Raw genomic sequence first — 139894 nt, 5'->3', positions numbered from 1 at the left:
AGATGCCAGAGGGAGGAGGAGGCCCGGCCGTGGGGTCAGAGTCTTGGAATGTCAGAGCTCCGAGGCCCTCAGGAACCAGCTATCGGATCCAGCCCCCTTACCGTGCCCCACTGTACAGATGGGGAAACTGAGGCTTGGAAAAGGACAGGGATAGGTCTCAGTGTTTTGACCTAGGCAATCCTGGGCTCAGTTGACCAATGGGGCACTGAAGCACACCTGACTGGGCAGCCCCTGCCTCCAGCCCCGGCTCAGATGTGAGGCCGGTGGCTCAGGGCCTAGGGTTCAAACCACAGCTGCTGCTACCTCCCTCCCCACAGGATAACGACCCCCCTTGCCACACACAGACCTTTATATCACCTTCCCTGCATTGTCCCAGCCTGGCGGGGATTGGAAACAGACTCAGAGGAGGTGACTTGCTAAGTTGCTGGCAGAAGGGGGGACACAGACTCCGGTCTCCTGCCTGGTGGTCTAGTCCTCTCTCCTCCACACCACAGACACTTCACAGCTCCTGACACAAACTTTGGGGACAGATCCCTGGCTGAGAGTAAGGGATGTGGGTTCTAGCTCAGCCCTGTCACCCCGGTCCTGCCCCTCTCTGAGCCTCAGTCTCCCCATCTGTACACAGGGTGGGCAGGGCTGTCCTAGGAACACTTCTGGGGCTGACATGGTATGACTCTCAGGACCCTGCTCTGGAAGAAGCTGTGCTGAATTAGAATGCTGGGGTGGGGGTAGGGTGCGGGGGAGGGGCCCTAGCCAGGATGTCATGACTCAGCTCGAAGGAGGCAGCCAGCCCCAGTCCTGGGCGTGCGTAGGGGCAAGAGGCATCTGGAGCTGGAGACTGAGTCTTCCCGCCAGCGGTTGGGAAAGTACAAGAGTGATGGCAGAGAGTGTGGCCCACCCCAAGTGGGCTGAGTTTTAGGTAGGCTTACCCCAAGTGGGCTGAGTTTTAGGTAGACTCTTGCAACACAGGTAGGGGAACCCCATCCTGGGAGCCAGGGAGGAGAGCCGTTTCCGTTGGGTTGGGAAATAGTTACGGGCTGCGGATAGAAAGCTGGGAAGGGGCTGAGGCTATGCGGCTCTCACCTGCCCCTCTCGATCCGATGCCCCTTCTGCCGCTAAAGGTTCAGCACTCCACCCTACACACTGAATCTCCCCACAGACCTCAGGATCACATAGAGGTCAGAGAGGGTGTGCAACCTGCCTCAAATCACACAGGGATGCAGCTTGATCACCCAGGCCCAACTCTCTGCCACGCTGCTTCTAGACCCAGAGGACCTTCCTGCTTTCCAGGTACCTATGAGGTCTCCCAAACAAAGCAGCAGAAGTCAGCTAAGCTGGGGCCTGGCATGGGATCCAGCTGTTCTGGAAGTCCAGGTGAGTGGAAGGACAGTGCTAGTTCCATGGACCGTCAATCTGATGCCCCTACCCCTGCCCCCTCCAGCAGAAACTTGGTGGCCTCTGCCTGCCCCATTGTACCAACCCCTCCCCTATCACCTCCAGTCTGTCCCCTCCTGCCTGTTCTCACACCCTAACCAGAGGAACATTTCTGAAATCCCCATCTGACCATGTCCTTCCCCGACACTTCCATGGCACTCCATCCGCCCTCAGTAAAGGCCAGCTTCTTAGCCCAGCCTTTAAGACCCTTCAAGCCCTGGCCCTGCTGACAGACGGCTCATCATGACAGAGGGGGGAGGATGCTGTCCTCCCAGCTCCCCAGGGGCCCAAGTGAGGCTTCCATGCTCTTGTCACTCACTCTATGCTCCTGTCCCCAAGGAGGCCTCCCCAGGGACACAATGGAAAGAAATGACCTATTTTCTGGAAGTTCAAAATAAGACGAAACATCTGTCTGGATCGGAGTCAGGCTGATAAAGAACGGGCTGATCCCCCCAGTCCGAGCCCCTGCTCCTGCACACCCCCTCACCCGCACTTGGGGGTAGGGGGAGCAGGCCAAGCTCCTTGGAACAGTTCATGGGAAAGCGCTCAGTGTGTGCCTCACGGCCGCTGGGGGCCCAGGGGAGGGGGCCTAGGTCCCCACACGGGCTGGGAAGCGGCCCTGAGAAGGAGGTCAGGGAGGGAGGGAGGCCCACTGCACACGGCTGTCCACCCGCCTGCCGAGCAAGCACTGCTTGCCTCCTCCGGCGCCTCGCGGGCCTCTCTGTTCATCCCCATGGCCACTCCCTGGCCCATAGGGCCTGGCTCTGCCCAGGCCCAGTGATCCCTGGACTAGGGTCCTCTGGAGCCCAGCTAGGCCCCAGTGGCCCCTTCAAAAAGGAACAAGGACTTAGAAGGCCTTGAAAATAACAACGAGAAGAAGAACTACCTATGATTTAGTTCTCATCACCCAAAGCCTGGGCTAAGGCCTGAATGTGAATGATCAGTCCATGACATCAGGGTTGCTTCCGCATTTTACACACGAGGAAAGCAAGGCACAGAGAGGTCAGACCGTTTGCCCAACGATTTCACCAGTCCTGGAGCTGGTGCTCGACCCTGGGCAGACTGACCGCACACAGGCTCAACACTCATATGACAGCCTCTCTCAGGCAGGAGGCAAAGATGTCAAGCTTGTGTCTGGCACACAGTACGAGCTCAATATACACTTCACCAGGTTTATTCTTTCACCCTCTGTTTTCCAACCTCTCCTTCAGTCTCCTTCAGCCAGGTGAACCTGGCAGGATAAGCGGGGAGGAAGTCACACCATCTTTCACAGAGCCCTTTAATCTTAGGGCTGGGAGGGGCTGTAAGTCCTCCCAATTCACATCTCCCCCACCCTTTCTGCAAACAAAGGGGTTGTCCAGCCTCCAACTGCACACCTCCCATGACAGGGATCTCACTACCTCACCTGCAGCCCATTCCATTCTCGGACAGCCCAGGATCCTCAGAGGTCAGACTATTTGAAAATTTTTATTCCATTGAGCACAATCTGTCTCATCGTATCCTCTACCCATTGGTCCTGCTTCCATTCACCAATGCCAATGCCCTCTACCCTGCAACAAGGATGTTTTTCTTCCCATTCATTTTTCTGATGCTCCCCAATCTGAAAACAAACAAAAGCCCTTACTAATTCAGAGCCAGGCACTCTGCGAAATGAGATGACCTGGGGGTTTTGTTTTAGCCTCACAACAATCCTGTGAGGAGGATACAATCAGTATTCCCATTTCACAGAGGGGGAGACTAAGTCTCAGAGAGGTATGGCAACTTGCCCAAGGTCACACAGCCGATAAGTAATAAGCCAATGATAAGCTGGGATGCAAACTCAGGCCCTTCTGACTCCAAACCTGTATTCTTCACTGCTCTGCTAGACTGCCTAGCTTCTGCCCAGAAACAGGTCTGATCACAGAGAAACACTCCCACATGGGTTCACCCTAATGGGGTCCACATGGAATCCAGGCTCTCAGGGATGAGGGATCCTCAGAGGTTACAGTCCTGTCCCTCCCTCACTGAGGGGCAGAGTGAGCAAGGGATCTACCCCAGCTCACCCAGGAATTTGGAAGTCAAGTAAGGGTAGAACTCAGGACCTTTCTGCGACGTCACTGCAGAGTCTGAGGGTCAGCATCCAGGCTGAGGAGAGGAGTCTCTGCTGAGGACAGCCTGGGGCTGGCAGAGGCAGTGCCCAAGCAGGTCTCTGGTCTACCATGAGGCCTGTCCCAGACGCCTCCGATAAAGAGCATCCCGGTAGTCAGGCTAGGTGGGTGGTCAGCTCTGCCACAGGCCTGCTGCGCTCAGGGTCCAGGCCTGCCCCTGCTGAAGCTCCAGCACCCCTTCCACTGTTCACAGAGGGCCTGGGGGCCTCTGCAGCTGCAGAGTTCCAGGCCTCCACCATCCCTCGGCTGCCCTCCCTGAAACCCGCCCCCCCGCAGCCAACCCCCAGTCTCATCTCCAGCCGGTGCCATGGCAACGGGGAGCGTCAGGCCCTGGCAGCCAGAGGAGCCCCTGAGAGGGGTCCCAGGCTGAGGCTGGGGAGGGGGGGGCGCAGCAGGCGCAGACAAGCAAACCTTCTGTTCCCCTGGCTGCTGCCAGCCCGAGATCAGCCCTGGGCCGGGGTGGGGGCCACACATAAAATGGTTCTCAGAGCCAAGTGGGCAGGGGGCAGGCCTCGGCCATTCAGACGGACCCACCAGCACGCGGCCTTCCCCCAGCAGCCCAGAGCCGGCACATCGGGCAGGGCAGCTAGCTAAGGAGAACCTGCGTCTAATTGCTGCCAGTTACGGAGCATTGAGATTCCCCTCAGAGCCCTCCTGGGCAGCAGAGCCAGAGGGGAGAAAACGCCCACGTTTCACTCCCCCTGGCTTTCCCAGCATCTGTTCTTTCACCCCTTCCTCCAGTCGCTCACCCCGAGTCTCCCACTTAACTGTTACTCAGCCTCCCTGTGCCTCGGGTTTCCCATCTGTAAGTCAGGGCTCGTCATCGAGTTGTCAAGGCCTTTGAATGAGTTAATACAAGGAAAATACTCAAAGCAGGGCCTGGCACACAGCCCTCGGCCAAGTCAGTGGCCACGTGACTGTTCTTCATTCACTCACGGGAGAATAAGTCACTCACTCATTCACTCACTCGCTGGCCTTGAGACCCTGCTAGGCTGAGCTTGTCAGCAAAGGATGCATGTGGGAAATGGGGTGATGGGAAAGCCAGGAAGGGTAGCTGCAGTTGTTACTGGTATTGTCAGCAGGCTCAGCTTGGGTAGGGTCGGGTCTCCTCCTGGCACACTCAAGGATTTAAAGGCCAACCCAGGACCAGAACCCAAGTCTAATGACTCCCAGTCCACTGTCTGCCAACCAGTTCTTTCTTCTACCTTTGTTTTGGCCTCTTAGTTTGATTTTTCACAAATGAGGAAACCCATCTAACGATTTGGGGGATGTCTTCAAGTTCCTCGTATGGGATTAGGCATACAGTAGGTGCTCGATAGATGCTTACCCAGCATGAGAGATCAAATGGCTGTGTAGAGTCAGCTCTTCCGGTCCTCAGCTGCCCCCTAAAAACTCAGCACTCCCTGGGCTGGGAAACTGGGATAGGCAGGCGATGGTGACCCTTGCCCTCCAGGAAGGTGATGGGACGGGCTGGTGAGGGGGCAGCACAGACACATGGGACCCTGATGCCAGCAGGCTGTGCCTGACGCCTCCCGCGGCAGTGAAAGCACATGGAGGGGCTCAGCCAGGCCGGGGGCCGCAGTCCCAGCTAGAAGCCACTTAATCCAGGTCAAAGTCCCAGTTCTACTACCTCATAAACATGTCACCTCTCTGAATTTAACTTCCCTGAGTCCCAATTTTCTGGAAAACAGCAAAAGAGATATCCTTTTCCATTGCTGTGAGGGTTAGAGATGATGATGAAAGGCTCCTGAGGTATAACAGGCGCTCAGTAAATGGTAATTATTATGATTATAGGACGAATTCAAGGGGGGAGAGGGTGGCCTTGAGTTGGGTTCTGTGGTGGACGATGCCAGGGAAGGGTATTCCACAGAAGCTCTGCGTGAGCAGTTAGGGAAGGGGGAGATCACGAGGCATCCGGGAGGTGGCAGAGAGAGATCTGTTAGGCTAGAAACTGGGGCTCTTCAGCAAAGAGGCAGGGGATGGGCAGAGAAGAAGGGCAGAGGCCACTCTGGGAAAAGTTTGGGGTGCTGAGTAAGGACTTGGGCTCTGCCCTGGAGGCACTGGGAAGCCACCTTGTCAGGGTATTGACAGTGAGAGTAGGGGGCTAGCTGCTGGTTGGGCAGCGACAATGGTGCAAGTCCAAGCCCTTATGGGGATGGGGGGCCTCCACAAAGGAGAGTGACGGGAGTAGGTTGGCATTTTGTGGGAGGCCGTGGATTAGAATGGGGACAGTGGAGGCAGTGAGACCAGTCTCAGGGATGAAGCCATCTCAAACCCAGCCTGAACTCCCTGGCAGGACCAGCTATATAATTTGCGGGGCCAAGTGCAAAATATAAATGCAGGGACCCTTGTTAAAAAACTATTCAGCATTTCAAGGCAATGCTAGGCCCTTCTACGCGTGGAGCCCGCTGTGACTGCACATGCTGGACGCTCCTGACGTCACCCCTGCTCCCTGGACTAGAGGGGAGGCCAACTGTCTGTCCATCCATCCATCCATCCATGCAGGCATCCACCAACCTGTTTATCCATCTCTCCCCTACGCTTATTTATCACTCTTTCATTATCCATTCAGCAGAAAGGCCCCAGCCTGGGGGCTGATAAGGACACAAATACAGTTAAGACAGGAGTAGCCCACGGTCCACTGAGTCACACCTGAGCCTTTACCTTTAGGGCTTCAGTGACAGGTGTGTAAATCTGAGCCCTGCCCTCTGCGGCTGACTCTGGAACTTCCCCCCCCCCCCCCCGCCCCATCCATGACCACTTAGGCTCAGCCTCAGGAGTGGAGAAGCTAGAAGAGGACGTGTCACAGCTCTTACGGTTGCACTTCCCAGAACAGAAGGTAACCAGGGCAGCAACATGTGAAATACCCGCACAAAGGCTGGCAGGAGCTCTCAGGGGCTAAGAACGGAGCTGGATGGAGCCTCTGGGGTCACTGAGCTGTCCCCTTGCCCCCCACCCCGTCACTTTATGTAAAAGGAAATTATGGCCAGAATGGAAAAGTGATGTAACCAAAGGCTCCGTGGTCCACAAGACTATCCAGAGGGTTTCCCATCCCTCGTCGGGATGGTGCTGCCCCTTTTCAGCCAGAAGTCTGCCCTGGGGCCTCACCCCGGGGAGAGCTGGAGCCTAAGGCCTGAACCACAGAGGTGGATGGTGAAGATTCAGCGCTGGCACAGAGGGAAGTCCAGACCTGCAGGCCGGGTCCCGGGCTCAGTGCTATCACTGACAACCTGTAGGACCCGAGGCACGTCCCTCCTCTTCTCTGGACCTCAGTTTCCCGTGCATATAGTAAGGAAGTTGAACACAGTGATTCCCATAATCCTCTTCACTTCTGACCTTCAGGAACCATCTGACCGGCCTGGCCCTGCTGCCCCTACCTCCCAAGCGACAACCCTTTCCATCACAGGGCAGAGGAGCTGGTACCTCTGGCAGATGAAAGGTTCTGGACACCTGAGACATTAAATAGCTCTGATCTGAAGCGAGGAGAAGAGAGGGTACTAATGCAGTTAAAGCAATACACTTTGATTTTCAACCTCCTGCACTAGGCTGGGCTGGGGCGTCCCAGAAAGCATCTGGGAAAGGCGGATCCTGGGGTCATGGCCTGGGGGGTTCAGGAAGCTCTTTTGCCTGAGGGTTCTGGGCCTGAAGTCTTGGGAGGGGCTTCTACACTGGAAGCAACAGTGTGTGAATTCCACACTCCTCCCATTAGAGGTGGGTCTCTGCATCCATTCCCTTGCCTCTGGAGCCCATCATTCATTCATCTACCATGCGCCAAAGCCTTGCTTCCTTTTGAAATCGGAGCCTATGAAGTCCGAAAATCAGCAAAGGGTCACAGCATCCACACATACCCCCTCACGGGCAGTCCTCCTGACCCTCCTTCCTCAGGATCCCAGGAAAATAGGGCTGTGGGCACTGGGAAAACACGACCTCAGAGCTCCCCAAGAAACTGAGTGCATTAACAGGCCGCTCTGACTGTCAGAAGGTCCCTCCTCCTTGTTACAGGGCACCGTTTTCCATTAGAGGTCATCGATCCTGACCACTTTCTGTAATGTGTAGAAAAAGGGTAAGAAAAAACCCTTTCACTGTGAAGTTAAATATGCATGATCCCTGAGTACACAACAGAGCTTGTGCAACTGCCCATCTGGGCTGGTGTGGCTTGGAATCCTGGAATTGTTTTAGGGCTGGAAGGAGCTCAGAGATCATCTTGTTCAAACTCCTTGTTTTACTGATGGGAAAACTGAGACCCAGAGAGGGACTGACTCACCCACAGTCGCACAGGATGGGTTTCTGGGTCTGATGACCACCTCTGGCGCTCTGAGGGGCGCCACAGCTAAGATCCAGAACCCACCCAGCCTCTCAATCGCGGACTCTGGAGTCAAAAACACCCGGTTTAAATCCTGGCTCTATCGCATCCTGGCTGTGGGACTTTGGGCAACTGACTTAACCTCTTAACCTCTCTGGGCATTTCTTCATGTGTACAATGGAGAGTTTATATCCACTCCTCGAGGTGGTTTGCGCTGATTAAATTAGTTCAGCAAATATTAAGCACTCACTGAATACCAGGCCTGTTCCAAGCGCTAAGGCATACAGCAGTGGACTTGACGGTAATGGATGTAAAGCACAATGAAAGTGCTCAGAGAGGGCTGGTCCCAGTTCTGTCATCCCGCACACGTGGCTTCCCAGTTGAGGCGTTACAAGCTCTGATGCTGGGGAGACATGGTGGAGGGTTGCGGGAGCTGTGGAAAACAGGGCAGGAAGATCTCCCCCTTCCAAGGGTCCACTGCCTGCGGGGTTCTGAACCACGTGCAAGAAATGGGGTGAGGGGGTACCTTTCAGGAATGTCTGGGGCCTCTCTCATTCCTTCCTTCCTCCTCACCACTCAGCAGCCTGTCCTGAGCAAAGCACCCAGAGGAGTCCCCTCCTTCAGCCTAGAAGGCAGCTGGTCTCAGAGCCAGACTGTGCCTGGAGGATAGAGTCGAGCCTTTGGCACACCCGTGGTGCCCAGGTCCCTTCCCTTCTGTGGGCATAGCACTTCGTGAGGTGCAGACCAATTTCACAGCCAGGTCGTCCCGTGCAGGAGGCGGGGAGAGCAGCTGCTCTCTCTTAGCCTTTGGCATTAAGTCCAGCCCCAGGAGATGCAGGAACTGTGCTAAGCACCTTATCTGTATTATTACTATGTGGACCCTGCATCCCACCCTACTGCTCACAGAGGAGGGGCCTGACACCCAGAGAGGCAGAGCGCTAGCCCAGGGTCACACAGTCAGCCAGACCAAGGGGGGCTCATCAGATGACCAAACCTGGTGTTGTTTACCCACCGTGCCCACTGCCTTCCAGATGCGGACGCAGCAAGAAAGAGGACGTGGGGGCCTGAGGTTGGCCACACAGTGGATTTGAGTCGAGCCAGGACCAGTGCTGGGTCTCCTGACTCTGAATCCACGGTGCTTTCCGCTGCCCCACATCTGTGGGCAATTAGAAGTCTCATCTCTTCTTCCCACAGAGGAGGGAGGGCTGCCCGATCACCACTGAAGGGAGGGGACTCACCAGATGGTCTCCTTCCTCACTCAGGACCAAGTCAGGGCCCGGGTGGACCTGGGAGCAGGTCAGGCCTGAAGCTAATCTTTCTGCTGGAGAAAGTGCTGGAGCCAGGAGCAGGCTCTGTGGGAGGATGGAGACTCTCCGCTCTGACCAGGGGGGCTCCCTGGGAGCAAGGGGGTTAAGTCTTTGGTTTCAGGTAGACCTCGGCCTAAATACCAACTCTACCAACTAACTGTGTGACCCTGGGAAAGTCACTTAGCTTCTCTGAGCCTTGTTTTTCTTGTCTTCAAAACAGGGGTAAGACAATAGCCAGGACATGGAAGCAACCTAAGTGTCCATCAACAGATGAATGGATAAAGAAGATGTGGCACATATATACAATGGAATATTACTCAGCCATAAAAAGAAACGAAATTGAGTTATTTGTAGTGAGGTGGATGGACCTAGAGTCTGTCATACAGAGTGAAGTAAGTCAGAAAGAAAAAAACAAATACCATATGCTAACACATGTATATGGACTTGAGGACACGAGAAGGGGAAAGGGTAAGCTTGGACGAAGTGAGAGAGTGGCATGGACATACATACACTACCAAATGTAAAATAGATAGCTAGTGGGAAGCAGCTGCATTGCACAGGGAGATCAGTTCTGTGCTTTGTGACCACCTAGAGGGGTGGGATAGGGAGGGTAGGAGGGAGATGCCAGAGGGAGGAGATATGGGGATATATGTATACGTATAGCTGATTCACTTTGTTATACAGCAGAAACTAACACACCATTGTAAAGCAATTATACTCCAATAAAGATGTTAAAAAACAAAACAAAACAAAACAGGGGTAAGAATAATACCTATTCCAAAAACCTGTTGTGGGGGATTATAAGGCGTACGAGGTTCCAGGCTCTGTGCCCAGCACAGGGTAAGCACTCCGTGATGGTGACCAACATGGTCTGCATGTCCCCAAGGGCTGTGGATTCAGGGCCCTGATGCTTGGAGGCAGGGGAGGACTGCCTGATTTCAGAAGATCTCGTTAGAGGCCTCTGTGCACTTTGGGATCACAGAGGCAGGGGCACTACCCCCCTTGACATATAGGAAAATGTCTGGGGGACGGACACACATAAGGTTCTGGAAAGGCACCTGAAGGAAGACAAGAGGCCTGGGTTCTGGGCTCACCCTTGGGAACACCAGGTCTTCAGTCAGTCCCTCCTCCCCTTCACAACCACATTTTCTCAGCCCCACTGGCCTCCTGGGAACACTGGGGCCAGAACACTAGATGGGGAAGCCTGGGGCCCAAACGATCTCTGATGTATAAACAGAACACGAACAGAAAGTGAGGGTCAAGCAACAAGGCTCCAGGATGATGGGCGTAGTAAGCTCTTGGAAGACTAGAAAAACGTGGGAAGGCTGCCTGGAGCGGGTAGAATAGGGAGGGTCCTTGAAGGAAAAGGGAAAGTGGTAAGGAAGGGCATGCCCACTGGCAGGATCCTGAAGATTCCTTCCGGGAATTCTGGGATCTGACCATCAGGAACACAAAGCCCAAGTCTGGCGTGATGGGGCAGGGAGGCTACTATCTCCCTGAGCTCTGCCACCTACTAGCAGAGCGGTGTGGTACAGTTTTGTGGCTGCTGTGAGCCTCAGTTTCCTCACTCGTAAATTGGGTATAAAATCAGTCCCTGCCCCTGGATTTGCTGGTGAGCGTTACATGAGATCATGCTTATAACACACTCCACATGGTCCTGGCATGCAGTAAGGGTCCATCAGTAGCAGCCGCTATTAAGAGTTTGGGCTTTCTATAGGCACCTTCTACCAGGGAGACTCACAGAAGGAATCAGATTCATATTTAAGAAGGACGGAGACAGTGAGGAGGCCTGAGCAGCTGCCTGGGACCAGAGGAAAGGGCCCAGCAGCCAACCCCCTTCTTCAAAGAGGGGCCCCCAGATCTGACTGCTAGATTGCAAACCCCCGGCCCAGGCTGCACAACTGTGACTGTTAGGAAGGGCCTGCCCTGGCCCCCTCGCCTTCGCACTTTCCCAGCCGCTGGGGGTTTGGAAGGACATCTTAGGAATCTGGAAAATTTGCAAATCCATTTAAATCCTGAGAGGTTGCCTGGCGGCCGACTGGCTTAGAGCCAGACAGATTCTTAGGGACAAGGCTTGGGCCCAGGGACAGAGGCAGTGGATCTGAGGTCCCCGTTCCCTGCTAGGTCCTCTTGCCATGTACCCTGCTGGCCATCTCTCAATTCCCCTCTCACACCCCTCCCAGCTCTCCCCGCCACCCCCCCACAGGCGGTGCTTTGCTTTGGAGGACACCCCCGCCCCCCTGCTTGGCACCCAGAAACCTCTGAGATTTGTTTGATGCGGGCAGGGGGCACCGACCCCAGAAGCAGCCTGAGCAGGAGAGAGCTGGCTCCTCCAGCCCTGATGTCGCCAACAGCCTCCTGGCCTCCTCCCATCTGGTTTGGTTAAAAATATTTTCCATTTTTTGACCTACCCAAGAAGGCGCAGTCTGGGACAGGGGGACAGGACAAGGGGCTGGGGTTCCCTCCTCTTCCCAGCACTTACCTTGCTGCTGATGCCTTCTGAAGTATGGGCAAGGTCCCAGGCTCTGGGCTGTCACCCCCTCCAGGAAGACCTCCTCACTGCCTACCCTCTCCTGTTATCAGAAAGACTTTGCTGGACCTGAAATTGGGCAGCAGCAGGGTAGGAGGGCAGTGAGGACCTTTGCAGGCTCCCAGAGCCTCAGGAGAATGGCGGGAGTGAGGGGCTACGGGGGTGAGGAGTGGCCTCACTCCCAAAGCATCCCTCTGGAGGAGCAGGGCTGCCAGGAGGGGCCGCCCTGGATCTGTCTGTCTGTATCGTTCGGCACAGGCTGCTGCCGGGTGCCGCTGGTCAGAGGGGCCCGGGCGCTCTCCTAGTCCCTCCTTCTCTCCGGCTCCAGACTGGGCGGGCAGGGACTGCGGGCTGCTGGCAGCCCCAGGAGCTCACACCACCGTGGGCTTCCCTGCCCCCCCTACTTTGGGGGAAAGGCTGCAGGGCGGCCTCTGATTGGCTCAGCTGGGAGAAGGGGGCTGGGGGCGGGGAGGGTGGACGCGTGCGTCTGTTTTCAATTTTAGTTCCCCCTCCCTCTTTCTTTTCCCCCAAGTTTCTTGTTTTTCTTCCTCTTTTCCCTCTGCTTGCTCCCTCCCGTAGCCTGCTCACTCAGGATGTGAGGAGATGTTTAGAAATTCCGCAGCCCACGCCAGCCAGCCTCTGAGTCACTTTTATTAAAGAGTGGCCTGGCCCCACTCACCTGATGCCTGTCTCGGGTGGCAGACTCCCCTTGCCGTGGCACCTGGGGCTGGGTCCCTTCTCTGTGCCTTAGCTTTCCCATCTGTAAAAGGAGCTCTGATAACCTATCCGGTTGATTCCATCGACATTCATTCCTTAAACAAGCTTGTTGAGCACCTACTACGTGCCAGACGCTGTGCTGGGTGTTGGGATGCAGTAGTAAGTTACAGTCCCTGACCTCAGGGTACCTAGGCTAGTGGGAGAGACAGTGCCCAGGGAGGGCAGGGGGGCTGAGAGTGCATTCAGAGGGGCACTCGCAGAGGCTTAAGGGAATCAGAAAGGGCTTCTGAGAAAAGGTGACTTGGAAGAGAGAGAAAGCCCTTCTGAGGTTATCAGTCACTTCTCATAAGAAGAAATCAAGGTCCAGGGGTGAATTAGCACAGAGAGAGAAAGAGACATGCCCAAAGTCATCCAGCAAACTTCAGATTTCCAGACATCTTCCTCCATCATCTCAAAATCCCTGGACTACCAAGAAAGAATTATTTCCTCACCGTATAGACAAGGAACCGAAGCCCAGAGGAGTGAGATGAGCTTCGCAAACTCACACAGCTATGGCGGAGCTAAAGCAGAACCAGGCCTCATGAGTCACATGGTGGAACAGATACAGGTGATCGGACCCCAGCGGAAGACCCACACTGCAGTGTCAATCGGCCCTCCTGTCCCACCTTCTTCTTGGGTTATCCCTTCCCCATCTCTCATTCATTTTCGAGTGCCTGTTGCGTTCCGTTTCCATCCTCTGCACTAAGGTCTGCCAAGGTTCCTCTGGGAGCCCCTGGGCTTCTCACCCCCTCACTTCTTCAACCGTCATTTCCTCGGATCAGAACGTGTCTCTAGTCACAGACTCCTGACCAAGGGCATCATTTTAAAAGGACATAGAGTTGGGTTGTGTCACCCTGCCGCCATTACTGTACACATGGGGAATCGGAGTCCCAGAGAGGGGAAGAAAAGTGTTCCAGGCCACACAGGTAGAGCCTGACTCTGCCCAGAGCTCCTTCCATCCTGCCCTCTGTCTACACCCTTCTCCTCCTGGGCCTCACCCCAGGTTCCTGTTCATGGGTGGAAGGAGGTTGGGATTTCATGCCAACCACGGTAAGCTATCTTGCACTCATTTCTTGGTCTTGTCCCAGTGGGGACTGCCCAGCGGAGCATCTGGCTGGACCACACAGAGGGAGAAGGGTTCTCAGACGAGCTCCAGGCAATGTGCTGGGGGCCGTGAGAGCCTCCCAAGAGAGGGGGCCTGGTCCAGCTTGGTGGCAATGGAGTCACAGGGGAATACGGGGGACTCCAAAGACCACAGGGTCAGGCCTTCCTGCCCAAAGATTCCATCAGTCTTTACAACTTCCCTCCAGGCATTTGCCTTGGCCATTCACCTCTAAAGCCTTGGCCCAACTTCTCGGACCAGGTCAGTGGGGGAGAACAAGGAGGCATTTCAACTCCCAGTACCCAAAATAGATAGTCTGGGAGTCAGGAGACCCAGCTGTGCACTTCTCGTGTGGCCTTGGGTAGTTACCATGTCCTATCTGAGCCTCAGTTTCCCCATCTGTTCATAACACGGGTGGACTCTCTGTGCTGGAGGGCCCTTGGGATGCTTTGTCCACAGTGTCTTAGAGTTGGACTCTAGCTAGGGAGAGGAGGCTGGTGGACCCCAGGGCAAGGGGACAGCTGGGGGCCAGAGATGCAGCACAGAGGGGAGGGGGCGGCCGCTGGTGGCTCCCCTGGGAAGCTGGCGGCTGCCGGTTTCCGGCCAGCCCAGGCATCCGGCTGGCCCATCTGGAATCACTTAGCCCCTACCACCATTAACCCTTGGCAGTCACCAGGACTGTTATGCCTCCTCATAGCTGAGATGGGGTTGGGGGATGCAGAACCCCATGGAACACCACAGGGCACTCACTGAGGGCTGGACAGTTGAGGAAGAAGGGTCATGATTGACAGGGCAGGCTCTGGAGCCGGAGACAGAGCTGGTTTCAAATCCCGGCTTCTGCAGTTCCAAGCTACATGATCTTGGGCAAGGCACTTAAACTTCTCAGCCTCGGTTTCCTCCTCTGAAAAATGAAGATAATTCAAGGAATGACTCGAAAGACTGCTGTGATTTGTAATGCACGCCTCAAGGGCTAAGTACAGTGCCTGAAGTGTTCTTGAAATAGTGTGTCTCCCTCATTCCAGCTGCAGCCCACCACTGTGTACCCCTAGGCTGAGCTCTCCACTTGCTGGGCCTCAGTTTCCCCTGTGTACTCTGAAGGAGTGTGCAGTGGGCAGTGCAGTGCCGTCACACCAGGGTGGTCAGCGTGGCCCCCAGCCCCACTGGGGACAGGATGAGCCATGAGCAGTCTCCCACCTGCCCAGATGCTGGGAGCCTGGTCCAGCCTCTGACAATCCTGTCTTGGGAGAGGCTAGGTTGAGAGTGGGTGGGCGGAGCGTGGAGCGTGGGGAGCACTGCCTGAGGTGAAGTGGAATGGGGTACAGAGGGAGAAAGGAGCCGCAGGCCTTGGGGTTCAGCACGTCCCCTCCCCACTGCACAGTGTCATGCTCGGGGATTAAGAACCTGGGCTCTGATATGGGTAGTTCCAATCCAACTCTGCCACTTCCTAGCTGTGTGACCCTAGACGAATTACATGATCTGAGCTCAAAGAGCCTCAGTGTTTTGAGCTGTAAAATGGGGCTGTTGAGAGGCCTGAATAACACCTGCACCGAAGGTGTTTTGTTCCAGGACTAGGGCAGAGTGAGAAAGCTCCACAGGAGGTGCCTGATTCTCAGGTGTCGCTGGGAGCTGCTGCCGCAGAAGTCCACCATCAGGGGTGGAGGGAAGCTGGTCCCACCGCTGCTTGTACCGTCAGGATGCCTGAGGCCCAGTGATGGAAAGTGACTGTGATATGAGACCAGGACGGACACCCAGGTTCCGGTCTAGACTCTCAGGCCCATGTTCTTCTCTGAAGGAGGGAACTGGGCTGAACTGAACCCCCTCCTCAGCCCCCCAACCCACGCTGCTTAGAGCCGGAAGCCAGAGCTCTCCGTGGGGCGGGGGAGGGGGCCCGGAAAGGGCGCCTGAGTGGGAGAATTCCCAGTAGGCCAGCTCAGTGCTCACTCAGGCAGCACCAGCAGCCACCACATCTGGCTCTCCCACGCTCCCGGCGCCGCCCCCCCCCAGGCTCCCCCGGCCTGGGGTGAGGATGCAGCACACATGTTGCAGGCATTGGCACAGTCATCTTGGATGTCAGGGCCTGAGGAGTCCTAAGAGCGACAGGCATGGAAACTGAGGCCCAGAGAGCAGAGAGGACTCGCCTGAGGTTAGCAGAGACAGAAGGGGCCTGGAATGCAGGACTCCTGACCCCCGGCACCGTGTCTTTCCTCCCTGCACACCCTGAGCTGGTAGGTCCCTGTAACTACAGGTGGGGGAGTGAAAAGAGGCCACAGTGGAAACTGCCCCTTCCCCTCCTGGACACTCAGCACAGTGGCTGGCTGGTGGGGCAGAGGGACCGGTGGCGGCTTCAGGCCACATTCCCAACCTAGATTCCTAGAACCGTTTATGCTGGCCCAGGCTGTCACCACCAAGGCCTAACAAGGGCTTCAAGACCCTGCCCGCCTCAGCCTCTCCCCAGCCTCCAGCTGGCCTTGGTCTCAGTGCCCCAGGGAACAAGAGTGTGTCCTTCTGGTGCACAGATGGCTCAAGGATCATCAGAACCCCAGGGCCCTCAGAGGCCACATATCTCCCCCTCACTGGCTAAACTGGGCCTCAGAGAAGGCCAGAACCCTCTTGAGGGCACACAGCGGGTCTGGAATGGGGCCCCTGACTCCCAGGCCCTTCTGTTTCTCCCACCGCTTATCCATGCAATTCAAGTTAACTGAACACCTGCCATGTGCCCTGCCCTCATAGAGCTCATAAGCAAACACCAAGGAAACCACAAACTAATAATATAAAAATTGTGACAAATGTGCTAGAAGAGTCAGAATAACAGGCTGGGGAGGTGGGGCTCTTGTTTAGGTGGATCAAGGCTCCTCTGGGGAAGACATATTTCAACTGAGATCTGAGGTTAAGAGGCCACCTACAATGCAGGGGCAGGAACAGTGTTCTGGACAGAAGGAACAGCATGCGCAAAAGCTTGGAGGCCGGAAAGAGCCTGGTGTGTTTGAACAGGAAGGAAAGAATGGTTGAGGCACAGAGAGGAGACGTGGTGGGGAATAGGCTGGAGAGGCAGTAAGGGGCCTTGTGGGCCCGACAGGAGTCTGGCTTTTGTCCTGAGGGTCAGGAGGGGCCAGTGTGGGATTTTAAACAGGGCACCGATGAGATCATGGTGGTACGCTGTGGAGGACTGGCTAACAGGGGCAAGAGGCGAGGCAAGGCAGGGGGCTAGTAGGGAGGCTACGGTAGTCGACTGTGGGCTGACCGCCCCCACCCTGACTCTCTCCATCCCAGAGGCTGCGGGAATGCGTTCAACTGGGAGTTGGGATTTCTGGGCCATGCTTGACCACTGACTCACAGTGTGACCTTCCTGTCCCGGCCTCTGTATCTCCTCTGGACAATGGGTCAGACACAGTGCTCCTTCAGATGTGCACATTCTGCCCCTGGGTCTCTGGCTCTAACGTCCTTTCCGCTCCCTAAGTGGCTGTGTACTGAGGGACTGCCCCCCGCAGGCCACGCCTCTGTTTCTTCACTGGGAGGGGGAGGGGAATCAGCACATCTTGCGTCAAGATTGAGACTAGGCAGCCAGTGAGCCTTCCAGTAGTACCTCAAAGGGACAGCAGGTGGTGCCCCAGCCTCTGAAGGGGGCAGGAGGAGGAGAGGACCGTAATGGGAGGGGAGAGGGGAGGGGGGAGGGGCTCCCAGCAGCTCCAGCACTCACCCGTGAGCCTCACAGCTGCCCCCTGAAGGTGGGCAGAGATCACCATCCTCACTTCCACCTCAGGAACAGCTCAGAGAGGGAGAGTTCCTTGCCCAAGGTCACAGAGTGAGGTCGAAGCCTGGCTGGGAATGGGGGGGCAGTCTAGGTAAGCCTAATGCTGGCCGTGGTGCCCACCAGCTTCTCTTAAGCAAATCACTTCCAACAGGAAGCTAAGCCCAGAGCCTCTTTCTTTCAGGGCCATAAACCTGATTTAAAAACCAAGTTATCACCAAGATCTTTATGAGGCCATCGTCTCTGAGCCCCACCCCAGAAGGCCCTGGTTGGGTGTGTGAGAGCAGCCCAGAGGGAGGACTTCCAGAGGGAAGAGGGGCCCACCCGGGGAGCCAGAGGGAAGGAGGGCTCCAATAAACGCCGCTCCCAGAGATAAGGGGCTGTCAGAGAGGAAGAGGCTGCAACACGGTCGAGGAAGGGCTTCTCCACCCACACTTGGTCACAGCGCCACAGCTGGACGGCTGTCCAAAGCAACAAGTCCTCAGTGGGCACCTGGGGACACTGAGGCCCAGGGAGGCAAGGACTCAAGGTCACATGGCGAGTCAGAGGCCAAGGTGGGGGAAGACCTGCGATTTCAGACGCCTAGCTTGAAATTTTTAAACAAGGTTACAGTGTCCTCAGAGGTGTCACATGAGGGGTAGTTCAGGTCTCTGACTGAGGGGTCCATCTAAAGGTGAGGGTGAGGGGGGAGCTGAGGCTCTTTTGCCTGAGGAAGCTAAAGGAGGAAGAGGAATCAGGTATTTGTTTAAGAAAAACCCTGGGGTGAGGGGAGAGGCACATCCAGGCTCACTATCCTTCCAGGTGGCTCAGCTGGAGAGGAAAGAAAAACTTCCATACAGGCCACTCACCTGCTGTGTGGCCTCAGGCAGGTAACTTCACTTCTCTGAGCTCTAGCAGCTTCACCTGCAAAACAGGGATAACAATGACCCGACCTCACCTGGCTGAGGATGAAATGAGATTAACACATGCAAACAACTTGGCATGATGCCTGGCACTTAGTAAATGCTCAATAAATAATGGTGCTCTTGTTATTATTTCAGCACAGGTAAAAGGGCAAACCCTGCAATCTCAGAGAGATGCAGTGAAAGGGCGCCGAGCTGGACATCAGAAGACCTGGGTCTGATTCCAGTACAGAACTGACCTGCTGTGGGAACTTGGAAAAAAATCCTTTCTTTCTTGAGGCTTCTGGCCCTCAGTTTCCCTACCTGTAAAATGAGTGGGTTGACTCTCTGAGGGTCTTGTATGATCAGGATGCTACGAAATGTATGATGACCTTGCACTCCTACACTACATGGACCAGGGGTGCCGTTTGGAGGATCAGCAGGGCTGGCTGAGGACCCCTTGGGCGCTCTGGCTGGGCAGCGAGAAAGGCCAGTGGGGTCAGGACACCTAGCTTCTGTGCCCAGCTCTGTGCCTCTGTGACCTTGGCCAGGCACCTAGACCTCTCTGTGCTTCCTGCTTCCTTTCCTCATCCAGCAAATGGGGCCAGTTTGTCCCACCTTTCCCAGTACCCAAGGCTCAGGAAAGAGCAGGCCCAAGGTGGGGTGGGGGTGGGTGGAGGCCGGCCCCAGGAGGTGTCTGTGGAGCGGCAGGCGCCTCCTGCCTCCACCCTGGGAGAGGACAGCACTGAGGGTACCACGGAGCAGCTGGGATGGGCCCCCAGGCCTTAGGCCTCCCTAACTCTGCTCTCTCCCTGGCTAGGGAAAGAGTCCCTGCTTTGCCTGGAAAGTCCCCCATCCCTCAGCCACCACCCAAGCTCTGGACACTGTCTTCATCACTCCTGGACCCCTGCCCAGCTTCCTTGCAGCTTTCAGGCTTCCCACCTCTCCTCTGGCTCATCCTCCACACACCAGCCACAGCCCCCTTCCCACCAAGCAAAACCCTTGATAACAACCTCCCATACCCCTCATCAGGTCTGTCCTGCCAGGCCTTGCTCTGTCTCTCTCCACGCTCCTCTCCTGCCCCCGTCTTGTGCGCCCCCCATCACTAAACTCCAAATTGGTCTTTCAGTTCTGGAGGACCACGTGTCCCCTCCAGCCTCAACCCCTCTGTTCACACTGTCCCTCTGCCCACAGTGTCCCTCCCTGCTCCCCAGGGCCTTGATTCATATGTCACTTCCTCTTGCAAGACGTCCATGTCTCCTCCCTTTGGGAGAACTCTCCGGATTCCCGGCCCTCACCGAGATGTAATTTTGCCCCTATTTGTGATCATTTGATTCGTACCTGCTTCTCCCCCTTCCCCTTCTGTAAGCACCCCAAGTGCAGAGCCTCGCTCAGTACCTGACACAGGGTCAGCACAAAGGAGGAATGTTAATACACGTTTGTCAAACATATGAACACATGAACAAATGAATTCCTATACCTAGTCCCAAACTTTAAGCCTTCCATCTAGGTCTGATGTAGCATATTCTTGGAATCAGGGGGCACCTAGAGGGCCCCAACTTTCTCACTCCCTGGGATAGGCATCCTTTCAGCAGCATCCCTGACTGGGGACCTCCAGCAGTCACCTGCATACCTTCTGTGATGGTGAGCTCACTCTCTCTTTCACGACCGCCCTCTAGAGAGCACTTCACTATGGGTGGGTTGGAATCCATTTCTGTGCCTGCAGCTTTCTCTCTCAGGTCTTAGGTCTGCCCTGTCCCCCGCCCCAAACTCAGACCTTCAAGTCACTCTCCAGGTCCTTTCTTCCTCCATTCTGAGCAGTCCTGGTTACATCAACTCAGAGAGTAGAGCCCAGTTCTCTTGGGTCTCTCCTCCCTTCTCTGTATACTTCCCAGTTTCTCACTGACCCCTTGAAAAATTGGGTCCTGGGCAGAGCCCAGCACTCCAGAGGACTTGCTGAGCAAACTTTCACCAACACATCCACTTCCTGACCTTCCCTGCTAAGGCAGTCATGAGCTCATCCACGTCAGCCACAACCCAGGCAGCCCTCTTTCCCTCCTCCCATGAACAACCTTCATTTTGCTGCATAAACTCGGATATAACCCCTTTCCTTTCGGGGTCTTACTGCTTCCATCTGTGCAATGAAAAGAGTTCCTCCAAGCAGGAAGGGGCACCCTCGGCATAATGTCCCTCACTCTGCTATAGTAGCTGTCAGAGCTGCAGAAGAACAAGATTCTGACCAAGACCAGCTTCATGGGTGAGTCAGCTGTGCAGTCACACAGGGCCCAGTGTTTAGAAGGGCCCCATGCTTGGTTGAATGCTCTACCGTTGCCATCTTGAAATTTATAATAATTTTTGAAGGGATCTCACGTTGTCATTTTGCATTGGGCCCTGTAAATTGTGTCCTGATCCTGACACATCTGTCTAGCCCTGAGATGATGCTGACCTGCCCTAGCCAAGGTGGTGACCCAAGGGACGGACAGCTTAAATAGATAAGACCCTGATTCTGCCCAACTTCTGGGGGCCACATGTCCCTGAACATTTAGGGGGCTCCCAGGAAACGCTGGAGGATCAAATCCCATAGGGGGCTTCTGTGCATCTTCTTGGCCCTGAACCTCCTGTGGGGAGGGAACGCATCTCCCACAGGCCTTCTGATCCAAAGCCCTGTCCTTCATGAATCCTTCCCCAAATCCCTCTACTTTGCTCGCCACTCCCGGTTCACTGATGGTCTCTCAACTATTTAACATCCCCCAACCCCAGTAGCTGTGAAATGTTTGGCAGTCTTTAATTGGGCAAGGTGCGGGGAGATGCATGATACATTTAAAATACAAGAGAGCCCCAACAATAATAGATAGATCAGGGCTTTAAAAAGACATCTTTGAATCAAATGAAACACTTTGAATATGAACTGGGTATTAGATAATACCCAGGACTTTGTGTTAATTTTTTTGGAATTTTATTTTATTTATTTTTTTATAGAACAGTTTCTTATTAGTTATCTGTTTTATACCTATTAGTGTATACATGTCAATCCCAATCTTCCAATTCATCACACCAACACCAACACCACTTTCCCCCCTTGGTGTCCATACATCTGTTCTCTACTTCCGTGTCTCTATTTCTGCCCTGCAAACCGGTTCATCTGTACCATTTTTCTAGGTTCCACATATATGTGTTAATATACGATATTTGCTTTTCTCTTTCTGACTTAACTTCACTCCATATGACAGTCTCTAGATCCAGGAATCTGTGTTAATTTTGTTAGGTGTGATAATGGCATATTATGTAAGAAAATGTCCATGTGTTTTAGAGATGCATGCTGAAGTAAGTAGGGGTAAAATGACATGACGTTTAAAATTTCCTTTTAAATACTTTAGCAAAAAAAAGGGAAGCGAGCCAGTTAAATAAGTGTGGCAAAATCTTGATAACGGTTGAAACTGGTGATGGGTATATAGTGATTCACTCTACAATTCTACTTTTGTGTATGTTTGAAACGTCTCATTAAAATAAAGGTGGGAGTGAGGGCGCGGGTAGGGGGGTTGCCAAGAGAATTGTGAGAAGTTCGCTAGAATGTCTCTAAAAGAATGTCGCTACGCCACCTCTCTAAGAACTTTCTCTAGAGAGCGAACTCAGGTGAACTCCCCAATTGTTTGCAGACTCGTGTATGTGCATATGTGCATTTTCCCCCCCAGGAAAAAACATCCACAGCTTTCATGAGACACTCAGAGGGGTCGTGACCCCTCCTCTCCCCCCTGCCCCCGCAAAAGATTAAGGACCCGCTACCTTAAAGACGGGAACCCGGTTTGAAGTCAGCGTTTCCTCCCCTTCACCTCCAACTGGTCCCTGCGGACTGCGCCACAGGCCCGGTGTGGCTGCGTGACGCTGGCCTGGCGCCCCTGAACCCCACGGATCCCTTCTCTCCACCTGTAAAAGGGGGTTGCGGGGCGGTCGAGGTGTTCGGGCGGTTAGGCTGGGGCCTCGCAGGAGACTCCTACACCTAGCGATGCCTCGATGCTCGCTCAGGATGCGCCCTCCGCGCCCCCCACCCCCCTTGGCCCCGGCGTCCACCTCCCGCTTGGGGCGGCAATTTGTCTCCTTTTGAACCCCCCGCCCCCGACGGGTTTCCCCCTTTGATTCGCGGCCTGGAGGCTCCCCCCGCTTTGAAATGCAAACCCGCCTCGGCTGGGGCCGTGGCGGCCCGGAGCTATAAAAGGCCTGGGTGGGGCGGCGGCGGCAGGGCTGGGAGTTCAGGTGAGCAGTTGCTCGTCGGGGCGGCCGGCTGCGGCGGCTCCAGGGCCCAGCATGCGCGGGGGGCCCCGCGGCCACCATGTACGTGGGCTATGTGCTGGACAAGGAATCCCCCGTGTACCCCGGCCCCGCCAGGCCCGCCAGTCTCGGCCTAGGCCCGCAAGCCTACGGTCCCCCGCCGCCTCCGCAGTACCCCGACTTCACCGGCTACTCTCACGTGGAGCCGGGCCCCGTGCCCCCTGCGGCCTGGAGCACGCCCTTCTCTGCGCCCAAGGACGAATGGGCCGCCGCCTACAGTCCGGGCCCCGCGGCCTCCACCGCCAGCCCGGCCCCGCTGGCATTCGGGCCCCCTCCGGACTTTAGCGCGGTGCCCGCGCCCCCGGGGCCTGGGCCGGGTCTCCTGGCGCAGCCCCTCAGCGGCCCAGGCGCACCGTCCTCGCCCGGAGCGCAAAGGCGGACGCCCTACGAGTGGATGCGGCGCAGCGTGGCGGCCGGAGGCGGCGGTGGCAGCGGTAAGCACCCCTCCCTCACCCTGAGCCTCTGGACGGTTCCCCTGGGCGCCGGCAGGTGCTAGAGCGAGGCCCCGGCCGCCCCCTGTCTGACCTCTGCCCCGGCCCTGCTTGGGTTCCAGAGTGTGCCCGCCACCCCCGACTCTGTCCCTGCGGGCTGTTCTCTCAGCTTCCCCCTTCTGAATCCTGGAGCCTTGGGAAGCACACGCCGTCTTTCCCTGTAGACAGGGAGACTGAGACCCCAGCCATGAAGAACGATGCCTTGTGGTTGCGTGGCAAGGCCGGAACTAGACACAGGTCCCCAGACCTTTATCCCAGGGTAAACTTTTAGCAACACTGGCCCTGGTGGTCATCCGTTTCATGCACCCCTATCCCAGCCCCAAAGAGGGGCTGCAAACCCCCAAAGGACATGCACCGATTATGTGAACACCCATAAGTCACTTTCCTTTCCAGGTCTCAGTCCCCCATCCATACAACGAAGAGATCGGTGGGTCATATCATTTGGACTAAAAAAGAGCCCTCTTTGGTTAGATTGGTTGTGGTGAAGGGTCCCTACCTTACCATCCCAGGGCTCGCCCTGAACTCTTGACCCTGGGGGAGGGGAAAGTAGGAGCAGTTGGGAAGGTGGCTACTGTTTGGCTCCTGAGCCTGTGAACCTTCTGCCCCCAGGCAGGCCTCTTGGATCCACCCTCTTCAAAGGCAGGGGAGGGGGCAGGACAAAGGCTCAGCTTTAATGAGGGGCGGCCTGACCTCCTTCATAGGTCCCCCCTTTGTCATGTAACAGGCTGGGCCTTGGCTCGGTAGTGACTCCTGTCGGCCAGAAAGTGAACATGATACCCATTGTCCCGACTGCGTCCGGCCTGTCCTGACAAAGGCCACCTGGCCTTAGGGGCGGGAAGTTGGCCTGCCCACCCTTTGATGTCCAGCCCCTCCTCCCTTTCCCCCAGCTGGGAGCGAGCCTAGGACATCCCCCACCTCCTCCCTCTCTTCACCTCCATGTCCCCACACACTCCCAGCAGATGCTGGGGAGGGCTGATCAGCAGCTACAGGTTTAGCTGTATTTGTACCACCTCCTTGGGAGTCCCAGGGACACAGAGCCTCCTGTCTGCCTCCGGAGGCCTCAGAGGACTGGGGTTTCTGTCCCAGCTGTGCCACTTGTCTCTGTGGCCTTGGCTAAATAATAACAGCTAATGTTTATGGAACACTTACTAACGGAGCGAGCACTGACCTGATATCTTTTAATTCTTATAACTTTATCATAGGTGCTATTATCACCCCCGTCTTCAAGAGGAAGAAACTATGGCATAGAGAGGTTACAGAGTTGCGCAAGTATAGTTATACCTACATGAGCAGTAAATGGTGGGGCTGGGATATGACCAAGCCGGTGCTCTAATCCTCTGAACAGCGTCTCTTAAACCAGCCATCTTTTCTGAGTGTCAGTTTCACCATCCCATGAGAGGGAAGGGTCTTGTACCTTTGTTTGAGTTACAAAAGGACCCCTTTGTGAAATCTGATGGGAAGTATAAATGTTCTCCCTAGAAAAACAAAGTGTTTCCTAATCGGGCAAACAATTTCAGGGGTTCTAAAGGCCCCCAGAAGCTTTACCCATAAACCTCGGTTGAGAATTTTCATTAGATTATATGAGAGGAAGTGTCTGGGGCCACTGACCCTCAGGGTCCTGCAGTTCTGTGTCTGTTCCCTGAAGAAGGAAGCCCACTTTTCCTCCTCCTTTATTCTGGTTGTTACTTCCTGCTGATCAAGCGACTTTGGAGATGGATGGGGAGGTTCCCCAGGGGCGGGGACTTGGAGAGAGGCCAGCACTATGTGAGGGGGAGAGAGTGGGTCAGTGGGTGGGGGTCAGAGGACTGGCAGGAACCCTGGGGAGCTTCCAGGCTGTGTGATGTCAGGCAAGTCACGTCCCTCTGGGCACTGGAGCTGCCGAACTCAGTTCACCTCTGGTCTCGGAAGTCATTTGGAAACACTTGTCCCTGGGCACATAGGGGGCCTAGGAGTAACTCTGCCCAAAGGCAAAAGTCCTTTCCACCTTCACTCCCAGAAACTAAAATGAAGGGCCAAGGGAAGTTTGGGAGCTCCGGAGGAAAGTGGCCACCCCAGGAGCCAGGTGAGAGCCGTTCTGCCTTTTCGAAGGTAGAAGCTGCTACCTGTCCACTCAGGCAGCATCTGACTCTGACTCTTGAGGTGGGGTCAGAATTGGGGTGGGGTTACAGACCCTCCGTGAGAGAGAGGCCAAGCCCCTCTCCTCTTTGGCCTCAGTTTCTCCTTCTGGGCAATGAAGATACAGGGTCTCTGGGGGTGTTTCCCGGGTAAGGCTGTTGTCTGGGACAGCAGAGGGAAGGTCAGTGCATGCCATCTCCCCAGATGTTGCTGGTCACCTGTTCTTATTGTACCCTTCTTGCCCCTTCTTCCCTCTTCTGTGCCTCTAGCATTCTAGAATATCTGAACTGGACAGTTAGAGAACAGACATACAGATGGGAAACTGAAGCCTGGAGGTTTTAAGGCATGTTCCAGTTTCACACAAGTGGAGGCAGGGCTGGGATATATGTTGGATGAGTCAGTTTAAAATTTTCCAGTGGCTTCCCATTATATTTAGGGCAAAATCTACACTCCTTCCTGAGGTCTACAAAACTGTATGTGCTACTGCAGGCAGGTCTTGTACACATACTGTTCCCTCTCCCTGGAAAACTCTTTCCCCAGACTCTTTGCAGGCTCTTTCTCACCATTCAGGTCTTAGCTTAATGGCCACCTCCTCAGAGAGGTCCTCCATGATGTTCCAAAGTAGGCAACCCCCACCAATACCCATTGATCATCTTTGCCATGTTTCCTTCAGAGCACTAACTTACTTATTTGTGAGTTTGTGTGTTGTCTGTTCCCACACCCACTGACATGGTAAACTCCTATGAAGTCCAGAACCATGTCTGTTTGACCCATGGCTACATTCCAGGCACCCAGCTCAGTGTGTGGCATTTAGTAGGTGCTCAATACGTTTTGTTGAATGAATGAACAGGGCAAGTGTGAGGAACAGTAAGACAGCTCTGGGAGAAGAGGGGAGAGATGAGATCTCAACCTGGAGATGGGACCCATGACTGTCCAGCCGAGCAGCTCATGCCAGTGGTGGAAGCCTGGTTGCCCCCTTCTCCCTACTCCATGGATGGGACAGTACTCCATCCTCACCTGGGGAATTGGCGTTGCTGAGGCTGGGACTAAGATGCCAGCTTTCCCTAAGGAGGGGGCAGGAAAGATGGGGAAGATGTGGGAGAGGCTGTTATGTTGTCCATTAACCAGTTCTGAGTGATGACTTTCACTTGACTGAGGCCAGGATAGGAAATGACTACAAGGGGCTCTATTTTTTTTTTTTTTCTCTCTTCCCCGTTTGCATCTATAAATATCAGCATTTTCCTTAGGAAGGTTCTAAAGTATCCTTCTGCTGAAGGCTCAGCCTCCAATTCCTTGTGAATAGTTTTTCACAGGTTAATGGCCCATTGGGGTGGCTGAGGTCTCATACAAGTCGGGAGATGTCCGCTCAGATGATGAGACTCTTGCAGCAGGGTTTAGATCTTGGTCCATCCCCATCAGCTTTCAGATAGAGAATCTGAGGCCCGTGGAGGGGATGAACCCTCCTCTCCCCACCACATCCTAGACCCTCTCCCTTGGCCCATTGCCACAGTCACCAACCTGGCCTCTCACCTTCAGCCTCTCTCCGATGCCCTAGCCGCCCTCTAAACCATGGCTTCCCACTGCCATGGAATTGCCATTTCATTTTGTGCCGTTTCATTGCTGTAAAATCCAGCTCCATTTCAGAGCCTTCTTGAGAACTCGCCCCAACCCACTCTTGAAGCCACTCTCCCGTTAGTTTGCCGAGATACAGAAACGCTTACCTGGGACAGTTAAGAGTCCGGCTTGGGAGCCTCAGGCCTGGGATTGCATTTCTGTCAGAAGCTGCATTAGCCACAGGCGAGTTAATTTGGATCATTTCTCTGAGTCTCAGCTTCTTCCACTGTAACATTAATAAGATTACACCTTGAAGCAATGGTGCCAGTAGAGCACAGCCCTGACCCTGGCACACAGTAGGCGCTCAGTGCACTGGCGCCTGGGACCATCTCTACCAGTCCTTAGCAGGTGCACGCGAGCACACACCTCACACTCCCTGCCTCTCTATTATGGGTCCCTTGACCTGAACTGCCCTCCCTTCCCTCTCCTACCTGTTTACCAGGTCAAATGCTGCTTCTTCTCCAAGGTCACCTCCTCTAGGAAGCCCTCCTTGGTTCCCTCCCCTACACACACTGTACCAGGCCCTTGTTTTGAACAACATTTATCACTGACTGTCTTGTTGATCCCTGCCATCTACCATCTGTTATCCCCTCAAGGAGCAGTGCTAATCAGTCCTGTCCTTCTCACCATACCTTGCACATTGTAGGAGCTCACGATAAAGCTAATAACTGTGGCATCAGCTGAGTCTTTACCATGTGCCAGGCACTGTGCCAAGAAGTTTGCATGGATGATCTCAGTTACGTCTCATAACAACTCTAAGAGGTGTGAGGAGCTATTATTAGCTTCATTTTACAGATAAAGTTAATGAAGCTCAGAGAGGGTGAGGTGGCTTGCCCAAGCTCACACAGCCGGGATGCTGCTGCACAGGGTTCAAACCTAGACTCTACGGCCTAATGAGCATCTATCAAATAAAGCAACGCACTCAGAATGGGAGCCCAAGACCCCTCCCCATGTGCATTCCCGTCTAGGTGGGGAAAAGGAGGCCAGTCAGAGACGAGCTATAAGAGGCTGGAGGGGGAGGATGGGCACAGCAGGTGCCGGGCTGTTTAAAACTGGTTCTCAAGGCAGAAACTCCATTTGACACCTCATCTCTCAGATGTACCTGGGAAGCGGGGAGTGACCCAGTTAGAAGGTGGCAGAAGGCTTTTTTCGGTTGGGTGTTCCCCCACACGCACACTTAGGCACGTATTGCTGCGGAGAGTTTGGGGAGCTGTTCTGAAGGTCCAAAACAGCTTTGTTAGCAGCAAGCCTGGCTTGTCAATGAGGAATTATCTTAATGAGATGACCCCTCAAGGTTCTGTCCTGGAGCTCTTGGGATTTGGACACATTTACATCTGGAGTCAGGTCCGGCACCCTGTTCACATGCTAAGCCCTCCCCCCCTGCCATACTTGCCCATCAACCTTATAGGGATGTGCCACATAGATCCCTCAGCATCACCAGAGAGAGGGAGCAGGCGTTGGTGAAAGCCGAGACTGACACTCCAGGCTCAACCCCCTCTGATGTCTTCCCATTTCTCTTGAAGTCAAATCCAAACCCCTCACCCCAGGGCTCAAAGCCCTGCTAGCCTCTCCAGGCTCATCACATGCCTCTTTCATTCAGTCACGTAGGCAGGCAGGCGATAATAGTCTCTGAGTCTCTCTTCTGTGCCAAACATTCTGCTAGGTGTTAGAGATTCCTGCCAGAACAAGCAGACAGGGTCCCTCACAGAGCTGGTCCTCTGTTGCTGCTCTCTGCCTCAGGGCATTTGCACATGCTGTTCTGTCTTCCTGGGATATTGTTCCCCATTGGTGACATGGAAACCTCCTGCTCAACCATCATATCTTGGCTTAAATGTCACCTCCTCCAGGAGGTGACATTTACCTGCCCCAAGCTAAATAAAGTAGGTTCCCTCCCCCACCACCTCCCGCCACCTAATCTAGCTCTCAGCTCCATTGCTTTCCTTCACACTAATCACAGTTCGTAATTATTTCATTTGTTTGTTTTTAATCTACCCCCCCCACCCATGAAAAACAGGAATGAACTGTTTAACAAATAAGTACCGAGCAACTCCCACAGTAATAATAAAATGAACTAGCATCTATTGAGTACTCGCTATTTTTTCAAGTGCAGGTATTTTCGACCCCAGAACAGCACATTTCTCCATTAGATTAGTGACGTTGACTAAGGCTGTGGGAGCAGTGGAGCTGGACAGAAGGATGTCCTTTAGAGGTTGAGCCACCAGCTGATGGATTGGATGTGGGAAGCGGGGGAAGGGCCACCTCGGCTTTTGGCCTGAGTGGCCTGAGGATGGGGGCCATTTACTGCGAGAAGACCAGGAAGCGGTAGGTCTGTGTTAGGTTCAACAAGGATTCATCAAGCACTCGCTGTGTGTGTCTGGCACTGTTGTGGAACCAAATGAGCAAGGTGGCATGGTCTCTACCCTCGCAGAGCATTCAGGGAGCCAGGAACCAAGGGGAGGGGATTTGCCAAGGTTCCTCAATGAGCTAGAAAAGGGCTGGAGTCCAGAGCCCCGTCCTGCACCTCCGCCCCAAATGTGACTCTTCACGTCCCACGCCTGTGGATGATTAGTCAGGAACTTCAACTCCAGACCAGAGGAGGATGGCCAGGGTAGGGCAGAGGCCTGGGAACTCCGCCAGGAAACAGCTGGTGGCCTCAAGTTGTTCAGCCCGGAAGAAGATGTGAAGGGATGCAGTTGCTGCTTGCAACTCTTAGAAGGGCTGTTCTAGGCCAAGGGTGCCCCTTATTTCTGGTGCCCCTTGTGGAAAATCCTGGGAAGAATATAGATGGGTGACGGATGCAAGAACAGACTGCTTTGTAGATAGTCCAAGCAGTCTGGTTACGTATGCTATGCGGGTGTGAGCATCTGGCCCTGGCTGGGAGTTTGGTCCAGCTGTGTTGTCCAATAGAACTTTCTATAGCTCTATATCTATGCTGTTCAGTGTGCTAGCCACGAGCTACACGTGTCTATTGAGCCCTTGCTATATGGTTAGTGTGACTAAAGAGCTGAATTTTTTTTTTTTTTTTTTTTTTTTTTTTTTGTGGTACACGGGCCTCTCACTGCTGTGGCCTCTTCCGTTAAGGAGCACAGGCTCCGGATGCTCAGGCCCAGCGGGCATGGCTCACGGGCCCAGCTGCTCCGCGGCACGTGGGATCCTCCTGGTCCAGGGCATGAACCCGTGTCCCCTGCATCGGCAGGCGGACTCTCAACCACTGCGCCACCAGGGAAGCCCCAAAGAGCTGAATTTTTAATTCCATTTAATTAATTTTAATTTAAATAGCCACACGTGGCTAGTAGCTGTCATACAGGACAGTGCAGGAAAATCCCTCTCGAGCGTTTCTAGAATGTAATCCATTCCAGATGGGCTCCTTATTCTCCACTGAGGAATCTCTCTTGCCTCTTTTGTCTCTGCAGTCATCATCTTCTCCTTCTTCTTCCTCCTCCTCTTCCTTTTTCTTCATCATTGTCACAGATAGCTTTTATTACTAACTACCTTGTTAAGGAAATGATCACATCTCATCTCCACAGCTACCATGTCTAAAGGAGGCATTCATGTCCTCATTTGACAGATGAGTAAACTGGGATTCAGAGAGGTTCAGTGACTTGCCTGGGTTCCCACTGCTGGCACCTGGCCTGACTGGGTTAGAACCACTGCGTCTATCTGACTCTGAAGTTTCTGTCCTCTTCACTGCTTCTCGTAGCCAAGTCAGATCGTGGACCTTCTTGAGAAGACAGGAGAGGGGTAGAGGCCTGGGAGGAGGAGGGGGCGGTGCTGACTGAGTGCTGTGACTAGGAAGGAGGGTGACAGTGGGGTGGAGAAACTTGCCTAAGGCTACAGGGCCCCTGAGTGTGGCTGGCCTGCCTATCCTCCTCTCATTGCACCCCTGCCCCCATGCCAGCCTCGCCCCTGCTCCAGGAATGAGCAGGGGTGAATGAGGAGCTGTGCTAGAGCAGCCTGGGACCGGCAAACCAGCCAGAACAAGGACCAGCCATGGGCCCAGTAGAGAGCCTCATTGCCCAGGGAGGATATCCGTCCACCATTGAACTGGGTGGGTCAGGGCTGCTGCAGCAGAAGTCCCACCCACTGGTAGTACAGTTGAGGAAATGGGTCCAAGCTGAACATCACATGTCCGGCTGGTGGCCTGGCCAGACCTCCCCACCCCTAGGCCTATGTTCTTTGCCCTGCGGCTCCCCATCAGGCAGCATTCCTACCTCTCCCAAGGGATTCCTCCCACAGGCACTTGTGCAAATAGCTCAGTTTTCCTTGTCGTATCCATAGCTCTTTGCCCTTTGCAAACTGCTTTCACACCCATTCTGTTCCCTGGGGGAAGGAAAGCCCAGAGAAATTCAATCACTTGTCAAGTCCTTTAGCTAAGGATGCAGACCTGGGCCCAGGTCCTTAAGGGAGGACTCAGAGCTACAGAAGTTCAGAATCTACAGGGCCCTTGGAGCTGACACCAAACCTTCTTCTGATGCACAGGAGAAACTGAGGCCCAGAGAGGAGAAGGGACTTATTTAAGGCCACACAGATGGCACAGAACTGGGAGCTGGTGGTTCAGAATCCCCTCTGGTAGGCTCGTTAAAGATGGCAGGGAGACCAGGATGCAATAGATCTCAGAGCTTGGGAATATGTATTTTTAACAAGCATCCACGCATGCATATGTGCATTCCTTTGTGTGTGTGTGTGTGTGTGTGTGTGTGTGTGTGTGTGTGTGTGTGTGTGTGTGTGTGTGTGTGTGTGTCGGTCGGGGTTGTGGGGATTTTGATTTACAGCCAGTGGGCCCAGGACCACACAGAGAGGGGTCATGGATCTGTGTTCCAAGCCCTAGGGCCAGAGCTGGCAGTGTCATCCCTCAGGGCCACAAACCCAGCAGGAAGAGGTCAAAGGAAATGCTGACCCAGAGGCCACTCAATTTTCCTGGGGCCACCTAACCCGCCCTGGGGGCAGAGGCTGAACTCTGGTCCAGGATAGATGGGGAGGCCCCACTGCAGACCGCCAGGCTCCTGCCCTCTATCCTCCAGCTGGGCAGGCCCAGTTTCTAGACTCTCAGACAGGGAAATCAGTCTTAGACTTCTTTCAGCAATAATAACAAATATAATCAGAGCATCAACAAACATTGGCAGCTTCATGTTTCCAAGTTGGAAGGGACCTTATAAATAAACAGTCTCATCCAACACACAGCCCATTGCTCAGATCCGTTTCCCAGGATCCCTGTCCTGTGGTTATCCCACCATGGAAATAAATAAGATCTACCTTGCCCTGTGTACCTACTGTGTGCCAGGTACTGTTCCAGGCATCATTCATCCATCCATCTCAAGTGATCCCCTGTACACCCGAGGGTTGGAGATCATTATGGGAGACCTTACACTGGGCCATAGGTTCTAATGCTGTTTCTGAGTCTAGACAGACCTGGGCTAAATCCCACCTTCCAGATGTGCAGACCTTGCTGAAAATCAGTTTTCTCATCTGTAAACTAGGGATAACAGTTGCACAGCTTCGTAGGTTTTTGAGAGATGGATGCAAAGTGCCTGACACATGGACATAATATGACCATTATTAGAATAATAATTAGCCCCATTTTATAGATACAGAATTTGAGGCTCAGAGAGGTGAGGTGTCCTAGATCACCCAGCCATTGAGAAGCTGCCTGGCGCAGCCCTGGAGGTCTACTTGCCCAAACAACCACATGTCAGGGTCACCTGGAGAGCTATTCAAGTATCAAATCCCAGAGGCCCACTTCAGTCCCATTGAGTCTGAACTTCTGGGCCAGAATCTGTGCTTTTAAAAAGCTCCCCAGGCAATTCTGAGGCTGCTGGTCGGGTATTTAGAACCATCAGCCTGGAGCTTCCCAGGACCTCTGCTGTGCGTGCTTTAGGGATGGGAAGTTTGCTACCTCCATGGCAGCCTGAGCATATGGACGGGCCATTCCTCACAACCCACAGCCAGAGCGGAGAGAAAGCCTCTCATCTGCACAGTTATCCAAGGCTCTTCTCTCCCCATGCTTCACCCCTAAGAGCTGCTAGGGGGGCTCCCACCCCGCTCCCACCTACTCGCACTGGCATCTGGCCCAGAGGGTTATTCATTAGGTGGCTGGGAGTGGCCTGGCTCCCATCAGACACCTGTTACAGGAGCCCGGACTTCCCTCTTAGGCCCAGTGTCCCAGGGGCCTGTAAATCATTCATCCTGGGCGCTCTCCCTGCCCCACCACTGTCACGCACCTCCCTGCCCCCTCTCTCCTGGGCCCCCAGGGTGGCACAGGTGTTCACAGGAGGGGAAGGGAGGTTTGCTCATGGCAGTGGGGAGTTCTGGCCCAGAGCTGGGACTGGAGCCCAGGGCTCCTGACTGTCATTAAAAATACAAATTCACATCTGCACATGGTAAAAATTTAAACATCCCAAAGACTCCCTCCTACCTATGGCTCCCCAGCCTCTAGTCCCCTCTCCAAGGCACGCCAACCCCCATTACTGGTTTCTTGTGTATTCTTTCAGAAAGAACTTGGGCCACAAACATGTTTGAATGTGTGTGTGTGTGTGTGTGTGTGTGTGTGTATTCCATTTTTATACAAAAATAGCAACATACTATTTACAACATTTTGCCTTTTTTTAAACTTAACAATATATTTTTAGAAATTGCTCCATATTGGCACCTACGGAGCTTTAGAATTTCTTTTTAGTGACTGTGTAGTGCTCCTCTCCATGGATGTACCATCTCTTATCTTATTAACCAGTCCTGACTCATAGACATGTACATTGTCCTTAGTTCTGTGCTATTTGAAACAGCTACCTCTTTGGGCATTTTTCTGTGGGATTGATCCCTAGAAGTGGGATTAATGAGTCAAAGGGCATGTGCATGTTAAATGAGGCTGAGATCACCAAGTTGGGCCCCAAGGAGGATGTTCCCATTATCACCTTCTGGACGGCAGGTGGGACTCCCTGGACCACACAGTGCGATATCAAACATTTTGGTTTTGGGCAGAGCCATTTTCTTAGCAATAAAATTGTGTGCTTTGAGCAACTCCACCAGATGGAAGTGGCCGATGTGTTCCTGAGCCCACCAGCCCTTCTCTTGGGTCCAGGGAGGGGGTGACAGGGCCTGTAGGCTGGGTCTTCACTGGCAGCCTTGCTAGAGTCTGCAACTACGCAGAGAGGAGTAACTATGCAGCTAGAGTCCCATCTCTCATCTAATTCCCTCCGTCCCCCAACCCAGAAGAGCCTGGCTGGAGGTCAGGAAACCTGAGCCCAGGTTTGTACCACCACCAGAAAGGATGGCCCTCCGCAAATGCCCTTTTCTGAGCCTCAGTTTCTCCCAACTATGAAACGGGTGCAGTGGATCCCCATTTGCTCGTCAGGAAGGATGGGACCGAGGGTTGGGTGCCTGAGGGAAGGGGGGGGGGCGTGTCTTTATAATCTCTCAGGCTGAGGTTTGGGTGGGCAGGGAGCCTCCTCCCCCTACCTCAGGCTGTGAATCTTCTAGGCATTTTCAACCTGTGGGCCATCCAGCCCCAGCCCAGGGCTTTCAGGAATCTGCCCTCACCATGGTCTGAACCCACTCTTCCCAGAAATACAAGTAGATGGGTGGTCTGTTGTTTGAGCTTCTGCTGCCAATGCTTAGAGGGCCCTATAGCAGTCTCTGTGGACCCTGAATCTGGTGGGGTGAGGAGCTGTGCACTAGAGCAGGAGGGAGACCTGCAGGCCTGGTGAAATGGCCTTGGGCAAGTCCACGGCACCCTGGGGCTTCAATGACCCTGACTGTACGGGGAGGTTGGACTAGAAGGACTCACAAGGCCTCTCTTATTTGGACCTCTGGACGCTGTATAACCATCCTGAACGTCAGTCTCTTCATCTATAAAGTGGGAGGAGACTAAACTCCCATGACCCCTTCTGGCTTCAGCCCAGCGAACCCAGTGGGGTTGTGGGTTCAGAGCTCTGCTGGGTTTCAGTGGTGGTGCATTAGGCAGAACAGTTTTTGAGCCAGCGTTGAATTTTCTAGGTCAAGGAGGGGCCCCATCTGGAGCCAAGGCCTCGGCAGCCACCCCCTTGTCCCTTTCCTGGGCTAGGCCTGGCCAAGGGCCGAGGCTGTCCTGTGCTGCGTCGGGCAGTGGGCTGAGGTCAGTGGTTGTGGAAGACTCCAGTGTGGTTCTGCTGCTCTGGCAGGAAGCCCAGGGAAAAGAGCCGAGAAACATGTGCTGTCTCCTGTTCTCCACAAGCCCTTTGGCTCTGAGGAGCCCAGCACTAGCCTGCCAAGCTGTGTGGGCCGGACCGGCGCTGGTTGGGGGGGGTGGTTAGTGCAGGGGTGCCGAGGAGCGGGCAGGCCCAGAGCTGGGGCCAGGGAGGTGAAGGCCAGGTTACTGCGGGGGCCCTTGGCTGAAGTGGGATGGGTTTGATGGTCATGCAGACCTGCCATGCCCTGGTGGGACACATGGGTGGGTCTAAAAAGTGCTTGTGCCTGCCTCCTGTTTACAGCCGCAGGCTCAGCTTCTTACAAGGAAACTGGTGTTGAGTCCGGCCCCCACAGCAGCCCAGGCCAAGCATGACTCTTAATATCCTCTCCAGACGGACCTCTGATCCCAGCCCGAAAGAGATCCCTGACATTAACCCAGTCGGTCCTCAAACCCACTTCCGGGCCCCAGGCTGAGCCTCGTGTGGAAGTCAAGCCAGCCCTGCCTGGGTTATGGCAGGTCTCCCCACACGTCCCCCTTCTCACCAATCTGTTCTCCATGCAGCAGCCAGAGTAATCTTAAATCCTCCATCAGACCTCTTGTCTCCTCTGCTCAGAACCCTGCAATGGCTCCTGTCCCAGACGGACTAAAACCCAGAGTCCCTCCCGGGGCTCGTAGGCCCAGCTCGACCTGTCCGCTCCCTTGGCTCACGGCACCCTGGGCGCACCAGCCTCCTCACTGTTCCTTACTCTTCACGCGGCAGGCATGCCCCCCATCAGGGCCTTTGCACCTACTGTTCCCTCCGCCTGGGAACCTCTTCCCCAGACAGCTGCATTGCTCTTTCCCTCACCTCCTTTAGATCTTTGCTTAAGTTCCCCTTCAAGGTAAGGCCTTCATGGACCACTGTATTTAAAATCACAGCCTCACTCCTTCCTCAATTCCCAGTCCTTCTTTGTCTCTGAAATACTTATCATCAATCAACATATCAAATAATTTCCATATTTATTTTATTTTTGCCCATCTCCCTCCACTAGAACCTAAGCTTCACGAGGGCAGGGACTTTTTGTTTTGCTCACTGCTGCACCCAGCACTTGGCCACAGCAGGAACTCAGTAAATATTTGTGGGCTGATCTGAGTACTCCTGCTCTGTGCCTGGGCACAGGCTGGACTGTAGATGGCTCCAGAGAGGTCCCCAGCCTCTGGTGCAGCCCCAGCTCAGGGCTTGGCGCCTAGAACCAGGGCCTTCTGAGGAGCCTGACAGGTCCTGGGGAGCCACCGGCAGCCCCAGTCCTTTCTGTTTGATTGTGCGGCCACCAACCACCAGGCACTTGACAGGAATTGAGGAGCATATACCCCAGGGCGGTTCCTGCAAGCTTCCTGCTTCGGCCTCCGGCTGTGACGGCCCTTCCTGCTCTCCTTGCGCACAGGAGAGAGGAGCAGCTGACGTCTCGTTATCTCAAGCTACCCTTGCTGCCAGGTGTTCCTTCCTCCAAGTCTCTAGTGCTCAGACCTGCGGTCTGAGGATCCCCAAATTGGAACCACCTGGGAGCTTGTGAAAATGGAGACTCCACGCCAAGGCTTTCTACTTCACGTTCTCGGTGACACGCCGGAAGCTGTGTTTTTCACAAGCTCCCCGCATGTCTGTTCTGCAGCCACACCTGGGAACTGTTGCACGAAAGCGGGTGGGCCTGGCAATCAGAGTAGGGCTCTGGGTCAGGAGACTTGGGCTGAAACCCCCAACTCCACCCGCTGCTTGCTGGGTAACCCTGGGCAAGTTGCTTCCCCTCTCTGAGCCTTAGGGCCCCCCAGATGGGCATGAGAACAGTGCTTGCCTCCTAGGTCAAGAGTCTCGAAGCCTGAGCCTGGGAGAATGACTGTTACTCCCTCAAGGTCCTTCTTCAGGGGCCCTGGATTGCTCTTCCCCCTGGGAGCCCTGCCTTGGCCTTTTGCAAGCTCCCCTCCCCACTCACCTCTCCTCCTGGCACCTCTGCTTCTTAGGTAAGACCCGGACCAAGGACAAATACCGCGTGGTCTACACCGACCACCAGCGCCTGGAGCTGGAGAAGGAATTCCACTACAGCCGTTACATCACCATACGGCGGAAGTCAGAGCTGGCCGCCAATCTGGGACTCACTGAACGTCAGGTGTGTGGGGCTCCCACCTCAGCCACAGGAGCAGTCCCGGGAGTCTGGCCTCCAGGCTGCCAGGCAGATTATGGAGCTCAGTCGAGGGAGGAGAACAGAGAGGTTGTCTCCCAGCCATGGTCATACAACACAATAGAAACTGAGCTGCTGCCAATCCCCCGGCCAATTAAACCCAATATCCCTGACCACCAAAAGGAGCATGGGGGCCTGATTAGCTATAGGCTACAGCGGGCTTTGATCGGTGCTGTTTAAATCCAGAGGAGGGAGCGGTCACAGGGAGAACAGGGAAGGCTTCCTGGAGGAGGGGGTGTTACAGCATGGCTTTGGAAGATGGAGAGGAAGAGGGTTACAGAGGAAGTTGTCTTAAGAGTAGGGGAGCAAGTTCCAGAGGGGGAGAACGTGTTCAGGGTCCATGAACAGTTGGGGTAGCCGGAGCAAGTGGGAAGCCCCAAGCGCCACATCGAAAAACAAGAGCTCCACTGCCCTTCCTCTTTTCCTCTTGTTCTGTCATTCGGTCTCCCCACCGCCCACCCCATCTCTCTTCTCTGACCCCACAGGTAAAGATCTGGTTCCAAAACCGGCGGGCAAAGGAGCGCAAAGTGAACAAGAAGAAGCAGCAGCAGCAGCCTTCACAGCCACCCCCGCCCGCCCACGATGTCACCGCCACTCCAGCTGGGCCACCTCTGGGGGGCCTGTGCCCCAGCTCCGCCAGCCTCCTGGGCACCTCCTCCCCAATGCCTGTCAAGGAGGAGTACCTACCGTAGCCCCCCGACCAGCCTTGTGGGCTGGGGGCCTTGAGGACTCAGGGGCTAGGAATGTGGCTCCTGTGGGGGCCCAGGAGGCCTAGTCTGAGTCCCAAGCCCTGCCACTGACCTGCTGAGTAACCTTGGACCAACCACCCACGCAGCCCCTGCATCCCCTGGGCCCATCTGTGCAGCGAGCCTGCTGGATGAGGACCTTTTCCAGCTCTGGTGATCTAGGCCTCAGGCGGACAAGGGAGCCTGGGGTGGGAGGTCTTAATCCCCAGGGGGCTAGGTGAGGGGGCCACCCAGCTCCTCCTCCAGAGGCTCAAAGGTGGGAGGCTGCTGTAGGGACTAGACTCCTGGAGAAAGGAGATGGAACGGAGAGAAGATGGAAGGCTTGCAGACCGTGACCTGAGGGGGGGAGGGGGGAGGGTGTCAGCTCACACCTGCCTGTTCCTGCAGCCTCACCTCTACCTGCCCCCCCACCCCCCGCCCCGGCGTAACATGCACCAAACCCTCTCCAGGCTGGATGCAAAGCGCAAAGCCCACAGGATTGGGCCTGAGCAAGAGGCTCTGGGCTACAGAGCCATATTCCCTCACCCAGATTCTCAGTGGAGATCCCAGGTTGTGGGGAAGGCCTCCGAAGGGGGACAGAGGGGCAGAGTCCATCCTGCCGAGTCTCTACCACCCCACCAGGCTGTCCCTCAGGGCCCAGGCCCCAGGGAGCCCCCAGAGAACTTTCTCTGGACCAAGCAGACTCACAGCTGGGCAAGGGGCTGCCCAGAGAGTGGAATCTCTTGAATGCAGCTTCAAGAATAAAATTTTTTTTCTCTTTTTAAAAATGTATGAAAATCATTATACATAACATGAAAGGAAGATGTTAAAGGAGTGTAAATCATCCTTGCCCTTCTCAGCAACTGCATAGTCTCTCCTAGTCTCTGTAGGCCTACCACAAGGTCACCTTTAAAATACTTCTGAAAGATCAAAACACGACCTCATTAGAGTAAGGCTATGAGACTGTTGAATTTTAAGTCCATTTTGTAAGCAGAATCATCAGATTCAATATTTCAGTCTTTTGAATTTTTCAAATACTTTCAACTCAGCGTTTTCTTTCAACAGATGACATTCGTTGGGCACCCCGTATGCCAGGCATGGCTGGGCCCAGGGAATGTACAGTCCTTGCCACCCAGAAGTTCCCAGTCTGATCTGTGCTCTAGGTATCAGGGTAGCAGAGCATCCAGGGAGTCCAGAGCGAGCTCCCAGCTTATCCTGGAGGGTCTGGAAGGCTTCCTGGAGGAGGTGATTTTAAACTAAGGCCTACCTAAAGGACTAGTAGGTACTGTCAGGCCAAGAAGGAGGAATAGTAAAAAAAAGATTAAGAGGAATGTGAACTTGAAGTACACTTTTTAAAAACTCCTGAGAAAAGCTGCTATTTTGAACTCCCTTCCAGAGGTGGGCAGGAGTCTGCGCCCTGGGGCCTTCACTCCCTAGAGGGCTCTGGTGCCAGCTGCCTGCCCCTCTGTTTACTGTTCTGGGAGGTGGCCTAGCCATAAAAAGTGTATGCAGCCTGCCTGCCTGCCCTTTGCTCCTGGGGCACATGACCACAATGCACGAGGTGGATCCAGTCCCCACGTGAGCCCCTGAAGAGCAGAGGCGCTTCTCTCTCCTCCTCCTGCTGTTGGCCTGGGAGACATCATGGCTTCACTGAGGATGGTGGACATCTAAGGCATGGGAACCAGGTGGTACCAGGGGAGAGGACCAGGGTTCCAGGAGCAGAGGAAGAGGGTTGGTGGCAGGGTGGCTAGCGGTGAGTGAATATAGGTTTCTGATCGTCAAAAGCGTTTGCTGTGTGACCCTGGGGTAATTGCTTCACCCCTCTGAGCCTCATTTCCCCATCTGTAAGACTGGGGAGCTTGTTTACCAAGAAGAAATGACTCTGGTCAAATCAGTTTGAGAAGTCCTGCAGACTCAACCCTTCTGGGAGAGTCACACTGGTGCCTTAACACATCAAAGGCTCTGACAAGTCCCACAGCAAAGAAAACCCTTGAATTTTCTTTTATCCAGCATTCCCCATGCTTCACTACCCAGGAGCCCGCTACCAGCACCTACCAGCACCCCAGTGAACACCGCTCTGGAGTGTGGGAACGCCGTGGGCTGGAGGGCCACACTTCAGCTGTGACTCGGTCAGTGTTTAGTAGCAGATTTTGTTGTCACATGGCCTGGATTCCAGCTTGACTACTTCCAAGCTGTGGGACTTCAGGCAAGTTACTTAGCTTCTCTGAGCCTCAGCCTCCCCATTTGTCAAATGGAAATAAAATACTCTAAGCTATCTAAGCTATCTCAGAATTATGTTTCGCACAGGGCCCGGCACACAGTAAGTTCTGGGTTTTAGCCACCTGCTCCCTGGGCTGCTGCATCCCAGTGTGATGCTGGCAGGCCTGACTGATGTTCTAACTACCCCCACCCCCAGTGCTGAGGACAGATGGTGGCTGGGAAGATCTGAGGCAGGACAAGGCCGCCCCCAGCCACAGGGAGACCTCTGCCTGGTTGGAGGTCAGTCGCCAGGCCGAGCAGGCTGGGTGAGCTGCAGTTGCTGTCTACGTGGGCGGTCAGGGCCTTGGGTGGGCCCCACAGGTTGGACTGGCCATCACCTGTCAACTGGTGTTTGAGCTCCGTGGAAAAGGAAACTTTTATCTAAGACAACTTCCAAGCAGTGTCTTGAGCTGCGGTGTGAAGTAATGCATTCCCTGCCACCCAGAGAGTTCCACCAGAGGCAGGGGTGTTGTAATGGCTCAGGGAAAAGGACCCGTTACGTCCTGTCAGACCCGGCGGCCACCCCAGTGCTAAGAGGTGTTCCAGCTTCCCTATCAGGAATGGCCGATGCTGCTTCTGCTTTGCATATAGTGATTTTATGCTTCCCCCCTGAGCTGATGCTAGAGATGGGGGATGGAAGGTGGGAGGGGGGCATCCAGGCAAAAATATCTGGCCTGGCCTGGCTGTGAAGGCCCAGGGCCTGGTCGTGACCTCTAGCAAATCAGAAACGTGTGCGTCAGCGCTACGTTTCTATAGACCCCTGACACCATATTGAGAATCTGAGTTTTGTGGATAAGACTCCCAACACGGACCGCCAAGAGACTGGTGTGGGCTGAGTGGAGAGGGCCACAGCTCAAGACTAGGGAAGGCGTCAGGGCTGGGAGTAGAGTGGCCTCACAGAGGAGGTCTCTAGCAAGGAAACCAGCCTGGCCCAGGGTGGATGAGATGCCCAGCCAGTGGGACACAGAAGCTGGGAGCAGAGCAGGTGTGGGACAGGGCGGCTTGGGAGGGCACGCCTGTCCCCTCACGGCTGCTCCAGAACCGCTTTCTCACCAGAGGGATTAGCGGTCTGGATCCTCATCTTTCACAGTCGCCACGCCGGTGTAACAAAACACATGCTCTTCAGCGATAAAGTCGGAGCGTTTAAGCAAATTAAAAATGTTTATTTATATGCATTTAAAAATATCTCCCTATATAATAAAAGGAAGTACATTTTCATCTCACATTTTCTTTAAATCAGCACGCATCCCCATTCTTCTGGTTTGTTGTGAGACCAAGAGAAATAGAGGGAGGGGAGAGGGAAAGGGAAATAGATTATTTACTAGGTTTGAATTCCTAACTAGTTATTTTGCCAAGTGGTACCCAAACTTCCTCTGGGATGGGGGAGATAGGGTGGTATTGAGAGCAATTGTCAGATGTGCTCTGCAGCTGAACTCACGGCCAGTTGTATGATCATAAAACTGGGGTTTCAGAGGGTAGACTGACTCATGTGGACAATCTCTTCTAAAAAATGGTGGGGGGTTGTTTATTGCATGAAGTATAGAGTTTTCCAACAAGTGCTGTGGGGATGGGGCAGGGGATGGCAGAAGGTGTGATATGGAGGGCAGGGCCTAGGTGGGGTCAGACTCCTAGACTCCAGGTGTCACCCTGCCTCTACTTCACAGGGTGATTTTCCAAGTCCTGCCTCGTCTGGGCCTCAGTTTCCCCTTCTGAAAGGCATGGACCTAGACCCATTTGTATTCAGAGCCCCAGTGACTGCTGCTGATGTTCAGTGGTCACCCCATGACGTGTCTGAGAAAGGCTAAAGTCCCAGCCCTGCTCCCTTCCCTTTGCCTAGGGTTGGCTCCCTCCAGGGCTGGATCTCGGGGAGCAGGTGCTGCTGGGAAGAGGCCACAAGGAGGCTAGTCTTCCAGGGCTCCTGAGCCAATGCCTCACCTCTACTCCCTGTTCCCATGGTTCTCTCTTCCTTCCTTAGCGTCTAATGAAACCCACAAGCCAACGAGAGGGAGTGGTTCAGCAAAGCTGCCTGTAAGAAGTGTGGTGACACGCCCTCGGGGAGAGGAGAGGTGGGTCCTGCCTGGGCCTCTTAGTTTTTGCCTCTCCTCAGGCACGGCCCTGAGGCCCTCCTCACTTTATCTCCAAAGTTCAGAGATTCAGTGATTTGTGACCTTGGGCACACAACTTCACTCCTTCAAGACAGTTTCCTTAGGTACAAAATGGGGATGCACAAACTTGTCTTTCCAGGCTGCTGGAAAGAGCTAAAACTTAGATACTGGATATGAGCTCATCTAATGCACACAGTAGGGCTCAATGAACGCCCCTTCCGTTTACATTCATGGCCAAGGGGCTCCTTCCTCCTGGGTCTGGAGAGTCCCTGCCTGCCCTGTGAGGCCAGGCTTAAAGGAAGGAGCAGCTAGGTGGGACCTGGGGAGGAGAGGTGGGCCTGGGACCCAGCCAGGCCCTTTATCCAAGCCTGTGCTCTGATTTAGAGCCTTCCTGCCTCCTGCTCCAGGGATGGGAGGGCAAGCAGACACTTAATCACATTCTCCCCAAAGGCCTCCCCATGTTGGCTGCTGGTAGGGCAATGCTATGAGTGTCTGAACTGGGACACTTCTGAGAGTGAAAGGAGCATGATTTGTAATGTATATGCTGGGCCCACTAGCAAATACTCGTTCTGTTCCACAAACCAACGCATATGATCACTCTAGCTAATAATTTCCCATCCTAGCTGCGGGCTCACTGTACCCTTACAACACTCTGAGAGGTTAGCCAGGCCCCAATTGGCGGATGGCCCACTTTACAGACAGGAAACCGTTAACATTCCCAAGGTCATACTGTGGGTGGACAGGATCTAAGTCACGAACCATCACAACCATACAGTGGTACTTGCCCTGTCCCTCCTCCTCACCCCAAATTCCCTGTTTCACTTTCATCCCAAGGAAACAGGCCTGTTCGGCATCACTGCTGGCCCGGAAGGTCCATGAGCCTGACTCTGTCACTAGTGTCACTCGCTAGCTCTGTGACCTTGAGTGAGTGACTCAACCTCTCTGTGCTTTGGTTTCCTCTTCTGTAAAACAGGGATAATAACATCTTCTCCAGGTCACTGTGTTGAGAAAAATAAGACCTAGCCCAGGATCCGGCACACTTTAGGTGCTCAGTAAGTATTGGTAGATTGGGTGATTTAATAAATATCTGACTATCGGCTGTTCATTTGTTGGCAAGAGTGGACAACACACAGTGGGTCCATAAATGTTAACTGAGCTCCTATGATGTGCCAGGCTCTGTGCTAAATGTTTTCTATGCACAACCTTCCTGGATTCCTCACATCCTTATAAGGGAGGTAAGATTCTTGTCCCCACTTTCTAGACAGAGAATGGCAGCACAGGGAGTTTAAGTAACGTGGGCAGGGTCACAGAACAAAGAGGAGGTACAGAGATGCTGGAACCCAAGGCAGGGCTGTTACTGTCCATGTGCATGGCCTGCCTCCCTCATTGCCCAGCTAGGGAAAGGGAGGCCCAGAGAGGGCAGGTTACTTGCCCAAGGTCACGCAGGGGACGGTGGCGGAGGCCTGGAGACCTCTGAGGGTTTCCTTTGCGGACCCCCCTCCCCACGCGCTCGGGCCCCTCCAATCGGCAGCTCTGCGTGCGGGGGCGCACATCCCCCTGCTGTCAGTCAGTCAGCCCGTCTGTCTACGCGGACGCAGCGGTGCACCCCTCCCCAGCCTAGGGCGCTGCGCAGGGAGAGGCAGCGCCCGGCAGCCCACGGACGGCAGCGCCTGCGCCCGCGGCTCCCCAGCCGGTGCGCGGGAGTCGCGGAGGACAGGGCGCGGCAGCCGGCCGGCAGCGAGATCTCTTGCTCCCTCGCTCGCTCTCTGCGCTCGGGAAAAGCCCAGCCGGGAAGCCCCAGAGACCCGCCCTCCAAGATGAAGAAGCTCCAGGGAGCTCACCTCAGCAAGGTAGGGCACGAGGGCAGGGGCGCACCTGAGGGAGGGGTGCGGAGGCCCGCCCCCTCTCGAGCCCCCTGGGAGGGTGGGAGAGGGCACCTGCAACCGGCTCAGGGCTCCGGAGGAGGCCGGCAGAGCTGGATTGCAGGGAGGGGAGGGGTCACAGCCTGCACGGGGTGGAGAGTGGCCTTCCCCTTCTGGGGATCTGGATGCAGTGTGATGGGGCCTGGGGTTCACTGGGCCAGGTCCTGCGAACAGGTGTCTCAAGGCACAGGAGGCACGAGGTAGGGGTGCTGGGGCCAGGCACCCGCCCCTCCCCAGGACCCGGGTCCATTTCCCCCAGGGGCTGATCTGGGGGGGTGGGAGATGTTAGAATAGCTGAGACAGCCTTGAGCAGGACTGGTCGGGGGTGGGGGCTTGGAGCAGGTCCTCACCTGTGCACTCTGCGCTGAAGCAGCCTCCGTGAGCCAGCAGCTGCGCCCTGGTTTCCTACCAGTGCTCCTGCCCTGCAGTGCCCACCTCCTGCTTCCTCCCCACCCCCTTCATTCTCCTGGCAGCTTTGGCTTCCCTGATAAGACCCCAGGCTGCCCCTCAGCAGGGCAAGAGGGAGGCAAAGACAAGTAGGGAGGAAATGGGAGACCCAAGGGCTGTGGAGGTGGGGTGGAAGCTGGCATGAGAGAAAAAGCCAAGTCTATGTGTTCCTGGAGCCCTGGGCCCAGACCTCAGCCCCGCCCCACCTTGTCCTGTGGGATTGGACCTGCCAGCCAAGTCACATGTATGTGGGGAGGGAGAGTCTCGGGGGAAGTTTTCTAGCTTTTGGCTTAAGAGTACCAGTCTTAGCCAAGGAGTCAGAACGCCTGGGTACTGTTTCTACAGGTGCCGCTTACCCTGTGACTTGGGGCAAGTCTGTGTTCTAGCCTGGACCATCACTGGTCCATTCCCAGCGTGCGGCACCAAAGCAGGCCCCACAGTCCAGGGGGGTGGATACTGTGAACTCCCAGCTGCTGGTGTGGTGGACGGTCCCCTCTCCCGCAAGACCCACCGCCACCATACACTCGTTCAAGCTCTCTGCCCTTGGGCAGCTGAGCGTGGAACCACTGTGCTAAGTGGGTCCTTTTTGTTTCCTGACATAAGTGACTTGCTGGGGTCATTTGTGGGTCTTTTGGGTCTTCTTGAGTCCAGCCCCTGTTCTTTTCCATCCTACTCTCTCCTCCTTCCTCTCTCTTCTCACAAGAGCCCCCGCCCCTCACTGGCACAGGGCTACTCATTATGTAAATAGCCATGTTGTATGAAGCCTGATCTCAAGTAATCCTCCAACAATCCTGGGCCCTAAGTCTTATTATCCCCAATTTATAGACAAGGAAACTGAGGGGTGCAGGTTACTGCTTTCCCGAAGGTGGGCTGAACCACCTAGGGCCAGCAGGGTAGGGGTGGGACCCCTGGCCTCAGTGTCCCCTCCCTTGGTCTCCAGGAGAAGGGGGTCGGGGAGTGAGGAGGCGTCAGCTATGGCAGCGTTATTCAGAGATGAGCACGGGACTTAGGGTCAGGGGTCTGAGTCCTGGCTTTGCTCTGCCCTTAACTTGCTGTTTGACCTTGGGCTCGCCCCTTCTCCTCTGAAACTCACTTTCCTGATCTGCACAATAATGAAGTCAGACTCCAGATTCCTACTGTCTCTCTCATCCTGAAGGAGGTATGAAAGCCTTGGCTTGGGAAGTCGTACCTCTCTCAGCCCCGACACTGCTGGTGACCTACCTCTGTTGGCCCCTAAAAGAGGGGGTGTGGTCTGGCAAACTCAGATGTGTGTGCCTGTGTGACTCTGGGTGGAGAGTGGGGGGATCAGGGGTGGGAGCCTCACACCCAGGCAGAAGTGTGAAGCAACTCGTCCAGCTCCCAGCCCTACCCCGCTGATCTTGTTGCCTTTCTTGGTCTCTCAGTTCTGTCCTCTCTGTGCCAGCCTCCTGGGATTTACCGCGTGGTGGGGTTGGAGGCTCCACGTGGGCTTTGGACTGGCTCAGCTTTGGAGGACCCCATCCCCTGTTCCTGGAGCAGGAGCAGGCTTCCCTCTGATTGGGGGAGGAGGGGATGGAAGAGCTGGCAGCATCCTGCTCTTGGAACTCTTGTCACCATGGAAACAGAGAGCCGGGACTGTTCTGTGAACGTAGAAAGGGCAGCAACTTCTCAGGAGGGATCAGAGGAACCTCATTATCAGGGCCTCCTGCCAGCTGGCCTGAGGTGGGGGGGTCACAGGGTGACAGGTCTGCCTCCTCACCCAATACTAGGGGCCAGTGTCAACTGGCTGCTACCCCGTCCCTCTTGGAGTTCACCTGGGAGGGAGTGGTTCCAGAGGGCTGATGCCCACGCAGCTGGAGAGGAAGACTTGGGGAAAGGGGCACCCGAGGGAAGGGGTGGGTTTCATACAGATCTAGGAGCTGCTGCTGTCCTCACCCCAGCATGTCTGAGATCACAGCTAAAGAACCACCAGCAACATAATTGTTTCAACCCCTGGAGCCCAGTTACTTGAAAAGCAGCTTCTTCATGCTCTTCTTCATTGTCAGCATCACCCATAATCATGCCAGGCTGCCCCCATCACCACTGCCCCTCTGGCCAATAGCCAGCCTCAGGCGGGATCACCACCATGGTTGTCACTATCACTGAGAGCCCAATGCTGTTACCACATTTCTGCCACCTGAGCCCGTTGCCCTAACCGTGTCGTTGCAGCCAGGCATCTCCAGTCCTGTGACACTCGGACTCTCCTTTCACCGTCCTCATCCCAGCAAGGTTTCCTCTGTCACCTGATTTGTGTGTAGACACCTACTTGAGCTGGTGCCAGGAAGGGCAATTTTAGGGGATAAAGCAAATTGGGTAGTAGCTATTTGCTGAGTCCCTGTGCTGGGATCTGATCTGGTCCTCGAGCACTGTGGTGAAGTCTCCTTGATGAATCTTGCCTCACAGATCATCAGAGCCAGAAGACTATTAGCTAAAGATTATCTAGACTTGCATTTCTGCCAAGTATATCCTGACATGCTAGCTCCTTGAGACCCTTTTCTTAAGTAGAATTGGAGAATACTGTCTGTTCTAGTCTCTACTTGGAGAGTCACAGTGCATATTGGTCCATTAAAGGATCTGACAAGTCCTGCAGCAAAGCAACCTGTTTTACCTTGTGATAACCCAGCTTTCCCCAAACTTTTAAATTCAAGAATCCTTTGTTCCACCCAACATCTACAAACATTTCAAGTGATGTATTTTTGGAATTAGTGATCTATCCAATCCCCTCAGTGTCCATATGGGGAAACCAAGGCTCAAAAGAGTCTTTCCTAAAGTTGCACAGTGAATTGGCACAGACCTGGGATGAGAATCGTGGTCTCCTGACGCCCAGTCCAGTGGAATCACTGTTTCCCCACGGTTGTTCCTCAGCAGGAAGCAGGAGGGTCCTTTCTCCTCTCTGAAAACCATGAACATTATTTGATAATGGGCCTTCTTTGCAGCTCCGTCCTCCTCTGCCATGGGGCATGGCTTTCAGAGGCAAGCAGAAAAGGTGTAGCTGCCCCTTTCTCCTGCCCATTCCTGGAGTCACTTCTGGGAACTGCTGTCTGAATTTTAGATAGTCATCCTGGTAACGTTGGGCTTCCTTCCTGGCCCTAAGCCTGGACAGCTCATGGACACACTAACTCATCTCTCGGGCCAGGGTTCCAAGCACCTGGAGGAAGGCCTCCATCGCCCAGCCCCAGCCTGAAGTGAGAATGCCCAGTGGGCTTCCCTGCCCTCCTTAAATCACAGGAGGGGACTTTAGGGACAGCTGGTTGCCATTCCCCTCTGTGCATGCATCTTTCCTCCAGAGACAGGAAGATTACAACTTTCTGAGGCAGACTGGGGCTTCAGTAGCTTCTTCCTGCTTGTGAGCTAAAATTCACAGTCCTCAGTAAGCCTTCTTGAGCCACACAGCATAAATCTAAGCCCAGGGGAGCCCACATTCTCTCCATGCCCCGTCCTTTCTATGCTAAGGGTCCCAATTCTTCCTCTTGTCCTCCTGTAACTGCCTTTCCTGAATACACTCCAATCTAGTCAGCTGCACATGCTCCAAACTGCCACTGTCTTTCTTAAAATATGGTGCCCAGAATGGAGTAGCAGAACCCCAGCACTGGGTGGTTGAAGACCTGGGCTCCAGCATCAGGAAGCTCTGGGCCGGAAACCTAGTTCTCCCACTAGCCAGCCTTGCGAAAACTGTGGGTGTGTCATCATACCTCTTTGAGCCTCAGTTTCCCTCAGATGAGTACTTAGCTCATAGAGTTGTTCTGGGAATGAAATCAGGTAATGTGAGTGAAATGTTTAGTGCAGCGAGTGCGTGGTAAGTGCTCACACACAGTAACTGTTATTAAGATCGTCATCGTCGTCGTCATCAAATAGGACCATCCCTTCATTGGACCCCTGTGTTAGCCAAACTAAGATCAAGGTGGCTTTCTTAGTGCCTGAGCCACCCTGCTAGTCTCAAAAGTCTGTAGTCCCCTGAAACCCCAGGGAGCTCCTGCCTATTAACCTGTCAGCCCAGGTGAGACCCGTTGATTATCTGAACCAATAGAGTTCTTGGCACTTAGTCCTGTTTGATTCCATATTCTTATTTTGGGGGTTCCAGTTCAACCTGGCCTCACCTTCTCCCTCACCCCTTTGGTCTCTCTTACTGGCAGCACATCACCCCAGACCTGCTGATGACCCCCAGCGACCAGGGCAATGTAGACCTGGACGTGGACTTTGCCGCAGACCGGGGGAACTGGACAGGCAAGCTGGACTTCCTGCTGTCCTGCATCGGCTACTGTGTAGGCCTGGGGAACGTCTGGCGTTTCCCCTATCGAGCCTACACCAACGGAGGAGGTATGGGCCTGATGCCTGCATGAGGGGCATCTAGTCCAATGGGCCAAGGCTCAGGGTGGAGTGAGGTGTTAAGTGGCCTTGGCCACTGTCTCCTATGTGACCTTGGGCTGAATTAGTTGAAAGCAGTGACCTGGGGCTGGAAGGGGGAGCTCACCCTGCCGTGTCCCTTTTCCTCTCCCAGTCCCCTCCTTCCTGTCTCATCCCCAGCATGGATACACACTCGGTTCTCTTGACAAGCCCTGGCGCTTCCTGGGCCGTGAGTGATGGGCAGAGGGGGCTGCCTCTGCTTGGTGATGAAGGGCTGTGTGTGCCTGTCAGTGATCACTGTGCTCTGTCTTCTCCTCGACACCTCTCTCCCACCTCACCTCCTCCGGAACCTCGCTCCTTCGATCAGTCATTCCTGCTCTTGAATCTTCGATCTAGCCTCCTCTCTTGTTCCTTCCATTCACGCTGCAAACCCAGCATCTCTTTCATCTTAAATTCTCTGTCCCTGCCTCTCCATCAAGTGGCTGTTCTAAGTCTCATTAACAATAGCTGGGGTTAGCACTCACCCTCGGCCAGGCCCCAGGCTCAGTGCTCTCCAGGCCTGTCTCATTTAACCCTGATGACAACCACCTGGGTAGGCACCGTCTTGATGAGGCCGCAGTGCTTGGAGAGGCCAAGTTCCTTGCCCAAGGTCACACGATGGGGATCCACCATTCCACCCCAGGGCTATCGTCTCCAGAGCCAATGTGCTCCCACCAGCACTGTGTCTCCTCCCAACTCTACCAAACTCCTTAAAGAAGCGCATATTGGCAGAGCGACAGAAATCCAAGTAGAACTAGATGAAGCAAGGACGAGATGAATTGGGATGACTGGGAAGTGTGGGACGAGTGCTGACCTCCAAAGCTCCAGGAACTCAGGGATGTCCATAGTTGTCTCTGTCCTCCCTCTCCCTGGTTCTGATGCTTCTTCCCTCTCTGTGTGCTGACCTCCTTTTTCCCTGGACCAGGCTTCCTCCTTACAGGTGGGTCGGGGGTGGCCACAGACAGCTCTGGAATGACTTCCTTCTCAGCACTGCTCTCTCTGAATGAATCTATATAGAATTGCAGGGAAGGTATCTAATTGGCCTGCCTTGGGATATGTGCCCAGGAAGGGGTGGGCAGGGGTTGGCTGGTGTAACTGGCAGCACTTCCAGAGCCATATGGTGGTGGGCAGTCCTGTAAAGGAGCTGGCTGCTGACATGAGAAGAAAAGGGGAAGGGATGCTGGGCACACGGGACCACAGGAGGCAGCCACAAGCCCCTGAGGTGGGGCTGGGGAGAGGGGAGGGGCAGTAGACTGGAGCCATGTTCTGCAGGGCATCGATTTCTGTACTGACGGTTTGTACTTCCTCTGGCAGGGAATGCACTTATTCATTCACTCATTTGTTCATTCATTCACTCAATGTCTGCTCTGAGCCCAGTCCTGGCCTGGGCGCTGGGGCTACAGAGGTGAGTAAATCCCGCCCCCCCCCCCGCCCCCCCCACCCGACCCCTTGGCCCTCAGTGATCTCCTAGCATAAGAGAAGACAGTCTTGTACTGCCCAGCCCTAATCCACGTGAGAAGTGGTGGTGTCTGCCAGCCAGGGGAGGGGTGGGGCGGGGCTCGAGCTGGGCTTTAGGGCGAGCCCAGCCCCAGACCCTCCCCGCCCTCCCTTCTCCTCCTCGCAGGCGCCTTCCTTGTGCCCTACTTCCTCATGCTGGCCATCTGCGGCATCCCCCTCTTCTTCCTCGAGCTCTCTCTGGGCCAGTTCTCCAGCCTGGGACCCCTGGCTGTCTGGAAAATCAGCCCCCTCTTCAAAGGTGAGGCTTCAGTGGGGTGCTCTGAGCCTGAGGGAGGCGGGGAGGTTCCCGCCACAACCTGTAGGCAGAGAGGGAGGTGAAACCCAGAAAGGGGACGGCTTCCTTGGCCTGAAGGCCACCCGCTCCCCCGCCCAGGTGCCGGCGCGGCCATGCTGCTCATCGTGGGCCTGGTGGCCATCTACTACAACATGATCATCGCCTACGTCCTCTTCTACCTCTTCGCCTCCCTCACCAGCAACCTGCCCTGGGAGCACTGTGGCAACTGGTGGAACACGGACCTCTGCCTCGAGCACAGAGGCTCCAAGGACGGCAACGGGGCCCTGCCCCTCAACCTCACCAGCACCGTCAGCCCCAGCGAGGAGTACTGGAGGTCAGGCCCCCGCCGGCCCAGCAACGGTCAGGGAGGGACAGAAGGCATCAGTGTGCCCGTGTCCCCAAGGGGCTCAGCATACGCACCTCAAAGGCCAAGCTCAGGTGCTCGTGTTAGGTGGACCCTGGGTTCTAATCCCAGCTCTTCACCTGGCCAGCTGTGTGACCGTGAACAGTTTCTTTTGCTTTATCTTGGAAGTGGGTGTGCTAATAGTATTGGAAGGTTACTGTGAGGATGCAAGGAAAGAAAGCTTATAAATTGTGCTGCCCAGCCTGGTGGACTGTGAGTGCCCAGTAAGTGCTAGCTGATGGCAATGATGCCGACGGTAACGGTAATCGTCAACTTTTGCAGCCTCAGTTTCCTCCTCTGCTCAAGGGGGTAATAAGAGTCCCTGCTTCATAGGATGGTATCAGTCAGTCACTCACTCATTCGTTCTTTCAGTCTGTATTTATTGAGTACCGACTGTACTAGTGGGTAAGGCACTTAGCAGAGGCCATGATCCTACAGGACCATCTCAGGTTAGTCTAACAGGAGAAAGAAGACTGTAGGAGAGAGTAAGGGGTTGCTATGCGAATGATGCAGGTAATGCAGGTAAAACCCTTAACACAGTGCCCGGCACATTGCAAGCCCCTGTGAATGGCGGGTATCAAAAGGGCATCGCTGCCCATTGGCCTGTCCCAAAGTCCCACTTTATAGCTGAGAAAACAAGGCCCAGAGGCTTGCTCAGTACCTACTGGCAGAGGCAGTACTGGAACCAAGGCCTCCTGATCCCTGATCTTGTTCTGGAACATTCCAGAGTAGCCTTGTTCCTAGGTAGGGACCATTGGTTAACCAGAGGACACAGACCAGATACCCCCAACCCTTTACCTAGTAGCAAAAGGCTACTCTTAGGAATCTTCCCCCAAATGAGCCGCATGTCTTGAAATGTTTTAATCTCCAACCCACACATATTACATGGTCCATCCGTTTATCCATTTAAAGTCCATCCAAAGTGTCTGCACCTGCTGAGGAGTATGTCTGACCAATGGGGAAGGGCTTGGGTCTGCAGCTAAAAGCCAAAGAACATGACATGGTCACTGGCAGCGGCCAGGGGTCTCCATGGCAACGCCATGGCCCACTGCATCAGTTGGGGGGAGCAGGCAGGAAGCCGATTGGCAGTCTCACAGGGCTGAAGGGAGCTGAGTGAGTGGAGGGACTTTACAGAGGGGATCCACATGGAAAGGTGAGGCACCAGCAAGAGGGACAGCCATACCACCCCTGAGGCAAGGAGGCAGTGTTACCGGAACCAGGGAAAATTTGAAGCCTTGGAGGAAGGGCTGCCCAACAAAAGCTGTGCTATAGAAGAAGGCAGTCACAGCCAGACCCTCTGATGGTGTGCGTGCATGTATGCGTGTACGTGTGTACACATGTGTGTGCAAATACCCCAACCCATCATCCAGTCTCCTGCTGTTGCCTCCCATTAGCCAGACCCAGATGGAAATTGAAGAGGAAAGCAGCCTGCGTGATGGGGTCTGTAGAAGCCCACCTCGTGGCTGCTGAGCTGGTCAGAGAAGGATGGAGAGGAATCAAATAGAAAAAAGCCAGGATAGTCTCGCAGGCCGGCCACAGCTTTACTCCATGTCTGTGGAACGTGGCAGGGTCACCAGAGGACATTCAGACCTTGTCTCCCACAGCCGCTACGTCCTCCACATCCAAGGCAGCCGGGGCATCGGAAGTCCTGGGCAGATCCGCTGGAACCTCTGCCTTTGCCTGCTGCTTGCCTGGGTCATCGTGTTCCTCTGTATCCTCAAGGGTGTGAAGTCCTCGGGCAAGGTGAAGCTGGGAGGCCCCGGAGGCTTGAGAGGCTGGGAAGGGTGAGGTCTTCCTGAGGAGGCAGGGTGTGGACTGAGCCTGAGAGGATGGATGGACTTCAACTGGGAAGAGGGGGAGGGAGAGTGCATTGAGACTGGGGGAGGGAGGCACTGCCTGAAGGAAGATGTGGGGGTGAGCCTGGATGGTGGCTAGGCTGGCTCGCTAGACTAGAAACACGCCGAGAGCGGGACCTATCTGTTATTCAAGCTTCTTTCCTAACCTAGTGCTTGGCGCTTTGAAGAACCTCAGCAAGTGTTCATTGAGTGCTTGGAGGGTGGGTATGAGTGACGGCTCTTTGAAATGCAAGCACGAGAACACCCAGTTGTCACACTCAATTGGAAAGTCTAGAGGGTCTGCTTCAGGCATGGCTGGATCTAGAGGTTCAGTTGGAGTTATCAGGAATGTCGTTCTCTTGGTGTCTCAGCAGTACTTTCCTCCAGATTGGCTTCCTTCTCAGGCTACGTTTTTCATGAGGTTGCCCCTAGCAGCTCTAGGCTTACATCTTACCTGCTTAGTATTCTCCCTTGTCCCAAGTTTCAAAAATCCTAGAACTGAGTCTCACTGGATACATAGGTCTGATATCCATCCCTGAACCAGTCACCGTGGGCAGGAGGGTGGAGTGCTCAGCTTGGCTGGGGCTGGGAATGGAGTCAGCGCCAGGTGGGAAAGTCAGGCGACTGTTATCTGAAGAAGGCCAGCTAGATGCTGGGAAGACAAAGCCGCAGACGCCCGTTTTAGGTTATGAAGGGAAGGAAGGACTTGGAACTTCCTTTAGGTTATGAAGGGAAGGAAGGACTTGGAAACCTTCTGAGCGGTTTAATCAATCATTTATAAATTAGAACTTGTCCCTCTGCAAAGGGCTGGGAGACGTTGTCCACGAGGAAGAGAACCACTAAAAGAAAGATTAGAAAGACAGTGTAGAGACCATTAGAAAGCCAGGAGAGGTCATCGTGGTGCAAGCCGAGGCAGCGAGGCTGGAGACTTGATGGTGTTTGCTGAGGGCGAGGCTGGAGGTCTGGGAACAGGCACAGACGGGGCAGAGGGGAGTTTGGGCATGTCCAGCGTCTGATGACCACGCAGGCTGGGTTTGCAGGGGGCCTGGACCAGGGTGCAGTGGAGCTAGAGAGAGTGGACGGTTGGGAACAGCCTTGGAAAGCAGTGATGTGTGGAGGGAGTGAGGGACTGCTCCCAGCTTAGGCTGCATAGGTGAGTTAGTAAGGTGGGGATTTCTTTTTTTTTTTTTTGCGGTACGCGGGCCTCTCACTGCTGTGGCCTCTCCCATTGCGGAGCACAGGCTCCGGACGCGCAGGCTCAGCGGCCATGGTTCACGGGCCCAGCCGCTCCGCGGCACGTGGGATCTTCCCGGACCGGGGCACAAACCCGTGTCCCCTGCATCGGCAGGCGGATTCTCAACCACTGCGCCACCAGGGAAGCCCAGGTGGGGATTTCTGAGAGGAGCAAAGGAGAGAGAAGGTCACCCCCCTTACTGTCTCTCAGGTGGTGTATTTCACGGCCACGTTCCCCTACCTCATCCTGCTCATGCTGCTGGTCCGTGGAGTCACCCTCCCAGGGGCCTGGAAGGGCATCCAGTTCTATCTCACCCCTCAGTTCCACCACCTGTTGTCTTCCAAGGTGAGGCCCTCAAAGCCTGCGTGCAGAGGGAAGAGTCAGGCTGGGGAGAGGAAAGAGGGCTCCCTGGGAAAAGAGGGGGTGGGGGGAAGAACCTTCCACATGGGGAGCCCCGTGTACCAGGCGCTGTGCTTGGCACTTTCCTTGATTATTATTCACAATCCTATGCAGTAGGCATTATTCTCTCATTTTACAGATGAAGAAGCTGAGGCGCAAAAGTGTTGGTGATACGCTTAAGGTCACACGACTAGGGGGTGGGAGAGTTGGGATTTCCACCCTAATCTGTCTGACTCCAAACCCCAAGGAGGGCATTGTAATAATAATAGAAACAGCAATGGTCCTGACACCTAACGTTTCTTATTGTTGGTGGATGACTGTGCCTGGCCCTGCTCTAGCACTTTGCATGTATGTAGTTACAGAATCCTTACCACCACCCTACGAGGGAGGTCCTGTTCCTATCCCCTCAGTACAGACGAGGGTCCTGAGGCCTGGAGAGGTGATGTGGCCTGGCCAGGTTACACAGATAAAAAATGGTAGAGCTGGGATTCCAATTCAGGTCCCTCCAACTCTAGGGAGGAAGTAAAGGGGTTCCAGGGGCTTATTGTCAGTAGGCATCTACTGAAAATTTACACGAGGCACTACTTCCTTCAAAACCGGACCAAGCTTAGAGAGTATCTCCTAGATCCTGGATGGGGAAACTGAGGCCCAGAGAGGGGAAGGGATTTGCCCAGGTCCTGCAGTGTAAGTGTTGGAGCAGGGCTTACTTCCTGCCGGTGTCACTCGTGAGCCAGGCTCTTCACCACAGCATCCCTGGACCTGTCGACTGGCTCTTGCCCCACCTCCTTCCTCCTCTGGACACCATGGTGTGCCAGCCCCTTCTCTCTGGCCTCCATCTGCATCCTTTCCTGCCACAGGTGTGGATCGAAGCTGCTCTTCAGATCTTCTACTCCCTGGGTGTGGGCTTCGGGGGGCTCCTCACCTTTGCATCCTACAACACGTTTCACCAGAACATCTATAGGTCAGGGCTGCCTCCCAGATCCCAGGGGCTGGAGTGGGGAGGAGAGTGGCTGGCTGGGGAGGGCCTCGTGGGTGAAGGCGTGGCCCGCTCACCCTGGCCTGTGCCTGGACTTCTCCCGGCAGAGACACCTTCATCGTCACCCTGGGCAACGCCATCACCAGCATCCTGGCTGGCTTTGCCATCTTCTCCGTGCTGGGCTACATGTCTCAGGAGCTGGGTGTGCCTGTGGACCAAGTAGCCAAAGCAGGTGAGCAGGCTGCCCAGCCCTGGTGGGTGGAGGGTGTGTCGGGGACAGCTGGGCTGGGCAAGTTAACATACATGTGGCCCAGCAAGGTTGTGGATGGGTATGTCACGTGCGTGTGCGTGCACACGAATGAATGTGTCTTAGCTGCTCTCTGGGTGTCCTAGAGCAAAGGGATGAATGTACAAATGAGTATGTGTCAACCTGTGTCTGGAGATAAGTGACTTTCTATAGGAGATTGTCTTGTTTTGCCGCATCTTAGGAACTTGCCTTGCTTGTCCAGATGAGTCACAACCTGTGTGCAGATGGCTGTGCAAGTTAACTGAGGGTTTGAATGATGTGAATCAGTGTCTTGTGCCAATGGGAGTGTCTGAGTATGTGTGTTCATGGAACTGTTTGTGCAAATGATTGTGTACATAAGTGTATTCAAATGAGGTTTTCTATTTGGTCTTGCGTTTTCTCGTGCACTCATTATTAATTAATTTATTTTATCAACCTGTGTTTATGGAGCACCGACAGTGTGCTGGCCTGTATCCTAAAAATTAAGAAAGTGTTGGAAGTGTGCAGTGAGTGTACGTCTCTGGGTCTGGCTGAACCAAGTGTGCCCAAGTGGCTGTGAGCGACCACGTGCGTCTGAGTACGTATGTGGGACCCCCGCGTTCCCCAGACTGCTGACGCCGTGTGCCCTTGGCCCAGGCCCTGGCCTGGCCTTTGTCGTCTATCCACAGGCCATGACCATGCTGCCTCTATCGCCTTTCTGGTCCTTCCTCTTCTTCTTCATGCTGCTGACTCTTGGCTTGGACAGCCAGGTGAGCTGCTCCACGCCAGTGGGTGCACCTTGTGGTGTGTGTCTGTGTCTCTGTGCGTGTGTATGTGTGTGTGATGTGTGTATCTCTATGTGTGTCTGTGCGTGTGTGAGATGCATGACTGTGTATGTCTTCGTGTATTGTGTCTGTGTGTATGGCATGTGTGTGACGTGGATCTGTGTGATGTGTCTATCTATGTGTTTACCTGTGTGTGTATGTGTGGCGTGTGTGTATCTGTGCCTGTGAGATGTGTATCTGTGTGTGTTTGTATGTGTGTGTGGGGGGGGAAGAACTCTGACCCCCCCCATTCTCCCCCCCCCAGTTTGCCTTCCTGGAGACCATTGTGACAGCTGTTACAGATGAGTTCCCGTATTACCTGCGGCCCAAGAAGGCTGTGTTCTCAGGGCTCATCTGTGTGGCCATGTACCTGATGGGGCTGGTCCTCACCACGGATGTGAGTGGCGCTGCGGGGTGGGCGGGCAGCTGGTGGGCAAGGCTGGGGCAGACACCTGCGGCACTGTCTGCGGCCAGGCCAAGCACTCCCTGAACTACCTGCTTCTTCCTCCTTGGGAGGAACCTAGTCCACCCCAGGCCCTCTCTCCCAGGGGCAGCTTGGCCTGTGACCCAGAGTCCTGACTTTGGAGTCTGAAAGACCTGGGTTCAAGCCTCGCTCCTGCATTTGCTAAGGGACCTCAGGACAAGTGGTTTCACCCCCCTGAGGCTGTTTTCCCGCTGATAAAATGGGGTCTACATCTAGGCTTGCTGTGAGACTCAAATCAGATGATGTGTATAAAGGGCTCGGGAGGCAGACAGCAGTCACGCTGTCATCGTCTTGCCCTCCCCGCCGGTCTGGCTGCTTCCTGCTCACTTCCTGCCTGGGGAAGGGGTGGCATCAGGGAGAGAGGCTGGGATAAGGGGACCCCAGAGCTGCGACTTGTGTTCCAGGGGGGCATGTACTGGCTGGTCCTTCTGGACGACTACAGCGCCAGCTTCGGGCTAATGGTGGCGGTGATCACCACGTGCCTCGCTGTCACCCGGGTGTATGGTGAGAGGGGCCATGGGAGGTGGAGTCAGGCTCCCCACCGTGGGAGAGTGGGAGTCTACCCTGGAGCCCCCCTGCACTGGGTTCCCGGTCCCGAGGGCCAGGGTTTCCGGTGGGGGCAGCTGGAGTGGAGGAGGGGTTGCTGGTGCTTGTGGGGCTGCGGGTGGGACCACGCTCCTCCCTCCCCTGTGCAGGCATCCAGAGGTTCTGCCGGGATATCCACATGATGCTGGGCTTCAAGCCGGGCCTCTACTTCAGGGCCTGCTGGCTGTTCCTGTCCCCGGCCACGCTCCTGGTAACCGGGGGTGGGAGGGAGGGCTGCTGGCTGGGGACTCAGGGCTGAGAGCAGGGCCCCTCTGGGCGTTCAGTCTGGTAGGACTGCCCTGGCCCATAGTGGGCCTCTGTCAGGGCTGAGAGGTGGGGCGGGCACCGGGATCCTGGTCTACCCCCCTCCCCCTTGATGCCCCCAGCTTTTGTAGCTGTGCTGAGGCTGGTCCTGCGTTTGGTTGGCAAAATGAGCGGGGCTTTCTCAGGCCTCAGAAGCTTAAGGCTGGGGTCAGAGCAGCTCAGGGGTAGGCCGCCTCAGGAATTAGGGCGCCTCAGAGCTGGGCTGTCTCAGGTCTTGGCGTTGGGTCAGCTTGGGGCAGGGCTGTCTGAGGACTTGCAAAGGCTCCAAAGATGGACCATCTAGGTTCTGGTACAGCTTAGGACTGGGCTGTCTCAGAAACTGGGTGGTTCTGGGCTGAGCTATCTCAGGCTTTAAGGTAGCTCAGACCTGGGCTATCCCAAGCCCTGGGCCATGCCCGAGGCCCACGTTGATGCTGGGAGCCCCCCACCTGCAGGCCCTGCTGGTGTATAGCATCGTCAAGTACCAGCCCTCAGAATATGGTAGCTACCGCTTCCCAGCCTGGGCGGAGCTGCTGGGCATCCTGATGGGCCTGCTGTCCTGCCTCATGATCCCAGCCGGCATGCTGGTGGCTGTGCTTCGAGAGGAAGGCTCGCTCTGGGAGGTGAGTCTGCCCCACCCCTGCCTGCTCCCAGCCCCCTGACCTGTGGCCCTGCCCTGGGCCCAACCTCCAGAAGAGAAAACGTCTGCTCCAGCACCTTTTCCAGAGCCTGCAGGATTCTTTTAACTGGGAAGAGCATTTTTTTCTAACCAGTAGCCTGGGCTATGAATCAGCTCAGATCTGCTTGGTCTGTGGCAGGCTCTGGGGCCAGAGTCCTATCCTGTGGCCCCTCCCACCACCTGGGGCCCCTGGCAAGGGAGGGGCACAGACCACGGATACTGGCCACTGCCCACGTGTCTTGGGGGAACCTGAAAGGACAAGGGTCTTATCCAAGGTCCATGGTGAGTTGGGCAGGGGTCAGGACTTGAACTCAGGTTGCTAGCTTCCCTGTGGAACTCAGGGTCAGAGGCAACATTGAAGGACCCCAGGGGTGGGCTGTCACCCTCCTCCGGTGACGGGGAGCCCTGCCCATGGCCAGGGCTTTGTGGAGAGACCCAGAAAGCATACAGAGTGCAAGCTGTTTGGTATGGGATTCTGCAGGCTCGGAAGAGGGGAATAGGGACCCTTTGTGGGCCAGTGGACATGCTGGGTTGCTGTGCAGCTGCTGGAGATCCCGCCCCTCTCTGAGCCTCAGGTGCCCTCTGCACACTGAGCCCTCCACTTCTTTTTTTAAAATTTTTTAATCTAATTTTATTTATTTTTTATAGAGCAGGTTCTTATTAGTTATCTATTTTATACCTATTAGCGTATATACGTCAATCCCAATCTCCCAATTCATCCCACTACCACCACCCCCGCCCCCCACTTTCCCTCCTTGGTGTCCATACATTTGTTCTCTACATCCGTGTCTGAGCCCTCCACTTCTGAGGCCGTGGGTGTGGAGTCCTCTGGTGGCAAGAGGCTGTCATAGTGAGTGGAGCTGAGTGAGCCTGCCAGGGCCGAGACGGCCTTGGGACACACACACACACCATCAGAGGTGTGCTGGAGCCACTAGTACTGCTTCATGAGAGCTAATTGTTAAATATTCAGAAGTACGCTGACCCAGTTGTTAAACCATTGACAGCTTGAAATTGACAAGTGTGGGGATAATTACAACAGTGAGATTGGCTACAAATCAGGGCTCCTGTGCCCCTCCACCCCTCCCCAGCCTGCTAACCAGCTCACTACTGCCCACCCCCCTACCTCACATACCTCCACTGTTCCTTGGCTGTCCCTTGCCCCATCTTCCAGCTTCTGGAGGGAGGCTCAGAGCCCTTCCCTGGCAGAAGTGGGCTGTGGTCACACTGCGCAGATCCAGGGGAGTCCTGGAGTCCAGCCACTGCTCTGCCTCCAACTGCTGTATGACTTTGAGGCAAACCCCTTTCCTTTTCTGAACCTCAGGAGCCCCACCTGTGCTGCTAAAGGAAAATTGTCTCCTTGTTGAGAGCCAGGGTGTCTGCGAAGGGAAGGAGGAGGGCTCCAGCTCCCAGGAAGCTCATGGTTCCCAAGCCTTGCTTTGCCTCCCTCCTGTCCTGCTGCCACCGCTGCCCACAGCCAGGCGGAGGGGACAGGTTGTTGGGGGATCGCAGAGCCCCACAGAGAAGTCATTGCCCCGCTCAGGGGTGCCACCTTCAGAGACCAAGCTTCCCAGCACTGACCCACTAGGATCGGAATCCTGGGTCTGCCACTTGCCAGCTTTGTGACCCTAAGCAAGTGAACGTACCTCTCTGAACCTTGCTTTCTCAGTCCTTAAAATTAGGACAGTGATCCTTACCTGTCAGGGGAGATACCGTGATCACAAAGGTGGTTCTCCAGTGCACGGCTCATCCATTGCACTCCGGATGTGCTGATCCCTGCGATTTCCCCAAACGTGGGAAACTCGACTGCAGAATTTGTAGCAGTGGGGGACTGCGTTTGTGCTTTCCCCTAAAAAAAAAAAAAAAAAAAATGAGTATAGTGATAACTGCCCATACGGTTGCTGTGAGAAGAAAAAAAGCTCATCAATGAAGTCAGTACTGTGACAGGCAGAAAAGCAGGGTATTTTTAAAGTTCAGGATGGGGTCAAGACTGCCTGGGTTCAAATGCCACACCACCGCTTCCCACCGGTGTGACCTTGGCCAACTTAACTAATGTCTCTGAACCGTACTTTCAGACAGTATCTGTGTGGGGGGGGTGGAGGTAATAATAATACTCCTCTCATAGGGATAGTGTAAGGATTAAATAAGCCCATACTCAGCACAGAGCTGGGACCCGGTGAGTACTCAGTTCTAAGCTGGGGGGTTCTCACCTCAAAACCTGGGGTGATTTTGCCCTCAGGGGACCCTTGGCAATGTCTGGAGACATTTTTGATTGTCCTGAGAGGGTGGGATTGGAGGGGGAATGCTACTGGCATCTAGAGGTCAGGGATCCTGCTACACACGGTTCGATGTGCAGAACACCTCCTAGGCCACAATGTCAGTGGTGCTCTCAGGTGGGGAAACCTTGGTTTAGGCACTAGTGTGCAGCTGGAAACAAATCTAAGTCCTCAAACTCAGGGAGCTTGTATTTTAATGCGGGAGACGGACAATAAACAAACAAACACATGAAGGCAGTGGTAAGTGCAATACTTAAAAACAAAACCAAACCTAACAAAGCCAGAGCACAGGAATAGAGAGTGATGGAGGACGGGGTTCTGGCCAGGGTGACCAGGGGAGACCTCTCTGAGGAGGTGACAGAGACCTGACGAAATCGCCAAGGTGATTGGTTTAGATGTCTAAGGGGAGAGCATTCCAGGCAGAAGGACAGTCAGTGCAAAGGCCCTGAGGCAGGAGGGGCCGGCACGTTTGAAGTCAGCGAGACTGGATCAGAGGAGGTGGAGAGAGAGTGGCGGGAACCAAGATCACGAAGGTAGACAGGGGTCAGGACGTGGCGGCCATGAGAGCACTTTGGATTTCATTCCAAGTGAGATGACAAGCCTTTGGCAGGTTCCTGAGTGGTGGGGTAACATTACTGTCAATGCATTTTAATGGGCATCACTGTGCTTTGAGTATAGAGCTGTGCTAGGCCCCACGCTAAGGGCATGGCACACATTATCTCCCTTGGAATCTACACCCAGGAGGCTCCACTTAATGTTGGTTGTCTCCCTTCATTGAAGGGCCTGGGGCTCTTCTCCCTGGCAGGGCAGGCAGAGGGCTTTGGGAATTTGGTCTGAGGAAGACAGAATCCTAGAATGTCCAGGCTTAGTCATCACCTTAGCTCCCTCCTTCCATGGAAACTGGAGCTTGGAGAGGGAAAGGTCAGACATCTGAGTCAGACTGACCATGGCCACTCTGTCTCCATCTTCCCAGTGCATGGCTCTCTCCCCAAAGCTCCCAGCTCTTCAGGACTCAGCATTTAGGGGAGGGACCCAGAGTGGACTCCTGGACTGCCTGCCATGTAACCATAACAACAGCCACCATTTACTGGGCCTTACTCTGTTCCCAGCACCCTGCTCAGCAGTGCCTTCCTAACCACCCTTTGAAGGCATCACGATTCCCAAGTTACAGATGCTGGAAGCAGAGCTTAAATTCCATGCCCAAAGGACACCCAACTTGTGAGTGGCAGGGCAGAATTCTCCCCAGGCATGTGACTCACTCCCTTGGGGAAGTGACAGTGCCCCCGCCCTTTCCCCGGGTTGTTGCACAGACTAATCCAGGTGACGCGGTAAGTGTTTTGCCGGTGACCCTGGAAGCAGTCCCTGAGCCCTGGTTCTCAGCCCTGTGGTTGCTCTGCTGCAGCGGCTCCAGCAGGCCAGCCGGCCAGCCCTAGATTGGGGCCCGTCACTGGAGGAGAACCGGACAGGCATGTACGTGGCCACGCTGGCCGGGAGCCAGTCCCCCAAGCCACTGATGGTGCACATGCGCAAGTACGGGGGCATCACCAGCTTCGAGAACACAGCCATCGAGGTGGACCGAGAGATTGCAGAGGAGGAGGAATCCATGATGTGAGATGGGAAGCAGGCAGACAGGAGGCCCTGCCGGCTCCCAAGGGTTGCCACACACCCTCTGGGGTTCTGAGAGGCCTGAGGCTGCGGGAGGTTGCCATGGTGATGCCGGTCCCCAGAGCAAGTCCCTTTTTGTGGCCTCTGCCTCTCCTAAAACCTCTGTCTACTCCCAACACACACGCACACGCACACGCAACCGCACACGCACACACTCAAAGCTGAAAATGAGCCAGCTCAGCCCTTACTTCACAGATGGACAGACTGAGGCCCAAGGTCACACGACAGAAGGGACTGGACCCCAGGCCTCCTGACCGGCCAGCTCCCTTTCTCATGTGGCAGCTGGGACCACCCTCTCATCTCTGTTCAGGGCCCAGTCCCTTCTCTTCTCTTGGGGAGCCTGCCCCATACACTTCAACGAATCAGAATCTTGAGCTGGGCAAGGACACTCAGGTTGTCTCGAGGCCCACGAGGCCCCGGGCATCAAGGGTTATCAAGTCAAGTGGGAGAAAGATCCCTGTGGGTTCACGTGTGCAGGCCAGGTTTCCTGAAGGAGGTGGGACCTGAGGGCCCTGGAGGATGGGCAAGTTTGGAGAGAGAGAGAGGAAGAGGACGGCAGGGTGGGGAGGGCCTCTGGCCAAGGCGTTGATCCAGCCAAGGTGTGGGGGTCAGAATATAGCCCCCTTCTCCTCCCCTGGGGCCAGGAGGTAGCCTAGGGAGAGACCAAGGGTGAGTGAGTGAGGAGAGCGGGAGAGTGGTGGGAGAAGTTACCAGCTTACAACAGGATTCAAGTGGGAATGCAGATCGTTGGAGAGGGTGAGCCAGGGACGCGGGTGGGCAGGGGATTTGCAGGATCATGTGCTTTAGATAGAATATCCTTCTGGCTCAGCGTGCAAGGTGGAATAGAGGGGATGGGGTAGAGGCGGGAAGCCTGCGGAGGAGAGACCAGAGGGGCTAGTGCCTGAGCTTGGGTATTAGGAGGGTGGAGGGAGGGAAAGAAGGAGGACCCCAGAGCTTCCCTCTCTGGACCCTATGCCCTCTAGTGTGGGGAGCCCTGGGCATGATTAGAACCGGGGAAGGGAGGGAGGTGCCCGACCTGCACTGTGGAGGTGGGAACGAGGGGTCCCTCTCTTCCCTTCTCCCTTGTCCTGGCGGCCCTCACTGTTTCCTCTAGCTCCAGGCACTGCTGGGGAATGGGCCTTGGCTGTGGACGACCAGGCCACTAAGAGCCTTGGGAGGTGGTCCACACATATGGCTGTCTGGTCCCAGTGCTGCCGACTCTGCCTCAGCACACGGGTCCCTGGGCACGGACACCCGAGTGGAGGCAGAGAGCAGAGGGCGGGCGGCACCCCAGGCCTGTAGCCAGAGACCTTGGCATCTTCAATCCCCAGGCTTGGGAGGGGCTGCCCTGGGGTCCCTCCTTCCCCGAGAGATGAGGGTGGGGTGAGAAAACGCCTGATCAGGTCCCTTGCACATGGCATCCTCCAGTGGGGCAGGGTGGCCTGGTGCATCTGTGCCAACCCCTGTGCCCTCTCTGCTGGTGTTTCCCCAACCCATCTGTGTTCTGTTAATAAACACCAATGAAGTCATCTTCCTTACCCTGTCTCCTTACTGCTGAGAGCCACGAGGGGGACAGCACAGAACTTTCTGGTTCCCATCAGACAGATAAAGGGAACTGAGGCTCAGCTGCCTCCTTTCCTGGCCCACCTGGCTTCTGACCCTAGCTTTGCCATTTCTCCTTGGCAGTGGTCGGTGGGTGGGGCTTAGGAAGGATGATGAAGATGAGGAAGGCCCTTAAAGACCACCTAGTCTCCCGTTATACATACGGACAAACCGAGGCCCACAGAGGGGAAGAGACCTGCTCAAGGTTACCCAGCAGAGACAGGCAGAGCTGGGGACAAACCAGGGCCTGTCAGCCATCTCCTTTCCCTGGCCAGCTGCCCTCCTTCCCTCCCCAGCTCTTTCCCAGCCTTACCTGCAGTTGCAGCTGGAGCTCCAAGAGTAGAATTGGGAGGAGCCATGACTTTCCCAGGCCGGAAGAATTTCCTGGTTCTACCCACCCCCACCTGGCAGGACCTTGCCAATATAAAAGGGCCCCAGTGCCTTTCAAATGCGAGGCCCAGGTGTTTGCAAAGGCTTTGAATGCGGGTGGAGAGGAAGGGCTGCTGCATACTTCGGATATTAATAAATTTCCCCTAACAAAGGGCCAGGGCCCCCTCCTGCCCCCTCTTTGTTTGGGGCTCTGGGTGGGGGAAGAGAGATGGGTTTGCTAATTTGCAGAGGATGCAGGAATGGCCTTCACAGTTCACAATGCTTCTTCCCACACCCTGGGGGCGGGCTCCAGCCTTGCTCACAAAGCCCCTGGCGCCCGGCCCTCTCAGCACCCCCACAGCCACCTCTGGCCCGGAAGGAGGCGCTCTCCGGGCTTGCTCCAGGATGGAGCCTGAGCTCTAGGACTGAGCATGGCTCGTGAGTACTCCTCACGCAGCCCCTTGGCTGTAGCCCTGCATCTTGGAAGTCAGGAGCGGAGGATCCTAGGAGTCTAGGCTTTTCTTTTCCCAGATTCCCGAGTCTGCAGTTGGAGGATTCGAGGCATCTATGAACTCCACCAGCCTCAGCTCCTCCAGCCTCACCTCCCTTGCCCTGCTTTCCTCCTGCCTCCGCTCTTCCTGGCCACCGCCCTGCCGCTGCGGTTCCTGGACTGTCCTCCCTGGCCCAGTCTTCCAGTCTGTCCTGCTTTTCCCATTTCCGCTGCTCCGACAGCCTTTCCAGCTGCCCCAGGCTTCTGCTTCCTCTGCTGCCCATGCCATCTCCCTACTGCTCCCGTCCTGATCTCCATATTGACTTCAGATCTCCCTGCCTCATACCAGATGCCAGCCAGGCCCCGATCGCAGTGGGAGCTGATTAAGGACCAGGGACCCACAGCTGGAGGCATCCCTGACAGCACAGTACGCATCGGACAGGAGACATCAGCCCTGTCTGGAGTAGAAGCCCAGCCTGGAATCCTAGAATGTCCCAGCAGGTGCCAAACCCAAGTGCCTACAGGGCCAGGCAGGGAACCCCGGCGAGCAGAGCTGTGGGTGTAAATGGGAGAGTAAGTGGCATCTGACCCTTAGTGACTATTGGAGAGACAAGAGGGCCTGGTGGGGACTGTGATGAACTGGAGAAGAAGGTATGATGCCTCTCTTAAGGGGGAGCTACCTCAGAAGTGTGGGCCCAGGTCTCCAGATAGCCTGGCTTTTTAAGAGAAGAGGGAAATCTGGATTTTCACGAGACATTTCCCATTTTTAAATGTGGGAAACTGATTCAGAACGTGTAAAAGAGCATGGCTCAGTTAGGGCCTCCTGTCAGCCTCTCAGTGCACGCCGACAGCTCAGCAGAATTAGGGCCTTAGCAGTCGGAGAGGCAGGGCTTGCCTGGGGATCCACGGTGAGAGTGGCCTAGAGCTGAAGCCAGGCCCAGGGCTCCCCACTCCTGCTCAGTGCTCTGCTTCCTGTCTTCGCTAATCTCTGTGTCCATGGACCCCTGACCCTGGGAGGCTGATGGGGGGCCCTGGGAGGCAGTGGATGTGCCTGGCTGGGGTGTGGTGGAGGGGTGACCTGGGGCCCTCCATTCCTGTTCTGGGAGTCATCAGAGACCGAGAGGCACTGAGATGGGGCCGTGGACCATCTGCCGTGACTTCCAGCCTATGATCTGTGAGAGCAAATGGGGGTGGGGGTGGGGCAGAGGAGAGAGAGGCCACACCATTAGGGCAGCCATATTCTCAAGGTTAAGTTAGGGTCAACAGATAACACCGTGGGTCCGCTGGTTATCTTGCTGTTTGGTCCTCAGTAGGCCCTGCCCCCTCCACCACCCCCGCCAAGTTCGTCTCTGCATGGTTCCCTGAATAGGCCCAGGTTCCCTGACCCAGTGCCTTCTCCATCTACCCATTGGAATCCTGTCCATCCTCTCAGGTCCCACCTCCATACAGTCTTTATCACCCCCAGGTATGGACTCCTGGGGTCTTCAGGGGGGCTGGCTCAGCCCTACATCTGGTGAGCCCTGCCCAGCCTAGCCTGCACAGAGCACTCACGGTGTTCTGAGACAGCCCATTAATTTCCGTGCAGTTAAGACCCTTACATCACGCTCTTTGGACCCCAGAGTACTTGGGGCAGCAGTAGGGCACCATCGGGGGGCGGGTGTGCTACTTAGCCACACAGACCTGGGGTCGTTCCCTGCTCTGCCCCTCCTGGCTGTGTGGCCTTGGGGACCCACAGTGCCAGTGCACAGCTTTGCACGATGGATGCAGCATCAATCTAAAAGCAGTTTCTTGGTGGCTCTGGGGACAGCGAGCGAAGAGTTAAGACAGTCCCAGCCCCTCCGAATTCCACGTGAATTCCACGTGACCCGGGGTTGCAGAGCCTCCGGGTCTGCGGTGGACACCGTTCTCCAGACTCATTTTTTGCTAATGGCTCATGGAAAGTTTGGCTCCTTGAGCTCCAGACCACTCCCTCTGGGGCCTGAGGCCTCGCTGACGCTGGTCTTGCCCTGGAAGGGCATCCAGAGCCGCCTCCCACCCGCGGAGCCTTGGTCAGCACCCCTACAGCACGTCTGCCTGACTTCCTGCTGCCTGCCCTTCTCCCCCAGGACTGAGCAGCAGCCCGCCCCCTCTGGCCACATGGAGGCCTCCTCCCGGCACCCCCATCCAGGATCACTTTTCATTTGGGGGAATTTTCCCACTAAAGCCCACAGCATCTGTGAGCTGTGTCCCTTCGAGTATTGGAGTGGGTAGCAGCCCAGGAGGACTCGGACATCCGCTGGTCAGAGCCCAATCTCGACTCCATTGCTCACTGGCTGTGTGACCAGCTGAATCTACTGCCCTTCTCTGAACCCAGGTGTCCTCAGATGTCAAATGGGGAGAATAACTTTCCCCTGGCAGGGGATTAAATGAGGTAATATAGCTGCTTGATGCCTATTAAAAAAAAAAAGATCAGAATGCTTAACCTAAAACGTGGCATGTAGAAATTCTCTCCAGGTGTCATGGTTCTCAAGAGCCTGCTCTCCCTTGCACAAATAAAGAAACAGGCCTAGCTCGCTCCTTCAACCAACCAACCTGGGGGAAGGAGGGCGGGGGTGGTGTGCTTGGAGCCAGAGACAGGCCAAGACGGAGCCCATGGCTTGCACCTTCCAGCTCCATGGCATTTGCCTTGGAGGCTAGACCAGCGTCCCCATCAGTAAGATGAATGGGTTGGACAGGAACCGTGTTGTGCCCCACAGAGGTGGCTGGAGGGAGAGCTGTGGGCAGAGGGGAGCTCAGTGCCCCTGCCTGCCCAATTCAGGCTTTTGCCAGTGACCATGCCGTGGAGAGCTACAGGGGGAGCACCACCTCTCTGGAGCCAGATTCAGGGCTTGTCCCCTCTTGCAGGATGGAGTTGTGAGTAGGAGCCCTGATGGTTTCTGCAGTGAGCTAGGATGCCCTGCCTGCCAACCCAGTCAGAGGTGGAGGATGTGGTGTGGGGCTGGGGGCAGTGGGACAGGAATAAAATCCTCCGGGCCAAAAGCCTTGCTTGGACCTTGATTCTGCTGAGCGGGTTCAGGGTCTCAGAGAGTTTGGGGGCTTGGGGTGACGGGAGTCAGAGCCAGGGGAGGGGCCGACGGTCAATATTGATCTAGCTGAGTCAGGGGAGCAGGATGGGGAAGCGGGAAGGCTGGGGTGGGGCCTGCCGATAACTGGATCTTCCAGCTGCCAGTGTGACTGTGGGAACCGGGGAAGGGGGTGCTCAACACAGAATTCCCAAACTGGGTTCTTGCTAAGACTACAGCCGCCTGGAGCCCTGCCCAGTCCAGCGTTTCCTAATCCCTGCGGGTGGAGCCTGAAGTATCTGTATTTTTAGCAAACTTCCCGGGTGATTCTGAGCAGCCAGCCGAGTTCCCATATATATTTGGGGCCCACGGGTTCACCCCTGTTGCTGTAATGATGAGGAAACTGAGGTCCAGAGAGGGAAAGTAACACGCCCAAGGTCACACCAGGAGAGAATGATGATAATCCCCTCCTTTTTCTTGCGGGACGAGATAGTCCACTTCTAGATAACTCCATTCACCATCTGCTGTGGCCCAAGGCCCTGGAAGGGATGGCCGCCCAGAGGGAAGTGGCCTCTGAGACCTTTGCGGGCCCAGGTGGAGAAGGGAGGGTGGGGCTCATCCCAGGAGGAAGGACAAGGAGGGCGTCCATTTCCACAGGACTGGACCTGCCCCACCTTGCCCTCTGCAAACACTCCCAGCACCTGCTGGGAGATGTTCCCTAGAAGGTATACTATGGCCCTGGTCTGGGAAAGGCCATTTCCATTGCTGGGGACCCACCCATGCCCTGGAAAGGCACACCTCCAGCACGGTAGGTTCGGGGCCCTCTCGGCCTTCTGACACCTCTGACCCCCTTCTCCCCGCTACGTGACCCACTGTTCTGGGCTCTCAGCCTGGCTCTTGCCTGCATTCTTCCGCCACATCTCAATCTGCCGATCATCCCCTCAAATCCCCTCCAGAACCCCCAGTCACTGCCACGCCCCTCCTACTCTTTCTTCTAGAGCTCCCACAACCTTCACACCAGGGCCAGCCCTCATCCCAGCCCACCCTGAATGCCGGTTCTCGCTTTCTGGGGTGGCATCAGGGATTCCTGGGGACAGGAGACAAGCTAGCTCATCTCTGGGTCCCCCTCAGAGCCCAGCCCGTCTGCCGCATGCCCTAGCAGTTGTTCGGAGTGGTTCCTATTCCGAGTCTCACCTCCCTCCCTCCCTGGGCCATTTTGGGCAAGTGCTGCCTTCACTTTCTGCACCACCGCGTCCCCTTGTTCGTGGAATGAAGAGAATAGTAGTGCCCAGCAGGGGGGTGAACTGAGGGTTGTGAGAGCACACATAAAGGAGGTCAGGTGTGCACACGTTCCAGCAGCACACATTTGTCAGGGGTCTACCCCGGGGCAAGGATGATGATACCTGCTGCGTGCATCCTGAGCGTGGACCAAGCGCTGACCGCCTTCCAGGAGCACACGTTATGTAGACACTTGCTCAGGTGACTTCAAACCAGCACGCTCTGGCGAGGTGGGTAGAGGAGGTCGCGGAGCTCATGGAGGGACCTAACACAGTGCCTGCTGGGAAGGAGGCGGGGCCTTCCCGGAGAAGGTACCGCAGCTGTGTCCTGAAGGGTGCGGAGGCATTGCTATGCACCGAGCAAGGAAAAAGAGGGAAACCAGCCCTCTGCAGTGAGTTCTGGCGTAAATGGGCAGTGAACAGGTGGAGACTACAGGTGTAGACCACTAAGAGATGAGGCAGCAGGTGGAAGGGATAGGGGTCAAAGAGATGGGGTTCCTGAGAATCCCAGCCACCGTTTGCTGGCCATCCACAGATGGAGAAACACAGACCAGGGGCCTGGAGAGAACAGAGCTCTGCGTGTTTGAGTCCCGGCTCTCTGTCTTGCAAGAAGCCTCTTTGCCTCTGAGCCTCATTTTCTTCATCTTCAAAATAGGGCTGTTGTAACTGGGACAAGAGGTGTGAAATCACTTTGTGAACTGTAAAGGATCATGCCTCTGTAGATAATAATAGTGCTTTAAGTGGAGCTGGTACTTTGCGAGGTAAAGGATACTTCCTGAGGTCTACCGGAAGCTCCCAGAGCTTCGCAGGCACACAGAACCCCGGACCTCCTGTAACCTGCTCCTAGGCTGCCACCTGCCGGCAAGTGCCTGCAATGGCAGCCCAAGCTCTCAAGTCCTTCCTGCTGCCCAGGCGGGAGATCCAAGGCGCCTGAAGGCTCAGGTCCAAGCAGTCCTGGCGCTGCCGTGCCAGGCTCCAGGGCAAGAGTGCAAATGAAAGCCTTAGGCCCCCCTGCGGCCCGCTTCCTTGGGCTTTTCAGCCTTACTGCCAAGGTCCTCACGTGTGTGAGGGGCACATGCCCCATAGACACGCCCCCCTGGCCGCCTCACAGGCCAGCAGGCAGGACAGACCCAGAAAGCAGCTGGCGTGGGTATTCTGGAGCCCAGACACCCGTAGCGTGGTCTGGAGAGGACCATAGGCTCCAAAAGTCACAACCCCCCAATCTTGTGGAATCAGGCCTCTTAGGTAGGGGGGGCATGGCTTACAGTGAGCAACTCATCTGTTTTGCCTGGGACTTCGGGTTTCGCACTGAAAATTCCATGTCAGCAAACGGGATGGTTGGTCACCCTCTCATGGCCTGAGGGGGCCAAAGCCTCTGCATCACCACCCTGGCCCAGCCTGAGCAGCTTGGGCTCAGGGAACCACACTGGCCTCTAATGCAGCAGTGGCCTCCCTTCTTCCAGTAAAGCCAGCCCACCACCCCTCGCAACAGCCCCAGCACAGGTGAAACTGCCCCCGACACTAGTTTCACAGATAGTTTGTGGGTAAAGAGACCCTTCCTCCCCCTCTGACATTCTCCAAACCCCTCTCCAGGGGCTCTGAGGCCTGGGGGCTTGCCTGTGAGGTTGGGCAGGAGGAAAAGGAATGGGTGGGGAGGGACTTCTTCTGGAACAACCTCCTCATTATACAAGGAAACCAAGGCCCAGAGGAGAAGAGCCTGGCCCCAGGCTCCCCGAGGGAGACTCTGCTGTTGGCCACTGGAGGCAACTCACGCCTACCCATTGCTCTTGTTAAGGGCACTCCACGTGCCTGAGACGGAGCCAACCCCATCCCAGCCTCTAAGGCTGGGGCACGTGGTCCAGGCATAATCCCACAGTGATTGGCTCAGACTTAAGCACGTGACCACGTTAGTCCAATCAGAATGAAGACCTGGGCCTTCATTGTGCAAATGCCAAGAACTAGAACAGGAAACTGACAGACTCTCCCAGTGCCCTGCTTGACCAAGACAGAGAGACAGCCAGTGCACAGAAGTTTGTAGCTATTTATTGCACTGAAAACACCAAGAATAAAACAGACACCCCTTCTTCCCCCCAACCCCACAATAGCAGAAAGTTTGAGCAGTGGTCATTCAAGTTCACAGCCACATATTTTAAAAAAGGAAGAACGGAAACAAAACCCCAAACAAATAGTAACAAAGAAACCAGCACAGGGAGTCTGGCAAATACATCCCCAAAAGAGTCTCCCTTTGACGGGAGACAGGAGGCCAGGGGTCAGGATCAGCGCTTGCTGGGCGCACGCCCGGGAGAATGCTTTCCCGTTAACGTGTTTGCATGCTGGAGCCTAGGACTTGTCTTCGGTGTGGATTTTTTGCATCTGCAGGACGTTTGACTGTCCGGTGGGGTTGGGCTCTGGGCCGCGCTTTGTCTGCCAGTCTCCCCTGCCTGCTGCTTTGGGATCACACCGGTGCCCTGTGGTCCACACCGGCTGGCTGCGCACCCACAGGCTTGGCCTTCGCAGTGGGGCCATCTTGGCCTGGGGTAGGGACCGGCCTCCACTTCTCTGTTACCCAGAGAGGGGCACAGTGGACAGGAGGTGCGTCAGCAGATGAAAGGCAGGACGTTGGTGTCCTCCAGCTCAGCTCCCTCTGGTGGGGAACCGAGGGCAGAGCAGGGAAAGGACTTTCCCAAGGTCACACAGCAAGTCTGGTCAGAGCTGGGAATGGAATTCTAATCACCCCCAAACTGTGGCTCTTTCCCCCGCAGTCCCCTGCTGATTAGTAGAGGACAGGCACCAAAGAGGGGGATGAGGGGCAGGCGGGGGAGGGAGGGGGGACTGGTCAGGCCCAGAAAAGAACAGGAGTCCAGCCAGTGACTCACACTGTCAATTCTCATGGGCGTATTGGGCTTCACCTCACCATCCTGTTTGATCCCGCATCAGCCCTGCCACATAGGCTGGGCGGGAATATTTAACCCCTTTAACAGAGGGGGAAACTGAGGCTGAAGGAAGGACCAGACTTTGCCTTGGTAATGGCAGCAACCGCTCACCTTTGGCTTGGGGATGGCTGTGGGAGCTGGCAGACAGCAAGGGAGGCAGGCGGTTTGGCTGCTGGAGCGCTGGGCTCATTGGGCCTTGCTGAGAAGCCTTCTGGACCTGGGGCAGGCCAAATGCCCGCCCGGGCCTTGGCAGCAGGGTCTCTGCCAAGGATAGAGTCCAGTGATCGACCAGTTTGGAGACCAGGAGGGCTGGGCAGCCTCTCTCCTGGCCTACGGCCCCCACCCAGCCTGCCTCACCTGTCCCGCGGGCAGGAACTCTTGAGAATGGGCCCAGCAGACAGCTCATGATAGGGGAAAACTCAGAAAGTCCTGGGTCACATCCCCACCAGTCCGGCTCCACTCAACACCCAGGATTCCCCAGAGGTTTGGGGGAATCAGAGACTCCTCCAAATCTTTGGGGATGTGGCTCTTCCTCCCCTAAAATCCTCCAGAGGGGAAAGTATCTCATCCTGGCAAAACACGGCCACACAGAGGCCAAAAGCACAGAGAGGCAGCAACATAATTCCGAGTCGGACACTGAGAATACAACCTCTATTTTTTTTTTTGTCCAAAACATGTAGGTTGGTTTTGCTGAGTGTTTTTTCTTCTTTTCTTTTTTTTTTTTCAACATACTTACTGCATATAAAGTCATGCAAAGAAAAACAGTGCAGACAGTAGATCCTGGTGGAGGTACCAAGGCATTCCACATCAGAGTCAATCCCAAGGGAAGAGGGAAAGAGAAAGGAAGGAAGAGATGCAAACCCACAGCTGCAGGAGGAGGTGCGAAGAGGAGAAATCCCAGCGCTCTTTTTGGACCCGCATGAAGACACATGCTCGTGAACCCTCCAGAGCTAGGTGGGGGGCGCTGAGGGGGGGTGTGCAGATGTGGGGGATGAAATCCTGGGAAGCACGGTAGTAAGGACCCCAGTTTGGGAGGCAAGCAAGGTAAAGTCCAGGTACTGCCACCCTCACAGCTTCCCCCACTCTCTCTGCCCTGATTTGCTGTTTCTAACACCTGATGCTTCTCCAGTCCGCAAGGGAAGCTGGGGACTGAAATGTCAGAGAGATCCTTCCCCCGGGGGCTGAGTCCATCTCAGCCCCAGATAACCACAAGTGACAAAGTCCATCTCAGCGATGACCAAAAAAAAAAAAAAAAGACCAAGAACAGAAAAAAATACCCCTCAGCCCTCTTCCCACCTCCCTTCCCAACCCAGACCTTCTCACCAATTTGAGAGGTCTAGTTATTACATAAATATCCATTAACGCAAAATCCATTTACGAAACACAGAAGTTTGGCTATAAAAAGGCATGCGGTCCAAGTAGAAGTGATACCTAAACGCTGTTTTCTTTCGCCCCCCAAAAGCAATCAGATTCTCTCCCTTGGATGTGATGAAGCTGGAATTCTCCGGGCCTGATGGAAGGGTGGAATGCGCAGTTAGTGTTGGAAGTAAATGTCAGCAGGAGGAGGAAGGAAAGAAGTGGGGGCACCCTGAGAGGATTGCGCTCCCCACACTGAGGGAGGAGGGTCGGCTGGAGAGCAGGAGAGCAGGACAGGATGGGAGAAGAGTTAGGAAGGCAGTTTGAGGCGGGAGGCTCCTGGCATCTGCTCCTCTCTCCCCCTCTCCCCCGGGGGAGGTTGGCTCGGGGGACTGGGCGTTCTTCTGCCCTTCCCTAGAGGAGCCCGGGAGAGGCGAGATCAGGGAGAGGATCTGGAGGTTGCCACACTCCTCCCAGCTCCGCCCCTCCTCCCCAGCCCCTGGATGAATACACAGCTGGGCACTGTGGCTTCCGGCCAAGGCAAGACCAGGCCAATGACAGCTGAGGGGAGGGGGGGGGGTCCTCAGGTCCAGCACCCAGGGCACGTGGGCCTGAGGAAGCCCTGCCCTGGCAGGGGACGGGTGGTGACGGGGAGATGTCGCCATTTGCTCTGAAGTCATGATGGCTTTTGCGAACAGGCAGGTTTTCTTGACACAGGTATGAAGGTGATGGTGATGGTGGTGGTGATGGGATGATGTGATTGGGGGAATTCCAGCTAAATCCAAGTGGGAGAACCAGCAGCCACATTCCACGGACGAACGGTGGATCTCTGCGGTACAGTGCCCCCAGCCTGGTCCTTCAGCTGTAAGACATGGTATGTGTGGTGCGTAACGTAGGTGCTTCCGAGGGCACCCAGCCTGCCCACCTCCTTGGATGGAGTTCAAGCTGCCTCCTGTGGGTCCCCCCAGCTCTTCCCCCTCACCCCCTGGGGCCTCCAGGCCTGATCTCCTCCCTGTGGTCTTCCCAGCCGCCGGGTTCCCCAACGTGTACCGTCTCCAGACAGGCACCACCCCGTTCCTTTAGATTATCCTGAATAACAGATGGCAGGAAGGAGGGGCTCTTACTGGGGCAGGACGGAGGGCGCCCCAGATCTGTGGAAGTGGATGATCTGCCATTTGCCATCCCGGCGGTGCCAGACGCGGGTCTCTTCCGACTGGGCCGTGCGGGGGATGCCGCCGGCATCCAGGTACTGCGTGATGCGGATGTAGGCGATGCAGGCCGCCTCGTCACCCATCAGGTGAATGTGGGGATTCAGGATGGTGGTGTGCACAGGCTTGCTGTTCCGGGACCACACTGCAGGCGGGGATGGGAGGGGGCAGAGGGGTCGCACCTGGGGGCCTCCTGCCTCGCTTCCTTCACTTCCCCAATTCTCAGCAACCCTCTCGGCAAGAGGCACCTCTGCCTGCCTCGCTTCCCGAAGAGTGGGGCTCTGTGACAGGGCTCAGCTCCCTGGGAGTCAAGCTCATATCCCAGCTGAGATACAGTGGACTTCAAAACAAGCTGAATTCTTCAAATGCAGGGGAATGGAATTTTCAAATCATAGTGTCTCAGACACACAGGTGAATGGGGAACCAGGTGAGCTTACACCAGAGCCTCAACCCAGATCCCTGTAGAGGCCAGGAGAGTACATTAACAAGGAGGCTGAACTGAATATAAGATGTTAAATGACAACGGACCCTTCGTCTCTGGGCCAGGGGGACAATAGGGAGTGGTGGTGAATAGGACACCGTGTCCCTTCTATGGAGGTGCCCTGCACACAGCTTCCCTGGTGTTTGCTATGTAAGTGGGACCCGTGTTGCCACACCTGATTTTTCAAGAGAATCTAGAAATCTGGATTTTTATGTCGAATGCCTCATTTTTAATTATTGGCATCAAATTCAAATTTAAAACATCATACAGACCCCATGAAACATGTGTAGTCCAGCTATGGCTTGTGGGTCCCTCATTTGCCACCTCTATTCTCAACATGTAGAATGATGGAAACTTGAAGAATATTAAAATTGTATAACCTTAGAATCTTGGAATTATAAGGATGGTGTTGGTGGTGATGGGGTGAAGTCGTGGAACTTTTCAGCGTTAGAGGGCAATGCATAGCTCTTGTAATCATGGCAGAACTGACAAAAGTACCAGAAACCGGCTCTCTCTATGTGAAATATTACTATTATTATTATCATCATCACCACTATCATCATCATCTTGGTTCTAGGAACTCTCAATGTTTTCAGCAAGATAGAAAACAAAAGCACAGAAAGACGATGACCTAGGGAGGGGCTGGACAGGGATCACCAGGATCTTGGCTTCAGAGGAACCCTCATGCCGTTTCTTAGTGCAGCCCAAACGTATCCGAATCCATGGAGAGCTGATTTAAAATATAGACTACCCAGCCCCACCCTTCAAGATGCCAGTTCAGGAATCTATAATATTAAAAAGCTCCCTCTCCCCGCTCCCTCCCCCATCCTCTGATTCTGATGCCCAGACAGGTTTGTGAGCCACTGATTTCCTGAAAAATGTTAAAAAAAATTTTTTTTTTCCAGGACTTCAGAAAGCATCCAATAGTATCCACCCCTAAATATTCCAATCACACTATACCCAGGCTTTGGATAAATGACTCAAAATCACTAAGTCTTACATATGTAGACTAAGAGACTTTTACAGTTCTGGGACCTTGGACAGAGAGAGTGCAGAGCTTTTGTGTTATATAGGCTTGGGGGTGACCTCAAGGTCAGAGGTCAGAGGTCACCCCATGGCCCTCCCACAAAATGCAAGGAGGCCTCCATAAGCAGCCTTGACAGCATCTGGGGCTGGAGGCACTCAACACCGTCTAGTTCAATGCATCCATTTAGCAGACCTGGAAACTGAGGTCCAGAGAAGCAATCGGACTTGTCCAAAGCTAGGCCAGTTTCTGAAAGAAATGCAGTAGAACCTAAAAGAAGTCGGTCTCGAGGTGGGTCTAAATTAGGACAATCCAGAACGATCTCCAAAGGGACAAACAGAGCTTAGTATTGTTGAGGGCGCTGGGCCTTACTGTTGTCTGCCAGGGCGAGGGTCCTGAGGGTCATTTGTAGAGCAGTGGCCACCCTCATGTGGTATCTTCTGAACAGACTCTAGGCTTGCATTTTCTATCCTCATGGATAGAATGGGAGAAAGGGCCAGGTCCTCCCGCAGGATAAAGCAGGCAGGAGGGTGGGACTTGCCCCAGGGCAGGCAGTTACTCTGGGTCTTGGCCTTGTGGGTCCTTTGATGTGACCAGGTGTCCAAGCCCAGAGTCCAGCGGGCTGGTGCTGTGATGGGGCTCGCTGCCAGGATGCAGATCAAGGGCTAGCACAGCCGTCTGTGTTTTTTTTCCCTTTTGCCATCCCTCAGTCTTCAGAGCCGGTTCAGCCTGGTCTCTGCTCTGCTCTGTGGGGATTGTGGAATTCTCTGGGGAACCAGTGCCCCCCCCCCAGGACAGACGAGTATAGAGGTGGCCATGGTGATCAGCTAGGGAACTCCAGGGTGACGGGGACGGTGGGGTCCAGCCACCTCTCCTCACATTCTATCTCCATTGCTAGCCTTAGAAAATCAGAGTTTGATGTGTCAAAGGAAAATGCAACTTCCTTCTTCACGGCTTTTTGGGGATGCCCTTAAGCCCTCATACTCTACAAGATTCCATCAGACTGCGTGCAGGCAGGAGAGGAGTGTCCGTCTAGGGACACTAATGCCCAGGTGAGGGGGGAGCACAGGGAAGGAAGGAGGCGCTGGAGAGAATCAGGACCGGGTTCTGCTGCCAACTTTCTGGGTTCCTTTGGACAAGTCATTCCCTTCTCTGGACCTCTGTACAATGAAGAGTTGGACTAGATCCAACTTCAGTTGCTTAGGTATCACCTTTATTTTTACCATCTACCTGTACTTACTTTATGAAAATATTTCCTTAAACTGATTCACTTTATTAATTTATATGAATTTATTTTAAAAGAAAACTTTCTAGTACAATCATTAATGAATAACCAGTCTCATAGAATACAATTTTAATAATAAGTCCAGTTAAAATAAAACCAAGTTATGTAATCCTAGCTCCATGCTCTTGCCTGCAAGGGACCTGAGCCTGAGACCACTCTCTTTCTGATAATGAGGTGAGTTAGAAAGCATTAGGTGCTTGGGACAGACTAGCGTTAAACTGACCCTTTCCTCTTGGCGGAGCCGGATGTACTGAAAGAGAATTTAGATAGGGACAAACTTTCTCACTGTGTGAACCAATGCTGTTTCAACTGGTGTCCACATGCACCGGAAATCACCCAGCATAGCCTTGGTGGTACGTGCCTTCCCTCTGGGGGACCCTGGATGTGCCACTTCTCAGGGCCTCCCTCCGGGTCCTGAGCTGCAGGAGTCTAACCTGCGTGTGCTTTGGTTCGTCCCCGTCTGACCCCTGGCCAAGGTGAGACACAGACACAGGCAGAAAGCGCCCTAGGTCAGGCCCAGCCTCAGCCCCCTGACAGCCCCGGGTTGCAAAGCTGCCAGGGTCTCTCCTGCAAAGGAGAGGCCCGGGAAGGACAGACATGCGGACAGAGACCTAGACAAATAGGCAGGGCACAGCAGTGTGAGCTTTGTCCTCTCCTTCCCCAGACTGCCCACCCACGGGGGCACCTGCACAACAACAGCCCATGTGCCAGCTTGCGACCAGCTGGGCAGCTGGGGTGGCTGCAGGCATTCAGGTGACTGTAACTTGGGGGTGTGCCCTGGTGGGAAGGCTCCCTTATCTGTAGAAAGGGAAGAAAGGTCTTCCCCAGGCCCTACCAGGGTCATGGGCAGGCGAGGGCTGGGAGGGCTTGTCACGCTCGTCCCAAGTCCCCATCCGCAGCCACTGGCATCGGACGGTCCAGGGTTCGGGGAGGGAGCCAAGATGGTACCAACCCCTGTCCACACAGGACCTTCCTCTTCGCTGCCTCCTGAGCTGACCCGGGGGCCCTGCCCGTCACCCTGCTGTGCCATCTGGCAGGACACGGAAAAGAGCAGACAACAGGCAGCCCAGAGGGAAGGGATTGCTCACGGTTTTCAAAATAGAATCGATGGAAGTCCAGGCCCTCGACCAGGTTCCCTAGGGCCTCGGGTTCGAAGGCTGTCATCCCGGGGTCACACATCTTCCTGGGGGGAGGAAGTCAGAGGAAAGATGGGCTAGGGTGGCCTCTCGGGTGCCCCCCTCTAAATTCCAGGGGCCTGGACCCTGGGAAGGCAAGCCTGTGAAATAAAAGTGACTGCACCCACCTCACAGGATCAGTGAGGTTGGCGGATGGGACAGGGCTGGTCCAGTTACGGTGTGGGGCAATGCTGACTGGCTAGTGCCACTGAGAACTGGGAAGCCTGGGTCCAGGTCGTGGCTCTGCCACTTACAGGTTATGAGACCCCCAGCAAGGGGCTTAACCTCTCTAAGCAAGAGCACCATGAATGTCGTGCATGGTACGCTGCCCCAAGGCTCCGGCGGGGATAATTCAGCCTGTACACTCCTCTCCAAATTACATCCCCCGCCCAGGGCAGCAGATCCATCCAGAGAGGGCTTTTCCTAAATGGTCTTCCTTGGGTGGGGAGACATTTTCCTTCACTAAAGTGAAGCAACTTCTGTTCACCAAGCAGGTGTGTCCCTGGAGGGAGTGCGTTCTGCTACTTTAAACAAAGTTGCCCTATTGTTGGCAGCAGCCCTCCTGGTGAGCCACACTTTCCTCTTCTGTAAGATGAGGAAAACAGCATTCCAAGAAATGATGCCTGGGAGGAAGGAGCGCAGGGCATGGCCGAGGAGGCCCACTGCTCTGCATTTTCGGCTCGGTGCTCCCACCCAGGTCTGTTTTCTGGGAGACCCTGACAGCCAGACGGAGGAAGGAAAAACCTGTCTCCCCCACCCCTAGGTCTCTGGGATCTTCTGTAACACAACATGGACCCCTGTGATGATGACAATGAAGCCAGCAACAGGAAGCACCCCAGGCCAGTCAAAGATCCTGACACGGGGAGGGACTGAAAACAGTGGAGGAGGGCACTGGGCCAGCATCGTCTGAGCTGGATGCCGTGGGGAGAGCAGGGCACTCTGCCCTTGCTCTGCCCTGACTGCCCTGTCTCTGTGACTCCAGACAACTCGCTTCTCCACTCAGGACCTCACGTTCTCCAGATGGAGCTGGAGGTTGTGCTCAGACCATATGGGACGCTCAGGACCCTTCCAGATCCAGAATCCTCTAAGGCTGGGGGTCTGAGCCCTGACCGTCTGGAAGACTAAGCAGCCCCTGGCCAAGAGGAGCCCTTCTCCAGAGGGTCTCTGGGTGTCCCTGCCTCTGAAGGACCCTCTGCTCCAATTCCATTTTACGTGTAGGGAAACCGAGGCTCAGTGAGACAAAGGAGCTTATCCAGGGTGACACAGGGCCAGACTCGGCACCATAGGCCCCAGAGGTCATGGCAAGTGGTCAGAACCTAGACTGGGCTGCAGATGCCAGAGGAAGTGACATCACAGAGGTGGGAGGCTTGGGGTCCATAGGGGCCACCTCTCTTTCCCTTTCTCCCTGGCTGTGCCCTTCCAGAGCCACTCTCGGGCTCTCCCATCGCTGACTTAATTCTTTCTAGGACCGGATGCAAAACCCGTTCAACAGCGCATTTCCATGCTTTTATGCAACCCGCAGGGGCACATGTGCACACACACCCGTGCACACCCCTTGTGCACGCAGTCACAAACGTGCATGTGTGGGCAACTGCATCACACTCACATGTACAAGCGGCCTCCGTCTCACACCTGCACCTTCCAAGATCCTTGTTCCTCCAGAGACAATCAGTAGATGGCTGGGGCTTTGCCACCCGCTGCTGCTGAAACCCTCCCACAGTTAGGATGTGCCTGGACTGCCAAGCCTTTGAGAGACAAACTTCAGCTCCTGGACATAGTGGTAACCAAGATCAGGCTGCCCGAGGAGCAAAGCCCAGCCCAGTTATTCCCATCTCACCTGAACCCAATAAGCAAAGGTCATTCTGCCCTTAGTTGGCAGCTTTCGTCCACCAAAAAGCATATGTGGGGTCTTCAGGCCCAGGCCTCGTTAGCTCTGGCCAAGATGTTGAGGCCTCAGCCCAGAATCCTGGCTCTCCTGGGGGCCAGCGGAAGGCCTGCTTCCAGGCCAGACCAGCAAGGCTGAGGGTGGCCACCAGGGGTCGCTCCAGCCCAGCCTTTGCACAGAGCTGCCCCTCCAACAGCTGATCAGGTGTGTAGAGGATGTCTCATACCACCTGTTTCATATCATGCTATTTTTGTGCACTCTGCCTTATCCCCAGAGGATGTAAGATTCCTTCTGGAGGTTCTTTTGCTCACCCCTACTCACTGGATGTACAAACGCTATGGGTTCCTGCCTGCTGCTTCTCATCTGAGGTCATAGGAGGTCCAGGGTGAGGCCCCAGGCCCATGTGGCAGGACCCAGCTCATCTCCTGAGGAGGTCCATGTTGTGGTGGAGACCCACCCACTCTGTCCTTGGGGAAGCAAAAGAGTTTTGTTGGAGTTCCTCCTGGGGAACAAGATAGGAGCAGGACTGAGATATAGACAAGTATTGTGAACAGAAAGCTTAATGAAAGCGTGAAGTCTGAAGGCAAACCAGAAATATGAGTTCAGCCTGATTCACAGCACATGCAGAGTGAGTAAATGAGGGTCAGAGACAAGGACCCCCAAAGGTAGCCATCAGCACCCCCTGATCAACAATCCAGGCGGGACATGCAGAATGGACCCAGCCGACTCACGTGTAGGACTCAAAATCTCCATTGCTTATGGCTTCAATCAGCTGTTCTGTCACTTTTATAATTTCTTGTTTCCGCACTGTAAGGCAGGAGGGAACACAGAGAAATAATAGCGATAGTGATTGGGATGCAGCGCCAACCACAGCTTCCTGAGCCCCTAACATGCGCCAGACCCTGTCCTGGCACCTGAGGGCCTCAGAGAGATTGTCTCGTTTATCCTCACACTGTCCCTGGGTATCATTACTCCCATTTCATGGAAGAAGAAACTGAGGCCCAGAAAGGTGAAGAAAAAAGTGTGAAATTTCCCTCAAATACAATGGGCAGAGCCAGTGTCTTAGTTGGCAGCCTCTGCCTCGAAACAGCATGCATGATTCTGGCTCTAGGCCTGATTTGAACCCAGGTCTCGAGTCCAAAATATGCTTCTCCATTACCTTGTTTCGCCACCTGAATCCAAGCAAGGTCACCTGTGGAGGTTGTCACCAGCAACCATAAACCAGGGGCTCCCCCATGGTCCAAACTGGGGCCACTAAGGGCGGGCTTAGGGCTTACTCATCCCTTAGGTCTGAGTCAGTTTTTGTTCCATTTGGGTGTCTATAGGAATCAGGCACTGAGCCTTCCAGAACTTTCTAGGCAGAATGAATCCCAGTTGCTGACACCTGGCCTCCCCTGTCCACCACTGAAACACCACGAACAGCTGCTGTCTTCCTGGTAGAGGATTAGACATCAGTTTTCTTATCAGGTGTGTGATGTTCTGAGCCCCAGTTTTCCCATCTGTAAAATGGGGACACCATCACCTCTCATACGTTCAGTGCTGAACAAGTTGTGTAAAGAACCCAGGCTTCAGCACCAGACAGGCTTCTTCTAAATCCCACCCCAGGTCTTTACAAGCTGTGCAGCCGTGGGGCACGAGGTTGTTTTCTGGTCCCTCGTATGGAGATGACAATGCCCTCGTCCCGGAGTTGTTATGAGCATGCGATGAGATGATGTGCCTGAGGCACTTGGACCAGAGCCTGGCACACAGTAGGTATACACTGCAAGTGCTGCCTCCTGCATCTGCTCATTACTGCATCTGCTCCTCACAGCCTGGGGGGTAGGGGGAGGCGAGGCCAGTTTCCCCCCATCTGACACATGAGGAGACCGAGCCTCAGCAATGAAGGAATTTGAAGCCAAGTGTTCTGGCTCCCAGCAGGGCTATGCACCCAGAAGCCTCAGGCGTGTTTCCCAGGGCCAGGCCTGCTTCCCTTCCTCCCACAGGCTCAAGCTTAACCTCCAAGCCGGTCAGTGAGCTGGCCTGCTAGAGCAGTCTCAGGTGAGATGGGTGGACATGTTGCCCATTTCTCAGGCTGGGAGCATGGGAGGGAGACGGCTCCTGGAGGAGGCCTTGTCCCTGCCCCTTTCCTCACCAATTGCTGGTGCCATCCCATCCCTCCTCACACTGAGGAGCTCACCTCAGGCCCAGAGGATAAAGAATCGCAGGACACCCAGGCCGCAAGAACGCTTGGGGACCAGGGACTCAGCCTGCTCATCCAACATTGGGGAAACAGAAGCTTGGTAAGGGGTGGGACTTGCCCAAGGACATAGAACATTTTGGGTGCAGAGTTTGGCTCCCAGCCCAGGGCCTTTTCCACAGGACCCAGGAGCTCCCATGCGTTCCGTGATGTGTTGGGCCCACATGCTTGTCTCTTCCCCAGCTCAAATATGAGCTCCATGGAGGCTCGCTGATCCCTGGAGCCTGGAGCAGGCCTGGCCAGGCATTCCTTATGGAGTGAGTGACTGCGCCAGTGCTTAAGCCGCGAATCTTTGAAGCCTCCCAGCACAATTTCATGCGGTTCTCTCCTCCCGGTCAGAGACAAGCTCCCGTCACCGTGGAGGCAAAAGGTGAAATAGTCTGCTCCAGTGGACCAACCGCCCCGAGCAGACTGTGCAGCTCCAAAGCCCATCTCCCTCTCCCCCCGCACCTGCCCCCTCAGGGCAGGGCCCGGTGCCCAGCGCAGCTCTTAGCATGTGGTGGGCGCTCAGTAGACGTAACATCACTGAAGTTACTATCTCCAATGTCAGTCACCACAGTGAGCCGCTAATTCTTTATCTCCTGGCTCTGCAAAGAATCGCCAGGGCTGGGAACGGGTCTGTCTTAGACCAGGAGGTCAGCCGGGTGACTCTGGGGTCTTGCCTCGGGCTCAGGCGGAGGCAGCTTGAATGAATGAACGAGCAGATGGACCAAATCAGGGTCTGGGGCTGCTGGCCTTGCCCTGTTCCCTGGAATTGCCCAAGTTGCCTTGTGGCCTCTGTCCCTAGGAGCCCAACAGCCCGGCCTCCTGGTCAACTCTGACCTCCTTCGTGGAAGCTGGGGGATTGAGGATGGGGAGAAACCCACCTCCACCAGGAGACACCTCGTTCCAGCTGCTCCCACATGAAATCAGGGTGATGATGCAGAGCGACTCCACATGCTTTAAGAACCCTTCCCACTTGACATTCCACGAGCCCGTGCTTAATGCCCTGTCTCCCGTGGGCCGCTTCTCACCACCATCTCAGACAGGCTACTCAAGCGGTCAAGGGCATGGATTCTGGAGCCAGACCCCCTGAGTTTGGATCCTGGCTCTGCTACTTAGTAACTGTGTTCCCTTGGGCAAGATACTTCCTCCTACCTCAGTTTCCCATATGTATAATGGAGCTACTAATAGTACTTACCTCATAGGGTGGTTCTGAGGATTGAGTTAAGAATATATCAATAAAAATAACTAACACACATATGGTCCTCACTCAGAACCAGCTACTGTTCCAAGCCCTTTATATCGACTCACTTATGTAAATACGATGCATTATGTAAAGCACTGAGAGAACTGCCTGGCCCTCCATAAGCAAGCGCTGTGATCACCATCACTGGAAAGCTCTGACTTGGAAGTTCTCCCTGAGGACGGTCTCTAGCCTCTAACCCGGGCAGGGACACTTCCCAGCAGCCTGATATATGATGGTTCAGTTTCGGTTGGAACTTTGGGGCTTGCAGCCTGCCGGGCAGGCCACCGCACTGCTGAACGGCTTTTGCCATTTGCATCCACCTCCTTCTTTCAAGTTGCAGTCTCCCCCTAAAAGCCCCCAGTTATAGTTCTGGTCTGCCTTCTGGGATCCTTCAGTGTGTACCTGCTTCTCCAGGTGCCTTCCCCCACCAGTCTTTTCTTCTCAGGGCTGAAGGCCTCCCGCATGTGGTTCGCAGGATCTGGCTCCAGCTGGCCATCTATTTTCGAGGGTACTTAAGCTGCTTAGTTGCCTCTCTGAGTGTGAGCACACTATCCCTGATGTGGCTTGAATGTTGCAGAATATCAGGTCTAGGGTAGCACTCTCTACCCCCTCCCCAATTCTGGACACTTCACCTCTATGAATGCAGCCTGAGACAGTGCCTAACTTGGCCTCCAGCCACTCAGGACACCAAGTTTGCCGACAATTGAAGCCTAGCAGGCAGGACTCTCCCTAGCTTCATTCTCTGGGACCAAAGATCTGGGGGTCTGGTGCTCCTTAAATCTGGAGGAATTCACTCTGGTTCTGAGCCCCTCCCATGCCCTTGGCAGACCTATTGCTCTACGAAAGATTCATCCAGCAGCTGCTCAGTGGCACCCTCTGGCATTTCTCATCTGCCAGGTGTTCACCCAGACAACCAGGAGGGCTCCGCTCTAGATGGGAAAGCTGAAGCTCCAGAGAGGTTAAGGCACTCTCTCAAGGTCACACAGGATGAGGAGGCTGAGACGGGATCAGCATTCCTGACTGATAGTTCCTAGAATGTCTCTGCCCAGATTCTAAGGCAGCTCTTTGGGTTGGAGAGGAAATTGAATTTTCAAGGAGCTGACCAGGAGGAGATAGGGCGGTGGGGAGGATGTCTGGCAGAACCCCGTGCAGCTCAGAGGGTGAGAGGCCTGTGTATGAAGCCTGAGGGGCTCTGAAATATTAATGTCCCTTTCTTTGCTGAGGGGAGAATGATCCCTGGAGGATGACATTTCTAATTAACTTTAATGTTAGGTCAGAATCCACCCCACCAGCTGCTATTCTCACTTAGTAAGAAGACTTAACAAATTAACACCAGAAAATGGTTCTCTGGAAACTTTCTCTGAGGCCTGGAGAAGCTGGGGGAGGCACAGAGTTCCTCTCTCCTGCCAAACAGGGGGAGGAGCTCCTGGCTGAGCCAGCAACTCTTCCATCAGACATGGCCTTTTACATGTGTGGAAACTGAGGCAGGGAACGGGGTCCCAGTTTTACCATTAGTAACATTGACATGCCCTTTCTCTTCGCTAGGCCTCAGCCTCCCCTCTTTATTTTATTTTTAAATTAAATTTTATTTTTTTTGGCTATGCTGCACAGCATGTGGGATCTTAGTTCCCCGACCAGGGATCAAACCCGTGCCCCCTACAGTGGAAGCGCAGAGTCTTAACCACTGGACCGCCATGGAAGTCCCATCCTCCCCTCTTTAAAAGGGGCATAAGTGAACTAAAATTCAAGACTTCGCAAATGTTCCCATCCTGATATCTCTAAAGCAGAGGATAATGATTGTAAATGTCAGGCCTCAGGGATGTAACCCAGAGCCGTTACCCCAGGTGGAAAATGTCTTTAACGGGTCACATTTTACATTAACAGCGCACACAAATTTTACATTCTATTCCAAACATTTCTCTGTCTGTTGAACGTATAAATATTTGTCTTAAAATAATCTTTGAGTAAAACTGACGCTCCAAGAAAACGTCACATGGCTTCCTGTCATTCAACCATAAGCTCCAGTTTGAAAGAAGAGAAATTAAGACTTATTAAACAGTGGCCATATGCCAAACACTGTGTAGGCACTTTAGACACAGCCTGTCGTCTCATCTGCACAGCAATCCTCTGAGCTTGATACTATTATCATCTCTTTACTGTTAAGGAAACTGAGGCTCAGAGAGGTTCAGTAAGTTGTCTAAGGTCACCCAGCAGATGGACTCCAATGAAGAATCACAGAGCCAGTTTGCCTCCACAGACCCTGTCTGCTCTGAGACCAGGATTATGAGGCCACAACAAGTCTCCTCAAAACTCCCAGCACCTTACAATGAGCCTCAGATATGGTGAATGTCTCAGAAACAACCTATCTCGGCCCACCATAAACCTATGGAATCAGATTCCACTGGAGCAGGGCCAGGAATATGGTTAAAAATCATACTTGAGGGACTTAGAATGCTGACCTGATCCCAAGGGAATTCTTCGAGATAATGCATTTTGAAGGTTGTCCCTGGTGCTTTCATAGACGCTTGATTTGCTCTAGCACCAGGCTATGGTGATGGAGTGACCATCTCCTGCCCCTGCTTTGCCCCAGCCGGGAATGACCGGAGAGGGACACACATAGGGTGGGGCTGGTCTTCCAAACATCGTGGCAGAGTCAGGAGGCAGTCAACGGCGTTTAGTGTGTCAAATCTGCCTTAAATAAGCCTGCACGGCAACTGTGCAAAAATATTTATTACATAACAAAATGCTCTTGTCCCCATCATTGTATATTCTTTTAGAAGCAAATCATCTAAACTCCTGAAAATATCTCAACTGGCACAGCTGTGATCTCTCCAGGTCAATGCTGCTTTTCTCGATTTCAGAGACTCCCCAGGCATCTCTGACACACACTGGAGTGTGAGAACCCCCTCCCTTGCCGATCTCCCTGTCCTGGGGAAAGAAGAAGGGCTGGGTACAGGCAGAACAGCAGGATGTCACTAACTCGTCCAAGGATCTGGTGTCCCCTGGGCGGAAGCCAGCGCTCCATCCTCCCTCCTCCAAGCTCCAAGCATCTTTCCACATGCCAAGGCCTCCTCAGCTGAGCCAGGCCCTGGAGCCACACTGCCTGGGTTCATATCCTAACTGTCCCCTTTACGAGGTCTGGGAGCTTAGGCCAATTGACTCAACCCCTGAGTTTCTGGGCTGTCGGATGGGGTTAATCACAGTACCTACTTCTTAGCTTGTTGTAAAGCTCAGGTGAGTACCAAGCACTTGGAACAGGTCTAGCATGCAGCAAGTACCCCATAAAAGGCAGCCATTGTTCCTATTCCCATCCTATTATTTCCTCTCTTACTATCAGATCACCGTTATCTGGGGTCTTGCTCCCCCTTTCATCCGAGGGCTTGTGAAGACTATTAGCCACTGGCTACAGTAGCCCCCGCAGTTTGGGTCGGTCTTAGGCAGGGTTTCCCATATTCCAGTTTGTTGAATTTCCTATTGATACATTTTTGCTTTCCCTTCCCTTACTATAATTACTTCAAGTTTTTAAAATCAACTTGTGGTTTTTTTTTAAAATCCAAAAACACTGCCAAAGGAAAATGTATACTACTATGATACATTTATGACTTGACTATGTTAATTTTTTCTAATACGTGTTAAAGTCAACACATAACTGCTACCATGAGAAAAGTCCATCCAGGCACCTCACACAGGGAAATGGCACCCCGCTGTGTACCCAGCCTATAAGGAGCCAAAGCGAGGCTCTCTGTAGAGAAACAGGACACAAAGCTGGCCTTGCGGTCCCTTCAGGCCGGAGGCTGTCGGCGAAGGGGGCCTGCCAGGAGGCCCGGGGGCCCAGATGCTGAAGGCAAGACCCCTCCTACCTTTGGTGTCTTCATCCTCAATGGTGGTGTTGGTGCTCTCTGAAGATTCCTGCCAAAGAGAACACGGGAGGTGGTGAGGCCCGCTTGCCAAGCGGGAAGAGGTGTGGTCTGCCTGATGCTGCGGCCCCGTTGCCGTAAGCCTCATGGGCTCTGCCATCCAGATGCTGCACTGAAAACCCTGTCAGACTTCCAAGCCTAAGGAGGGGACGGGCCCAACTAAGCAGGTGGCTGGTGGCTGGTGGCGGGGACGGGGCTGTAAATGAAGGGGTGGATGTGTGGAGAGCCCTGGCCTTTCTGGAAGGGGGTCCTGAGCCCTGTCTGCTTGAGGGAGCAGAGAGGGGGTGTGGAGGGCAGAGAGGCACATGGTGGCCACAGGACGGGGAAGGAGTACACACACCGGCAGGAGAGGAAGAGAGAGACGGGGGGAGGTCCAGTGTGACAGAGGCTGGGCTTTCCAGGGGGAGAAAAACCACACAACTGAGGGAGACAGCAATGGAATCAGAAGAAGAGGGACGTGGGCCACCATGCCACCGCAGGAACCCCTAGACGGTGGCAGGGGCTGGTGGCTCCTCTGCCACCGGCAGGCCCTGGTTAGCCTCACAGAAGCTCAAGAAGGGCCTCTACGGCGCCCGCTACTTCGGCCAAACCAAGCCCCCCAGTGGCCACAACTGACACAAACCAAGTCCTGAGCTGAGCTCCAGAGCAGAGGGCAAGGCGAAGCGAGAAGCCACGGGCTGGATGTGGGATGGGCTTCAAGTCAACCTTCACAGCTGAGGGAGTTCTCAGGTCTACCAGCAGGCTGCTGGCCTGGGTCATGGAGTTGGAGGTGTCAACAGAAACACGCCAACAACACGCACACACAACACACATATTGTCACACGAGGCACACGTACCAAGCACACCCTGAGCACCCTCTCCCCGCCCGGGTTCCCAGTGTAGCCTGCAGGAGCGAGGCAGGAGCGAGGGTTCGAGGCCCAGGATTTACCGGCGTTTGGGAGACGGCAGACACTCACCATTAACTGAACGCTGGAACTGGACTTTCTTTTCTGGAAAAACAAGGAGAAGAGATGGGACAGGAAAAGACACAGCGTGAAAACGGCAGGGAGCAGAGGAACGAACGACAGGGGAGGGGTGGAAGGAGGATGGGCCTCGGGGTCATCCTCTGTGGTCCCTTGCCGGCAATGGCATTGGGACAAGGAGTCAGGGCCACCAGCAGCAGCTGACCTGGCAGGGCCAGGCCTCTCTCAGCCTAGCGTTCTGGAGCCTCGTGCACAGCTGCCTGGGTCTCAACAATCCAACCATCGAGCTGCGGGCTAAGCCTCTCTTGGATCAGGGCTCGCCCTATGCCAAGTTCAGATGGAGGAGGCAAATCCTGGGTCTCAGATACCCGGCGCCTAAGGCCTCCAGAATCCTAAGCTCTTGAAGGACAACAAGGTGCTCGGGTCTGGAGATGAGGCCCAATGTCTCCTCCTAGACTCCTCCTGTGTCTCTGCTGGAAAGACCCCACTCCTAGTTTGGTTGAATGTCACAGTCACTCAGGAAACTTGTCCAAAATATACATAACCAGACCCCCTGTAAGGAGTCTGATAACTAGGTCTGGGCTGGGGCCTGGGCGTCTTTATTTTAAACACTATCCCCAGGTGATTCCAAAGCAGAGACAGGTGTGGGAACCACTCCTCTAAGTGGCCTCAGAAGTCCTGGTTGTGCCCACAGCTTCCCAGTGACTGGCCTATTCGGCTCCTTTATGCTGATAGAGAGACTGCGGCAAAGGCAGACGCACAGCTGAGCCCAGAATTTGAGTCTTTGGGCCTTGCCATTCAGCCTATTCTAGCTTTGGGGGGATTTGTCATTTCCCCTGTATAATCAACTGTGGAACCAAGGGAAGGAGAGAGGAACATGTAGACTGTCTTCTCCTTCTTTCAGCTCTAAGCCTGGAGTCTTAAAGACTCACACTCATAGAAGGTTACAGGCCAAGACCGACACCTGCATTGAGCAGACAAGAACCTGGGGTCCAGAGACGGGCAGCGATCCACCCAAGGTCGCTCAGCTAGCTACTAGCAAAGAAGAGGCTGGAACCCCCAGTGCAGGCCCTCTCCTCTGTCCAGGTACCCACAGCCTGATGGCTCTTCAAAGGCTTATCCTGGAAGCACTTACATCTGAGAGGCCAGGAGGCTCTCCCCTTGCTGCTCTGTGTGGGGAGCAGAGGGGAGACCTGAGATGCCTCCGGGCAGGCCTTTGCCAGTGGGAGGCACTGGATATTCTCCAAGTGTCCTCAGGTCTAAGTCTGGGCTTTCTGACTCCAAGATCCAGGAGCCTCTGAGCGCCAGGAGCCTTAGATCCTATCCTGTCCTCTCCATCCAGGGCCTCTGCATGGAGGTGGCTCACTGGGCATTTCCAGTGTAAGTGCTCACAGCCCCTGCCTCTGCCCCAGCTGGCCCGGGCAGTGTGACTCCGGCAAGGCAGCAGCCTGCAGCCAGCCCCTCCTTCCCTGCCCTGTCCTCCTAGCGTTGGCCTCACTCCTGGCTGGAGCCGGGCCAGGCACAGTGTGTGTTGGAGGGGACAGGCCCACACAGCTCGGCTGTCAGCGGAAACCTGAGGAGCAGCGTGAGGGCCAGGAGTTTCCAGGCGGGACACGAGGAGGCAACACAGAGCAGAGACTGCATCAAATTCGGACGCACAGTGACAGGATGGGACATGGGGGAGAGGGGTCAGGACGCACGGATGGGACACCAACAGGGGGCAGTGAGTGGGGTTGAGGGGTGGGAGCGGTCAGCCCCTCTTCATGAAAGTAGAGGCCTAGGAGTGGCTGGGACCGGGGGCATCGCTTCTTGGTAATAGAAAGACTCGATTTTCCTGAATCACAAAATGATGATGATACTAATAAGAACCCTACACCGACCAGCGTGTTAGTTTCATTTAGAAAGTGAACTGTCACCAAAAGGAGAGTCACATCTCTTAGAACCACGTGAAGAGCATGGTTCTAAGGTGGGCAGGGACGGTAGAAACAGAGGATGGTCAAAGTTAGCCTTGAAAAGCCCTTAAAAGCCCATACAGTACAGTATTGTGTCATATCTTGAACTCCAACCCGCCAGTTTTTCCTCCAGCGTTGGAACCGATCACTGCTTCTTCAGTCAAGCCCCAGGTGGAATCAGTGGTCTGTCTCTAGGGACCAAGTTGTAGTTCCTGCTTTGGCCGAGCACATGTTGGCTACGGGAGCATCACGGTGCGACTCCACCAGGCCCACCCAGGCGGGAGCCTCTCACCAGCCTCCCTGAACACAGCGCTTCTCCTCTTGCACAGATGACGGAACTGATGGCCCAGGTCCCCAAGGGAGGGAACAGTGGGGCCCAGGCTCAAACCCCTGGCTTCTTGACTTGAGGTCCAGTTTCAGTCATAGTAAAAACATGAATGGACCTCCCTCCTCTTGCAGGCCGGGCTCCCCAAATCCTGGGCAAATCCCCCTGGGTTACTCCCGTCTTCCGGCTGGATGTCCCCGCTCCTCCATCCCAAGGAAGGGGAGGAGGTTGAGCTGCAGAGAAAGGGTCGGGCCAGGAATAGCCTTTGAGTGTCTCTTCCTCCACACCCAGGCCACCCTGAGAAGTCACTCAGGGTCTGTCCTGTCCTACAGGAAGCAGCAGCAGTTTCTTCAGCTGTGCCCACTGGAAGGCCCTGCAGTGACCAGCCAGAGCCCCGCCACGCTACGAGATGCCCTTGCCCTCAGACAGCCTCCGCCTCCTGGCCTTGCCCAGAGAGGAGCCAGACAAGAGCTTCGTCCCACGACCCAGCCTGAGGGAGGCCCTGACCAGGGCTTTGCCAGGGCTACACCCGAGCGCCAAGCAGACGGCGGCAGCCCTCCCGCAGCCCCTCCTCCTCCACCTACCTGGGCCCCAGCCCACTAGCGCCTGTGACCTCTGCCCCATGTCCCCCAAATATGATTCTCCCCAGGGGACCCAGTACCCCCAGTGTCTACACACTAGGGCCAGATTGAGCCCCAGCTGCTCCAAGCCTACCCCCCTCCCCCGCAAGTTGCGCATCCCTCCATCACCCTTACAAATTGGGAGGGGAGGGGGGTGACTCATGGGTAACCCAAAACAGCAGGTAAGCCAAAACTCAATTCTGGATTCCATTACAGCACTGGGGATGGATGTGTGTCAACTGCATAAACTGGGCTGGCTTTAGATCTGTGTTTTCCAAGTATTTTCTCGAGCAAACTTCAAGAGAAATCTTACCCGAAAGTCCAACACATAAAGCAGAAAAGATACTACTACTGACTAGCATCTCATGAGCATGTATCGCACGCCAGCACCATGCTAAGTCCTCAATGCACAGTATCTTAGTTCATCCTCACAGACAGCCCTGGGAGGGGGGAAACCCGGCTCACCCGTTGCTTGAATGAGGAAACACAGGCTCAGGAGATTCAAATAATGGGCTGAAAGCTCACCCAGGCTCTCTCAACCACTGCGATGGCTGGTCCATGGAACTGTTCAGGCTGAAGTGGGTGTGAGAAGCCCCCAATCCTCTCTGCTTGGCCTCCCCCTTCCAATCCCTCCCCATCTGCTGCCAGAGGTACCTCCCCAGAACCTTTGGGCTCCAAGGAGTTCCATTTGTAAACCACTGGCTTTGACTGATAACCAAATAATTACATATTCCTCAAGCACCCAAGATGAGAAGGGAAAATGATTTTTTCTTGTTTGTTTGTTTTTAAAGTGGAAATCTTGGAAATCATGGAGTTCACAGCCCTCCCCCCTCCCACTGTACCTATGGGGAAACTCAAGCCCCCAGAGGGCCAAGGGCAGAGAGGAGGGCCGTATCCTGGCCTCAGGCAGACAGCCCAGATCCCCTCCCATACCACCCCCCCACCGGCAGACCAAAGCCAGGGGCCTGAGACCCTAAATGCCACTACAAACCAAGCCGTGAAGCCACCAGCCCACCTGGGTGGCTGTGTTTGGAAAGCATCCCACACCTTCCAGCATCCTGGGCACAGCCCAGCCCTGGGGCCCTGGCCAGGCAGGGCTCTGAGCCCAGAAAAAGGCAGGGTCTCGAGAGAGGAGAGTCCGCAAGGCGAGCCAGTGGCAGGGGAGGAGGGAGCTGCAGAGAGTAGGGGACCAGGCAGAAAGTAGGGGACGAGGCCCCAGAGAGCAGAGGGAGAAGAGAGAGGAGGGAGGGAGGGGTCGGTGGGGTGTGGAGGAAAGCAGCTCGGGCGTCAGGGGTGGGGACAGGGCAGGCCTGGGTCGGCAGAGGAGGGGATTCTTAGCACTGAACCGCAGGCCTCGATGGGGCTGGGTACCTCTGGGTGTCAAAGCCAGGAGGATTGGCTGTCCATCCCCTGCAGGCTTTGTAGGCTGGACTGGGGCGTGCACTGGGTCAGGGGCCCATTCCAGCCAGCCTACACTCGGGAAGGAGGAGGTCACCCCTCATGACATCTCTGTCCCTTCTTTGCACCCACTCACTCACCAGTCCTCCAGAACCGCAGAAATCTCCTTTGACCGGCCCTCATGCCCACCCCAACCCCAGGCCACCTGCCTCTCCCACCCTCTTTCAACCCTCCCCTCCCCCGCCTGCCCCCCGCCAATCCTGGTGGGAGGGTGGGCACCGTAGCCCAGGTCCGGGTCTGGGGATGCCAGGCTGCACGGGTGAGCACATCTGCCCAGAACACCATCGGCAAGGCCTGGCCTCTTGTCCCAGCCCTGCAAGCCGGGCCCTGTGGGCGGAAACGCTGTCAGAGGCAGACCCTGCCGTGCTGGCCGGGACTTACCTTCACACCATCGTTCTTCTTGTTTCCTCCACTCTTCCCGCCTGCAGAGGAGAAAAAGTAGAGGGTTACCAACACCAGGCAGGGCACCAGGGCCCACAGGGCGAGGAAGAGCAACATCCACGGGCAGCGGAGGGCACAGAGCCGGAGCAGCGACGTGGGGAGACCTCCTCCCCTCCCTCCTCTTCCTTCCTGGGCGGCCCTGGGTCTGCCGGTGGCCCGCTGGGTGGGAGTGGGCCTGGGTTCTCAGCAGTCTCAAGTGTGACCCTCTGGCTCCATGGGTTGAGGGAGGTGCCCGATGTGTCCCAGGACCGTGGGATTGCTGTTTCAGTCTGGGGATTCCCTCCAGATCCTGGTCACCACCCGTGCTAGTGGTGGCCAACCTGGAGGCCCGGCTGCCCAGCCCGGGGCTGGACGCTCCCTCCCCGCCCCGGCCGGCTCTAATTTTAGCCCCATGCTGCCGCGGAGGTCATGTGTCAGCCCTGCCTACTCACTCTGGACAGCTGCGAAGCTGCATTTTGCTGGTGATAAGAAGCAGATGCCCCCGCTCTGGGGCCCACCCCTACCAGAGCACCCATCCCCTGCAGAGGCCTCCCTACCCTCAAACACCGGAGCCCCACACTGGGGCTGGCTGTGTCCCTGGTGGCTGGGAAAAGCAGAGCAACAGCTCTCAGGGAGGCCCCACCTGTCATTTCCCATTCCCTTCCTTCTCACCTCTGGTGAGAGCCCTTGGAGAGGGCATCAGTCAGGAAGTGGGATCGATGACCAGCCCTGTGCAGCCTGACACCTGGCTGCTTCAAACCTCAAGCAAATGGCCTTAAGTTAAAGCAGACAGTATCTATAAAGTGCTTAGCACAGCACTTGACGGGTATGCAGTAGATGCTCAGTAAATGGTAGCCACTGTAAGTCCTTTTCCTGGTGGCCTGGAGAGAGCGAGCTGGGGAGGAGGGGTGGTACTGGACATTGATGCCCCAGAGGCTTGGAGGGTTGGGGCTCACGGCTGCTCCAGCTCCCCAGTCATCCTCACATTTCCACCCATGACCCCTCTCAGGCTCTCATGCAACTTTTCCCTCTTGCAAAATTTCCCTCTTGCAAATCCAGGCAGGGGTGGGGTTGGGGGAGTACCTCTGGATCCCAAAGCCGAGACGAACGGCCAGCCATCATCGTGGGCTTTGTGAGCTAGACCAGGATGCACAGCAGCAGGGAGAGGACTTGCCCCCCAAGCCTCCAAGGAGGCCCCTCTCAGCTCCAGCCCACTATTACGGGACTGTGGGTCCCGTGAAGCCACATATTCTGATTTTCAAGAGAAGTCAGTAATCTGGGATTTGCTATGAAATCTCCTGGTTTTTAAGTGCTGGAAACTCTTGCCAGAAAAAATTTGTTAAACACCACTGGTGCCCCCAAGCACATCGAGAGAGAGAGAGAGAGACAGAGAGAGACAGAGAGAGAGAGAGAGAGAGAGAGGGAGAGAGAGAGACTAAGCCATGGGCTCCGTTTTGTGAGCTCTAGAGTGCCCTAGGGGCACTTCAGTTGTTAAAAAAAGACTCTGACTGCCTGGGTGGCTCAGCTTTCAGTTTAAGGAACTGCAGGATCCTTGTCTGGGGAGAGCGTGGGAAGGCAGTCCGGTGTGGTAGGGAAAGCCCGAATCTGAAGTTGCAGGGTCTTCCCAGCCCTGGGTCTCATTCTCCCAGCTGGTTAAATGTGCAGGTGGACCCTCTCAGCAATGCCAGGGCTGTAGCTTCCCAGAGCCGACCCCTTGAGGTGGAGCCAGCCACGTGCCGCAGCAGCTCTAGCTGCCCCAACCAGAGGGTCCCTCGGGTGAGCCTTGCTGTATCTGCTCAACTGCCCCATCCGCCGCCCCGGGCTCCCCAGAGAGCAGCCTCTGGTGGACGCTGGCCGTGGCACTCTCTAACATGCCCAGGGGAGCTTCTTGCTAAGCCCTGATGCTAATCCCCTCCTCTCCTGTCTTCGGGGCCACATGCCACAGGTCACTGGGCATTTCCCGCCTGAACCAGCCCAGGCCGAGGCCAAAGCCTCCTACCCTGGACTCCTTGGTGACCCAGCCTGGTAAGGCACTTGCTCTGGGTCTGGTCACAACTGCAGTGAAGGCCTCCCTCTAACAGTGTGACCTGGGGCAAGTCAGAGTGTACCTTCCTGATCCTCTGTTTCCTCACTCAGAAAACAGGGATGGCGATCACCTTGTCACAAAGACCACGTGAGTGAAAGCAGGGCGCTGCTTCATAACTGTGGGGAACAGGAATACTGCTACTCCCTGGGCCTGGGCCAGTCCCTCCTGGACCTGGACCCTGACATCTGTGAGGCCCTCCCCTCTGGCCGGCCCAGCCTGAGAACCCCAGCACTGCTGTGAGGTGGGGGAGCCAGACTTAACCTCTAACCCTTCCTGGTGGGCCCTTGGCTTGATGACCTTTGACCTTTACTTCTGCAGGTTTGCATCAGGTGAGCTAAGTCCCCAGTCACGGGGTCCCCTACAGCCCCCCTCTCCCCAGGCCCTCTGGCCTGAGGGCACCAGATACCCCATACGGCAATGCCCCTACCTCCTGCAGGATGTATTTGGAAATCTGAGGTCCTAGCACCTACCGGAGAAGTTCCTGGTGGCCAGCATAGTGGTGAGGATAGCTCCCTGCAACAGATAAGAGGAGGGGGTTTGGGGGAGAGGAGGCCGGAGGTGAGGGCAGAGAGGAGAGACAGAGAGATGGGAGGGGAGTGGGGAGGGAGAGGCAGGTGCTCCATTCAGACACAAAGCCAAAGCCTTCTGCCCCTTGCCGTCCATTCCTCCGTTTCTCTCACCCCACAGCCCCGAGACCACCCCCAACTCCCTGGAGAAGGGTGAGGCAGGGGTGAGCTAGGCCTTAGCTGGCACTGCTCTGGGTACACGGCCATCCTAGGAGTAGATATTAATAGATTCCACCGGCCTGGCCAGAGCTGGTGGCTGTGTCCGGGACACCTGTCCGTGGGGCTCCTAAAGGCCAAGGAAGTTTCCTGACGGGGCAAGGACAGTAGACTCTGCACCCCTTGGTCCCCCCCCTCTCTCCACCCTCTGCCTAGGGCACTCAGCTCCTCACTCCAGTACTAGCTCGCCCCTCTGTGGCTCCTGGGTTAATGAGGAAAAACCCTCCTCTGTCAATGGAGGGGCTGGGGACCAGTGGCCCTCCTGGTTCTAATTGCTGTCTGATTTGAACACTCTCTGGGTCTGACAGTCCATGATTTTAAGACTCCCTGACTCTGACATTTTGAGACTTCTTCTGCGACAGCTCTCACTGCGGGGTTGGGGGTGAGACGCAATTCTCCTGGCATCATGCTGGCCAGCACCCCGTTGGCCCCTGTCCCCGTCCTGAGCCACCACGCCAGGCCTGGGAGCAGTTGGTGAGGAGGTTCCGAAGCAGCCAGGGCCTCAGCATCTGTCACTCAGCATGTGGATGGCTTTTCTGTCCCGACCAGCTGGGGACCTCTTGGTTGCCCTTCCTACCTGCTCACGGGGTCCCTGGCAAGGTCTAGGCCAGGAGGTGTCACGGCCCTGAGAACACACAGACCAGCTGAGAGGCTGGCAGCTTAGGGCCCACCTGGGCCACAATGTGGCCTCCTTGGAGCCACAGCCCCTGTCTAGTCCCTCGGCCACTCCTCTCCAGTGCTTGGCAGCTGGGTCTCTCACCCCCACCACGGTCTCCTGCCCAGTCCCATGTCACCCCCGGAAACCTCTCCCAGCCACGCCGAAGCACTTGCAGTCCCCCTAAGGGGTCATGCTCACGCCTCCAGACTTCTGCACAGGCCTTTCTCTGTGTCTGGAACATCTGCCCAATCTGTCTCTATACTGTTAATACCTGCTTATCCTTCGGGATCTCAGCTGAAATGACACTTGCCCAGGAAGGCTTCTGGGATCCTTCCCATGGCCTGCTCCATGGCCCTGCTATGCACTCCCACAGCCTCAGGGCATGTGGTCACAGCACTCACCACTGCCCCATAACGTCTCCATCACTCGTCTGTCCTCACCGCTGCTCACTGCCCAGCCCAGGCAGCCGGCGTTCAATAACACTTGTTGACTCAACAAAGGAAAGAACTAGTGAGCGGGTCTCTTGGCCACTGCAGAGACTCAGGCCAAGCTACTCCCACAGCCGGGGGGCATGGAGGGTGAGGACCTGCTGTTACCTTCAGTTTTCTCCTGGCGTTGAACTTCTTCAGGCAGTCCACGGTCTCCTGTCTGTGCATGCAGGAGGCCACGGTGGACCGGTGCTGAAGGGAGTGGGGGAGAGGTCTGTGAGCGGAAGGCAAGCCCTCCCTCCCCCTCCAGAGTATCCTATGGATGTGGTTGCCATCTTGGGGGGATGATTTTTTGTTCTAGGGGATGGTATAAACATCCTGGCGGGGCTTCCCTGGTGGCGCAGTGGTTGAGAGTCCGCCTGCCGATGCAGGGGACGCGGATTTGTGCCCCGGTCCGGGAGGATCCCACGTGCCGCACAGCGGCTGAGCCCGTGAGCCATGGCCGCTGAGCCTGCGCGTCCGGAGCCTTTGCTCCGCCACGGGAGAGGCCACAGCAGTAAGAGGCCCGCGTACCGCAAAAAAAAAAAAAAAAAAAAAAAAATCCTGGCAATGGACATTCAAAGCCAGTAACACCCCCAGTCATTGTGCCAACCCAAAAGACCTCCCACTTGCCACTCTGCCCCTGAGAACAACAGTGGGGCCGGTGTCTCTTGGATTAAGCTCCGTCGGCCCCGTGCTGGGCCCTCAGGCCCAGAGGCGGGGGCCAGGCCTTCACAGGGGCCTTATTCCTGAGGTCTGGAGGGGCTCCCAGGAGGGGCCTTGCTGAGGAAGCTCACCGAGATCCAGGGGTGCTTGAGGGCCTCGGCGGCCGTGATGCGTTTGGATGGGTTGATGGTCAGCATCTTGTTGATCAGATCCTTGGCTTCTGGGGTGACGGTGTCCCATTCTGGTGACGGGAACTGGAAGGGGCAGAGGGGCCAGGTTTGCCCAGCCTACCCCAGGCCACCCCTGCGATCCCCCAGCCCCTGACTGGCAGGGGAGCAGGCAGGGGTCCTAGTGTCCTTCTACTCGGGCGTCCACAACCAGGAAATGGCGCAGGGTCCCCTGACCCCAGGACAAATCAGAACAACGGCCGGGGAAAGGAGGCCTCCCTCTGCCCTTCTGGAGCTGTGCCTTCTGTGCAAAGCAGCCAGACAGTGGTTAGAGCCCAGACTTCAAAATCAGAAGTTTGGGTTCAAGTCCTGGCTCTGCCTCCTGGGCTGTGTGAGCTTGGGCAAGTCATGTGACCCCGAGAGATGTTGTGAGGATTGAATACGATATAGAACACGTAGCATATAGCTCAATAGACATCAGCCATGCAGAAAAGCAGTACAGCTGGGTTGTTAGAAGCATGGACACTAGAGCCAGACTGCCCGGGTTTAAATCCCAGCTCTACCGTTTCTTAGCTAAGTGGTCTGGGCATTTATTTAACCTCTTTGTGCCTCAGTTTCCCTATCCATAAAATGGGGGTAACAATAGTACCTGTGTCATGACTGGTGTGAGGATTAACTGGAGTAATATATAGAAAGCATTTAGAAGACTGCTATATGTGTTAGTTACTATTACTATTTGTATATACAATGTATAATATGTGTGTATGTGTTTGTACATATATCTATATATGTATGTATGTATGTGTCTATCTATACATAGAGAGAGAACCTGGCTCCTGGGGCCTGCCCCCTGGCCTCTCACACCACGTTGGTGCTGCTTCTGCTCTCTGGGGCCCCATGGACTAAATCCCATCCCTTAGATGCCCAAGTCATTAGGCACTGCCAGCTCATGGCCTGGCCCCAGTCAGCCCTCAGGTCCACCTGCTGTTCACCCCATCCCCACCCCGTAGCTAGAGAGTGGCAGGAGGCCTAAATGGGCTGGGAGGGTGGGACAGGGTCATCCTCGGGTCTCTGGCCTCACTGGACATTGGCTCTCACTGGATGGGGCCCAGGGGATGACAGGGAGGCTGGAGACAGGAGCAACACTCACATCATAGGCGCCAGCTTTGATCTGCTGGTACAGGCGGTGCTGGTCCTCATCCCAGAACGGGGGATACCCAACCAGCAGGATGTACAGGATGACCCCTGAGGAGAGAACCAGTAGACCTTCAGCCTCATGAGGAGTAGTGATGGGGGCGGGCGGTGGGGAGGAGAACGATGGGAAAGGAGAGACAGGGCACCAGAGGGTCAGGCAGCCAGGAGGACTAAGGGGCCTTTGGATGGACTCACCACAGGCCCACAGATCCACAGGCTTCCCGTACGGGTCCTTCCGCAGCACTTCTGGGGAGAGGTATCCGGGTGTTCCTGCGAACCCTGCTCCCCAGACACACAGACAGGCAGACATACACAGAGAGGTTGGCAAGTAAGTAACCCGGAACAAGATCCTGCTGGAAGAGGGATGAGGTTGCCCTGGAGATGGGGAAAATGGCCCCTGCCCCCAGAGCCGGCCAAAGGCTGGGAGCCCTGGCCTGGTAAGATACCAACGACTCTAGACCAAGGTGGACGAGGACGGAGTATACCTGTCACCACGCACCCCCAGCACCGAGAGCCTCACGGCAGAGTCATTGATCCATCCCAGGGCCTGCCTCAGAGTCACAAACGTCTAGCACAACGCTCCTGGCAACCACTACCAATCAATTGCTGGTGGCTCTAGAGGTGAAACGTCCTTGCCTGTCAGGTCCAGGCTGAGCTGAACCCTCATGCACTCCCCACCCCTTCCAGGAGCTGGTCCTGGGATGGCAGAAGGCCTGTCCCCAACATTGGCTTTGCCCTAAGTCACTTAAGTAGGTCTCTTTTTCTTTTGAGCCTCAGTTTCCTCATCCATGAATAACGGATTAGGGATTCCTATCTTAAACACCTCCCAGCACTGTTGGGAGGATTCGTTGAAATCATGGACACCCAAAATGCTTTAACGAGTCATTGCGAGAATAGTTCCTATTTAATGAGTGTGTGTGCTCAGCAGGGCTGAGAACTTTCTACGCCTGATCTCATTTAATTCTCACACCACCCCAAGGAACATACTATTATTATCCCCATTTTATAGACAAAGAAACAAAGGCTCAGGGAGGTGAAATGACTCACCCAAAATCATATACCTTGTAAGTAACAGAGTCAGGATTTGAACCCAGAGCTCTGGCTCTTAACCACTGATCAACATTGCCCACTAAAAAGTAACCCCAGATAGCTGAAAGGACTCAATTATGCCAAAATCTCAGAGCACACTGGATCGTCTGAGCTTAAATCCTGGCTCTACCCCTTTTCATCTCCCTTGACAACTTTTCTTAGTTTCTTAGCCTCTGTTCCTCATCTGTAAAATCAGGATAATAATCTAGCCCCCAGGCTGTTAGGGGAACTCACGGAAGCCCCTAGCCAACAGTGCCGGATGTGCGTGTGAAGAAGTCACATACTGTTTTTTTGTTTTTTTTTTTTCACATACTGTTTTAATGACAACCATGTCCCTGCATCAGGCCCCCAGGGAGCTAGGGTGGGTGACCCCCACTGACTCAGAAGCTGCAGGGAGGGGGGCTCTGCTCCCTGAGCCCCAGATGGGGCAATAGCCACCTCCTCTGCTGGGGCAGAGGCTTCCTAGCGGCTGACGTGTCAACTCAAGGCTGGCCCCCAATACCCCTGACATCCCCTGCCCCTACTCACCAAACCATGCCTGCTGTTCCCCCTCCACCTCTATGGCCAGGCCAAAGTCCGCCAGCTTCACTGCAGCGCCCTTGAGCTTGGAGGCAAGCAACAGATTCTCCGGCTTCCCAGGACCAGAGAAAAGAGGGAAAGGGGGAGAGGAAAAAGCCAGAGGACAGTGAACAGATTCAGAACCTCACCTCTGCAGCTCTGGGCTTACAGGAGGAGCAGCTGAGCGACCCAGAGGCACACCGCCCACCCCCCACCCCCCACCCCCAGCCCCAAACACAGAACCCTGAGCTTCCCAGAGAGGGGACTACCCCACTGTAGCCCTCCACCTTCTGCAATAGGAAGACCCTTCTTCAACCTGCCAACCCCTCCTTCCCCTTCCCTCAGAGTTTGGTTCTGGGGCTGAGGTGGGGGTGGGGCAGCGGGGAAACAGCCATCACCACAATAAGGAAAAAGAAGCAAAATTTATTGTGCTTCCACTATGTGCCAGCCCCTGGGCTCAGGGTTTTGCATACATCATTCCATTTATTATCTCAACAACCCTTTGGGGTAAGCATTATTATCTCCATTATCCACAGTGGCCTTCTTACATCCCCTGAAACAGCCACGCTTGTTCCCACCTCAGGGCCTTTGCACTTCCTGCTCCCCCTGCCTGATTTGCTCTCCCTCCGTGCGTCACAGGTTTGGCTCCTTCTCATCATCCAGCTCTCACCTTCATGTCACCCCCTCCAAGAAGCCCTCCATGACTACTCTATCTAAAGGAGGAGTCCCCAGGTATCTTCTGTCTTAGCTCCTTGTTGTTACCTTCATAGATCTCATCACAATTTCTAATGTGTTTTCCCATCTGTCTATGTGCTTGTTCATTATCCGTCACCTCTGTACAATATGAGTTTCTTATGTGTTCTGTCCACCAATGTATCACCAGCACCTAAAACAGTGGGCGGCACATAGCAGGCACTTAAGTATTTATCACATGTATAAAGATGAGGAAACTGAGGTTCAGAGAGGTTAAGTGACTTGACTGAGATCACACAGCTAGTAACCGATAGAACCAGATCGAGGCATAGTCTGGCTCCAGAGCCGTGCTCTGAACCACTCTAGGCTGAGAGATGTGGGGCCTCCTATGTGCCACCTGGCCTGTGGGGCATGAAGGCTGTCATCTTCTGCTGGGTCTGGAAGACAGGAAATCCCCCTCCTCAGGGCAGAGAGGTATTAAAAGTAGGAACTTTTCGGTTAGAAAGCCCTAGCTTCTGTTCCCAGTGCTGCCACTTCTATGCTGTGGAACTTAGGCAAATTCTTTCACCTCTCTGAGCTTGAGTCTCCTCTCCAAAAAGTGGGGATAATGCTTACCTCGTGGGGTGGCATATGGATTAACTACGATAGTCCCTGTAAAGCACTTCGCAGCGGACTACAAATGCTTGATAAGTATCAGTGCTCATATTTTTTGTTTGGGGAGGAAGAGCGGGGGCTCCGAGTCCCTGAAGACAACTAGTTTCTTCTGACCCCCTTCCCTACTGGGACTTCCGAGGAGTCCCACACCTGACCTTTCACTGCCCCAAACTAGGCAGGATGCAAACAAGTATAGCTCCTTCTGCCCCTCGTTAAGGCCTCTTTGGTCCTCTGGGGACAGTGTTCCCAACACGTCCTGGGTCTCAGTAGCTGTCCTGCCCTGATTTGATGAATGCGCCACTAATTAATCTATCCGGAATGGCCTAAATTTGTGCTGCCTCTCCCTGTTCCTCCTCTCGTGCAGGGGCTATGGTTATAATGGGAACAGGCCCTCGGGGAAACCTGCCCTGCAGTCTGACCAGAGACTCTCTTTGCGTGCACACTTGCCTGCGGGTCTAGACTGAGACACTGGGAGCTCACCTGGGCTCAGGTGCAGAGCCACAGATGGCTCGTGACAGTCAGAGGTGAGCAGGGGTTCTGGTCAGAGCACTGCACCCCAAAGAGGGACCTGGACTGACTGCAGGATGCCCAGAGAGGGTACCCGGGATGAGGAAGGCCTGGAAATCCCATCCTGGGGGGAATGGAGGAGAACAGCCCGCAGAAGCCTGAGGAGCTGCTACAAAGCCACTCACGTGCCTCCAGGGTGCTCTGAGCTGGAGGCCTGACCTCTGTGTGGCCCCAAAGGGTAGACCTGGGGTTCACAGGCGAAGCCCCACAGTGGGAAAGATTGAAGGAGCATTTCCTAGTAGTTCAAGGGGCTACCCCATAAGAAGTGAGTTCATAGTCACTGAAAGTCAAAAAGCAGAGGTTTGATGGACACCTGGCAGAGTCACCTAGAAGGGTTAGGCAACCTGCAGAAGCAGGAGGTACAGTGAGTGGCGTTTTGGTCCCAGCCCACCGGGAGCATGGGATCTGGGGTCAGAAGCCCAGGGCTCCAGCCCTAGCTCAGGCACAACTGAACTGCCTGTTCTCGGGCAAATCCCCTGCATTCTTTAGGCCTTAGTTTCCTGCTCTGCAAAATGGGGGTGGTGTTATGCAGCTACCACACACTGATGCCCTGAAGCCCAGCAGAGGAGCACCGTGAAGCATGTGCTGACCGGGCGAGGCTGTGAAGCTGGTGCCAAGCTTAGACTCCACATCTGCTTAGTCCAGTCCATCTCCTTCAAGTGGGAAGAGGGAGGACGTGGAGGGCCCCAAAGCCTGTTTTCCTACCTCACCACTCCCCTCAGAGGCCCAGAAGCAAGACTGATAACGTGTCTGTGTACCAGGCACTGTGCTGTCTCCTTTGACATTCTCAGCAACCCTGTAATGAGGTTGCTATGACAACCCCCACCATAAGGAAGCTGAGGCAGTGCAGCTAGAAAGTGGCCCAGCTGGGATTTGGACTCCACCAGAGCCAGCCTTGGTGGCCTAGCTGCCTCTCACCTGGCACAAAGCACCTGAGGCTGGGAATCGGGAAACCTGGGTCCCCAGCCCAGATGCTCCACCTCCCTGAGCCTGGTTTCCTCATCTGAAGAGTGGGGGAGACATTCCCCACCCAGCCCAATCCAGGGAAGCTAACAGGGTTCTGATAGTACCCCTGGCTCTGCAGGTGGAGGGAAGGGCAGGGGATGGAGGGGCAGGCTCCCGGTGAGCCGCACCCTCAGGTGGGTCGCTCACCTTCAAGTCCCGGTGCACCACCCCCATCTGGTGGCAGTGCAGCACGGCCTCCAGGATCTGCTGGATACAGTGACTGAAGAGAGAGAGGAAGGGGGCAGGGCGTGAGGGCGGGCCTCCCCTGGGGAGCCAGCAGGAGGGAGTGCCCTGCCCCCAGGCACCATTGCCAGGCTGCACCTGGCACTCACCTGGCATCTGCCTCACTGTAATACTCCCGGGCCACGATGTCTTCAAACAGCTCCCCGCCGGTGACGCTGCAGAGACAGGCACAGAGTCACTCACCCACAGAGGCCCCAGGTGCCACGTCTTTTGGAAAAGTCTCCAGGAAGCTAAGAGTGGGGCCCAGAGACCTCAGAACCTCTGGCCCAAAGGGAGGGGCCCCAGAAGCCACAGGGGTGCTCCCCACTACAACCCCCTTCCTGACTTCCAGCCCACCCTTCCACTGACCTCTCTCCCATCCACCCTCGGGGAGAGCCAGGCTGAGGTTAGAACTGGGGGTGAGACACTCAGAACACGTCATTATGACTCATTAGGCTCTTGGAAACCCAATGACTGGAGCTTTTTTGTTTTTTAATAGACTAGTTTTTGGGGGAGGGGGTAGCTAAATTTTTGGTGAACGTGGTGAAATTTTTTGTGAACGAATTTTTTGGTTCACATCAAAATTGAGCAGTAGGTACAGAGATTTCCTATAGCCCCACTGCACATCCCCCCACCCTGACATGCACAGACTCCCCCATTGTCTCAAGTATTGTCCTTTACCCATGAGACCGGGAGCCACTGAGACCTCTCAGTTCATGTTGGCTTTTCATTCAATTGACTGGCTTTAAAAACTTTAAATTTATTCCAAAAGGAAACTTTATATCACCACTAGAAATGGAAGACCAGCATCACTGGCCACAAATAGAAACGAAACTAAATATATGATGATGGAAGTTAAAAGTGTTTGTTGGTGTGTCAGGAAAACCAGGCTGCACTGCTCAGGTGGCAGGCCTACCGTGTTTGGGGAAACTCTGTATCAGAAGAGGTAATTCAGCCCAACCTAGGAGGCATGTGGACTCTTCAGGCCAAGAGACCCAGTGAGGTCATCCCTGCCAAGGCTGTTCCCATCCCCACTCTACATCCCAGGATGGGGCCAGACTCACAGGTCAAAGATCAGGTAATGGTGTCCCTCCTCGGAGATGCTGTCGTGGAGCCGGACTGTAGGAGGGGCCAAGGCAGCTGGTTACGCAGGACACAGAGCTTCCCACCCCCAGCCTCCCTCTCACCCCTCAAAGAGCCAACATTTCAGTTTCTCCAAAAGTCACGGAGCACAAGCCAGTTGCCAGGTGCCTTGACAAATACATATGAACAAAGGATCACTGACATCAGGCATCCCCAAAAGATGCCTGGGCTTAAAGACTAAAGACTCCTGCTTTGGTCAAAGTTTGGTCCCCTTCCCACTGCAACCTTCAGTTTCCCTGCTGGGAAGGCCAGTGTCATGGAAAGACCTGTGGCTCAAATCTCTGCCACTATGCTAGCTGTGTGAGTTTGGCCAAATTGCTATCCCTTTCTGAGCCTCTCTTTCCTTGCCTGGACAATGAGAATGAAACCCCTGGACTCGCAGCCTTCTTGTGAGAATTCCACGAGGCACACAATCGATGTTTACTCAGTGCTGGCCCTGTGCTAATGGCCCTGCTCTGCTTCCGGGTCTGAGGTGACAGCAGAGCTGGTGGAGGGGGGAATGACATTGGTCCCTCAGTTCTGGCTGCTGAGAAACTGACATCTCTTCATACCTCATTTACCAAGAACAAAGGCAGAGCTCCCAGGAGCCCAGAGCTTCCAAATTACCCCCTGAGCTTCTGGGAAAAAAAAAAGGGGGCCCAAGGCCTGGGGCTGACTCTGTGGTCAGGGTCCCACACCCTGCCAGCCAAAGACAAGTTCTCCCAGGACAAGTTCATGTCCTTCCCTGCACCACAACTTAAAAATGGCCGTGGAGGGGGGTGTGGGCTCAAAGAATTACGGTACATTGCACAATGGAAAATTACACAGCTGTTAAAATAATGCGGCAGTTACGTATCTGCTGGTGTGGAATCGTCTCTAAATTATGCTGTTTGGTGAAAAAGCAAAGAGCAAAGCAGTATGCATAGTCCTTTTCTGAAAGGATGTATTTCAGCTTGCGTACGGCATAAGTCTCTCTGGAAGGATACAGAGATGTGGGCGCTGAGGGTGCCTTGAGGAGGGGAATTGGGACAGCTGGGGTTGTGGGTCGTTGTGACTTTTCTCTGTAAGCCCCAGTGCCATCTGAATTCCTGCCATGTACGTGTATTTCTGACTCAATACCGAGCCCCCGAAAGAGCTTGTGGCCCTCACATTGGCACATAAAGTTTGGAGAAGCAGGCATTAAATACCCCAGAGTGTGTCTACAGAGAGGAGGAGCAGAGATGGAGGATGAAGGGGACACAAATTTAAATAAAATGTCTTTTAAAAATCTTAAATGATATATATTTATAAATAATGACTGAAAGATGTTTTTAGTATATGTGCTGCCGAAGCGAGCACCTGAAAAATGTTTTTAAACTACCTTAAGGCAAAACTAAAAAGTAGGTAGCCTGAGAGTACATATAATATAATCCTGCTTTAATTATTTATCAACATTTTATTATAAAAAATTTCAAACAGGGCTTCCCTGGTGGCCCAGTGGTTGAGAGTCCGCCTGCCGATGCAGGGGACGCGGGTTTGTGCCCCGGTCCGGGAAGATCCCACATGCCGCGGAGCGGCTGGGCCCGTGAGCCATGGCCGCTGAGCCTGCGCATCTGGAGCCTGTGCTCCGTGATGGGAGAGGCCACAACAGTGAGAGGCCCGTGTACAGAAAAAAAAAAAAAATTTCAAAGAGAGTCAAGTGAATACCTAAGTACCCACCACCTGGGTTCTATCATTAATGTCTTATTATACTTACTTTATTATATTTCTATCTATCCCTTCATCCTTTAACCTATTTCAATTTGTTAATGCATTTCAAAGCAAAGATAGGCTTGACTTTTGAAATGTATGTGTCTTGAACTGAGCATCCTGTATTTTCTGAGTGCAGAATCTGACAACTGTACATTGGTGCCCTGCCCAGACCCCCTTTAGTAAGATGGTGCAGCCATCCTGCAGCTGCAGTGGGTTGGCTTACCACTCACAGTTGCCCTCCTTCTCTGGAGAATAGCGCACTGCTGACGGAGCCACCTTGCCCACGTGGTTACCTATAGCCTTCAGCCAATGATGGACTAATGTGGGGAGGCAGAGTCTGTGCAAAGGGCCAGTCTCCTTTCCTCAAGGAGGGACAACTCCAGATGTTTATGTTCCAGAGGCCTCCCCACTGCACCCTCCACCTGGGACCAGGTCAGAGTTAGACTTGACCTGAGGCCACGTTTCTACTCAGTTCCCTCCCCTCCCTCCATCCTGCTTCACCCCATCCCTTACAGGCTTCCCCTGGGAGCACACCCTCAGTAAACCACACGCACCTGAATCCCTGCCTCAGGCTCTGCTTCTAAGAAACCTGACCTGAGGTAATATGTTTAGATGTACTTGAGAAGGTACAGGTATCAGATATTACATGGAAGCCTACATCATCAATGTTAACTCTAGATGCTGAGGTTATAGGAGATACCTCTAAAATTATTAGTCTTCTCATTCATCTACCATAAACTTGCATTAACAGTGTATTGGGGCAAAGTTTTGAAAAACACCCTTTCCTCCAAGAGGATTCTTGGGCAGCAGACTCCTTCCTGTCTACTCTGCTCAGGTGTTTTAACTCCTCTTTCCTGAGTGTGAGAAGCTCTGAGAAGCCAAGCTACATCCAGAACCGTCTCAAAAAGAGCTTTTAGAACTGGGTCAACAGCCATTTCAGAGGAGCTCCAAGAAAACTGGGGTTCCAGATCTACCCTCTGGCCAGGAGCCTCAGCCCATTTTAGAGAAGGTCCTCAGGGCTCAGGGAAATGGACAGAATGCGGGGCCGAGGGGCGTATCCAGAGCTGCCTGTAGCTCAGATGGTGCCTTTGTGCTGATTGTAAAAGGCTGGCCCTCTGCTCAGCCAGGCGAGGGGGATATGGGCTGGATTCCGGCCTCCACCTGCGGGATGATACTGGAGTTGGCTTCAATCCCCGAGAGATGGCTGCATCACGGCTCAGAGCTCAGGAGACAGGACTCCTCATTTCAGTGCTGTTTTCACACACAAAACCTCGCCTCCCGTGGATGGAAGCTGTCCTCAGGGAAAACGCAACCCAGAGCCCAAGAGAGGCAAGGATTCAAGGGCCATGGCCTATGTGACAGTCCCATCTCCTGGTGGGGAGACTGGCATGTGTGTGCTCATTGATTTATGCTGTCACTGCTTGTCAAAGAGCAAACAAATCTGTAATCTAGTTTTCATTTGTGTAGCTGGATTCGTGAACTTCTGACACTCCTGTCCTATTTCCAACAGTTACCATTGTTTTCTTTGAAACTGAAGGGTCTATTTGACCCCCTGGCCACTGCCCCGCCCCCCAACAGCACACTCCTGATAGTCACAGAAGGACTGAGAACATGGGCTCCGCAGTCAGACTCTCTGGGTTTGCCTTCCGGCTCCACCTCTTAGAAGTTGTGTAACTTTGGGCAAATTACATAACCTCTCCGAGCCTCCTCTTCTAGCAGCAGTGCTAATACCACTGCACTGGACTGGTGTGGGGAGTTAATGCAGCGATGCTCGTAGAGCACTCAACACAGTGCCTGGCACTAGGAAGAACTTAATAAATGAAGACATCATCATCTTCATCACTGACTAACCTCACTTCCCTTGGCCACCCCAAATCACCTGCTAAACTCTCATGTTGTCTCCTGCTCCCTGGGGCAGCCTTTGGGGTTCAGGGGCGGGTCTGCCTCAACAGCAGGTGCTAATGGTACAGAGAATAGAGTATTGTCCTCCCCGAAGCAGGAGCTAGGAGGTAAATGCTTTGTGCGTAGCACAGCTGGACCCACCTGTGCTGAGCCAGGGACCTCCCTGACCTAGTGCCCTGTGTGTGGCTGGGCAGTGGCCATACGCAGGCAGCAGCCAGTGACCTTGGCTGGACTCACCAAGCAGCCTGAATAGGACTCAGCCTAGTTTCTCTGGGCACGGACCCACTTCTCAGGTTCTGCATCCACATCTGGACCTCTTTGCACTTCTTTGGGCAGATTCCAATCTACTTTGAACTGAGATGCTTGGAGGCTCAGGAAGCGGTACCCTCCAAGGACACTTCCAGCCCTAACAATAGCTTCAAGTTCCTCTGAGTGTCTTCCTGTTCTGGATCTCAGCTCTGCTCTCCACGTCCCTGTCCATCAGCCACCCCCACCCCCTCCCCACCATTTCTTTTTTTTTTTTTTCCCTTTGGCTGCACCACATGGCTTGCGGGATCTTAGTTCCCTGACCAGGGATTGAACCTGGAACCCCTGCAGTGGAAGCAAGGAGTCCTAACCACTGGACCGCCAGGGCAATCGCCCCCATCCTCATTTCTTCCACAGAGACTAGCAGAGGCCTTGGCACATGGTGGGGCCTCGGATGCCCTTGACATCAGGTGAACAAATGGAGTAAATGACTCAGTGACGATGATGAAGATGATAGCTGCCATTTCTGAGATTTTACCACCTGCCAGGCTTGTGCTAAGTGCTTGACTTACAATATCTCACTTAAACCTCACAACAGTTCTAGAAAGTGAGTAGCATGATTATCCTCATTTCACAGAGAAGGGTACTGAGTCTGAGAGCTTCATAGCCTGCCCAAATTCAAACACCATATAAAAAGTAGAGCTGGGGGACTTCCCTGGTGGTGCAGTGGTTAAGAATCCACCTGCCAATGCAGGGGACATGGGTTCGAGCCCTGGTCCGGGAAGATCCCACATGCCACGGAGCAACGAAGTCTGTGCGCCACAACTACTGAGCCTGTGCTCTAGAGCCCGTGAGCCACAACTACTGAGCCCACGTGCTGCAACTACTGAAGCCCGTGTGCCTAGAGCCCGTGCACTGCAACAAGAGAAGTCACTGCAATAAGAAGTCCGTGCACCACAACAAAGAGCGGCCCCCGCTCACCACAACTAGAGAAAGCCCGCACACAGCAACGAAGACCCAACGCAGCCAAAAATAAATAAATAAAATAAATAAATTTTTTAAAAGGCAGAGCTGGGATTTGAATCCAGGTGTGTCTGACTACAAACTCCATTCTCTAAACCACTGTGTTATATATAATGCCCCAAACTGACGACTCAAAATCTTCATGGCTCAAAGGAATGAGAATCCTATGAAGATTTAGGCAGGAGGCAAGACTCCAGGTAAGGTTGCTCTGTGGGAGGGTATAGGCTGAGAAAAAGTGGAGCAGCTTAACGATAATAAAGCACTCACGGGGGGTTGTTATTGTACTATGCTCTATGTGATCATCATAATCCTACAAGCTATGTATCATTTCCATTTTCCAGATGAGAAAATTGAGCTTCAGAGCAGTTAAACAACATGTCATGGATCACACAGCAATTAAGCAGCAAACCCAGGATTTGAGCTGCAGTCTGTCAGCCCCAGAGCCCATAACTTACTCCTCCCCTTTAGAGCTGGGAATGAGCGGGCGAAGGAGGAGGCAGCGTTGACCTGAGACAGCTGCAACTGTGTAGTGGCGCACGCGTGCGCGCACACACACACACACTCCCCGCCTCCTTCCTCCAGGACTGATGGCCTTTCTAAGCACCATGGGATTATATAGTCAGAGACCACTCATGACCCCCTCCATTGTACAGTTGGGGAGCTGGAGGCCCAGAGAGGGTAGGAGCTGCCCACGGTCATAAACAGGTCAGGGGCCAGGATCCAACCAGGGTTGCTCCCCGCCAGCCACCTTGCCACCCCTTCTCCGATTCTAGCCCTGGAACCTCTAGCTGCTGTGTGTACAGCTCTGCTCCTTTTCCCAGGACTGGGAAAGGGGAGGTGCCTTCTGGGTATAAATAGCAGATGGAGATGCTTCTCTTCATCAGGGAAGTTAACCCTTGGGGCCCTGGACATAGAGAGATGCTTGTCTCCTGAGGGAGAAGGCTTGGTAGCTGTCAGAGCTGGAATGCTCCTTACAGAGCACCTAGACCTTGTTCCTCAAGTGTGGTTGTAAGCCAGCAGCTGTGGCATCACCTTGCAGTATGTTAGGAATGCAAAACCTCAGGCCCCATCCAGACCCACTCAACCAGAATCTACCTTTTAACAAGATGCCCAGCTGGTCCAGACAGTCCCCTCCTTGTGAAGATGGGAGAAGTGGCTCAGAGAGGGTAGTGCTCCTACCCAAAGTCACACAGCCGTTCCCTGACAGAACTATATCTAGACTCTGCACTCCCTCCCCTCCATGACTCAGAACGCTGCCAGGCTGGGACGCAGCCCCCCAGTTGTGCAGGGGTGGGGGAGGGGAGGTCAGGTAGCGATGTGCTCTTTCAGCGCCATCCTGCCCGCCCTGGGCTCAGCCGCTCCATGCAGCCTGCGTTCAGTCCACCCTGGGCAGGAGCCGCGTTGGGCTGGCCTCAGAGAGGCTGGCGCTGCAGGTCTATGCAGGTGGGCAGGGCCACGGAGCCAGGCTGATTCAGCGTGGGGGTAGGTTTGGGGAGTGGGCTGCACCGGTCAAGGCCAAGCTTGGCCTATTTTCGTCTCTCTCAGAGCTTGGGGAGTTTTCCTGAAACAGCTTTTCTGAAGGAGGCTGCTGGCAGCGTGGGCTGGGAGGAAGGGCCCCTTCTTCACCTTCCCCCCCCCCAACCAAGCTGCTCTCCGAGGAGTGCGGAAACCAAGACACACCCTTTCCCACCTCTATCGCCTCAGTCCCCGAGAAGAGAGCAGCTACCAGCTCCCCTCAACAAACACCTACCAGGGCAGGCAGGGGAGCTGGGCCAGGCCCCACCTCTACCCCTCACCCATCCCCCATGCTCACCAATGTTGGGGTGCTTCAGCAGGCGGCAGATGCGGGCTTCACGCTCCAGCTTCTGGTGGTCTGAAACACAGATGCCCAGGTGAGTCCAGGTGAGAGAGGAGCCTCCACCCATCCCATCTCTCCCTCCTCACAGCCTCCACCTCCCAGGGCAGCACCTGGGCCCCGGGCAAGCTCGCCTGCCTTTTGGGCAGAGCCTCTGTGTCCTCCAGGAAGGCAGTGGGCTGCAGCGAAAGGGAGGGAGGCTGGGTTTGCAGTGACGCAGAAGTCCCTTCCCCTCCCTTGGCTTTCAGGGCTCTCAAACGAGGGGCATCTCTTTCCTGTATCAGAGCCAAGCTCCAGGCAGCCTGGAACATCCCCACTCGCACAACAGGCTCCAGCTGCCCCTCCTCCAGCCCTGCCCCTCACACTACACCCCAGACGGACTGAACTGCTGAACTTCACCTCTCCAGGCACGCGCTGCTCAGCCCTCCCACTCTGGAGCCTTCGCACACGCGGTTCTCTCAGCTTGGAAAGCTCCCTCTCGGCCTCCCACCTGTTCCTCACCGGCTGTCATTCACTCCTACCCATCCTTCGATGTCGCCCTTTCCTGGCAGCCTGCCCTGACTACCAGCTGGTAGGGGCTCCTCCTCTGTGCTCTCGGGGCCCCTGGACAGCACGTCCCATTCTGTCTCAGGGAGATCGCTGTCCTTGAGGACGAGGACTTGGTCTCTGTTGTGCCTGTGGCATCTACCCAAATGCCTGGCCCATAGTAGGTGCTCAAGGAATAACTGAATGAAAGAACAAACGACTGAATGAACGAAACTTTCTAAGGGAGTGGGAATTCTCTGCAGGAGAAGGGCCATATTAATTCACAGAAGCCGCCTCCCGTGAGAGGAGTTGGGACCAGGGACACAGAGAGCCCCAAAGAATCTGCAGGTAGAACTTGGCCATGGCAGTCTCAGGGCTTACTCAGAGATCTCCCACCTGCTTCTCAGGACGTTTGTCCAAATCCCCTGGATTTCCCTGCCCACCTGGGAGAGAGGCCTCGCTTGGGGTCTGCACCTGTGGTCCCTGATACTGAGGCTGCTGAGAGCAAGCACACCCCTGACCCCACTCAGTCCTCCCAACAGCCCTGGGCTATGGGCATCACTGTCCCCATTTTAAGCGTTTTGCAATTTCCTTTTTGGTGCTTTTCTCCAATTTGGTATTTAATGCTTTAATTTTAAAAAACAAAACAGTATATAAAAGGAGCCAGTCGCAAATGTAGACTATGTAAGCCCTCATGACAGTCCTCTGAGGATGGCGCTACCACTGTGCTGGCTTTACAGAGGAGGGAACAGAGGTTCAGAGACATTAAGTATCTGGCCCAAGGCCACACTGTGGTGAGCAGTGGCCGCACGCTTTGTACTCAGGCAGTCAGGCTCCAGGCGTAAGTCAGGGAGTTCCCTGGTGGCCTGGTGGTTAGGATTCCGGGCCTTCACTGCCGTGGCCCAGGTTCAGTCCCTGGTCAGAGAACTGAGATCCCGCAAGCCGTGTGTCACGGCAAAAAACAAAACAAAACAACAACAAAAAACAACCCGGTGCTGTCCCATTTTCCACACCCTGACTCATCACCACCTCCTCCACCTGCCCCCTATTCCCGAATGGGAAAATTGAGGCCCAGAGGAGCGAACTCACACAGACACTCAGAAGCGGAGCCAGGACTAGAACCCCTGTCTCTGAATGGCCCCTCCAAAGCAGGTGGGCACCAGGGAGGATGATGAGGATGGAGAAAGTCCCAGCCCTGTCTCCAGGCAGCCAGCTTCCCTCTCCCCTTCCCCCTCCATTAGAGGAATCACCAGCCGTCCTCCAAGGGCTGCAGAAACCAAGATCAATACTAACATGTGGCTTTTCCATCAGCAAAGCAATTAAGACCAATCCTTCTTCCATAGAGTGGAAGCTCCACTCCCCAGCTAAAGGCGGCTACAGGCTAGGGAAGGGGAGGCTGGTCCAGGCTTAGGGGTATCCCCCGGTTCCTCTTCCCTCTCTGCATCCTTCCATATCCTCCAGGGCGGGGGCAGGAAAGCTGATTCCCAGGCAAAGGAGGGGGATCCCCATCCAGGGCTGGTCAAGGTCCATCCCTGAGCTGAGGAAGGCTGGACCCTCCCCAGCTCCAAACCCTGCCCCCCACCCACCCATCCCCAGCAGAACCAGAAACCAGGCAGCTCAAAGTGGGGCCTATCAGTGGGGGCTGGGGGCCTCCTGACCCAGGCTACACATTCAAGGGATAAAGGATCTAAATCCAGAATTCTGATGTTTTTCTCGATGCGAGGTCACCCGGGAGCAGAGCTACACTGACAGGATTGAAAGAAGAAAACGTTTGTCACACAGCTTCAAATGTGTGCCTGGGGACTTCCCTGGTGGCTCAGTGGTTAAGAATCCGCCTGCCAAAGCAGGGGACACGGGTTCGAGCCGTGGCCTGGGAAGATCACACATGCTGTGGAGCAGCTAAGTCCGTGCGCCACAACTACTGAGCCTGTGCTCTGGAGCCCGCGAGCCACAACTACTGAAGCCCACGAGCCTAGAGCCCGTGCTCTGCAGCAAGAGAAGCCACTGCAATGAGAGGCCCGCGCACCGCATCGAAGAGTGGCCCCCGCTTGCCGCAACTAGAGAAAGCCCATGCACAGCAACGAAGACCCAATGCAGCCAAAAATAAATAAATAAATAAATTTATTTTTTAAAAAAAGAAAATGTGCCTGGTTACCAGACCTCACTGCTGGAAAAGCTAGGAACTAATTCTTTTTATAAAGCTTGTAATCATCTTGTGCATAGTACAATTACACTGCATTGCAAATTTCAGCGCTAAAATCATTAATTTGTTGAATGTAAACATGTACTTTATACAATAACTTTTGTAACTCTGAAATGTTTTCATTTTCTAATATGTAGGGAACCTCAAGAAACGTAGGGACTGAGTTCCTCTTGACCTCTGAGGCCTTGCTCCATTAGGCAGATGGGGAAACTGAGGCCCAGTGCTAAAGGAGCAGTCTCTTTATCAAAATCAAGGTGGTCATCAAAGTGATCAAGCCTTATTACAACTCAGAGCTCTGAGAAACTACTCCTGAACACTCCCCCCAACCCCCAGCCAATAGTCCTGGGCAGCCACAGACCTCTTATTAAAATATAAATTAGATACTGACTTCAAACTTGCCAACAGCTTCCTAATGTACTTATAATACAATCCAAACTCCTCACCACATCCAGGAAGACTGCTGGGTGCTGGGTCCGACCTCATCTTGGCCTTGAAGCTCCAGCCACACTGGCCTCCTTTGCGGCCTCAGGCACTGCAAGCCCCTTCCCACCTCAGGGCCTTTGCACCTGATGCGCCCTCTGCCTGGAACACTCTTCTCCTGGGTCTTCTCATGGCTGCCTTCTTTTCAGGCAGGTCCCAGCACAATGTCACCTCCTCAGAGAGCTTCCCCGGCTGCCTTTTCTGAATGTCCCTCCAGCCCCATCACTTCCCCATTACCCTGTCTTATTTTCTTTGTAATACTCATTGCTACCTGAAATTACCCAGCTTACTTGTGTGTTTAATGTTCTTTTCAGTCTCCCTCCTGTAGAAAACAGGTGCAATGAGAGCAAGACCTTGTCTGTTGGTCTCTGCCTTGTTCCCAGGGCCTAGAGCCACACAGCAGCTTGTCCAAGTTCCCATAGCCAAGAAGTGGCAGAGCTGGGATTTCAACCCACGTTGATAATTACTGTACTATATTGCCTCCCATTCTCATAATTGATAAATTAATCCATCCAGCTCAGTAGAGGCCCATGACGGTGAGGGGTCTGAGAGAAGCTAGTCTGCAGCCTCCTGCCTGGGTACCAGGAAGACTTGCTCCCAATGCCCATTATGATAAACGCTTTGTGAATCTTCTCCTTCTGTCCCTTGGGGCAGGCCTGGGGGCAAGATATTGGGGTTAAGGGGGCCAGCCCTGCCCAGAGCTCGGCAGGCAGCAGGTGGGTGGAAACTCTGGGGAGAGGTTCCTGGGGCCAGACAGTACCAGCAGGGCAGAGCGGGGGGGAAAGCAGAGCCCCGGGAAGTGCAGTCAGGCAGCCTGAGGGCTCTGCCTGCAGAGGGGGTGGGCTCTAGCAGGCAGATGGGCAGCGGGATTCTGGCTAGAGGCACAGGAACCAGGGCAGAAAATAGACCTCTGAGTCTCGGAACAGAAAATGTCCCCTCCCCCCACAGGTCTTCAACAAGCCTCCAGATCCTAGGAGGTTGGAGAAATAATCCCGAGGGCCAGGAGTGCCGGGCAGGGGTGGGGAAGGAGATGAGAGAGACCGGAAAGACGTGTCTTACTGCCTCTTCGAAGGCTCCCTTGCATGAACCTGAAGCTCAGAGGCAGCCTGAATGATCTCACCCCGTGCTTCCCACCCAGTGTCCTGGGACTGATGGCCGGGGAGCCGAGGAAGTGACCCCTCAGCGCTCAGGTGGACAGTGGGGCTAACGGAGGTCTCTGTATGAGGGCCAGTCACCTCTGGCGGCACCAGCCACATCCGCTTGCCCAGCGTGCCCTAAAACGTTGATGAATTCTGTGTGTGCCTGCCTGGCGAGGCTATAGCTAGGAAGCTTCCAGAGCCCCTGGCAGGGAGCTGGCGCTGAGCATGTACGGGCTGTTGTCACTGCTGACAGGACTTTTTATTTTTTTATTTTTATTTATTTTTTTTTTAGGACTTTTTAAATGCAAGAGCTTGGGCCTCACCTCCTGAATCCCACACCCTCAGGGGTGGAACTGGGGCAGCTGTATTTTTCAAAAGGCCCCCAGGGGGATTTGGCAAGGACTGGGACAGGAAAATATTTTTACCTTCATTTCATGTCTTTATGGCTTCCTCGAATTGTTTATACTATGAGCATTTTATATAAAAGAGTAGTTTAAAAATAGACACAAAAATTCTCTCCGGGGTTTGGGAAACGCTTGATAGAAGAGGCTGACCCCGTGGAGAAGGGGAAGACACAGCTCCCTGGGGAGTGAACCGACACCCCACGGGGGCGTGCCCCCCCTCTGGGAACTGCCAAAGTCACGGGGGTGGGGGGGGTGCCAGCAGGAGAAGCTTGGAACGTGTTGGCAAATACTCAGCATCAAACCAGTCCCCACCCCAGGCACTGTGAGCGGCAAACAAAGAAACCTGCTAAAAGAAGCTCTGCCCCTCATCTCCTGCTGGGGAGAAACGCGTTGGCAGTTGGCAGACTTCTTTGGGAAGGTTCTCTCAGAAGCTCCCCACTCCCACCCTTCACATTCACCTAGGCCTGAGCGCCTTCCTCCCAGGAGCTCAAAGGCCCCTGAGATCCAGAGAGGGGGCAGTTACTGCACAGCCCAGAGTCTACACTGTCCCTGGAACGCTTAGTCACCTTCCAGAAAATAGGCAATGCTCCCTCCATGCCCCCCATATGCATCTGTCTCTTTTTGTCGTGTGCTTGTGTGGATGTGGCTCTGAGAATGTGGTGAACTGGCCCAAGATTCCCCAGAATCCAGGGAGGACCTTGGTTTCTTTCTTTCTTTCTTTTTTTTTTTTTTGAGATGTTTTTGATGTGGACCATTTTTAAAGTCTGTATTGAATTTGTTACAATATTGCTTCTGTTTTATATTTTGGTTTTTTGGCCACAAGGCATGTGGGATCTTAGCTCCCCTACCGGGGACTGAACCTGCACCCCCTGCATTGGAAGGCAGGAGTGCCTTAACCACTGGACCACCAGGGAAGTCCCAAGACCTTGGTTTCTGACCCTCCCTCATTTTGGGGGCAACCCAACCTATCACCCCAAGCTGTGGCTCTAGTCCCACCCCCTCTGTATCTCAGGGATTGGGACATCTCCCTTGATCAATAGTGATGTAAAGCACAGAGAGGGCACCAGACAGCCACTAGTCACACAGCAACGGCAAGGCAAGTCCCAGCAATTGGGTGAGGCAGCCCTCCTACTGGCCTTCCTGCCAGCCCTGGCTCCCTGCCCCCGGCTCTGGCCCTCGACCTTCCACAGGTCTCGCCCTTCCACGCCAGCGTTCATGTGGACTGTGTGGCACGGCGGGCCCTGGTCTTCAGAGCACCACCCCCACCCCCAGCCCAGCCTCTCCTCCCTGAAGGACACTGGTCTGCCTATGGGGGGGTGGTTCAGTAACTAGGAGAAAGCACTGGGCTCCCAGCAACACTGAGCCAGAGAGATGAAAGGCAGCAGCACACAGTCCAACACAGAACATGCTGGGAGGCCTGCAGGGGACAATGGGCATCCTGTGCCAGCCTCTGTGAAATCCACACCTGCTGGGCCCTGGCCCAGACACAGCTGCCACTATGCCAGGCAAACACCTGGACACTTCACCAATCCCTCACACGATGTCTTCCACACTGCACAAGCCACGGGCTGCACAGACCGCACCTGTACCCGCCTCACCCAACAGAACGTCCTCCACCCACTGGGGGTCCCCAAGGCAGCAAAGACCCACCATTCAAAGCGGAGATCTTTTTTTTCCGGTACGTGGGCCTCTCACCGTTGTGGCCTCTCCCGTTGCAGAGCACAGGCTCGGGACGCGCAGGCTCAGCGGCCATGGCTCACGGGCCCAGCCGCTCCGCGGCATGTGGGATCTTCCCGGACCGGGGCACGAACCCATGTCCCCTGCATCGGCAGGCGGACCCTCAACCACTGCGCCACCAGGGAAGCCCTAGTGCGGAGATCTTTGTAGATAATCCTCCCCAACGCGCTGACTATGGTCACCACCATTACCGCCCTAACCACATGCTAAGGGCAAGAAGCAAAGCTTCTGTGCAGGCGTTCCAAGTTTTAACATCCATACAAATCACCAGTGTCTTGTTAAAATGCGATTCTGGGGCTTCCCTGGTGGCGCAGTGGTTGGGAGTCCACCTGCCGATGCAGGGGACATGGGTTCGTGCCCCGGTCCGGGAGGATCCCACATGCCGCGGAGCGGCTGTGCCTGTGAGCCATGGCTGCTGGGCCTGCACGTCCGGAGCCTGTGCTCCACAGCGGGGTGGGGTCCGCGGCAGTGAGAGGCCCGCATACCGCAAAAAAACCAAACAAAAACCAAAACAAAACAAAAAAAAATGCGGTTCTGATTCCTTATATCTGGAATCATGAATTTGCATTCCTAACAGTCTCCTGGTGTTGCTGATGTTACTGGTTTAGGACCACTTCCTAATTAGAATTACCTGGGGATCATTTCCAAAACCCAAGTCGCAGCCCAGACTAATTAAATCGCAACCTGCGGGATCCAGGCATCAGGAGTGTTTGAAGCTCTCCAGGGGATTCCAGGCTTGGAAGCCACCGTCCAAGGGAGTATATAGGGACCAGAGGGTGGACTGGATTGGTTGAAGCTGAGTGCACTTGGAGTTCACGGGACACTGGTTGAGCCCCGAGACGCGTTGGGCGCCGTCCTAGGTGCTGGGCGTATGTAGGGAATGAGACCCACTCCCACCTTCTTGGTGCTCATGGTCATGAGGGAACATAGATATTAAACAAGGCACCAAGCCAGTCAATGGGATAGCTCCAGGTTGATAGAAAGCCACAAAGAGAGGAAACAGTAATGAGAGATATAAAATGGGGAAGTCCCCCTCAGGTCTGGGGGTCAGGGAAGTCTCTCCAAGGATGTGACATTGAACTGAGACCTGAAGGTTGAGAAAGAGCTATCCTTGTAAGGAGCCAGGTAAGAGCATCCAGGTAGAGAGAAAGGTAGGTACAGAGGTCTGGCGGTGAGAATGGAGGCAAGCGGCAGAAAAGCAGGGAAAGGAAGGCCTACCGAGCACCTTAGTCTTTACCTGCACGGGTGGATGAGGGGCAGAGAGCCTGGCTTGTGGGAGAGGCTGTGGCCTCCAGCCCAGACCCTCTAAGGAAGGAATATGGAGGTGTCTATTCTCATCATACCCACAGGAAGAAGAGCCCCCACCTCTGACAGCAGCAACATCCAGGCGGACAGACCCAGATCCTGGTTCCAACCCAAGGGGTAGAGGGAGGGCTGAAGGGAGGAGAGCCCCGGAGGGCAGGCCAGGCACGGATCCACCGCCTACCTCTGGCCGAGAGCTTCTTAGTGTTGATGATCTTGGCAGCATATTCCTGGCCAGCCAGCACCTTCACACACCTGCGCACCACTGAGAAGGCTCCCCTAGGACAGAGAAGGCAAAGAGGGTGAGGGAGGGCCCAAGGGCTGCGTTCCCAAGAGACACCACAGTTCGTGCAGCTGCACCGTGCTGGGAGGGAGCCCTCGCTCAGTGCTGCTTGGGCTCGTAGGGGCTGCTGGGGCCCGATTCAGGGACGGAGCAGGCCCGGAGACCCAGGCGAACCACTGGTAGTAAATCTTTAGGAGCTTGGCCTCATGAGACATGAGACTTGTAGAGTCCTAATAAGTTAGGTTCACCAAATTCTAAAACATTAGAATCATGCAGTGTTAGAATCACAGAATCTAGGTCCCTGGAAATTTTCAGTTTTTTATTCTTTGAGTAGGTAACACATTGACATGGTTCAAAGTTCAAAAGGTACAAAAGTGTAGATAGTTAAAAGAGTCCTCCCCATCCCTGTACACTAGTCTCCAAAGTCCCCTCCCAAGAGATGGCCAGTGTTACCAGAGCATCTTTCCACAGATACTCTCCGCAATACTGGATACTGGACCTTGCATGCTGTTCTACATTCTCCTCTTTTTCAGAAATTTTTTTTTTTTTTTTTTTTTTTTTGGCGGTACGCGGGCCTCTCACTGCCGTGACCTCTCCCGCCGCGGAGCACAGGCTCCGGACGCGCAGGATGCGCAGGCTCAGCAGCCATTGTTCACGGGCCCAGCCGCAACGCGGCATGTGGGATCTTCCCGGACCAGGGCACAAACTCGTGTCCCCTGCATCGGCAGGCAGACTCTCAACGACTGCGCCATCAGGGAAGCCCCAGAAATTTTTTAGAGATCCTCCTTCTGTATTATAACATAAAGAGTTCCTATTGTAAATCAACTCTACTCCAATAAAAATTTAAAAATAAATAAATGTTTTTTAAAAAAAGAGTTCCTCATTTAATCATGTGGCTGTCCTATAACTTACCTAGCCAGTCCCCTGTCGATGGGCAGTTAGGTTACTTCCGATCTATAGCTATTACAAACAGTGCTGCAATGACTAACCTTGTACGCGTGCATTACAATTACATTTCCCATGTGTACAAGTGTCTTCGACTAAACTTCTAGAACTGGTATTATTTGGTCAAAGGGTAGGTGTTGTGTGGTAATTCTGATAGATAATGAGAGATGATCCATCTTAGAGGTGTACCAACTTACTTTCGTACTAGGATGTGAGGGGACCATTTTCCTCCACCCTTGTCAACACAACGTGTTATCAAACTTTCATATCTTTGCTAGTGAGATGTGGAACGTGGTGACTCAGTGCAGATGTGATTTGGAATTTTCATATCAAGAGCGAAGCTGAGCAGTTTTTCATATTTTAAGAGACTCCTGGGTTTTTATCTTCAACGTATTCGTGGCTGGGAGAACTTGGAGCAAGGGCTGTTGGTTTCACTGCTCATAGAAGACATTGTTGCCATGTGGAATGTGGCCCATTTCCCAGATTGTTTGATTTTTCGAGAAAAACTGGAAGTCTGGGTATTTTCGTGACATTTCCCAATTTTTAAATACTGGTACCTTATTCCAAAAAATTTAAACACAGTATTTTGCCAAACAAAACTAGTTTGAGGGCTAGATCCGTCATCTAGGTGCCATGTTATACCCTCCACCACAAAGGTCAGCTGGTCCAACCCCTTCACATCACAGAGGAGGCCCCCTAACGGGCCAGACACTACCTGTGGTCACCACCATTACCACCTTAACCACAGGCTAATGTCAAGAAGCAAGTCTCCTGGGCAGCCTTCCCCAGTTTTAATGTGCATAGGAATTACACAGGCATCTTGTTTAAAAGGCAGATTCTGATTCCTTAAGTCTGAGGCGGAGCCCAAGATTTTGAGCTTCAGTGTAGCTCAGGGTAGATTGATTGCTCAAGGTCACACAGGCCAGGTCATGTCTAGAACTCAGGTATTTCCTCCCCCAGGTTTTTGGCTTCTCTTCCACCCAGGGAGCCTGCCGCTTGCTGGCCTGAATGCCCAGGTTCCTGAAATGGCCTCACCCCACCATATCCTCCAAACTTTGATCCCCTCTCCTAAGCACACAGGCAGGTCCAAGCCACAAAAATGAGGCTGATGGGAGCTGGGGCGGACGCTGGCAGGCACCGGCAAAGCCCGCAGGCTGGCAGAGATGCTTGCCCTACACACATCCCTGGGCGTTGTGTCACTGGCTTCTTCGTGTCCGGGCAGCATGAAGGGAATGGGTGGGAAACTGTGGCGAAGGATAAGTAAGAAAGATCTGGGAGGAGGGCTAGAGACCAGGAAATATGACCTCGTAGGAAAGCTGAGGAAGGCCAGAATTCATGGGCACAGCAACAGACCGTCCGTGGGGTGTGCAGCCCTGCCTGTCCTCCACCTGGAGAGAGCAGCAGACCGGGTGCCCCTCCCTGAGAAGCCTCCTGGCGACATGTCCCGCTGTTTGTGCTCCCAGAGCACCCCACACCTCCCCATCTAGCCTAGGACTGTGCTTGCTCGTTCAGCTTGTCTGTCCACCAGACGGAGGGTTCCTGAGGGCCAGGACTGGAATGTTCTCCACACCCATGCACAGGTACCCAATGCTACCTACCAACAGGGCCTCCATAAATGTTACTCTAGGAACAGGAGGCAGATTTAGGTGAGAGGTTCTCAAATGAGACGGGGAGAAGATTTCAGTCTGGGGTTTTAGGAATAGGAACAGGCATCTGAGGAAGGTGAGCACACTGGTCTCTCAAAGGTGCCCACCCTACCCAAACAGGGAGGTTTCTGCCCAGTGGGAGGCCATGATTCTCAGAAGCCCCAGGAGAGAGAATGTTTCAAGGGGTCACTTCTGGGAAAGGTTTTGTGAACTCCAGGGAGAGGAGGAGCAGAGAAGGAGGGCTTGTCTCACTCACCAGCATCTAGCTCATGCTTGGGCCAGAGTTGGAGTTTAATTAACTTGGATGGAGGGATGGATGGATAGAGTGAGGGAGAAAGGGAGGATGTGAGGCAGGGAGGGAGAAATATAATTTCTCCACTAGAGAAACAAAACTCCATTCTAGATAAAGACATTAGATCGATGGTTATCAAACAGGCTGTTTCAGAATGCCTTGGGAATCTTTTTTTTTTTTTTGCTGCATTGGGTCTTCGTGGCTGCGTGCGGGCTTTCTCTAGTTGCGGCAAGCGGGGGCTACTCTTCGTTGCGGTGCGTGGGCTTCTCATTGCGGTGGCTTCTCTTGCTGCAGAGCATGGGCTCTAGGCGTACGGGCTTCAGCAGTTGCTGCGCGTGGGCTCAGTAGCTGTGGCTCGCGGCTGTAGAGCGCAGGCTCGGTAGTTGTGGTGCACGGGCTTAGTTGCTCCACGGCATGTGGGATCTTCCCGGACCAGGGCTCGAACTCGTGTCCCCTGCATTGGCAGGCGGATTCTTAACCAATGCGCCATCTCTTTTTAAAAGATTCCCGGACTTCCCTGGTGGTGCAGTGGTTAAGAATCCGCCTGCCAATGCAGGGGACACGAGTTCGAGCCCTGGTCCGGGAAGATCCCACATGCCGTGGAGCAACTAAGCCCGTGAGCCACAACTACCGAGCCTGCGCTCTAGAGCCGCAAGCCACAGCTACTGAGCCCGCATGCCACAACTACTGAAGCCCACACGCCTAGAGCCCGTGCTCTGCAGCAAGAGAAGCCACCGCAGTGAGAAGTCCACGCACCGCAATGAAGAGTAGTCCCCGCTCGCGGCAACTAGAGAAAGCCCGCACACAGCCACGAAGACCCAATGCAGCCAAAAATAAATTTCAAAAAAACAAACAAAAAAACATATTCCAAGGCATCTCCCAGACGTACCAAATCAGAACCTTCAGATGCAGGCCCAGAAATCAGTATTTTCAGTTAACAGGCTGCCCAAGTGATTGCTTCCCAGCCAGCTTGGCACTGCCCTGCCCGCCTTCTGGGGAAGTCCTGCTAAATGCCTGGTCCCCCTAGAAATCAGCATTGAGGGGCCATCACATGGGGCTCTGTGCAGAGAGGCTCAAGAGGCTCTATGACCCTGGGCTCTGCCCCAGGAGCTGAGGACTAAGAGCCATGTCTATAAAACAAGAGAAGGCACGCTTGCTGAACTTCCTCCTCAAAACACAGCACCAAGATTTTTGTAAATCCCAGGCTCTAACTAGGGGTCCAGGCCAAGGGCGGAGCAGCTGCAGGAACACTGTGTCTCTGAACGTAGGCATATGCATTTTTTTCTGGGGCAAGAATGCATAGCTTTTAGCAGATTCTCAGAGCGAGGAGTTTATCAAATCCAGTTCAGGGCTACTGATCCAGAGAACACCAGCCTCTCACATACCCAGAAGATGTCCTCCCTTCAAATGCACATTCACCACTGAGCTCCTTGGCCCTCACAGCAACCCTGTGAAGTTGGAATTATGATCCCCTATTTCACAGATCAGGAAACTGAAGCCTTAAGGGAGCAGGCATAATCCTGTCGAGGCTGTGAAGAGAATCCAGGTCACCTGCCCTTGTTCTTCTGACTCCACCAAAGGCAAGAGAGTGTGACCCTAAAAAGCAGGGGCTCTGGGCTCACAAAGCCCTGTGATCTGATCGTGACTGAGCCCCGACTGTGTGATATTGAACTTGGCCCTTCAACTGTCTGTTTCCTCCTATAAAATGTGGTCTATAATAATATCTCCTTCCTGGGTTTGTTGGGGAGGTTAAGGGAGGTAACACATGCAAAACACTGGGCACAGTACCAGGTACACAAATGCCTGAATGGGGCGAGGAAAGGGTCTGGGCCAAGGAGCCCCTCTTTCTACCCACACAGCCTCAGGTCTCCATCCACAAGTGGAAAGGCTCCTCCCTGCCTGTCCCGGTGCTGGGGATCAGGGAGAGGAGGGGCAGAGGAGAATCTGCAGCAAAATGAGAGTGTGGGCAGCAAGCTCGCAGCCCTAACTTCCTCTCTTTTTTATCTTTTGTTTAAAAAAGGCATGTTTCTGCATTCTCGTCCCGCATGAGCCAGTGGCCACAGCCCAGCAGCCTTGGCAAAAGGAAGAGTCAACCCACTCCTCCCACGGCCCTGAGCTGAGCAGGTGGCCAGTGGGTGGGTGGGTAGGAGCCTGGAAACAGGACAGGGTGGAAAAGGGGAGGAGGCCAAGGTGGGGAGGGCAGGGTGGGAGGGAGCGACCAGGGGTCCCAAGAGGAAGGGATGAGGCCTGCAAGCGAGGGCCCTACGTGAGTGGGGGATGTCCATGGGGGGGTACTGGGAGTGCCTGTGACAGCGTTCCTGGGTGCAAAGTGTTCGGGGGGGGGGGGGTGTCTGCCCACAGGTGTGTGTCAGCAGCCCATCAGTGCCCTTGTGTATGTGATGTCAAGAGGCTCTGGGTGTGACAAAGCACACGTGCGTCACCCTGGGTAAGTACCCATGTTAAGAGAGGGTCACAGAATGTGGGCAGGGAGGGGTGTGTGTGTCAGATAGACACTGGAGGGACGAGACCTCAGCTCTCAGCCCTGCTGGGAGGTCTTGGGCAGGGGTCCGGCCCAGCGTGGGCATCAAATTCTTCATCTGCAACTTGGGGGGTGGGGTGGGCGTGGGGCTAAAAGGTACACAGGCCTTTCCACCTTCAATATTCTGTAGCGAGCAGTCCAACAGAACTTTCTGTGATGATGGAAATACTCTGTGTTGTCCATTGTGACAGGCACTAGCCTCATATGGCTACAGAGCATTTGAAGTGTGGCTAGTGAGACTGAAGGACTGAATTTTTAATTTTATTTCATTTAAATCATTATAAGTGGCTAGTGAACACCATATTGGATAGTGAGGTTTTATGTGGATAAGAACAGGCGCTCCTGAACCAGGCAAACCAGAGTTCAAATCGTGGTTCAGCCTCTTACCAACAAGTTATTTAACCTTGGTAAGACTATTTCCTCCCCTGTAAAATGTAAGTAAGAATAGTACCCACCCTGAGCAGCTGTTTCAAGGATCCAGTGAGAGAGTAAGGTACGCAGTGGGTTTAGCCCAGTCCCTGGAGTATAGTAAGTGCTCAAGAAACAACACCGTTTATAGGCATCATGATCTCCGAAGTGATGAGAACAGCCAGCATCATCAGAGGCAAATTGGACCTTGTCTGCCAAGCTCGGGGAAGGAGCAAGCCAGGACAGGAGGTGTGGGGAGGCCATGGTGAGGGGGTGGGGTGCTCCCCAGGGCCCAGCAGCCTGTCCCTGGGTATGAGCAGGCAGGGAGGCTGCACCTGGTTCTCCGACTGACGGATGGGGAGGTTGCCGTGATAGTGGGTCCAGTGTGGCTGAGAACGTGCGGACGTGCTAATGGGCCGTGAGAAGCAGGATTCACCCTGGGAGATTGCTTCTCAGCTGCCTGGTAAGCAGAGTGTCCTGGGAGCTGCTGGCTGCCACCCACAGCAGGCTCATCACCCTCTCTGGCCTAAAACACCCCAAAATGCTGACATGGCTGCAGAGGCGGCACCAGGAACATTAGACGGGGACTCAGGAGGCCTGGGTCCTTGGCTGCCAACTTGCTTATCCTTCCATTTGAAAAATGGAGATGAGGAGCCCCAGCCCCATTTCCTCCTGGGCCAGCTGTGAGAAGTGTCTGCTACGTAGTGATAAGAAGAGGTTCCTGATACCCAAGACTGGTTACTGCCAACTTCCCCTAAAGGAACCCTCCCCTCCTTTATGCCGGAGCCTCCCAGAGCCCACGGCATTTGCCTGCGGGTGTCAGCAGACGGGGACACTGCTTACGGGGCTTCAGTCACCGAACCCCCTCTCCACTCTGCCCTCCTTGGGGGTCTGATGAGCAGGAGTCCTGACAATCTCTAGGGTCTTCCCTTCATTGGCTGCTTCCTCAAACACACCCAGGTCTCCCACATTCTGCAACAATAAACAACCTTCCTTCTCCCAAACTTAAAAAATTGAAGAAAAAGCAAGAGTGTTTCTCTCGACCCAGCAACCTGGGCCACTTCCTTCCTCCCTTTGTTGCTGCCAAACTTCCAGAACAAGTGTCCGACATCCACCGCCTCCTCTTCCCACCTCCCACACTCCATGAACCCACCACAATCTGGTTCCCACCTCCGGGCTCCCTGGAAGAAAAGTTGTGCCAGGCCCGTCCCCCCAGCCCCCTGCCAGCCCCGGCATCCCCCACTAGGTCTGATTGATCTGCCTAGATTGCCCCACTGACCACCCAGCTTTGAGACCTAGCTTCCCTCTTCTTTCTGCCACACTGTCCCCGGACCGCCCCCGCCACTTGCTGACAGTGCTTTCACTTCTTCATCCCTCCTCCCCACAGCATTGCTGCTCCCTGCTCGCTCTCCACCCATTCTTACCTCTTCCCCCTCCATCCCTTCTACCCAGGACCATTAGCTGGGATTTCTGGGGAGGCTCTGGGCGTTCACGAACACACCTAAAACTTTAACAAATTTATTGTATGTCTGTGCGTTGTTCTGGGCAGAGGATGTATATTTTTCATTAGCTTGACAGAGGATTCTCTGACACCCGTCCCCCCAAAAATGATGAAAGCCACTGACTATCACCCAAGGTTGAAATCTTCTTCTATACCACCCCTCCTCTCTTCAGAATGCTAGTCCCAAATTTCTAGCTACTCACCATCTTGCCTGGATGCTATGTGATAGGCACCTCTTAATCAAAGTCCACTCTCCTCCCCCCAAATCTCCCCACTCTGGGTTAATATACCTAAGCATTCTACCTCTCTGAGACAAGCTGGGGTGATTTCAGAAAGTTCCTGCTCGGAACTTCCCTGGTGGTCCGGTAGTAAGATTCTGTGCTCCTAATGCAGGGGGCACAGGTTCAATCCCTAGCTGTGGAACTAAGATCCCAAATGCCACATGGTGCATCACGTGGCCAAAAAAAAAAAAAAAAAAAAAGGAACGTTCCTGCTCAAATGTATACAGACCTGTTATCTCTAATACCTCTTGGTGGTCAGTAACTTACAGCCCAGGTTAGCTGATCTGATCACTTGGCAAAGAGTAAGCCCTGGGGGCATGGAACCCAGAGCAGATGGAGTTTGAATGGCTGGGGGAAGGGACAGAGCTGGGGCTGGCCACCAGAGCAGCTCCACCGCAGGGGTCAGAGCATGGGCCACACGTGGCTACATCGGAAGCTGCAATAGTATCTTGCCATTGAGATCCATTCTCTCCCCATTCTACAGATAAAAAAACTGAGGCCAAGACCTTGAACCCAGGACTCCTGACTCATCGTCTTTTGCTCTTTCCAATACCCCATACTCTCGCATCAGAGGGCCCTAACTTGGGGTCCACAGATGGGCGTTAGGGTGGGGGGATCTGTGGGAAATATTATACAACATTCTGTGAGTTGGAGTGAGTGTGTGTTTTCAGGGGTGACTGTGGCTCATATGAGATTCTCTGAGGGCTCCTAGATTCCTCAAACAGTTAAAAATCTGGGATCAGATTTGTTCAGAAATGAAATGAACATCTTGGTTTCCAAAACACCCACCTCTACATACTTTAAGCAATTCCCTTCACTTTTGGGGGGACCTCAGTTTACCCATCTGTGAAATCAACTGTTGATCATTTTTAAGCCCTCTTTATTTTTTTCGTTTGAAGCAATAGTATCATTTCTTTTTTTTTTTTTTTTTTTTTTGGGTTCACGGGCCTCTCACTGCTGTGGCCTCTCCTGTTGCGGAGCACAGGCTCCGGATGCGCAGGCTCAGCGGCCATGGCTCACAGGCCCAGCCGCTCCGCGGCATGTGGGATCTTCCCGGACCGGGGCACGAACCCGTGTCCCCTGCATCAGCAGGCGGACTCTCAACCACTGCGCCACAAGGGAAGCCCAATAGTATCATTTCTTAATAACAAACAAACAAAACACAGCTATGCAGGTCACCAGACGGCAAATAAAGCTGAGATGGTAGGGGCTGGCAGCTCAGGACCCCTTCCACTTCGTTTTCTCTCTCTTCTCCCCAGCTCAGCATGGCAGCTCTGCCCCAAACTCCACAAACTAGCATTTGAGAGCCAGAAAATCCTAGGACCTTTTTCTGAAACCACACATCCCTCCCCAAGCCGCTGCAGCCGCCCACTTCCAGACTCCAAAAGATCCTGCAGGGACACAGTGTCTTCAAGCTATCCTGCACACCCCCCCAGGCCTGCCGTGTGCCAACCCAGCAGAAGTCTTGTGGGGGACACAGAAGGCCTGGGAACCAGAAGAGTCTCTTTGCTGCAGGGAACATTGAACCAACAAAAATTCCAACATATTCCTTGTTTGGGCTATGCCTGGGTTTTCTTGAATGGGTTACAAAAGGGAAAAAAAAAAATCCACAGGTGGTGGTGTGATGAATTGGGAGATTGGGATTGACATATATACACTAATATGTATAAAATGGATAACTAATAAGAACTATATATATATATATATATATATATATATATATATATATATATATCTCCACAGAGCTTGGTAACAGGATCAGAGCAGGCAAAGCAGGAAAAAGGCTGAGGGTCTGCTTTCTCCCCAGGCTCCAAGGGCCTCCTGGCCTGGCTCCATCGACACGTACACAGCAAAGACTTTCAGAGCTTCAGAGAGAGAGGCTCCAAGGGGTAAAAAGCCAAGCACTGGACTGGAAGGAGGCTGGAGCGCCCAAACCTCATGTGTCACTGGCTGGTGTGACCTCAGGCAAGGCCCTGACCCTCTCTGGGCCTTATTTCCCCGTCCCTAAGACAAGGGAGTACTCTTCATTTTGGTATTCTGTGCAGAACTGAGGCTATTCTGGCCCCGAAACCGTCGCCCACTTCGTGCTTGCAGCACGGCATCTCACCAGGCGAGGACAGGGATGCAGGGCAGGAGGGAACTGGAGGCACGGGGTGAGAAGAGGGCTGTGGAAATGCATGCATATCTCTGCTAGCAGGGTGCTCACTATCTCCCAAGGCCATGTCCGTCTGGGCGGTAGAAGGGCAGTTCTGACCATTGGAAAGTTCTTCCTTACGTTAAGCTGAAACCCACCTCCTTGTTACTCTACACGTTTGGTCCTGCTCTGCCCTCCAGGGCCATACAGAGCAGCCTTGTCTCATCTCTGGGGCCACATGATGTCCCTGCAGAGATGAGGGGAGAGGACACACCCCTGAGGGGTCTTTTCTCCCTGCTAAATTCCCCCAGCTTCTCAGCCCTCTCTCACTTAATTTGGCTTCCAGACCTTGGCCACCCTGCCTAGGCCCCCTCTTCTAGACATTCTATAGGTTTTTAATATTCCTTTTAGTACCCAGGCATCCAAAGTTGGAGGCAAGTTGAGCAGGCCTAAGAAGAGTAGGTCCACCAACCTCCCTGGGGCTGACATGCTCCATCAAAATATACACCTCAAAGCCTTTGCCTGTGTTGTTCCCACTCTGAGGAACACTATTCCACCCTCTTCCCTCTGACTGACTCTTATTCAGCTTCCAGCTCCCCAGTGTCACCTCCTCAGGGGAGCCTTCCCTGATACCTCCCTCATTCCAACTAGTTGAGGTCTCTTTGCAGCTCATAGCCCGATGTTTGTGCTCAGAGCCCTTAACCAGCTGCATTTAAATAATAATATCTGAAGTGATTTAATTAATGTCAGATTCTCACTAATCCATAAGCCCCAAAGGGGCAGAGATGACATAAGTCTGGCATGTGGTATCTGCTGGGCTCAGCCTGGGGCTGGGAACAGAGTCTGTTGTCAGGAAATACTTGTTGAGTGGATGCAAGAGTCACAGAAGCATTCCTCCTTTTATGTGATGCCAAGACACCAAGGCTGTCAGCGTTTTCCAGCACAGAAAGTCCCACCGGCCTTACAGGCCCACCTGACGCCTTGGTGGGCAGCTAAGCCCCACGAGGACCTAGATCTAGTGCCTGGGCTGGATGTCAGCAGGCTGTGGCATGCTCGGGGGGCTGCATCAGGCCGGCCTGGGGAGGGAGGCTTCCTACTGTGCCAGAGAGAGGCTCGGAAGAGACCGTGACACGGGCAACATGCATGCAGGAGGGGTGGACTGTGGCCAAGGGACCAGCACAAAAAAGAGGGAAGGAGAGAGAAAGAAACAGAGAGCAGAGAGACACAGGGAAGGACGAGAGGCAAGGGCAGAGAGAGAGAGAAAGAGAGAGAGACAGCCCAGAAGACTAGCCAGCATCATCTTGCTCTCCCTGCACTGGGAGGTAAGACTCTTGCTCGATGCCCTGTTGGAGCCAGTGTGTTTGTCGACTTGCACGTCCACATGCACCCATGTGTGTGTGTGTGTGTGTGTGTGTGTGTGTGTTCGTGCACTAGCAACAGGATGCAGGCGCTGCATTCCAAGGCTCTGCCATCACCCCACTGAGAGGACCGGGGCCCAAGACTGCAGGGGTGCTGGCAGCAGTCACCGCGTGCTTGTGCAGGGAGGCAGGCAGGCGGGAGGGAAGCTCGGCAGTGTCAGTGTGTCTCAGGCTGTGTGGAGGCGGAGGCCTGCGGCATGCACCAGAACATGTGCGTGCCTTCCGCTCTGCTGGCTCGGAGGAGGAGGGAGGAAAGGCTGTCCCCTTCCCACCTGCCCCCCAACTTCCCATCCTTGGCCTCTGGCCCCTGCACACCATCTGGTCCCCTACCAGACCCTGCTTCTGCCTCTCCCTGTGGCCTTGGGCAAACCACCTCTCCCTGGGCGTTGGCTCCACCGTTGATGCTTGTGAGAGACAGTGTCTATGGTCCTCCCAGCTCTGGTGTTCTGGAAGCCCGAAATTCCTCAAGGGTGCCTTCCACAGACGGAGGCTAAAGAGGGTAGCAGCTCTAACGGCACATTTCAGCATCTGCAGAAGTGTTCTGATCCCCATTTCACAGATGGTAAAGCTGAGGTACACCAAGGACAAGGAATCCACCCAGGGTGGTGCCTCAAATTAGAAGGAGAATCATGATTGGACATATATAAGTGACAGTTCAGAGTTCCCTCACCCACAAGGCCACACCCCTCTTCCCTGGAAGTGTTCCCCAGACAGGGCACCAGAAGCGGCCCCTTTCATCAACCCTCCCCCCACACGCAGGGTGCTGGAGACCCAAACCCAAGCCTGAGAGCTGCCACCAGTCTGCTGAACTGGTCATTCCACCTTCTCAAGCCTCAGTCTCCTCATCTGTAAGATGGGCGAGTAAGTTCTCTGCCTCCCTCAGAGCTAATGGGTGGAGAAGTGTCACACCGGCCCCAAAATGCTGTGAAGGTGAGAGGTTATTAGAAGCAAAATAAAAGCACAATACCGGTCTTTGGTGGGGGGAGTACATCGATGCCCATGTATTTTCTCCCTCTCCAATATTACACCATCGATCCTCCTAACAGCTCTGCCAGGGAAGGGCGGGATTGCTAAACACATTTTGCAGATGTTAGAGCTTGTGTCCCAAGAGAGAACCTAAGCAACCAGGACCCTGGGCTCGCCCCCACCGACCCCCGCCCAGCGCAGGGAGCTGCCTCTGGTCCCCAGTGTCCCCCACGGATCATCCCAGCCTAAGCCCCATTCATGATACAAAGCCATGGAGGTAAGCGGGGTTGGGGGGGCTCTGGAGGTAGCTCTCCCCACTCCTTGGGGCAAACTTGCAGGCTCCTGCAGCCCCTCCCCAGCCCCAACACCGCCCTTAAGTCAGTTTCAGGCCCCTGTTTCTAGAGAGGAAAGAGTGGGTTGCAAGCTCTCCAGCCTCCCTCCCTCCTCCCGCACCCCTTTCTCAAGTGAAATCCCCTCCTGAGCCTCTTTCTGTGCAGCCCATTGATTACACGGGCTGCAGCGTAATTCTGCCTCTCTAACTAACCTCTCCTGGGAGTGGGATCCAAAGCCCAGAGCGTGTCAAAGGCTGGTGGAGGCATCCTCCTTCTCCACCTCTTGGAACCCAACCCCTTCCCCTGATCTTGGTTTTCGAGAAGGCTGGGTCTGCGGGGGAGCTCTGGTCCCACTGCCCGGGCCCACTCTGACCCTGCAGCTGGCGGCGCTGCAGCCTGCCTTTTGCCTCCAAACAGGCATCTGTGCTCCTAAGGTCTGGGCTTCCATTTCTCTCTCCCATGGGAGGAAGGAGGATTGGGGTCAAGGGAGGAGGGAGTGAGCTAGTCTCCGGGTCCCAAGAGACAGCCCCACCTCAACCCTCTAGGGAAACTGGAATCAAGTTCCTGGCTTACGTGAATCATACGCTGCAGTGCGACCTTCGTCTAGTGGCATCGAGAGGCCCCAGGGCCCTGATTCCAGCTCACGCCCCCTCAACTGGCTGCCCACCAGGCGGGGGAGGGACTGCCAGCCCTCCCACGAGCTGTTCAAAGGCCTGCAGGCAGGAGCCAGGCCTCACTGGGCAGGGTGCCAGGAAGCCCTCGAGAGGCACGTGTCCTCCTCTCCAGCTGGGCAGCCAGGGCCCTTCAGAAGGAGGTCCAAAGACCCCCACGTCCCCTTGGAGGGCCAGCCCAGCTGCCTCAGGCAGTCACCGTGCCAGTGATCTGACATGGGCTCCCAGAATGGGGGCTCGGTTTCTGGGTGGTAACAGCAGTGTCCCGACTGACAGGGACCTTGGGTCACCGATTGAAGGATGGGCCCTGCAGGCACCTTCGCTGCTTATCCCCACAGAACAGGAGCTGTTGCATATCCCCGCTAGCCTGTGGGGGTGGGGTGGGGGGCAGGGCTTGGTCAGCCCCTCTGCCAAGCTGGGCAAACTCCAGACAAAAGGTAAAGGCGTGGCAGGTCAGCTTCAGCCTGTTCGTCTGAGGGCAACAATGACCCCAGCATGCCAGGCTTGTCACTATGTCTTTATGAGAACCATCTCATTTCATCCTCCCAGCGCTTTTTTATCTCCAGGTTACAGGTGGGGGGAAAGAGGTGCTACAGTCCGCCCAGTGTCACAGCGCTATGGGTGGTGAGGTCCAGACCTTGTGGGCACTGCCACTTCCTGTCCCACTAGGCACTTGGACAGAAGCTGCACGCAGAGCACGAAAGCCCTGTCTCCTCGGTGATGCGCCCAGGCCTTTCAGATCCAGGCATTAGAGGTGTAGAGCCTCATCTCCTTTTTTTTTCGGATACAAGCATCCTGAACCTCAGGCCCATCCTTAGCCTTTCCGATGTCCTGCAAGTCCTGACATTGCCTGGACCATTTCGTAAGTTTGTGTGTTTTTCTAGGGAAGGTAGACTTAGACTTTCATCATATACCTGGAGGAATATGTGACCTTAAAAAGGTTAAGAGCGCTGATGGTTGTGGAAGGAAAAGGTCTGAAATTGATCAGATTAGGCCTGGCCATGCCTGCCACCCTCAGTTTTCCTGTCATGGCCACGAAAGGGCTCCCTGTCCCCTAAAATTCTGCCCTTGCCCCAATCCCTCCAAGCGCCCCAGCAGACAGCGGGGCTGAGAAGGCTCACGCAGGCTCTCCCTGACAAGTCACCCCCACAGCACCCAGTCTGCATGATATCCATCTCCTCTTGGGGCAAAACATCACTTTTATTTTCACTTTGAGCGCCTGAGTCATGTCTCAACTCCATCTCACTGCACTCTGTGACGCAGTCCTCCCGAAACCGAGGCTTGCTCGCACCCTGAAAGGCAGCTCCCAGCTGATCAGGGAATCCTTGGTTCCGTGGGTGCCAGAACCCAGCTGAGAAGGGGTCCCTGCACAAGTGCAGCAGACAGCCTCGGTCCTCCAGAGCAGCCCCAAACGTTTCGTTCCTGCTGTCCAGCCCCCCACATCCCCAGCACAAAAACACACTCAGAAAGACAGGAAGTCTGCAGACAGGAGTGAGCACACATCTGCACATGGGTGTGTGTCTGTATGAGGGAGCTGGTGTGTGCCTGTAGGTATCAGGATAGCCTGGTGTGCAACTGTGTGAGTGTGTGTGTGTGTGTGAGTGCATGTGTGTGTGTGTGTGCGGGCAGCCTACTTGTACACAGCCACAGGCCCACCTCCCACATATATGCAGACACCAGCCTGAGCTCACACACGCCTTCAACACCCACACTCCCACCCGAGCCCATGGGCCCAGGCCTCACACGCACACACATAAACCTTCCCGTGGACATGCCCCCCTGTTCCTCACAGACGTGCAGGTCCAGACCTCACAGGAGCACCAGTGAGCCCCAGTCCCACGTGTGCATCCTTACACAGACATATATTTACGCACAGCTGATATGCATACAGCTCTGACCGCCCATACATGTGTACACACAGTGCCGCATGTACACACCTTCATTCCCCTGCAAACCAGCCAATGGACCTGCTTGTGCCACTTGCATCCACCCACCCCTGCAGGGCACACTTGCATTTTTAGGCCTTACACATGAAGCACACACCAGCACCTCCCTTCCGGTACACACACATGTGAACACATGCACACCTTTTCAGTGCATGCAAGTGTACCCCAGAGTCAGTCCTCACGCAGCAACACACAACAAAGCACACCCCTGTGTGTGCACATCCACACCTCACAGCAGCACATACCTGCTCACAAGGCCCCTCTCCCCTGCACTCCTGCTGCTACAGTGGGGACCACCCAGGGCACTGGAGCTGCTCTGCCCACGGGGAAAACTCTGCCTCTACACCGTACCCCTACCATGGATCCAGACTTAGCTGGCGGCATCCGGGAACGCTTCCCTGACACTCCACAATCTATCGGGCTACCCCAAAGGGCTCTCCACCCCCCACATCCTCCCACCCTTCTCTCTACACCAGTCATCAGAGGCAGGAAACGCGCTCTGGGGCTGGACAACTTTGCCAAGAGACCAGAGCTGGTGCACCCTCACATCACTAGCCCCTGCAACAGCAGTGTCCCCCCACTGCTCGCCTGATTGTCCCTCCCCTCATCCCCTCCCCTCCTCCCAACACCTAGGAAGCCTCACCAGTGGCTCCGTTATTAACCCCTGCTGTATCGTTGCCCTCACCCCTGGCAGGAGCTGGCAGGGGGGAGGTGGGGAGGGGATGTGCTTACAGGGAGAAGTTGGCCACTCTGCACAGCTGCTGTAGGTGCCTAAAGGCAGGAGGAACTACCTGGGAGGTGGTGAGCTCTCTGTCACCAGAAGTAACCAAGTTGAGGGAGATGGCCACCTCAAGAGAAACTCAACAGGGGATTCCAGCCTTAGACTCAGCTGACTGGGAAGATCCCTTTTTAATCCTGTTTCTAAGAATCTGTGTGTGCCCAGGTCATGTGCATTTGTGTGTGTATGTGTGTGTGTGTGTACACGCACAGACACTGCCATGCACTGTCAACCCTTCACCTCTACGCACACACTCGCCGGGCTGGCCTTGGCTCATCTTGGCAAACATGCCCGCACCTGGCTCTAGGCACTCTGCACGTACAAGTGCCCCCAAACACATGCAGCCTTCCTCCCTGTGTGTGCACTGGAAGCACTGCAGGTGCACACCCCCACCCGTGACACTGACTCCCTGAGCCCTCCAGGACTCTCTGAGGTGCAACTCACTTTCCCAGTTCCTCGAAGAGCTGGTACTCTTCCGTGAAGCGGGTGCAGGTGATGGTGGCCATCCTGGCGCTGGGTGGGCAGGCGAGGCTTGGGGCTGGAGGACCAGGACTGGGATGCCGCTGCTCTGTTCCCGGAACTAGGGGCCACTCGCCTGCCCGTGCTGCCAAGTGCAAACTGAGAACCGGCTTGACTGACGAGCCCGGGGCTTCTGAGCAGAGCACTGTGGCTGCTCACAGCCTCGCGAGTCTTCGTCAGCATTCAGGTCCCCATGGCAACCACCTCCGAACCGCCCTGTTCCCGTTGCCCCGGTAACTGCCTCCCCAACACCTGCCTGCCTTCCACTTCAAAACCAGCTCCCTGGCGCCCTGGCCCTACTGCACACAGTACTGCAGGCCTGTGTGGACCCGGGGGTGGGCGGACCCAGCACCCCCGAGGTGATGGACCAAGGGAGGGGTTGGAGGAGGGGAAGGAGAACAAACTTAGTCCACAAGTAATCTTCAATCTTCCCACCTCCCCCACTTCCAACTGTGGGGCCCTTGTAACAGACAAGATGGGATTAAATGGGGCAAAAAGGCAGTTGCCATGGTAACGGCTGGTGGGTGCCACATTCTGGGATGGTCCCCCGGAAAGACAGGATGCAGTTACCCTGGCAACTTCATCTCCTCTGGAGAGACAGGTATTGCCCCGTTGCCCTGGCAACAGCCAGGTTCTAAGGTTTACAGGGAAACGATGGCTAATTCATTGGGATCTCTCTCTCTCAGTGGATCACCGTAACCTCTGTAACTATCTCTCTGCTCCCCTCTAATTTTTTTTTTTTTTTTTTTGCCTCTTCCTCTGTCTTTATTTTGCTCTCTCTCTCTCTCTCTTTCTCTCTCTGTTCTTTGCCACCTTGTCCATCACACTGGGACCCTAGCTAGGGGGAAGTGCACAGAAGCTACCAGGATTCTGGAGGGAATATCCCTGGCTGCCTGCTCACCCCAACCCCTCTCAGCCATGACAATTGGTCCCCTCCTGAGGTCTCTTCCATAACCACTCCGTTACCCCAGGCCGCCAGAGGGGCCATGGAGATCTGATCTCCTGGGGCTCATGTCCCAGTTTCTGCTTGTGCTTCAAGTCAAGGTGAAAGAGGTGGAGGCGGCAGTGGGGAGGGGAGCATGGCCTGGCTTGGAGGGGAGTGGCCGTGGACCTGCCCTAAAATCCTCATTCCCAAATTTTGTGGGCACTTTCCTGGCCAACTTCAGCTCTTCAGGGCAATAACCATATCTATGGCCCCAAGATCTCACCCCAAGGCCCGGGGGGGTAAGAAGGAAAAGGACTGGCGTTTAAAGATCTGAATTCAATTCCAGTCCTAACATATATTAACTGTGTGACGCTGAGAAAGTCATAGCCCCTCTCTGAGCCTCTAGCTCCTTTTCTACAAAACAGAACAAAGTTGCCACTGCAGAGGAAGGCTGTGAAGATAGAACAGGCTGAGGGCTGTAGAGGCCTTTGGGGAGTATGTAACTGTGAGGCCTCTTTTTAGTTTCTAGAAGAGGAGAAGGAAGGTCTAAAGTGAGACCATGACCACCCCCATCGCTCTAGCTTGAACTCAGAATCTCAGACCCTCACACCCACCTCCTCCATTCAAGCTCACTTCACAGCCCACCAGGCTGAGGTCTCATGCCAGCACTTGCCCACAATGAGCACAGGATAAAAGGATCCAGGATCCAAACCCTCTGGGTTTCTAACCCACCCATTCTGAACCTCCAAATTGCCTTACCGGTCACCTCACTTGCTGGACACATTGTCTGCTTGTTGGTCATCCCCAACCCCAGCAGATCCCTGACTCACTACCCTAGGTCCAGGAGCCCCTGGAGAAATCTGGGTACACCCCCCCCCACAATTCTGCCCCTCTTCCTGAGAGCTGGGAGTGGGAGAGAATGATGGAGTTGACTCTGATGCAGCCATTTCTTCCCAGGAGAGAAATAGGAGGGAGGCAGGGGGGAAGGAGGGGAGGAGAGCCAGGGAGGAGGGAGTAATGGCTTAGCCACTAATTGCACCATTACCACCTTCACAAAAAGGAAAAACCACTCAGTTTTGTTTCTGCGCACAATGTGCTTCCTGCTTCTGCTGCCAACGTTGCAATTCAGAGGCAGAGAACAGAGGCCTTTGCTCGGGGGGCCGCACAGCCGGTGGGCAGCGGGCAGGGCACAGAATACCGCTAGAGGCCAGAGGCGAATGCGCACAACTGGAGGAAGGGCTGCACCGCCACCTCCGTGTCCCAGACCCTCTAGCCTGTCGCCAGGAGGGGATGGCTACCACACACGAAAGCACTGGAACAGTCCTCAGTCACCACTTGCAACATTGCCCAGAGGAGAGAAGAGGCAGCGTTCTGCAGTGGTTAGAGTGACTCCATGACCTATAGGCTGTGTGATTTGGGATGGGTATCCTAGATTCCCTGTGTCTCAATTTCTTAATCAGCAAAATAGAGTAAAACATTCCCTAGCTCCAGGGCTGTTCTCAGGATTAAATGAGATGAGCACTGTGTCTGACACACTGTAAATGCTCAATAGATGGGAAATTATTCTTATTAAGGGACTGAAAAGTCCCTCCGTCTTCACACTGCTCTCTCTGAATCATGCAAGTACACATCACTATCTTCAAGTCCCAGCACTTTGGGTACCATTCTCTGAGTCCCCACTGGAGTTGAGCTGATGGTTTGAACATCACCTTGCCCTGGCCTGGTTTGCAGAATTCCCACAGAACAAAGGACTGGGGCTAGAAGGCAGGGGTCACAAGGCCTCCAGCTGTCAGGTGTCAACCTAATGGTGCTTCAGAAATTAACAAATAAGACAAAAGGCAACTGTGCCCTGAGGCTGTATTAATGGGAATCTAATGTTCTGAAT

At 54.7% G+C, this 139894-nt stretch overlaps 3 protein-coding genes and 1 non-coding gene across 5 annotated transcripts; 3 read left to right on the top strand and 1 right to left on the bottom strand.

Moving 5' to 3' along the window:
• The first annotated feature begins 22535 nt into the window (after nucleotides 1-22535).
• CDX1 (caudal type homeobox 1) lies at nucleotides 22536-37820 on the top strand. Its single transcript, XM_060006850.1, has 3 exons — nucleotides 22536-22968; nucleotides 36911-37056; nucleotides 37614-37820. Exons 1-3 carry the CDS (start codon nucleotides 22536-22538, stop codon nucleotides 37818-37820), a joined length of 786 nt encoding a protein of 261 aa, XP_059862833.1.
• A 6125-nt stretch (nucleotides 37821-43945) lies between these two features.
• On the top strand, nucleotides 43946-64227 carry SLC6A7 (solute carrier family 6 member 7). 2 transcript variants are annotated; one of them, XM_060006848.1, is made up of 14 exons: nucleotides 43946-44067; nucleotides 48738-48921; nucleotides 50612-50743; nucleotides 50879-51113; nucleotides 52787-52925; nucleotides 54462-54596; nucleotides 55508-55611; nucleotides 55734-55858; nucleotides 56549-56661; nucleotides 56981-57112; nucleotides 57604-57703; nucleotides 57895-57995; nucleotides 58543-58710; nucleotides 62442-64227. In XM_060006848.1, the coding sequence occupies exons 1-14, from the start codon at nucleotides 44035-44037 to the stop codon at nucleotides 62649-62651; spliced, it is 1911 nt and encodes a 636-aa protein (XP_059862831.1). In that variant the 5' UTR covers nucleotides 43946-44034; the 3' UTR covers nucleotides 62652-64227. The 2 variants fall into 2 exon arrangements, with proteins under 2 accessions (XP_059862831.1, XP_059862832.1); XM_060006849.1 differs by lacking the exon at nucleotides 62442-64227 and adding an exon at nucleotides 60088-60284.
• On the top strand, nucleotides 60453-60615 carry LOC132423789 (U1 spliceosomal RNA). Its single transcript, XR_009519099.1, has one exon. It is a non-coding gene; the product is annotated as a U1 spliceosomal RNA (small nuclear RNA).
• Nucleotides 64228-71510: 7283 nt separating the features above from the next.
• On the bottom strand, nucleotides 71511-137278 carry CAMK2A (calcium/calmodulin dependent protein kinase II alpha). Its single transcript, XM_060008533.1, has 18 exons — nucleotides 137010-137278; nucleotides 120610-120704; nucleotides 112594-112653; nucleotides 105821-105875; nucleotides 104867-104932; nucleotides 104682-104754; nucleotides 101586-101688; nucleotides 100164-100247; nucleotides 99925-100019; nucleotides 98739-98861; nucleotides 98071-98154; nucleotides 96505-96547; nucleotides 93910-93950; nucleotides 88155-88203; nucleotides 81562-81637; nucleotides 78859-78953; nucleotides 74897-75125; nucleotides 71511-74634 (listed from the first exon to the last, which is right to left on the bottom strand). The coding sequence occupies exons 1-18, from the start codon at nucleotides 137069-137071 to the stop codon at nucleotides 74631-74633; spliced, it is 1437 nt and encodes a 478-aa protein (XP_059864516.1). The 5' UTR covers nucleotides 137072-137278; the 3' UTR covers nucleotides 71511-74630.
• Between the last annotated feature and the right edge of the window lie 2616 nt (nucleotides 137279-139894).

Source organism: Delphinus delphis, chromosome 3, assembly GCF_949987515.2.
Source record: "Delphinus delphis chromosome 3, mDelDel1.2, whole genome shotgun sequence".
Taxonomy (NCBI): Eukaryota; Metazoa; Chordata; class Mammalia; order Artiodactyla; family Delphinidae; genus Delphinus; species Delphinus delphis.
This window is presented reverse-complemented; position numbering and strand designations above follow the sequence as displayed.

What these genes read in the sequence shown, in the direction of transcription:
- CDX1 (XM_060006850.1), top strand. Translation starts at nt 22,536, where the DNA reads ATGTACGTGGGCTATGTGCTGGACAAGGAATCCCCCGTGTACCCCGGC. An exon ending in CGGAGGCGGCGGTGGCAGCG is followed by an intron (nt 22,969 to 36,910) that starts GTAAGCACCCCT and finishes TCTGCTTCTTAG; the next exon opens with GTAAGACCCGGACCAAGGAC. An exon ending in TGGGACTCACTGAACGTCAG is followed by an intron (nt 37,057 to 37,613) that starts GTGTGTGGGGCT and finishes CTGACCCCACAG; the next exon opens with GTAAAGATCTGGTTCCAAAA.
- CAMK2A (XM_060008533.1), bottom strand. Translation starts at nt 137,071, where the DNA reads ATGGCCACCATCACCTGCACCCGCTTCACGGAAGAGTACCAGCTCTTC. An exon ending in TCAAAGCTGGCGCCTATGAT is followed by an intron (nt 98,862 to 99,924) that starts GTGAGTGTTGCT and finishes TGCCCCTTCCAG; the next exon opens with TTCCCGTCACCAGAATGGGA. An exon ending in GGAGATTTTGAGTCCTACAC is followed by an intron (nt 78,954 to 81,561) that starts GTGAGTCGGCTG and finishes TCCTCCCCCCAG; the next exon opens with GAAGATGTGTGACCCCGGGA.
- SLC6A7 (XM_060006848.1), top strand. Translation starts at nt 44,035, where the DNA reads ATGAAGAAGCTCCAGGGAGCTCACCTCAGCAAG. An exon ending in TTTCACCAGAACATCTATAG is followed by an intron (nt 55,612 to 55,733) that starts GTCAGGGCTGCC and finishes TTCTCCCGGCAG; the next exon opens with AGACACCTTCATCGTCACCC. An exon ending in GGACCAAGTAGCCAAAGCAG is followed by an intron (nt 55,859 to 56,548) that starts GTGAGCAGGCTG and finishes CCCTTGGCCCAG; the next exon opens with GCCCTGGCCTGGCCTTTGTC.